The sequence below is a fragment of the Crinia signifera genome, chromosome 2, assembly GCF_055691185.1.
Source record: "Crinia signifera chromosome 2, ASM5569118v1, whole genome shotgun sequence".
Taxonomy (NCBI): Eukaryota; Metazoa; Chordata; class Amphibia; order Anura; family Myobatrachidae; genus Crinia; species Crinia signifera.
Window position 1 is genome coordinate 113,577,024 of NC_139218.1, and position 144,179 is coordinate 113,721,202.

The 144,179-nt window shown below is 45.6% G+C and overlaps 2 long non-coding RNA genes across 2 annotated transcripts; one reads left to right on the forward strand and one right to left on the reverse strand.

Moving 5' to 3' along the window:
• Positions 1-49,024: 49,024 nt before the first annotated feature.
• Positions 49,025-97,683, reverse strand: LOC146058820 (uncharacterized). The gene is made up of 5 exons (XR_014469974.1): positions 97,543-97,683; positions 95,555-95,719; positions 82,777-82,961; positions 52,953-53,043; positions 49,025-49,182 (listed from the first exon to the last, which is right to left on the reverse strand). It is a non-coding gene; the product is annotated as an uncharacterized LOC146058820 (long non-coding RNA).
• Positions 71,612-75,850, forward strand: LOC146059984 (uncharacterized). The gene is made up of 2 exons (XR_014470342.1): positions 71,612-73,286; positions 73,374-75,850. It is a non-coding gene; the product is annotated as an uncharacterized LOC146059984 (long non-coding RNA).
• Positions 97,684-144,179: the final 46,496 nt, after the last annotated feature.

Here is a 144,179-nt window from a genome sequence, read left to right on the forward strand (position 1 = left end):
CTTGTAATGTATGTCTGCAAACACAAAGTAATTGTAATGTATGTTATTGAACAGCTTCTTAGACTCTCAAGATGATGCCCAAATTGGTAATACTGGTGACAGCTGTGGCCCTTGTCTGCCTTGTACAACTTGGGAAAGCAGAAAAGTAAGTCATAAAATTACTGAACAGTTCTTATTTATTTATAAAAATGTAATTTATTTTCATTTAAGCTCAGATAATTTTGTTGACATCATGCTACTACTTCTTACACAACTATTGTATATTTAGTCATACACAGTACTAGCACTGAGTTGTCCTATTACTTTGACCATAAACAATTTGATTTGGTCCTGGACCACCAAACTGAGGCACCCCTGCAATAGCATTGCAGCACCCCAGGATGCCTAGGCACATAGTTTGAGATTCACTGCTGCAGGATTTATTTTTGTGGTAGATGAGGAGGGCATAGGACTGCCTTATATTACAGAAAAGCAAAAAAACCACAATGGTAAATAAAAAATTGTCCCCAACAGGAATAAATAGAAAACAATTTGCCCAATAGGAAAAAACACCATATAGGCCACTAACATGAATAAAAACACTTTTACCAGACAGAGAAAGCATAATATATATTACACCAGCTGCTGATATATGTGATATTCTACATATATTACACCAGTAAAGGTGCACATCAAATTACACTGTCGGGTAGCACATTATATTATATTGACCATGAACCTCTTCACATTACTTTAGTAGTAGTGCCATTTGCAATATAGCAGCAAAATATGCCCATTAATTTACAACAATCTACTTCCTAATTAAAAACAATAATAGAAGGTTACCAATCATGGTATTTCATATGCTGTAGGTTTGGATCACGTGACAACAACAGAGATAACAAACACCTTACAGTATATTGTATTGGTAGACATCCCAGTGAGTAATTCATTTGTACAGCTTCTGGGGTAATGTAGAAAAGCAAGCACAAAGAGAGAAGATTGTAAGATCTTCTCATGCTCATTCCAAGACAAATAGATACCAGGGCTTGGCAACTATATATATAAGGGGCACACTCCTCAGAAACTCTCCAACTTGTATTTGTAAGGAGAGTTTACCTGATGATATCCAACTGCTGTGTAGTGTGCAGAGATCAGAGGTCGACCCAACAGGAAATGTCTCATGTTCCAGGTGCACCAGTCCTGCCATGCTGGTAGTGGGGAATGCTTCTATGCTGGGATTTGGACTGGCTGGATGGCTGACAGACATCTAATGCAATGCAGGCTGTGGGACTCTGGTAGCGCATGGTGGGTCCACAAGACAACATGATATCACAAGACATATCTACAGCGCTTCTCTGGGGATGTTTTTTAGAGGCACAGTAATGGAGCTCAGTGCCAGTATATGTGTTATAGTAATATTAGTCTGAGCCACATTACTCAGCCTTTGTAAAACATTTATACAGCAGCCAGCCTCTGTGATGGATCATGGACAGAATATGAAGGTGCTATTTGGGGCCACCTGGGTCCTATGCAGGCACATTGTGGGAAATCCAGGCCTGTTCAGTGTCAGTCAATATGCAAGCTTCCATTAAAAACGTGGCTTTAATAGTATATTAGTATAGTATATTAGGAATTTAATGCTACTTGAAAATCATAATTACCACTCAGCCAATATCTTAGGTAACATTTTAAGTATGGATTGGAAAATATAATATGGGAGGGAGGCAGAGGGTGTCAGATAGACAAGGTCTTGGTTGACAGTCAATAGTTCCAAACCATATTGTTGACATATATACAGTATGTACATTAACCATACGGATCGTGGCTCCGACATGGCACAGGTGCGACACGTATGCTGAGATGCATGTGCACACCCAAGGCCTTTAACCTAACATTAGCTGCACTCTGCCATATCCTGACGTGCTGAGTCATGGCTGCAATTAGGCATACCAGATGGGTGAACATGGCCGCATCAGAGCCACAATGAGCATAGCTACATCTGTATATATGGATAAGGCCAAAAAGGCAACAATGCCGAATGGTAATGGTCAATACATGAAACATTTTACAGGATACTTTTATGATTTTTTTCAATGTTTTGCAATTTTCCACCTGTTCCACACGTGGACTATGATAAGTTACAGTAGCGAGTGCCAAGAGCAGCAATAATGACGTGAGGCAACTGAAGTAAATCATGATAGATGATGCTGTACACTAATTGGGGGAACATGCTCTCAGGCGCTGACATTTACATATGTCCACATGTTGCTTGTGTTGACTTTTTTTTCAGTGTCAATCATGTGCATGTCTATCTTTTCGTGTTGACATAGATATATGTTGACATAGATATTGTTGACCTAGACCTTGTCAACCTAATGAGCCACACCTGGGTGAAATGGGTCATAAATAAGTTGGAAAATAAATTACCATTAGATTCACAGAGGATGTAATGAGCTGCAATGGGTCTGATTGTGAGTTCTGAGTGAATAATGACAAATACTGTAGCTCATTTCTGTTGAGGATGGATATGACTGTGACTATGTACTGTAGTGCTGTGCTAGTAGGGTGGTTATTGTGGCTCACTGCTTATCATCAAATGTGTAACTTTAAAAGTCTAAGGGGGTTGTTCAGTGTCTGGTGATACAAGAGCCACTTCACTATAAAATAATTTCACTCTGAAATCACTAATCATGGATTACTATTTGATTTACTAATATTGCAGTTGCTGACATTACCATTTTTCTCTTTGGTGTAGGGAGGATGAAAGCAACCATGAGAATCAAGAAAGGGAGATACAGCAGGACCTCGCTGCCAATGGAGAAATGAGGGATGAGAGGGGATTAGCTGCTACCATTGCTAAACATGCTCTTACATTTGTTAAAGGCTTATTACCAGGTTAAATGAAATCGGCCACTTTTAATAATTATATACATACATTTCTATATGATTGTTCTGTAACATATTTGGAAATGTTTGGATTCTTATAATTTGATCTATAAAACATGAACATAACTAACACAGCATTGTGTGGTTTTAATTTGTTTGATGCATACATGCTGGTCATTAGGACCAAGGGAAGTCTGTCATCCAGTCTAGTGTACTGTCTTGTAGCATGTTATTTATTTAGTTTCTTATATAGTGCAGCAAATTATATTGCACTTTACAATAGGAAACAGAGATAAAACAACTTGGTAGTAATAAGCCGACATAGAGGTTGGAGGGCCCTGCTCACAAACTTACAATCTATAAGAATAATAGGCGGTCTACATAAGGATATAATTCCATAGCATGGCAGCTCCACCAGATTTCAAGACATTCCTGATGGGATTAGATATGAATGCTAATGGAGGTTATGTGGGGGTTTTGGAATAAGGGCATTCCAGAGGCTTGGTGCTGCCCAACAAATATCCTGCAATTATGAATGGGATCTAGTAATGAGTGTGGATGAGATCTGCAGATCTTGTGCAGAGCGGAGAGGTCTGGTGGGGATATATTTTGATATTGTTGTTAGGTTAATGGCCGTGAAGTGTTTTATAATGAATATGGTAAAATACAAGCAACCAATGGAGGGACTGACAGAGTGGATCAGCAGACATTGAACATCTAGATAAGATCAGCCACACAGCTGCATTTAAAATGCATATAGCGGTGAGAGTCTTTTCTTAGGAATACCGCTAATAAGGCTGTTGCATTATTCAATGCATGCATTGTGATTGTAGTTATCTGTAGATAATTTTTTCATACTTTCAGCATACCTCCAATATGACCCTCTCCAGGAGGGACAGACTGCCCTATTCCTGACTTCCCTTTAATATGTGATTACCATCACCCGTGTTCAACTACCTTTCATATCAATTAACCTGTTCAAAACAGGTGATGGCAATCAAAAATTAAGAGGAGTAGAGTAATCTGGAAGGAATAGAGTAATCTGTCACTCCTGGAGTGGGTCATGTCGGGAGGTATGCTATAAGAGACTTTGTGGAGGTGACATGGCAGGAGACTGATCCCACCTGCTTAGAGAGACACCAGTCATTACGTGCATCAAGCTGTTCACCATCCTGCACCGTTATCTACTGTAAAAGTAATATACTGTACACTCACTGTTTGGTGCTCTATATAGAACCATACAGGTGGGGCTGGCGCCAGCCCCGCCATTACGCCAGCCCTGCCAGGGGGGCGTGCCCGCACGAGATGCTCGCACGCCCCCTGGACAACGGAGCCGGTCTCCGGTCCACCCCGCTGTCACCGCCCGTCACCCTCGCCGCCCGAGCGCCCCCCTAATCCTGCCCGTCTCCCTGAAATGGAGACGGGCAGGGACACGCAGCGTCCCCGCCCTGAGACTGGGACACACGTGCGTCCCAGTTCAGTGAAGCCCCTGCCGCCAGCACTCGCCAGTGGGGAGGGTCTGGCGAGCCCCAGCCAAGGATGGCATGGGCTCCATCTGTACTTCTCTGAAGAACATAGCTGTACCTACTGTAATAAACCAACAGTACTGGTAAGTTATTTTAGGCTTTTCATAGATTCATTCATTTGCTGGTGTGTGCCTGTAAACTGTAAAACTGTGCCCGCAGCGTGGCGAGTGCAGCGAGCCCGCAAGCGGCTTAGATGCGCTCACCATGCTGTCTGGGTCCGGCGAGTCGGGATCTCGATATCGAGCTAATGACTGTCGGGATCCCGACTGTCGGACCCCTGTACCACACCCGATAGTGGTAATCATTTTTTTTCTTTTTAATTTGAGCCATTCATGATAAAGCCGGATTTGGTCAGGAGTCCCACTGGAGGTTTGCATATCCTCTTTGAATAGTACTCTGTCATAGTCAGTATCAGAATAACTAAACATCAAACCATGCGTGAGTTCAACACACGTTTGACAGGTAGTCGCTGTACTCTCAAACAGCGAGCTGCTTTCCATGGTGGCATGTGTCTGTGCACACTCATACTGCCTCTGAATAGCGAATAGCGATAGCTCACCAATATGTGACCAATGCTGACAAGTGCTGAAGTGCTGTGGTGAACCAGCAAGTGGTGTTCAGTGGTACAAGTGAGTCCCAGGTTCTCGAGACATACAGGTGATCAACTTTATGCACAACGGGTGCCCGACAGACAATGACCAGATTTGTCAGTGTCCAAATTTTGCAATCCTGAGGCAGCACTCCAAACAAAAGTGCAGGTAACTCCAACTAGGGAGATGAAATAGAACTCGTGCCCTCTATGCTGAACAGCCTTGCGGCATTCAGAAACATGGAATGTGGCAGTGTCGGTGGCACTCAAAATAAAAACTCAGCAGGCAGATGTACCCAACATTTCAAGGCCACAAGGCCCCTTCATCAAGGCGCTTGAAAACAACAAAAGTGAAAAACAATCTTACCTACTGTAAATACTCCTAGGTCCATTTGTGGAAACCGGCATCACGCAGGGAAGCACCTGCCACTCCAGGGGGTCAGCTCAAGGTGGGATGCATAGGGCCCACCCCCGGTGGTCTGGCTGTGCCTCCACTGGTCAGTTAGCTTCCATTCCGGCTCACTTGAAGTCTTGCCACCTTAAAAAAAACAAAATAACACATGAAAATCAACTACATATGTAACTGTCTCCGCTACCACACATCATTACTAGTGAAAAGTTAGCATTGTGGCTGGTATGATCTGAATCAATATACGTTTGCTGCTTCCTGATTGTGGACTCCATAACACAGCATTAAACTATAACATATTGCAACCCATTGGAAGGTTTAACCGCCACAGTTTTGGACATGTTACAGTAAGGTGAGCTACCCCGCATAACTTTTGTTTATACCATGACCATTTCCCAAAATCCTTTGTGGGTCATGCTCAAAACCCACACAGTTTTTCTCCATCTTTTTTGAACACACAATTATAGGTGAGCCATCACATATACCAGAGGATCCCAAATGCGGTCCTCAAGGCACCCCAACAGTCCAGGTTCTAGGTATATCCATGGCTCAGCACAGATGGTTAAACCAGACTGACTGAGTTACTAATTAAGTCACCTGTGGCCAAACATGGATATACTTAATACCTGGAATGTTGGGGTGCCTTGAGGACCGCGTTTGGAAACCTATGACATATAGAATTCTTGTCCATGGTGCAAAGTGTCATAATCACACCACTTGGACAGCACAGGTGATGCATGCAGGTGAGGCATACAGGTGATCAACTTTATGCACTCAAAATAAAAACTCAGCAGGCGGATGTACCCAACATTTCAAGGCCACAAGGCCCCTTCATCAAGGTGCTTGAAAACAACAAAAGTGAAAAACAATCTTACCTACTGTAAATACTCCTAGGTCCATTCGTGGAAACCCGCATCACGCAGGGAAGCACACACACGTGACATCATCACACCGCATCAGACGCAGGGAGGCACGGAGGGAGTCACATGATCTAAAACCCCAATCAGCGTTAGGTCATATTGCTATGACAACATGTATAAACAATTTGAAGAATAAGCAAATACAATGCTTAAATAAACTTATTCACCTGAGCTCATTAGAATACACATGTGCAGTCTATGCAACAGAAGGTCTGAGCAGTTATGGGGTGCTCCCACTCAGTGCCCACACCCATTCCATTCGTTCACCACAACATTCCCACCTTGTTCCATCATCCTTCTCACTCCATACATCCATCTCATTTAGTATACACATTAAGCTCCCTCAAACATCTTGGTTAATTGCTAAAATTATAATAGCACATCTATGGTCTATGCATCTAGACTTAGGGCCTTATTCTAGTTCACTCTTTCTGACAAAATCCCTCTTAGATGGACAAAATCATGTGCACTGCAGGGGGGCAGATATAAAATGTACAGAGAGAATTAGATTTGGGTGGGGTTTTACTTCAAAGTGAGATCTATATTGCAATGTAAAAATAAAGCAGCCAGTATTTTCCCTGCACAGAAACAAAATAACTCACTCAAATCTAATTCTCTCTGCACATTTTACATATGCCCCCCTGCAGTGCGCATGGTTTTGTCCATCTAAGAAGGATTTTGTCAGAAAGAGTGAACTAGAATAAGGCTCTTACTTCCACTATACAATTCCGTGCTGCTCTGTATTTCCCAAACCCTACTGCTGAGTTCTCCCATCTGTGCTAGCCTGTACTAATTTATCTGCACCATCTGTCTTTCCCCATCTGTGCCTTGCCTTGTCTGTACCACCGTTGCCAATTTCATCTGTGCTGCTCTGTCTCCCTCATCCACATGTGCTGCACTGTACAGCCAACCACACTGCTCTGTCTACCTCTAATCCATGACAATGTTTTTTTTTTCAACTGTACTGCTCTCCATCTGCGCTGCTCTACTGTCCTCATCCACATGGCACTGTCCGCCATTCCACACCGCTCTGTCTACCCACCATCTTTGCCACTGTCTTTTCCCATCTGTTACTCTCTTACCCCAATCTGTGGCACACTCTTTCCAAATCTGTTGCACTCTGTCTCCAACTGCATCACTCTGTCTTACCTCTTGCACCAATGGTTTCTACCCATCTTCACTGTTTTGTCCCCCCATCAGTGCTGCCTAGTCTTTCCCCTATCCACACATTTCTGTTCCCCATCCACACTTCTCTGTCCCATATCCCAATCAACACCACTCTTACCTCATCTGAGCAGCTGTTTTCTGCTAAGACCTTCAGTTGCATAGACTGCATTTTTGAATTAGCAGCTCCACCGTTGTGTGAATGACAGCAATCTCACTCTGTGAGAGTGCTGAATCTGCACTTACCCACAGGCTGTGATGGCATACCATATCTGCACTGCGCAAGGAAAACATCCATTAAGCGTCAGCCTTAATGATCGGAATTCCATCACTTTTTGGAGTTTGAGTTACAACAGGTTTCTGAAATGCCAAATCATGTGTAGGAAGCCTTAATGGGACATGTGAAAACATAAGGTTTTTTGTATATAGATTTTCATCGCTTTTTTTTAGGGGGTGGCATCATACATTATACCACACACCGTAATGCCCATTGCACATTTTAGAGAACTTCATAATAGCCATTACACATAAAGCCACACGCCATAATGCCCATTACACATCAGTCCACATGCCATAATGCATATTACATATTACCACATGCTGTAATGCCCATGGAGCTGCAACCGAGTGTCTCACTGGTGTAGCTGCCACTTGCCCCCCTGATGGAGCCGCCACAGGTACCCTGCTCCAGAGGGAAGGGGACCTGCGTTGGGTTCATCCAGCAGCGGCAGTTCGATCAGGGGACAAGCAGTGGCGGCTCCATCAGAGGGACCCGTAGTGGCTGCTCAAAAGGGGGACTGAGGACTGCTCCAAAGGGGGCCTTTGGACTGCATGCAATGGCTGGCAACTTGCAGTGACTCAAAAAAAAGGGTCTAAATGGTGCTATGGGGCTCCCAGAGGGCTGGATCCCATAGCAAGCGTACTCCTTGTACACACTGTGCGGACCTCTCCAGATGCCCTAAGCCTATTAAGATGCCCTAGTTCCTAGGCAGTTGCCCAATCTGCCAATGGGTTAAGGCTGGCTTTGCCAGCACAACACACTGTTAGTAGTCATAATTTATGACTCATATCTGTCTTGTCTGTCATGGGATAATTTCAGTCTGTGTTGGTAATCGACTCTTTGGTGGCCTCCAGTGATGAATCTGTGCCATTTCAGCCCAGTCCTCTGTAGATAATTTATGCACAAGTGTGATCTCGTTATCCTTGCTGGGCTGGAGGTCACAGGTGTGTTGATTATCTGAGGCCTTCATAAGGCATTCTGACCTATACAACCGTGCCAGTTATAGTTCCTAGTTCCCAGTTCAGTCTGAGTTGCTGTCCCTGTCTAGTCAGAGTTCTCAGTGTGTTCAGTCTGAGTTCTGCTTCAGTCTAGTCAGTTCTGTCTCAGCCCTGTCTGTATCCTGCTTTAGACCTGTCACAGTCCGCTGTACTCCAGCTAGCCCTGCTGCTGAGCATCCTGAGCCCCAAGCCTGAATTGTGCTACACTATCTGTGTTCTTGGTCACAGTCAGCGGTCCTGTCTGCCTGCGCCGCAGTTCCCTGAGATCTGTCTGCAGTATCACCATCTTACAGATAAGTCAGGGGCTTCCACTGCAGCTGCTTCTTTTATTATTTATTATATGGTACCATCTCTGCATTGTTGCAGCAGCTCACACTAAGGGGTCTGGTTTGCCTTCTAGGGGTCATTCCTTCCATGTGTAGGAGTCTGGATTTTTATTTTGTATATACCACTTTGGTGCATTGTTGCACACGCATTTGGATAGACTCTGGCGGTACCCCCTCCTTTGTGTCCCTTTAGTTAGCTTTTCTTCTTGCACTCTTCTCGCCTTGGCGGACACGTTGTCCCACATAAGACCAGGCGGCATCAAGGGTGGGGACGGCATAACCAGCTCCGTCGAACACGGCTGTTATTGGTGAATCCTATTACCGCACGTGTCCGTCAACCATGAGGAGACGCAATAGAGTTAGGGGTCAGGTTTGGCGGTATCCTCCAGAGTCCTTACATTATAACAGGCCAACAAAGTAGTTCTGGAGCTGAGTTCAGTACTCTCAGTCCAGTCCAGTTTTTTGTCTTTCCGTAGTTTGTCTTGCCATAGTTGTTTGGTTTGTGACCTTGCATGGCTCTCCCATGCAGGCCATACAAGAGTCATTAGCGGCTCTAAATTTGGCCTTCACTGCCTTTAAACCTGGGTGGTTGGAGGTTTTGCAGCAGTCCCTACTGCAGCTGCAAAAACTCCTAACCGAGATTTTCCTGATCCTCACAGGGGTCATTCAGCCCCTAATGAGATCCTGTCTAAAAAGTTTGTAGTCAGCGAGTTCTCAGACCCAGAGACCCAGGAAAAGCATAGAAGTGTTCTACAGCCGAAGCTTTCACTGGAGGAGGTTCAGCGGCGTAGAGACTTTGATCTATGCTTATACTGTGGAGATTCAGGCCACTATCTCCAGGCTTGTGATTTGCGCAAACCTGGTGGTGGCAGCAGGGTGTTTCCTCTGGCCAAGTCGAGTCAGGTAGTTAGATCTATGCCTATCTCCTCTATGGCAAAGGAATCTGCCGAATCATCCATTAAAAGCGCTCTGATTTATGATGGGGGTCCAAGTACTAAGAAGCCCCAATTTTGGTTCAGGAAGCAACAGAAGATGTACTCCTGAAATAATATCTTATCCTATAAAATCAGAGTTGCAAATCCCTAAGGGGAAATCCCAGGTGATAGGCTCAGGTGGGATGTCTAGTACTGTAGCATTGCCTCCGATGTTGAGGGTCCCGGAGTTGCCTCCGATGTCGAGGGTCCTGGTGTTGCGGGTCCCGGATTTGCCTCCGATGTTGAGGGTCCCAGGGTTGCCTCTGATGTTGAGGGTCCCGGGGTTGATTCCGATGTTGAGGGTCCCGGGGTTGCCTCCGATGTTGAGAGTTCCGGAGCTGCCTCCGATGTTGGGGGTTCCAGATTGGTACCCAATCTCCAAGCCCCCGTGGGCAACTCCATTGCCGGGGGCCCACTGGGCAACTCCATTGCCGGGGGCCCGCCGGGTGACTCCATTTCCGGGGGCCCGCTGGGTGAGTCTGATGCTGGGAGCCCGCAAGGTGACTCCATTGCTGGGGGCCCGCTGGGCGAGTCTGATCCTGGGGGCCCACCAAGGGAGCAAAGGGCCACAGCCCCAGGTGGGTGTCCAAAGGCCACAGCCTCAAATGGAGGCCCACAATCTCAATTGTTAGCCCCACCTGGGGCCCACAATCTCAGTTTTTAGCCCCAAGTGGGGGCCCACAGTCTCAGTTGTTAGCCCCAAGTGGGGGCCCACAGTATCAGTTGTTAGCCCCAAGTGGGGGCCAACAGTCTCAGTTGTTAGCCCCAAGTGGGGGCCCACAGTTTCAGTTGTTAGCCCCAAGTGGGGCCCACAGTCTCAGTTTCCAGCCCCAAGTGGGAGCCCACAGTCTCAGTCTCTAGTATCAAGTGTGGTCCCGAGGGCCACTACCTCTGCTGAGGCCCCGAGGGCCACTGCCTCTTCTGAGATCCCGAGGGCCACTGCCTCGGCTGAGGTCCCGAGGGCCACTGCCTCCGCCAGGGTCCCTAAAGTCACAGCCTCAAGTGCCATTTCCCCAGCTATGCAGTCCGGTCAGTTAGCTGATAATGAAGCCAACTTTGACTCTTTTGATGATGTCTACCAAAAGTAGTTTAAGGTATCTGCATAATATGCATATACAGGGAGAGCCCTGCAATTAGCGTACTCAGGAAGAGATCAGCAATTAGTCACGTGTGTCAAACCATGTGTGTCTAAAATAATTATGGTGAATACTACTGTATATCATTGGGTATGGGTTGAACCTTTACAAATATAATTATAATTATAGCCTAATTCAAACATACTGAAAAGTATTATCTATGGCAATTTTAGAATAGATACAATTAAAGAGTCAGAGCAGGCAAAATTCATATAGCCCTATTACATAAATCAGTATGGCCGTGGTGTCACGGGTGGAGGGCTGGGTTGGATCGTGTGGTGCTCAGGAATCACTTTAGGACCAGATGGAGTAGGGTTAAAGCGAGCTGGTTTTATTATAGATGGTTTCATAAATGAAAATAAATCACTTATTCAAATAACGGCTTTGACATAAGGAAAACAAAGAAAGTCCCAAATAACGTATTTAAGCAAAGTCTTTAGAAACAAATGGAAATAATGATAAAAGGCAATACAGCTTGCATAACTCACAAAGTGACCGGTGGGGCTGAGGGAGATCCAATATACGGGAAAGAGAGCTTTGATGATGGAATGGAGGGTTTATGGCAAAGACAGGTAATGATGGAAATGAATGACAGTCCAGGCAAGGTCACGGGAAAGAAATGGGTGATGATCCAGAAGGTACGGAAAAGACTGTAAATGGGTGATTTTCCAGGCTGCAGGATATCCCAGGAGGCAATGTCCCTTTGTGGGGTGCAGGCGGACTTCGGGGTACCGGCTGGAGCCCACGGGCAGGTAGCACTGGTATCACCGGCAAACAAGCAGAAGGGCACTAAAAGGTCAGGATTCCCAGAGTCAGTAGCAGAGCAGACTAAGGTGAAGGCTGCAGTGGACAGGAGTAGCCAGGAGTCTCCAACTGCACAAGGCTAGGAAACCTTTGCACTGACACCAGTTCACCAGGACAGATTCCTGAAATACATAGTGGGCGGCTGTCATTGGTTTAGACGGTGCAGGAAGGCAGGAAACCTGAACTTGCCGTCCAATCTGCATTTTGCCCACATCCAAGATGGCGGCGCCGGCCCCCCACGTCCGCCTCAGTCACAACTCTCTTGGGACCCAACACAGTGCCTCTTGGCCAGCCAGGACACAGCAGCACGCTCGCACCACAGACCCAGAACGGACAGGCAGCGGCGGGCACGGAGGGGTGAGTGCCGGACCCTCCATGCCTCACCATGGCCGTCCGTGACACGTGGTATAAAAGTATGATCAAAAACCGGCAGTTGGCCAAATTACATAAAACATTACTGCCATAGTACAAGCATATACTGAAAGAATATAGGCATATGATTATGACTGGAGTATTATGCAAGATCATTCATATATATACAGTATATATATTAGGGTGGAGTGAAAAAACTGAAATTGAGAAATAAAAAATCGGCTAGTGTGGGAAAGTTGTGACTTGACCTGAATAAGAAACGTGCAAAAGCTTTTTTGATCTCAGTCAACATCTTCTGTTCTGGCAAGAGGCCTGAAGTTTCACTTTTTTGGTGAAAATGACGAAAACTGTGAAGATGCTCCGATCTAGTTAAAATTATGTCATGATGTCAGAGTGGTTTATTAATATTCTTTAGCTTAGTAAAAGATAGTACGAGCTTGTCCTAGTGCAAAGTGACTGACTTTGGCGGGAGAAAAAATCCCTGATAAATTTTCATGGTTTCAATTGTGAATATGGTGTTTTCTCCGACACGTGTTTTTTTTTTTTTTGGGGGGGGGGGGGGGGGGGAATGCTCTGTAATTGATGTGATCAAGAAAAGAAACTTGGTGAAAAAAAAACAGGGTACAGTAAATCCCTTTTGTTTGCCTTTAATAGAATAGTGCACCTATGTGTCTTCTAATGTCCAACAAACTCTTTAGTGAATGCTCAAGTGGGTTCAGTAACAATGCATTACACTCTGTTCTTTAGGTGCAGGATTTAAAACACTTCTGTTTATTGTTTATTGTATTGTATTGTCAGTTTATGTGTTTGAAAAACAGTCTGAAAAACAGTGTGCATCCCCTATGCTGGGAACATGGAAGGGCTGCATTACGGCTAGAGATGTGCGGGCTCGGATTTCAGAGATCCGAGCCCCCACGGACGTCATCATTCCGAGCCCGATTCCGAGCAGCGCTCGGAGATTCCCGCCTGACTCGGTCCGTCCGCGTGATTAGAACGTCATCTCCCGGCGTCGGATTTCGCGAGGCTTTATAAGCAGCTGCCGCGCCCCGCCATCTTCACTCCAGTCAAGTAGTGGGTTGGGAGAGGGTGTGTTGGTGCTGCTGCTGGGGCTTAAACTTGAGCTTGAGCTTTTGCAATCGCTGGTGCTGTCTCTCAGTGCTGCTGTGTAGTAGTCTAACTGTGTACTTGTAGTACTACTGTCTCCTCTGTGCGGTCTACCTCTGGTGTGCTGTGCTGCCTGTAATTGATTATTTTATTTGCTGGGGCTGTCTCCCTCAGTGCTGCTGTGTACTCTGTTCTCAGCTTAGGACAACAGTCTAACTGTGTACTTGTAGTACTACTGTCTCCTCTGTGCGGTCTACCTCTGGTGAGCTGTGCTGTAATTAATTATTTTATTTGCTAAGGCTGTCTCCCTCAGTGCTGCTGTGTACTATACTATGTTCTCCTCTGCTTAGAAGAACAGTCTAACTGTGTACCTGCCTGTAGTACTACTGTCTCCTCTGTGCTGGGGCATACATCTGGTGCTGTGCTGTGCCATTATTATATATATAATTATTAATTATATTAAATATAAATATATATAGTCCACTGGTGCTGCACTGCTGCCTGCACTGAATCTGCCAGTCTGGCGGTCTGTGGTCTGGGGCTCACTGGCTATACTGCCGTATGTACCGTCTGGTCTGGGGCTCACTGGCTAATAAATAATTAAATACTGCCTGCCTAATAAATAATTAAATACTGCCGTATATCTCTACCTTTGTGGTCTGGGGCTCACTGGCTATACTGCCGTATGTACCGTCTGGTCTGGGGCTCACTGGCTAATAAATAATTAAATACTGCCTGCCTAATAAATAATTAAATACTGCCGTATATCTCTACCTTTGTGGTCTGGGGCTCACTGGCTATACTGCCGTATGTACCGTCTGGTCTGGGGCTCACTGGCTAATAAATAATTAAATACTGCCTGCCTAATAAATAATTAAATACTGCCGTATATCTCTACCTTTGTGGTCTGGGGCTCACTGGCTATACTGCCGTATGTACCGTCTGGTCTGGGGCTCACTGGCTAATAAATAATTAAATACTGCCGTATATCTCTACCTTTGTGGTCTGGGGCTCACTGGCTATACTGCCGTATGTACCGTCTGGTCTGGGGCTCACTGGCTAATAATTAAATACTGCCTGCCTAATAAATAATTAAATACTGCCGTATATCTCTACCTTTGTGGTCTGGGGCTCACTGGCTATACTGCCGTATGTACCGTCTGGTCTGGGGCTCACTGGCTAATAAATAATTAAATACTGCCGTACAGTATATCTCTACCTTTGTGGTCTGGGGCTCACTGGCTATACTGCCGTATGTACCGTCTGGTCTGGGGCTCACTGGCTAATAAATAATTAAATACTGCCTGCCTAATAAATAATTAAATACTGCAGTATATCTCTACCTTTGTGGTCTGGGGCTCACTGGCTATACTGCCGTATGTACCGTCTGGTCTGGGGCTCACTGGCTAATAAATAATTAAATACTGCCGTATATCTCTACCTTTGTGGTCTGGGGCTCACTGGCTATACTGCCGTATGTACCGTCTGGTCTGGGGCTCACTGGCTAATAAATAATTAAATACTGCCTGCCTAATAAATAATTAAATACTGCCGTATATCTCTACCTTTGTGGTCTGGGGCTCACTGGCTATACTGCCGTATGTACCGTCTGGTCTGGGGCTCACTGGCTAATAAATAATTAAATACTGCCGTATATCTCTACCTTTGTGGTCTGGGGCTCACTGGCTATACTGCCATATGTACCGTCTGGTCTGGGGCTCACTGGCTAATAAATAATTAAATACTGCCGTATATCTCTACCTTTGTGGTCTGGGGCTCACTGGCTATACTGCCGTATGTACCGTCTGGTCTGGGGCTCACTGGCTAATAATTAAATACTGCCTGCCTAATAAATAATTAAATACTGCCGTATATCTCTACCTTTGTGGTCTGGGGCTCACTGGCTATACTGCCGTATGTACCGTCTGGTCTGGGGCTCACTGGCTAATAAATAATTAAATACTGCCGTACAGTATATCTCTACCTTTGTGGTCTGGGGCTCACTGGCTATACTGCCGTATGTACCGTCTGGTCTGGGGCTCACTGGCTAATAAATAATTAAATACTGCCTGCCTAATAAATAATTAAATACTGCCGTATATCTCTACCTTTGTGGTCTGGGGCTCACTGGCTATACTGCCGTATGTACCGTCTGGTCTGGGGCTCACTGGCTAATAAATAATTAAATACTGCCGTATATCTCTACCTTTGTGGTCTGGGGCTCACTGGCTATACTGCCGTATGTACCGTCTGGTCTGGGGCTCACTGGCTAATAAATAATTAAATACTGCCTGCCTAATAAATAATTAAATACTGCCGTATATCTCTACCTTTGTGGTCTGGGGCTCACTGGCTATACTGCCGTATGTACCGTCTGGTCTGGGGCTCACTGGCTAATAAATAATTAAATACTGCCTGCCTAATAAATAATTAAATACTGCCGTATATCTCTACCTTTGTGGTCTGGGGCTCACTGGCTATACTGCCGTATGTACCGTCTGGTCTGGGGCTCACTGGCTAATAAATAATTAAATACTGCCGTACAGTATATCTCTACCTTTGTGGTCTGGGGCTCACTGGCTATACTGCCGTATGTACCGTCTGGTCTGGGGCTCACTGGCTAATAAATAATTAAATACTGCCTGCCTAATAAATAATTAAATACTGCCGTATATCTCTACCTTTGTGGTCTGGGGCTCACTGGCTATACTGCCGTATGTACCGTCTGGTCTGGGGCTCTCTGCCTAATACTGCCGTACCTGTCTGGTGTGTGGCTCACTGCCCAATACTGCCGTATCTACCCTCTGGTCAGGGGCTCACTGCCTAAATACTGCCGTATACCATTATCTACCTGTCTGGTCTGGGGCTCTCTGCCTAATACTGCCGTACCTGTCTGGTGTGTGGCTCACTGCCCAATACTGCCGTATCTACCCTCTGGTCAGGGGCTCACTGCCTAAATACTGCCGTATACCATTATCTACCTGTCTGGTCTGGGGCTCTCTGCCTAATACTGCAGTACCTGTCTGGTGTGTGGCTCACTGCCCAATACTGCCGTATCTACCCTCTGGTCTGGGGCTCACTGCCTAAATACTGCCGTATACCATTATCTACCTGTCTGGTCTGGGGCTCTCTGCCTAATACTGCCGTACCTGTCTGGTGTGTGGCTCACTGCCTAATACTGCTGTATCTGTATAACTGCCTGCTGGTGCATACTCACTGACATATATAATTGCACTCCAGTGGTTCTGTTCTGTGACATAACTCCACAATAATAATGGAGATCCAAAATATGGAGGTTAACAAACAAAGGAAAGATGAAGATGCACTTCCTCATAGTTCTGAAGCTGCTGCCACTAGTCATGACATAGACGATGAAATGCCAACAACGTCGTCTGCCACGGCCGATGCCCAGTGTGAAAAAGCAGAGGGCATGTACAATTGAAACCAAACTTCCGTAAAAGGAATAAAAATATTAAATGTAAATCGTTGGAAGAGAAACTTAAACTTGGCAATATGCCATTTACGACACGGAGTGGCAAGGAACGGCTAAGGCCATGGCCTAACTTCATGACTAGTGGTGCAGCTTCAGATGACGAGGAAAGTCCTCCTCCTCCGCTCTCCCCGCCCAATAGGAAATCAAAGAGAGTTAGGCTGACACCGACTCAAAAAAGTCTGAAAAAATTTCAGAAAAAAAAACAGAAAAAAATTCCGAAAATAAATCTGGAAAAAACTCATCCTTCTAAAGACATATCCCAAATCCCCACGGAGAGTTCGAGGGTGGCGGTGGTTGTGATGCCGGACCTTCCCATCACTGTACGTGAAGAGGTGGCTCCTTCCACCATTTGCAGTACGCCCTCCGCATATGCTGGAAGGATCACCCACAGTCTAGTTCCAGATTTTATCAGTGAAGGTGATGTTGTACACCAGGAGGAGGATATTGATGTAGCTGGCACTGAGGAGGAAGTTGTCGAGGAGGATGGAGACTTGGTTTGCTTAAATGACGCACCAGGGGGGAATGAGGCACCTTTGGGGGAAAAAGTTGTTGTCCATGGGATGAAAAAGTCCATCGTCATGCCTGGACAAAGGACCAATAAATCCACCTCTGCGGTCTGGAATTTTTTTTATCCGCATCCGGACAACAAAAGTATTGCCATTTGTAGCTTATGTAAAACTCCAATAAGCAGGGGTAAGGATCTTGCCCACCTAGGGACAACCTCCCTTCAACGTCACCTAAAGACGCGTCATGGTTCAGTGTTTAGTCCAGAAAGTGCGGCTAGCAGTCCAGCGACACCTAAATCACTTGGTCCTCCTTTTGGAGCCAAATGCCTGAAAAGCACACCACCATCTCCCTCCTCGACAAATTCCTCCTCGATCCGGATAGGGGGGAGTCCTGCAGTCCATCTCACCTGCATGAATGACTCCATAGATTCCTCCGGAGGATCCTGCAGCACTACGCCTACTACTACTGCCGCTGCTGCTGCTGCTCCTGGAAGTCAGTCATCATTTCAGAGGGGAAGTCAGTCATCATCCCAGAGGGGAAGTCGTAAGACCGCTACGTCTTTCACTAAGCAATTGACCGTCCAACAGTCATTTTCCATGAGGATGAAATACGACAGCAGTCATCCTATGGCAAAGCGGATAACTGCGGCCTTGACAGCTATGTTGGTGTTAGACGTGCGTCCGGTGTCCGCCATCAATGGAGTGGGATTTAAACGGTTGATGCAGGTATTGTGTCCCCGGTACCAAATCCCGTCTAGATTCCACTTCACTAGGCAGGCGATACCCGCGATGTACAGTGAGGTCAGAAAAAGTGTCCTCAGTGCCCTGAAAAATGCGGCTGTACCCACTGTACACTTAACTACAGACATGTGGACAAGTGGATCAGGTCAAACTAAGGACTATATGACTGTGACAGCCCACTGGGTAGATGCATCACCTTCCGCAGCAGCAGCAGCAGCAGCATCTCCTGCATGCCAGCTCCTTCTTAGGCAGGCTACGCTGTGTATCACCGGTTTCAAGAAGAGGCACAACGCCGACAACCTCTTAGAGAAACTGAGGGAAATCATCTCCCTGTGGCTTACCCCCCTTAGACTCTCCTGGGGATTTGTGGTGTCGGACAACGCCAGTAACATTGTGCGGGCATTAAACATGGGCAATTTCCAGCACGTGCCATGTTTTGCCCACACAATAAATTTGGTGGTGCAGCATTTCATAAAAAATGACAGGAGTGTGCAGGAGATGCTTGCGGTGGCACGCAAAATTTGCGGACACTTTCGGCATTCTGCCACAGCCTGCCGAAGGCTGGAGCGGGAGCAAAAACTCCGCAACCTGCCCTGCCATCAGCTGAAACAAGAGGTGGTGACGCGCTGGAACTCCACCCTCTATATGCTGCAGAGGATGGAGGAGCAGCAAAAGGCCATTCAAGCCTACACAGCCACCTACGACATAGGCAGAGGAGCGGGGCTGCACCTGACTCAAGCGCAGTGGAGGCTGATTTCCGTGTTGTGCAAGGTTCTCCAGCCGTTTGAAGTAGCCACACGTGAAGTCAGTTCCGACACTGCCTGCATTAGTCAGGTGATTCCCCTGATCAGGCTGTTACAAAAGCAGCTGGAGAAAGTGAGGGAGGAGCTAAAGCGGAGCGATTCCGCAAAGCATGTCGCTATTGTGGATAAAGCACCCCATACGCTTTGCCAGGATACGAGGGTGGTCAGTCTGTTAAAGTCAGAGGAATACATTTTGGCCACAGTGCTCGATCCTCGGTTTAAAGCGTATGTTGTGTCTCTGTTTCCGGCGGACACAAGTCTACAAAGGTGCAAAGACCTGCTGGTCAGGAGATTGTCATCTGACGGGGACCGTGACACGGCCCCAGCTCCTCCTTCATTTTCTCCCACACCTGTGCCTGTGAGGAAACAGCTGCGATTTCCCACACAACCCGCTGGCGGGGATGCAGGGCAGGCAGGAGGGAGTTTGGACATCTGGTCCGGACTCAAGGACCTGCCAACGATTGCTGACATGTCTACTGTCGGTGCATTGGATGCTGTCAACATTGAAAAAATGGTGGATGATTACTTTGGTGACAGCATCCAAGTAGACATGTCAGACAGTCCTTACCTGTACTGGCAGGAAAAAAAGGCAGTTTGGAAACCCCTGTACAAACTGGCTCTATTTTACCTGAGTTGTCCCCCCTCCAGTGTGTACTCCGAAAGAGTATTCAGTGCAGCGGGGAACCTGGTCAGTGAGCGGCGAAGGAGGTTGCTCCCGAAAAATGTTGAGAAAATGATGTTTATAAAAATGAATTATCACTTATTCAATGAAGAGCAGGAATTGCCTCCAGAGATTATAACTGGACCTGTGATTGTGGAGTCCAGCGGGGACGAATTGATAATCTCTGAGAATGAGGAAGTACACACTGAAGGGGGCGAGGAATCAGAGGAGGAGGAGGAGGAGGATGATGATGATGATGATGAGTGACGATGACATCTTGTTACTGTAGAGCCAGTTTATACAGGGAGATATTATGAATTGTTTTATTTTTTGTGGGGGCCCAAACAAACCAATCATTTCAGCCACAGTTTTGTAGGCCCTGTCGCTGAAATGTTTGGTTTGTTAAAGTGTGCATGTCCTATTTTCGCAACATAAGGGTGGGTGGGAGGGCCCAAGGACAATTCCATCTTGCATCACCATTCATTATTCCTACTGCTGAGAGTCATTCATATGTGGGACTTGTCTTTTCAATGCATACAACTGTTTGCATTCCACTTGATTGCTGCACCTTCATGGGTGAGAATGTGATCTCCCTGACCTGGGGGACTCAGGGCTGGGGCAGGAAGGCTCAATTACACTTCTTTTTTGGGGCGGCTAACCTTTTTTTACCTGTCTGGTCTGGTGCCCACTGCTGAGAGTCATTTTTAATGCACATCAGGGTCAGGATCAGGCACATCATAATTAATAATCAATCAATCATAATCAATCAATCATAATCAATCAATCTATCATAATCAATCAATCATAATCAGAATCAAGCCTGGGCGGCTGCAATTAAAGTTCTTTGTGGGCGGCTAAAGTTTTTTTTAGTTTTCCAGTTACTGCAGTTTTATACATAGCTTGGTTTTTGTAAGTTGAAGACTTGTCAGTGCAATTTTCTTTTACAATATCCTTTATCTTTGCATGGACTTTGTGTATTTGGTTAGCATTCTGAGGTGTACACTGTCTGCCTTCACATGATCAGTTTCTGAAGCGGCAAAAATCCTTTTGTTTTGAAGATAGTCACTTTCTTTGCCGTTAGTTGTACAGGCTGACCTACTAACAGACACAGTTGCTTCGGAACAAGTTGTTGGAAATTTTTTAGGAGATAAAGCTGTACAAACCTTCTGGCCCCCCTTTTCAATTTTTAATTGATTTGCAAACATTTTGTAGTATTTGTCATATGTGCATAGCCTTTTAGAGAGAACTGCTTTTTCCTCATCAGATAACCTTTGTAATGATTTGACCTTCGCATCTCTCTCCTTTTTATTTAATGACAAGAACGATGAATACTTCTTTAATTTCTTCATCAACTGTTCTTTATTCATGAAATGGTCCGATAAAGCCTTTCCTCAAAACTTAAGTAAAGTTATGTTTCCTTGATAATACTTTCACAGCTCACAAAATTCTCATCACTGGCTTCCTTTTCTTTGCCACTTGATACCTTGTCTTCACAATAAAGATTTATTTATTTTTGATGACCAGTTGGGTACAATTAGTTACACATCTTTTTGGGCGGCTAAACTTTTTTGGGGGAGGCTGCATTTAAACTTCTTTGGGGGCGGCTGCAATTAAACTTCTTTGGGGCACAGGGGCACAGGGGGTATCCTGTAGTGGGCTGCCACACATTTTTTTAAATATGGATCTTTCAGCACAGAGACAAACTGCACATCAGGGTCAGGATCAGCCAGGTTGTTAAACGGGGTTTCGACCACTGTTGGAGCAGTCCTCTTAAAGTAATCTTTTCACGAGCGTCCATCACTTTGATAGGCTTGTCTCCTGCCATGATCTGTTGCTTATTCGAATTCAGCATTTCACGGGCGTCCTGCACTTTACCCCTTATGCGGAAGCGAGCATCTTTGGCCACCAACTTTTCACGGGCATCTTTTATCCCTAGTTTTTGGCGTGCATCAGTCACACCAATTTTCTGACGAGCATAAAATGTTCTCTGAAAACTGGTGGCAAGTGGACGATTGTTCACAGATGGTTGGAGTCTGGATCTCACGTTTCCTATACCTCCCCTGTTACTGACCCTGCGGTACATCCCGGTGCCCACGGACATTCCCCGTTTCCTGATCAGTTCATCCAGCGACACGTCGGCCATATTCCTCCAACCACACAGCTGCTATATCTAATTTGATAAAAATAAAAATAATACTTGTGCTGTGTGGGACTGTAAAAAAGAATTCCATGCTGCTTGTGCACTGACGTCTGCCACTGAGTGCCACGGCCAAGCAGTACCTAATAAGAAAATTAATTATTATAAATTCTGCTGGTGCACAATACTAGTATTGCTGACGTATCTACCTGTCTTGTGCCTAGTACTACTGTCTTATCTACCTGTCTGGTGCCTAGTACTGCCATATCTACCGTCTGGTCTGGGGCTCACTGCCTAATACTGCCGTATCTACCTGTCTGATCTGGGGCTCACTGCCTAATACTGCTGTACCTGTCTGGTCATGGGCTCACTGCCTAATTTTTTTTGGAGCCTTGACACTTTTAGGGGTGCTGTACTAGCCGACACCTTTAGGTGGACTCTGGTCTGTCTTGTATCAAGCACAGTGGTCTCATGTGCATGAGATTGTTCTCTGTCCTCTTTTAAAATTGTGTCACCATCTTCATGGGTGAGAATGTGATCTCCCTGACTTGGGGGAGTCAGGGCTGGGGCAGGAAGGGTACAGGCTGAGTGGGGGTAGGGCACCCTTGTACTCTGCTGCTTTTGCCGGCTCCGGCCGGTAGCGTCTCCCTGGTGTCACGGCTGGCACTCTGCAGGGCCTCCCTCTTGCCTTCCTCATGATGCTGGCTGCTGGCTCTCTCTGTGTGCGCTGCTGTCCATCACCGCCGGGTCTCCTGCACAGAAAAGCTGCCCGGCTCTCTCCTCTCTAGCGTGTCTCACTTCTGCACGCTTCCAGGCTGCGCACTCTGCTGCTCTCCTCTCTGTGGATCTTTAGGGTGCCCAGCCTGTCTTCTCTCTCTAAGCACGTGTCATCCTCTCTCACGCTGCTGCAAACCCTCCTCCGGCACAGTTTCATTTCACCTCTGACCTCTCCTTTTGCGCTCCTGTGCCAGTGCCCCTGTAACGGTGTGGTGCAAAATAGTACCTGAATCTGGAGCTGATTACGGCGGCAGCTTCTGGATTCCTCACGGCTTCTTCCGGAGAACCTGTGGCAGGGAATGGCACAACCCAAGGAGAACCCACAAAAGACAAGGCTACTACGGCTAGCAGCAACAAATATTTATTTAAAGGAGGAAACGCTGCCCGGCTCTCTCCTCTCTAGCGGGTCTCACTTCTGCACGCTTCCAGGCTGCGCACTCTGCTGCTCTCCTCTCTGTGGATCTTTAGGGTGCCCAGCCTGTCTTCTCTCTCTAAGCACGTGTCATCCTCTCTCACGCTGCTGCAAACCCTCCTCCGGCACAGTTTCATTTCACCTCTGACCTCTCCTTTTGCGCTCCTGTGCCAGTGCCCCTGTAACGGTGTGGTGCAAAATAGTACCTGAATCTGGAGCTGATTACGGCGGCAGCTTCTGGATTCCTCACGGCTTCTTCCGGAGAACCTGTGGCAGGGAATGGCACAACCCAAGGAGAACCCACAAAAGACAAGGCTACTACGGCTAGCAGCAACAAATATTTATTTAAAGGAGGAAACGCTGCCCGGCTCTCTCCTCTCTAGCGGGTCTCACCTCTGCACGCTTCCAGGCTGCGCACTCTGCTGCTCTCCTCTCTGTGGATCTTTAGGGTGCCCAGCCTGTCTTCTCTCTCTAAGCACGTGTCATCCTCTCTCACGCTGCTGCAAACCCTCCTCCGGCACAGTTTCATTTCACCTCTGACCTCTCCTTTTGCGCTCCTGTGCCAGTGCCCCTGTAACGGTGTGGTGCAAAATAGTACCTGAATCTGGAGCAAATTACGGCGGCAGCTTCTGGATTCCTCACGGCTTCTTCCGGAGAACCTGTGGCAGGGAATGGCACAACCCAAGGAGAACCCACAAAAGACAAGGCTACTACGGCTAGCAGCAACAAATATTTATTTAAAGGAGGAAACGCTGCCCGGCTCTCTCCTCTCTAGCGGGTCTCACTTCTGCACGCTTCCAGGCTGCGCACTCTGCTGCTCTCCTCTCTGTGGATCTTTAGGGTGCCCAGCCTGTCTTCTCTCTCTAAGCACGTGTCATCCTCTCTCACGTTGCTGCAAACCCTCCTCCGGCACAGTTTCATTTCACCTCTGACCTCTCCTTTTGCGCTCCTGTGCCAGTGCCCCTGTAACAGTGTGGTGCAAAATAGTACCTGAATCTGGAGCTGATTACGGCGGCAGCTTCTGGATTCCTCACGGCTTCTTCCGGAGAACCTGTGGCAGGGAATGGCACAACCCAAGGAGAACCCACAAAAGACAAGGCTACTACGGCTAGCAGCAACAAATATTTATTTAAAGGAGATATGTAAATGGGTTGCTGCAATACACTCACGTACTTATGCAAAACAGTCACTTTATATCATTCAGTAATTAAAGCTATAACTAATCAATGACCAGATTAAAGAGAGAACGATTACGCAATAAATTACATCACAACAATAACAATATGACAGAATAATATTACGTCACAACATGTCCGCCAAGTGGCGCTATGCACCCTATATACACTGCGCGGTAGTCCCTGGTGCAAAACAACACAGTTCCTGAATTTGAATAACGGTCCCGCGAAGGAAATCCTCACAAGGTGATTAGGCCATAACTTAGTGTGCACACTACTTTTATGTATAACAAAAGTGATCAAAAATCCTCTCTAAGAGGGGCAGGCAGATTCCCATCCCTTAGGGCAATCTCCTGTATCAGAGGCAAACAGGCAGTCCTGTTAGTGGGGGTATCCAACACCCCAGTACCTGAACAATCAGCTGCAGTTGCCAGCTCCTGCTGGTCACGACTCCTGGCTGGCCACTGCCTGTCTTGGGTGCTGTGTGGTCCTCTGGGTGACTCCCAGATGGGCGGCAATGTCCCTCTCTGCCAAGTGTGGGTTTTGGCAGATCCCTCTGGACAGAGCCTCTTCCATGCTTACTGCCTTCATGACCCCTATTGGGTGCTACGTCTTCCTACGCATGCCCTATGGCATCACCACGGGCAGCGAAGTTTTCCAGCGCTGCATGGAGCAACAGTTCGCTGGCTCTCCCTTTGACATCATCGCTGTCTGCATCCTCCTTTTTTTTTTTTTTTTTTTTATAAACGTTTTTATTGATTTTCAGTTGAGTTTGTTATAACAATACATGCATTAGAATGAATGTACATAGTCAAGGAAATTGAATATGCATGAATTTACAGAGTTGTTACATTTGGTGAACAGTTAGGTTGTTACAAATAGTGAACAGTTAGGTTGTATCATTAGGAACTCTGCCCAAAGAAGGAAGTTGGTTTAGGTCTATGTTGTAAATCAAATTAAATATCTAAATTTTTCAATTTTTTTTTTTTTTTTTTCTTTTTCTTTTGGGATTTTGGTAATATGAGGTCTTTACCACTAAGCACGTAAGACCATTTATATGTATTAGGTTTATTTCTTGTGCAAAGTTCCCAATTACACTTGAATTTAGGTTTATGAGTAAAGGAAATTAGCTCCCCATTGTTCACATAATAGACAGAGACATGGAAACATGTAGGGAGGGGGGGGGGGGGGGGTGTCTACAAATTATAGAAAAAGAGACTTTTGTATAGTGAGTTACCACTCCTATCTACACATGTAATAGGTATACATATAATTTTAGCATTCATGAGTATCATCACAACAACAAAAGTGAGTATAACAATAGGCTAAGGATTTGGCCCAGGAAAGCAGCGACGAAAGTGTCCAGAGTTATTTTCATATCAGGAGGGCTAAATCATCTCAGGTATTCCCGGAGTTATTTCCCAGATCTTAGAATTTCTCTCAATCCTTTCCCTCTTTCGTCCAAAGGTGATGTCGGGTATCTATAAGTATCAGCTATGGGCTGGGGCAATATCAGTTCTGGCTCTCAGTTGGAGCTGATAAATAGGGACTGGCCCTTGTCCATAATGAAGTATCAAAATATTGTTGAATTGTATATCTCGAAGTGTCATCCAAAGAGTGTATAAAGTAGCTCCACTTCTTAAAGAATGGAATAGCTGAGACATTTTCACGAAGTAATAAAGATTTCAGATCGAAATATAGCAGTTGGAGAAGTCTCGACTTAAGATCTTGAATATTGGGTGCAGACTTTTTTACCCAGTGTCGTAGGATTCATTTTTTCCCCATTGTAAAAATGACAACCAGAAAAGGAATATGTTGCGTAAAAGAAGGGAAAGGGTTCAGATTTTGGAATTTGAAAAGCAGGTACACTTCAGGAGATATAGGGACAGAAATCTGGATTGTTTTTTCAATGTATTGAGCAATTTTATTCCAAAAACGGCGGATCTTTGAGCAGTCCCAAAAACAATGCATATATTTTGCGTTAGCCATAGCACATTTGTAGCATTGACCCAGATCATCCGAGACCATGTATTTCCTTTGGGCGGGAGAAATGTAAAACCTGAGCAGAAATTTTAAATGCGTTTCTTGTAAATATGCTGATTCAAGTATCTTGGAGTAATGACAATAGTTAGAAACAACACATTCTGAGTTATGCTGTATTTCAGGGATATCTACAGCCCATTTTGCAATTATGTTGGGTATATTAGAAGCAAAGGAGGGGGAAGCTTCTATCAATAAAGGATAGAGCATATTTATTCTAAATTGCCTCTCAGATCTATGGATAAGCAATTTAAGTATGGGGTGGGAAGCTGAGGTTAACCTTAAGGATGATTTAATAGAATAAGCATAGTGTCTGACTTGTAAGTATATATAGAAATGCGTGTGAGGCAGAGAATAAGTTTGAGAAAGGTCGCTAAAAGGGAGTATTTCGCCTCCCGGATCGAAGATTTTGGAGATCGTAGAAAGACCTTTTTGTTTCCAGAGCCTGAGAACACTGTTGCCCACCGAGGGAGGAAATTTAGGGTTACCCCATAAGGGTATATATGGGGAGAATCTAGAGTCACACCTCAGTGTCTTGTGTAGGCCCTTCCAATTCACAAAGGTGTCCCTGAACATAATATTTGTCTTGATTTCTTTTGGAATATCTATCAAATCCATATGGAGAAGCGCAGCTGGAGAATAGGGATATAAATTTGCACAGTCAAGAGGGAAGTCAGTGTAAACCGATCTTTCCAGCAACCAGTCACTCGCATATCTGAAGAATACTGCAGTAGTATAAGCCCTGAAATCAGGGATTTTCAATCCCCCACTCCGTCTCGGCAGCATCAGCTTGTTTAGGGCAATTCTAGATCTTCCTCCTCTCCACAGAAATTTAGATATATGTTTATTTATCTTTATTAGATCTGTATATTTCAGGGAAATAGGGAGAAGTTGGACATTGTAAAATAATTTAGGGAATATAATAGATTTCACTGCTGCCGTTCTGCCTAAGAGTGAAAGGGGGAGAGTATTCCAGGATGTCATGAGAGAGGTTATTTTAGTGATAGAGGGTGCGAAATTTGCTTTATATAAGTTTTCTGTTTTGTCAGTAATGATTATACCTAAGTACTTGATTTGTGATTTGGCTATTTTAAATTTATCAAATAGTGGGAAAGATTTTAGATCCGTAGTGTAATTACCTATCATTAACAGCTCAGATTTTTCAAAATTTACCTTATATCCTGAAATAAGCCCAAATTCGTGTATTAATTCAACTATAGTGGGAATAGAAGTCAGAGGGTTAGTAACATAGAGAATCATGTCATCTGCAAATAACGTGACTTTCATTTCGTAGTTTTGAATCTTTATTCCTTGGTAGCTTGTAGATTGTCTGAGCAGTAGGGCTAGTGGCTCAATGGCCATGGCGAAAAGGAGGGGGGAAAGTGGGCAGCCTTGTCTGGTTCCCTTATATAACTGGAAGCGTTCAGAAATTTGGCCATTGCTAATAATCTGAGATGTAGGGTTTGAGTATAGAAGTTGTATATATGATATGAATTCATTAGGAAAGCCAAAATGTTCCATTGTTTTATACAAATGTGTCCAGCTCACAAGGTCAAAAGCCTTCTCCGCGTCGATGGACATAATTATCCCCGGGGGGAGAAGGCCTGACTTGTTTTGGGTATGATGAATGGCAGTTATCATTTTTCTAATATTGATCACCGAATGTCTGCCTGCGATGAAGCCTGTCTGATCATGGTGTATGATCATAGGCATAAGAATTTTGAGTCTGTCAGTCAGGATCTTAGCCAAGATCTTATAGTCCGAGTTCAACAAAGAAATCGGCCTATAAGATCCTGGGACCGCTAGATCTCTACCCGGCTTCGGCAGTGTCTTAATATATGCTGAGTTGAAATGGTAAGGCAGGGTTTTGTTAGAGAGCATGTAGTTAAAGGCCCTGACCAAGGGAAGGACAACCTGGGGGAGCATTAGTTTGTAAAAGCTGCTGCCAAAGCCGTCCGGACCTGGAGCTTTGCCTTTCTTGAGAGATCTGATAACTCCTGTAACTTCCTCCTCTGTTATCGGTTGGATTAGAGCTGGGAGATGTTCATTTGGAATTTTTGGAAAGTTAATGTTTGATAATAATCGGGGTGTAGGGACTTCAGTATTACTTGGTGTGGAGATAGAGGAATATGGATTGGAGTATAGGTCTGAGTAGAAATCTTTCATTACTTGGGCGATATGTTTATTGGATGTTGTGAATGTGTTGTCTGGGAGTTTCAAGGGATGTACTGTAACATTGGATCTTGAACCATTTAACATATTTGTCAGGAGTTTACCGGTCTTGTTGCCGAAGCAATGATAACGGTAATTGATGTTATATAATTGTTTGTTACCTCTGTTGTGCAGGTATTCGTTGGAATGTGTTTGTGCTAGTACATATTTTTGTTTGTTTGTTGGAGAGGGGTCTTGTCTATATTGGGAGTATGATGTGGATAATGTTTGTTGTAGCAGGAGGAAAGTAGCAGAGTATTGTTTGTTGAGTTTGGCAACGTAGGAGAGGATGAATCCTCTTAATACAGCTTTTGCTGTCTGCCAAAACAGAGGAGGGTCTGTAATTGCGTGTGACTGGTTGCTGGCATTGAAATTATCCCATTCCTCTCTTAATTTATTTTTAAATTCTGTTGAAACTAATAGGTGGTTTGGGAATCTCCAGATGGATTTCTCGGTAGGCTCCTCATTTACAAGTAGTTTAAACCAAAGTAGAGAGTGGTCGGATATGAAAATTGGTTCCATTTCTGAGGCTGTGACTCTAGATAATAGTTTTTCTGAAATAAGCATGTAGTCGATACGCGAATACGTATGGTGAGCCGCAGATAGGCAAGAGTATTCCCTGGCAGTGGGATTCATTGTTCTCCAAATATCTGCCAATTGTAGGCTTGAAGCCACTTGCGTGACACCTAGAGCAGGGAGAGATGGGATTTTTTTTGTCTTTGAGGACTTATCTAAATAAGTATCGGAGACTAAATTAAAGTCGCCACAGAGTATCAAGTTAGTGTGCATGAGAGGGGTCAACTCGCCAAGAAGTTTGGTAAAAAATTGTTTTTTGTATATTGTTGGTGCATATATATTGCACAGGGTATATGGAGTAGAGTATATTGTTACCTGAGAGATTGTAAATCTTCCTTCAGGATCAGTTATATTTTTCACTAGTTCATGGGGAATGTTGCGTTTAATCAAAATAACAACACCTCTTGCTTTTGAGTTAAATGTGGCACTAGCTAGATGTTTCCATCCCAGCATTTGGAGTTTTTGTACTTCAGGATCTGTTAAATGTGATTCCTGAAGTAGTACTATATCTAGCTTCATTTTGTTGCAGTAAACTAAGATCTTTCTGCGTTTAGCTGGCGAGTTGATACCTCCCACGTTTATGGAGCCCACCTTCAACTCCGTCATGAATACATTTTAACTGAGTAAGGAGCACGGGGACACACTGCGCATAAGAACATTTGAATGAGACCCGGGGTAAGACACAAGAGGGGGGGGGGGAGACAGGACAACAATTGCTAATATTACTAAATATGATATCTATTGCTGTGTCCAGCACAGCAATAATAAGTGTTTCTAAAATCCAACACTTACGGTTTACAAATAAGAACAGTAATTCCATTAAATTTACCAGAAATGGCATCAACTTTCCGGAGCAAAACTCTCTCCGGCTCCACCTCATCTATGCACATACAGGATATGACTGAGCCTATACTAGAAGAAAGGGGGTATAGAGGAAGAAAAAGGGGTTGAGGGGTTGGGGGGGGGGGAGGGGTGGGTAGGGGGGGGGGAAGGGGGGGGGGAACATAAAGGGAGAGCAAAGGGAGAGGTAAGGTATATCCTCTCGACTGGAATGGAATTTTATAACTCTATGAACTAAATTTAAACACCGAATTGTGCAACTTTCGTATATCTAACAGACTAGCGTAATGGCAATAGATTTACTAGCTTAGCCAACATATTTCTTCTAACCGGTTAATATTCAACAGTCAAGGGCAGGGTGATTTCCTGGAGTGTGAAGGAAGGGGTGCGTCAGATATGTCATCCTCTTTGTGGAGTCGACTTTCTTTCAGAAATTCTGTGACATCAGCTGGGGTAGAAAAATCATGTTGTGAGTCTTTCAGGAAGATTCTGAGTTTGGCAGGATATATCAGCGCAAATCTCAGCTTTTCAGTGATCAGTTGGCTGCATATTGGCGAAAATACTTTTCTTGCCTTTGTGACTTCAGCAGAGAAATCTTGGAATAGTCTTAGTGAGTGGCTTTCCCACTTAATAATAGGTGTTTTCCTGGATGCTCTCCACAGGGTCATTTTATGAATGAAGCTTAGACATTTAAAAATGGTAACCCTAGGGCGGGTGTCATTTGGGCGTGGGGTTGCTCCTAAACGGTGGACGCGCTCTATCACCATTGTGGCGCATTCTTCACTTACGCCCAACAGTGAGGGTAAAGTTTGATTGACAAAGAGTTCTAGGGCCTGACCTTTAACAGCTTCAGGAAGCCCAACCAATCGTAAATTGTTTCTCCTCGATCTGTTTTCAATTTCTTCCAGCCTGTTAGTAATAGCGTAATTTTCCTTTTCAAGGCGTTTAATTTCTAATTGTGCGTTTGCCATGCTATGTGACAGTGAGCCAATGTTGTGTTCTGCGGTGTCTACCCTATGTGTCAGCTGCTGTAGCTGGGTAGTAATGTCACTCACCGCCTTTGCTAGGAGAGGGGCCATGGTGGAGGAGATGGCGTCGACCATGTCGTCATATGTCAGCGGAGCGGTCTGTGGCAGACGGGAGGTGTCGTCATCATCTCCTTGTATCTCAGAGGAGGATTTTTTGGAGGCTGGAAGCAGTGAGGTGGTATCGCCGTCCGGCGCCATGTCTGTTCCAGGCCCTCTCTTGAACTGGCGCCCGCTTTGTTGGTGAGAGCGCTGCGGCTGCGGGGCTGTCAGTTTTCTTTCCATCTTCCGTTCCAGGGGATCAAGGGAGGATAGCAAGGGGCTTGCTTAGTCGTCTGGAGGCGAAAACGCCGTGTAAAAAGGGTGAGGTATCGGTCTGCATCCTCCTTATCTGCACAGCCGGGTCCATTAGTTACTGCCACTGCTGCAACCAATGCTAGTGATGGTTACGCATGCCCTATGGCATCACCACGGGCAGCGAAGTTTTCCAGCGATGCATGGAGCAACAGTTCGCTGGCTCTCCCTTTGACATCATCGCTGTCAGCTTCCTCCTTATCTGCACAGCCGGGTCCGTTAGTTACTGCCACTGCTGCAACCAATGCTAGTGATGGTTTACATTACATTACATCTTCCATCTGCCACCTTAAAATTGATTAGCCCACTCCCCTACACCCATTAGGCAATGATTTAAGAGACGACTGGTAATAATAAATGAATAATAATCACAAAATTAAACAATCAGATTACATTATCACACAATCAAGCCAGATAGGGGTCTTCTTGGATGTTAAAGTGATCGAAACAGTTACACACTTGCAGACAAACTCTGTGCTGCACAAAATGCCCACCGCTCCTTGGCTGCACATGGTAAACAGTGCATGATCAAGCCAGATAGGTATCTTTTATGGGCCTATTTTTTTAAACTGCCATCATGTCTGCCGCTGCAGTGCCACTCTTACATGAGCCACGTGTTTGTGCCGCACACTTGTGTGGCTTAGCATAGTTATCCAGCTACCTCAGTGCAAACTTTGGCAATAAAAACAATATTGTGAGGTGTGAGGTGTTCAGAATACACTGGAAATGAGTGTAAATGAATGTTATTGAGGTCAATATAGTGTAGGAGCAAAAAAAAACACAAAACTCTGCAATTTTTGCTGTTTTTAGGCTTTTTTAACAAAAAAATCAGAACCCAAAACCCAAATAAATCCAAACACAAAACACTTAGGAGGTGTTTTGCCAAAACCCATTAGAACCCAAAACCTCAAGGTAATCAGAACCCAAAACCCAAAACCCGAAAAGTGGCCGGTGCACATCTCTAATTACGGCATATAGTTATGCCAAAGATAAGACAATATATTAACAGTTAAATAGATTGAATTGTATTATGATGTAATAAACAAATACATCTAATGTTTAGTGATATGTGAAATGATACATTAAACAGTTTACACTGTTACTTGTAATACTTATTGTAACAGTTACTGTTTTTCAATAACAGACTGCAACAGTTATTTCTTATTAGCAAGATCTGACAACCAGACACTCTTATTGATAAGACACAATGGGGCAGATGTATGAAAGATTGTTATGGGGGAGAAGGGGTATCAGCGCACAATATGTCCGTGTCGTCCTCCAGGTCCATGTCGGTGTCCGGGTCCGAAGAAATCCATGTTGGAGCTGTGGAAGGAAATCCTACTCACCTGGTCCTGTGCTGAAGATGTCTTGTCTTGGTCCGCCGTAATCCAGGTAATCTTCATGCTGTCGCCAGTCCCCGCACTGTCCGCATCGCACTGAGGAGAGATGCTGAGATGTTTCATACTCGGCGCCTCTCCTCAGCCAAGAAAGTCGGCTCCTGATTGGCCGCTAGGCTGCCAATAGAAATCATTCTGAGGAGAGGCTGTATATATGGCCATCTAATACGAATCACTACACCATCGGAGGGTTACAAAGCAGTCGTATCTGACTGCTTTGTACATTCCCCTCCGGAACACAACTTTGCATACGACTGAAACAGTCGTATGCAGTAGTAGGGCAAATACCAATACGAAAAACTGGGTTTTTCATATTGGTAAATGTCCCCCATAGTTGCATTATTCTATTAGAGGCAAACAAAAGGGAATTACCCTGTTTTTTTTTTCCACCAAGTTTCTTTTCTTGATCACATCAATTACAGAGCATCCACTCCCCCCCCCCCCCCAAAAAAAAAAAAACACATTCTGGAGAAAACACCATATTCACAATTGAAACCATGAAAATGGGTCATTTATTAGGAATCATATCATATTTTTTATAGTTATTAGCATTGTAATGCTCCTCCTCCTTCTCCTCCTCCTTACCTCACCTCCCTCTCCCGCTGCCGTTTTTGCACCAGGTCTAAAAAAAACATTGTGACAAACATTATCAGTGTTCTTTTAAACATTATACGATATATTTGTAGTCACCCTAGGAATTATACAATACACATTGGACACCAAGTATTATACGGTACACCTGGGCACTTGGAGTCACACCCGGTGTTATACGATAGACAAGTCATGAGCCCAGGTGTTATTCGGTACACATGGCAGGCCCACAGATGTTATACGTTAGACATGTCGGGATCCCAGGGGTTACACAGAACACATGTCATGACCCCAGGTGTTATACGGTACACATGGCGGTCCTACAGGTGTTATACGGTACACATGGCGGGACCCCAGGTGTTATATGGTAGACAGGGTGGGACCACAGGTGAACCCAGGAATTAATTAAAGGGTACACTTAATGTTACTGTACACTTGTAGTCACCACTTTATTACACTTTATTATGGTACTGTACTGTATCCTCAAATTACAGTATTTACAGCGCCTGATGGCCTATAGATTGTTAGCTTGCAAGCTGGGCCCTCCTACCTTTTTACTGTCTGTAAATACCCTGTTTGTTGTATCACTGTCTGCTTTTGTAAAGAGCAACGGAATATGCTGCGCTATATAAGAAACTGTTAATAAATAAATGAATAAATAAATAAATAAATGGCCTGAAGTCTGTCAGGATCTCTCCTGACAACGTCGCTCCAGTTCCTTTCCAGTGAGCGGACAGACTGGTCACGTTCAGTGTCCTGCCGAACTGCCCTTCTGGTCTTTCTCTAGGCATGCACCTTCTCCTTGCTGCTGGAGAGGGCAACATCTTGCCAGCGAATAAGTTGGCGTAGCTCCTGTGAGGAGTAAGGCCTATCTCTAGGGTGAGGCATGCTGCATCTCTAAACACAGTGCCAAAATGGCGGTACTGCCGTGCTACATGATATGCTATACATTACGCCGTGCGTCACATGACTTTCACCTTGCAAACAAGAGCTTTATTTAAAAGCGATTTAGTGCACTGAATTGCTTCGACATCTGCTGTAGAGCAGGTTTGGAAATACTGTAGCTGTTACTTTGTGTGTACAATCTTATTAGATGCAACTTATTAACATGTTTGCCCAGTTTTATCAAATATAACTTTCACAAATATTTCATTTCTGTGTATGTAGAGAGTCTTCCAATGGAAACTCAACCATAGGGGCATTCATGAAACATGAGTCACAATAGCGACTCAGACGCATGTGAAATATGAGTCGAAACAGCAGCATACATTCTCCCATTGTGGATTAGTGTTGAAGTTCTGTACTGTATTCAGCCGAACTCCCTCGGAGAGGATTAAAGACAAAGCAATGAAAGAGGCTGATTCAGTCGATCTGGCTGGGGGAAGAAGCTACTGTGGTTCCTGCGCATGGAAGCTACTGTGGTTTCTGCGTATGGAATCAGACAAAAAGTTTTTAGGGCAACAGCTTCCTTTATGTTTGACTACTGTAGTCAATTTTTTGACACTGTAATCAAATCCGGTTTTCCATTGTGCAGAGCGGCGCAGTTATCGAATAGCCTATGCCATTGGTGATGTGATTCAAAGGCAGCGTGATCCATCCAGTGCTGTTGGACAAACATGAGTTGTGGGAGCGTCTCAGACACTCCCATTGTGGATTAGTGTTCGGAGGTAATGTATTCAGCTCGTCAACCCCCGCCTGTCTTCCCCATCTTTGGAAGACTTTTCACTGATAATGCAATGCATGGGGCTCGGGATAGGAGCAACAGTAGTACAAACACCATGTGCATAATGCGTAATACAGTACTAAAGCACATGCTGTGGTTCCAGTGCAGGGAATCGCACAAAAAAGTTTTATGGAAACAGGTTTTTTATGTCTAGTTTTATTAAATATAACTTTCAAATATATTTTAATAAAATAAATGTTAAAAAAATGAACACTGTAATTTTACACGGGTTTCCAGTGTGCAGAGCGGCACAGTTATCCACTAGCCAACGCCACTTGGTGATGGGTAAAGTATGTAGATTGTTCCCATTCTGAGGCAGTAGTAGCGCAGTTGGAGTCACGGGAGTGTCTCAGATACTCCCAATGCAGAAACAGCAAAAAGCAATTTACAGCTATGCATGAAGCAATGTTATTGTCTGAAGAGGGAATTGTTCCATAGTCCATTGCAGTAGGGAATACTTTCTGTCTTGTGCAAGGTGCAGTGGCGTAAATTCGTCCAAGTTGCCAGGAGGCAAGATAAATATTGGTGCCCCCCCCCCCCCACACACACACACACTCACAACCTTATATAAATATATGTATGTGTGTGTGTGTGTGTGTGTGTGTATGTTATGGATATTATGTTTAAAATAGAGTATGATGTCTCTGGTCCTGGTCAGAGGGTGAGTGAACCAAGGAAGCTATGTCAATGGTTTTCAATAAACTTACTCAAACTTGCATTGAAGTAGAGGTGCCCCCTTGGGAGCAGGAGCCCAGCGGCAGATGACTCCATTGCCTCCCAGAGTTACGCCTCTGGCAAGGTACTCAAACCCTTCATAATACGGACCTGTGATGTAAGATCAGACACTGCTAGCTTGAATCAGATGATTTCCCTAAAAGGGCTTTTGAAAAACCAGCCTGAGAAAATAAAGGAGGAGATGAAATAAGTTGTTTCGCTAAGTGTGTTGGAAAAAAGGCAATTTGTTTTACACTGGCTTTGCATCAATTAAGCTTCCCGCCCTCCAGTATGTACTCAAAAAGAGTTTTTCATCACAAACTTATCAGTGATTGGTGTAGGAAGCTATTTTTCTTTACAATGTTTAAAAGATGATGTTCATCAAAATTTAATGGCGTTTCCATGATCTTTTCCAGTAATTATTCAAAATACAGAGACCTCTGTAATGGTGGATTCCAGCAAGGATGAATTGCTATTGAGTGAGGATGATATAAACATTGATAAGGGTAAGGATGGGGATAATAGTGATGATCACATCTTTTCACTGAAGGCCACTGATTTTTTATTTTTGTGGGTGCCCAAACAAAACATTCACTTCATCTGCAAATTTACAGTCCACTGAAATGCTAGGTCTGTAGCTACAAACCAAACACTTCAGTGTGGTTAAATCACATTACAGGTGCCTTAAGGTATTCGGCAAAGTATGTGTACGCCAGCATACGCAGGCATTATAGTAGTGGCGTAACTACTGTAAGGCAGCCCCAGCTGCCGCTTGGGGGAGCAAGCTTTACCATTATGTGTTTGATATCATCACATCACACACTGGGGAAACACGCTGGAGAGGAGCCCGGGGGGATGGGGGGCGCCACAAACTTTTTTGGCAGGGGGGAGCAAAATTTATAGTTACGCCACTGCATTATAGTTGCACCCACTGGCCATTATCAATAAAATGGCTGGCAGCTCAGTGCCCTGCATCACTGCCCTGATGGTTCTATTAGAAATCATTTTAAACAGTATTTTTTTTGAGTGTGTGATTTTTAGAGGCAGCATATATTACTACACTCAGTGGGGTTTATGTAATAAGATGGGTGCTATACTGAAGATGGGAGGTTGCTAATGGCAACCAATGAGAAACATCTAGAAGTGATAGATGGAAAGGTAAGAGAGTCTTATTGGTTGCTATGGACAGCATCCCATCTTCAATAGATCTCCCATCTTAGTAAATAAACCTCAGTGCATGTAGACATGTCCCTTTCAACCAAACCTAAACAAGTCATTTATAATTGTATTATCATTGTCACCTATTTCATTTTGTGGATATATTAATAAGATATTATATAAAATTGGCAGTTAATAAAGTAGATTTAAATATGTAAGTATATTGAAATTATGAGGTATTGCATGTTGTTTTTTAGAATAAACATTTTTAAATAACTTATTTGTCACAATTGTTGGGAATGATGTAAGTGTAGCTTTTATTGTTTGCAGAGTAAAGCTGTCCATACACTTATCTGATTTGGCTGCTTTTTAACCCATTCTGATGGATCAGACTGAGAAATCTGGTGAAAAGTGGCCAAAATGCAGGAGATTGGCATCTGATCCGATCCGAAGAGCGGTACTGGACCTGTTGCATATGCGACCTGTGAATTAAGGCCCCCATACACTGTGAGATTTATCTGCAATTGCATCTGATTTCCCTTGAACTTCCCCGGCAGCTTCATAGGAGGCTTCATACAATTTGACACTTGATCCAATTTGCACCCAATTTGCATCATATAAAACAGATGTGATATATCTGATGCAAATTTGGATGTGCCACTGAGACAATGCAGGCTGGCACCTAACACACTGGCTAAAGCATCCCTCGGACAATGCAGGCTGGCACCTAGCACTAGGGATGGCCATAGACCATCGATTATTTGAAATAATCGATGGTTTATGACCAATGTTGAATACTTTTGCGATCAATGTGGGAGAACCAGATGGTTTCCCTACATCGATGGCAAAGGAGAACCAATGTTTTCTGTTTTTTTCAAGGTGTCGGGACACAGTGCATAGCTCTGCCCCCGACACCTGGAAGTCCCACCCCCGAGTAATGATTGGCCCACGGGCCATTCAATCATATATATAATGGATGACCATCGATAGCTAAAACTATCTATGGTTATCCATCAAATAGTTTACTACTATCGATGGCTGGGTGCAGAATCACCATCCCTACCTAGCACACTGGGTACAGAGACAATGAGACAATGCAGGCTGGCACCTAGCACATTGGGTAGTACTTGGTGTGAGAACTGCCAGCCCAGCACTGCCCCAATGTGACACTGGTACAGAACAGTAAACTGGGGCAGTGTTGGTTCTGCCAGCTATCCCACTGGGTACAGCATCACTAGGACAAAGCAGGATGACACGCAGACAGGGTCACCTGAACAGTCCCTGCTGCCGTCTGTCAGGCATATAATATGGATCTCCCTGTGTAATTACAGCAGGGGAAAGGGGGGGGGGGGCTCTGCTGCCCACACCGAAGCTGGCCTCCTGCAGCAGGGGAGAGGGGGGATCCCATTCTGTCCACAACCATATTCTGCCTCCCTCCTACCTACTGGTATTCCTACCTCCCTCCTACCTACTGGTATTCCTCTGTCTCTGCCAGGCAGGGAGGATGGAGCTCAGGCTCCAGAGAAATATGAACTTGTGTGACTGTGTTGATGTGACACTGGCGCTGCAGCTGCTGTGGCTCCCGTTGCACCTGCCCCTTCCAGTGACGTATGTTTCTGCTGCTGCTATTGCGCCAGGGTTGGAGGAAAGTCGCACCGGAAGGAGGTACCAGGAGAGTTCTACACATTATATATCGGATCTGAAACATCGTGGGTGCTAAAAAGCACCCAAGGTGTGCCCATGATGGGTCAGTTTCCGATATATCTTCTGTTCAGCAGGTCCGACCCCCTGATCCGATCCGATGCACACAGGGCCACACATCAGATGGGATCAGATGTCAAACACATGCGTTTTTGGGCCGATTTCACCCGATTTATCTGCCCAAAGTGCCGAAATCGAGTGAAATCCCCTGAAAATTGCATAGTGTATGGGGGCCTTTACACAGCCTCCCGACAGCAGCGGATGTGATCGCATGCGATATATGTTATGCAAAAGGAAAGCATGCCAAATTTTTCATGAGATCCTGTCAATCAGGAAGCCAAGGGGGATTGGCAGGGACTTCTCCAGGGGAGAAGTGGCAGTAGCAAGGCTGTGACTAGAAATTGTGGGGTTTCAGATTGATCTCTAGTCCACCCCTCCCCTCACTTACCGCCTGGCCCCCCCAGTAACACATGATAAACTTAAAACAAAAAGTCAGTATCCCGACTGCCGGTGCTCCGACAGAGGGAAGAGTGCAAAGAGGCCCCTTGCAGGCTCACTGTGCTCACCACGCTGTGGGCCCAGTGGCTCGCTGCACTTGCCACAGGTTATATTCTCCCTCTATGGGGGTTGTGGACCCCCACAAGAGAGAATAGCCCCTGTGAGTCAGGATCCCCCCTGTCAGAGTACCGGCAGTCGGGACCCCGACATCGGAATACTGACTGTAGGGATATACACAAGGTAAACGGCGCTAATGGACCACACTAATTAGTATTCAAAAAAGTATAAATTTATTAAAAAATACAATGCAATAATCCTAATACAATTTAACAATGCCACCGGCATGAAGCCGCTGACCAGGAGAAGGCGGGGAAACGCGTCATCTAGCGTCACTGTTACTTCCGCAAACAAGCAAGACCACGTGAGCCGGGGAGATATTTGCCGGAGCTGAGAGTCCCAGAAAGGGGCTGCAATATCGGGAAGACCAGCAGCCGGGGACCCGCTCCAGGCCAGCAAACTCTCACCCAACAGTGGGCTAAAAACTGCTGCACCAGCTTGGAAGCCTAAGTATCACCATTATTTTTATTCAAATACGCTGCTTTGCTTGAAATGAATGAGCACTTGCAGTCTTTTACAAATATGGAGCATCTTTGAGGGCGGTTTATAACCAAAGCCTGATTGTGTGACTATAGGACAGAGATACTTCTATAGAAAGAAAGTAAATCGGGCGCAAATTGGTAATGGTCTCTTTAAGGCCACAGCTAAATATAATTAAGGCTGCTCCCATATGAAAACAAATTCAATAGGACAAAATAAATAGGGATATAGAGAGCGCACTGTGTTGATTTAACACTTTATTAAATATAAAAATAAATAATGATAAAAAGCAATTTAATAAGTACAAATTATATATACCATACACACAAAACACAATTAAAAACAATTAGACACTAAATTATCCAGCATTAGGTAATGGGATAACGATGTGATATTATAAAGTCCCATCCAAATAATAGCAGCTCTTGTAAATGTCTATATTAGACTCCAATGTCCAGACTTATTTAGATTCAAATAGCTTTTTAGATCAATGTATTCTATTATGAACGGATATAATTACCAGTCCCGCTGAGCCCTTACAAAATTTAGTTTTTTCACTCCCCTCACATATTAAAGACACCACTCAATTTTTGAAGTTACTCATGGAAGTAGAATGGCAACCAGATTATCTGCTGATGACCTGTGATGTGGAGTCACTATACTCCAACATCCCACATGACAAGGGGATCCTTGCAATAGAATATTATCTTGATAAAGAGGGAATCTTGAGTGATGTCAGGAAAAAGTTCATTTTACAATCTGTTCACTATATACTCACCCATAATTATTTCACATTCGATGGTGTTTTTTATTTACAGTCACTTGGTACTGCGATGGGCACCAGGTTCGCCCCGTGCTTCGCTAATTTATACATGGGCCAATTTGAAGATCAATACATATGGCAGAGCCAATATGGGGCGAACCTGGTGCGATATGGCAGATACATAGATGATTTATTTTTTATTTGGAAAGGGGACGTTTCACTGGCACTTGATTTTTTACACTCACTCAATTCAAACACTTTTGGTTTAAAATTCACTTTCACTTATGACAATAAACAGATAAATTTCTTGGATATAGCCATTTCCATCAAAAACAACTGTATTACAACTGCAACATATAGGAAGGAGGTGGACAATAGTAAATATCTTAATTACCAAAGCTGTCATTACAAACCGTGGGTCAATAATATCCCAAAAAATCAATTTTGTAGGATAAAAAGGAATTGTTCTGAAGATTATGTATATAGACAGCAGATGGAGGAAATGAGAGAGACTTTTTCTGATCAAGGATATCCAGATTGGTTATTAGATCAAGCCACTCTGGATCTCAGCCAATCAGCGTGCTGCCAGAGTTTTCACACTAGAAGCGCTTCCGCATAGCCCGGCGGATAGCGCTCGTGATTTTTAATTGACTGCAGGGACCCCCGCTGCCTCCGCCGCCAGATTTAAATAGACTGCGCCGACCGACAGGTACCCACCCCACACCTCACACACACCACCCATTCCCCCCCCCCGGCACCGGGGCGCCCCCAGCCCGACTCGCCTGGGGCGCTCCGGTGCCTTGCACCGGCCCTGGGCACACACCATCAGATGAATGACTCTATTAAAATCCTAAAAAACTTACCAGCTTTGTGGGTTTATTAAAGTTATAATAATAACAATAATAATTTATTGTCACTACAACATTAAAAAATGTTAAGTGAAATTCACAAGGAAGAAAAAAAGAGAAAGAAATACTCACAATTCATATACCACAATTCAAACACAAAATAACAGATGGGAAAAAACTGTTCCACAACCGACTAGTACGGCAACTCAAGCACCTGTAACGTTTCCCAGAGGGCAACAGGGAGAAAAGAGAATAGCAGTGATGACTAAGGTCTAAAATATTTTTTTTAGCCTTCGCCTTTCCCCTCCTCACAATGGATAGAGAAATGAGCTAGTAACTAACCAACTTGGGTTCAAGCCCCATGGAAACTGTCTCGGATTTTTTTGTTAACAATGTATGTTTTAATGTTAGAATAATTTGTGTTAATAACGCTTTAGTTTTTTTACATATGTTTTTATAAAATATATTTGGATATAATAATTATATATATGATGAATCTCATACAAGTATAGATAAATGACAAAGTATTATTATGCATGTAAAATGTCAATCTGCTAGGTATATACCTGAGCGATTAAGCACCTGGAGAACCACATGTGTGCAATTAGTCTGAACCAATGGAATAACTATGACAATTAAAAGCTGGGTTTAAAAAGGCATTCAGCACAAACTGAAATCATTCTTTGAAAAAGCCCTTTTGGAGGGCGAAACGCGTTAGCAGTTACCCCCCAGCGATTGGTGATATATTGCCCAGCAGCCTACAAACATCGGATGACTATTTCCAGAAATTATTTTTTGCAAAGTTGCTTGGTTTCCATCTTCTACGGCAGCACCATCTCGCCGTATAAAGCCGCAAGCTTTGGAGTCTAGCCGGAGAACGCCAGCAGGAGTACTAATCCAGCATGGGTGAGAGACGCGCTGTATTATCACTGACAGCGTGAGTGCGCAAAACATCAACCACACCCACCCGCCTAACATCACAGCTAACTCCGTACGGCGGGACACTCCGGACTCGCAAGGTGAAGGACTGTGTGGAGGTATAGGTGAGATATTTATCCAACAACGCACCACCCTCCATAGCATTTGCTCCTATATACAAACTGTCCTCCCGCGAGCTATACTTCATCTATACAGACTCCCAGCTGTGTAGTGCCGTGGCCAGGCAACACTGTGGGTTCAGCTCGGCTTACCCTTTCCTTACAAGGAACATTATCTTCTGGCAAATTTGCTATATATATCATCCACTACCCTGGAAATATATCCAAATTTGGGAGGCAAATAGAAAGCCTATTTATATAAAAAGTCTTGTCTATACAGAAATTTATTGTATAAAGTTATTATAATTTTATGTGTATATATATATATTTATATATATGCGCAAAATAATCATTTTGATTTTTTAGTACATTATTATGTCTTATTGTTTATAGGTGGCCGCCTATTACAATTTTCTATATTTGTCTAAATATATAATTAGCTTTGATATTATTTTGAGTTTCCATCCAGTTATTTGAGTCTGTGCATTCACTCATGGTGTGTATTCCTTTAAAATATTACAAATAAATAGCGCAGCAATTCCCACTTTGGTGGTTATATTTTGGTCTTTTTGTGTGAAGTCCGTTATCGGACCTAACACAAATTATATGCTCAGACACTTGAGCATATAGAATAGCTGCAGCTCAATATATTTATGCAAAATCTTGAATAGTAAAATTCTTGTATTATCAATATATCTTATAATATATTAGCGCCCAATTTGGTCACAAATTTTTAGTGACTAAGGGGGACATTTACCAAAATGGATTCGTAGAAAAAAGGTGTATTCGTAGGGAGAAATACACCTTTTTTTTACGAATTTGTATTTTCGGGATTTACAATCCCAAAAATACAACAATTCGTAGTCCTAAAGATGGAACATTCGTATTTGTATTTACAAATACGAATGTCTACACCATCGATAGGATACGACAGAAATCACCATTCAAAAGAATGGTGGTTTCTGATTTACTAAGCAGCCGTACTGATAATACGGCTGCTTAGTGGTGTAAAACACCCACGCAAATACGACAGGAAAATAGAACACCATTTTCCTGTTCTATTTGCGTTTTAGCCTGCACGGATCAGTCAGATCCGTGCAGGCTTCAGTGTAAAAAAATAGAAAAATTAAATAAAAAAATAAAAAAACGGCGTGGGGTCCCCCCCACAGCCGAAACCAGCACCAGGCTGACAGAGCCTGGAGCCGGTAATTAAAAATCAGGGAACCCGACAAATAGGGGTTCCCTGATTTTTAACAACCAGCCCCAGGCTCCTGCTCTGGGGCTGGTTCCCAAAATACGGGGGACAAAATGACTAGGGGTCCCCCGTATTTTAAGAACCAGCCCCAGGCAAAACCAGCCAGCAGGGTAATGCCACAGCCGGGGGGAGACTTTTTATGCAAGTCCCCCCGGCCAAAGCATTAACCCTACCGACCAGTCAGCCTGGCCAGGGGCCCTGGGGGAGTGGGGACCCCCCCAATAAAGGGGTCCCCCCCCTCCAGGACTTACCTGACCAGGCTGAAGCCTGGTGCTGTCCTCGATGCCCCTGGGCGGTGGGCATCGAGCTGATAGCGGTGTAAAAAATAGAACAAACGATTGTTTTTTACTGTGGCACTACAAGTGCCAGCAAGCCTCCCCAGCAAGCTGGGACTTGGAGAACCACAAGTCCCAGCCTGCTGGGCATTAAAGGGCCCGCTGGGTCTTGTAGTGCCACAGTAAAAAAAATAGTTAAATAAAACACACTGACACCCATTTTAAATAAAAGTTTAATACACACATTACACACATACTGATACTTACCTATCTTGATCCCGTTGGTAGGTCGCTGGCTCCGGTGTCGGCGGCTCCGTGTCGGCGGCTCCGGGGACGGCGGCTCCGGGGACGGCGTCCTGTCCGAGGATAATCCATGTTGGACCTGTGAAAGGAAATCCTACTCACCCAGGTCCTGCATGGATGGTCTTCTTTCTTCATCTGTCGACATCCAGGTCTTCTGACAGCTGCTGGCGACTTCCAGCAGCTGTCAGCATCTTCCGCAACGCTCCCCGGCTTTCAGAGCCGGAGAGAACCTTCCTCTTCGGTGTCTGGGCTCAGAATGAATTCTGGCCAATCAGGAGCCGCCTAGCCGCCTAGCGGCCAATCAGGAAAGACCTTTCCTGATTGGCCGCTAGGCGGCTAGGCGGCTCCTGATTGGCCAGAATTCATTCTGAGCCCAGACACCGAAGAGGAAGGTTCTCTCCGGCTCTGAAAGCCGGGGAGCGTCGCGGAAGATGCCGACAGCTGCTGGAAGTCGCCAGCAGCTGTCAGAAGACCTGGATGTCGACAGATGAAGAAAGAAGACCATCCATGCAGGACCTGGGTGAGTAGGATTTCCTTCCACAGGTCCAACATGGATTATCCTCGGACAGGACGCCGTCCCCGGAGCCGCCGACACGGAGCCGCCGACACGGAGCCGCCGACACCGGAGCCAGCGACCTACCAACGGGATCAAGATAGGTAAGTATCAGTATGTGTGTAATGTGTGTATTAAACTTTTATTTAAAATGGGTGTCAGTGTGTTTTATTTAACTATTTTTTTTACTGTGGCACTACAAGACCCAGCGCGCCCTTTAATGCCCAGCAGGCTGGGACTTGTGGTTCTCCAAGTCCCAGCTTGCTGGGGAGGCTTGCTGGCACTTGTAGTGCCACAGTAAAAAACAATCGTTTGTTCTATTTTTTACACCGCTATCAGCTCGATGCCCACCGCCCAGGGGCATCGAGGACAGCACCAGGCTTCAGCCTGGTCAGGTAAGTCCTGGAGGGGGGGACCCCTTTATTGGGGGGGGTCCCCACTCCCCCAGGGCCCCTGGCCAGGCTGACTGGTCGGTAGGGTTAATGCTTTGGCCGGGGGGACTTGCATAAAAAGTCTCCCCCCGGCTGTGGCATTACCCTGCTGGCTGGTTTTGCCTGGGGCTGGTTCTTAAAATACGGGGGACCCCTAGTCATTTTGTCCCCCGTATTTTGGGAACCAGCCCCAGAGCAGGAGCCTGGGGCTGGTTGTTAAAAATCAGGGAACCCCTATTTGTCGGGTTCCCTGATTTTTAATTACCGGCTCCAGGCTCTGTCAGCCTGGTGCTGGTTTCGGCTGTGGGGGGGACCCCACGCCGTTTTTTTTTGTTTTTTTTTTATTTATTTAATTTTTTTTTACACCTTGCAGCCTGCACGGATCTGACTGATCCGTGCAGACTGCCTACAAATAATTCGTATTAGCAGCCGTATATACGGCTGCTAATACGAATTCCTACGACATCGGAGGGTTACAAAGCAGTCGTATATGACTGCTTTGTAAATCCCCCTCCGGAACACGACTTTGCATACGACTGAAACAGTCGTATGCAGTCGTAGGGAAAATACTAATACGAAAAACTAGGTTTTTCATATTAGTAAATTTCCCCCTAAGTATCTGTTTGTTGTTTCAAAAAAATATCTGCCATCCTAGGCAGAGGTTGGCCAATTACTTTTTCTGCAGCCTTAACTGGCATATACCTTATGCAATGGCATAAGTCAACAGACTCTCGATTACACAGCAGTAAAAGTTCATAAGCATAGGCCTAGATAGGCAAGCTGCTGGTAATCTTCGCAGAAAGGGGTTGCTGAGCCTTTCCAACTGCCATAGCGGTATGTGTGGACCAGGACAGAGCTTCCGAGAACTTAATACCCAAAAATGTAGTATTAGTAGCTCTCTACACCTCTTCACCATTTAAAACCAGCGGATTGATAGTCGAACTTCTAGATCTTCTCAAATCAATAACCACCTTGTTAGTCTTTTTACCATTTAGGAGTAGGTTATTAACCTCACCCCATTTAATTAATTGCTGCACCTCCGACCTATAGCTATCAGCCTTTCCCCCACTGATCAAATCCACCACTGTAGTATTGTCAGCAAATTTGATAATGATGTTGGACTTTGAAAAACAATTTGAAGTGTACAAAGAGTACAAAAAAAGGACTCAGAACCCTCACACCCTTGAGGGACACCTACTGTATGTGTGGGACAAGTTCTGACGAGGAAGAATAACCCAACCTAACTGAGGTTATTATAGTAGGTACAGCTATGTTCACTGTGACGGACAGTGGTTCTTGTGGATCAAAGCTTTGAGAGAAGTATGGTTCTATATAGAGCACCAAACACTGAGTGTACACTATTGCTGCTTTCAGACCGCATCTCTGGCTTTGACCCTGTATTTGGAAACGTTTCCAAAAACGGGTCTGCCAGATAAAACCCCTTTCACACCGCAGCACTTAAACGGTATATTACCGTTTAAGTGCCGATTTTTTGACACTGGCAGACCCGTTTTTGGAAACTTTCCAAATACAGGGTCAAAGCCAGTGCAGCCTTCAGCCCTCCCCTCCGTGCAGCTCCCCCCTCCCCCCCCCTCGCGCGTGTCGACCGAGAGCGTGTCGACGCCCCCCGCGCATGTCGACGCCCCCGCACATGTTGACGCCCCCCGCGCGTGTCGACGCCCCCCCCCCCCCCCGCGTGTAGGCGCCCCCCCGTGTCGACTTACCCCGTGCCGGTACCTCCGTTGTGGATCCCGGCACTGCAGCTCAGTATGCTCGGAAAGCACTTATGAAAAAAGTGTCTTCCAGAAAATGGCTGCCCCATAGGAAAACCTGTTTAAAAAAACTGTCTTTCGTATGGGGGCAGCCATTTTCTGAAAGACACTTTTTTCATAAGTGCTTTCCGAGCATACTGAGCTGCAGTGCCGGGAACCACAACGGAGATACCGGCACGGGGTAAGTCGACACGGGGGGGGGGGGGGGCGCCGACACACGGGGGGGGCGCCGACATGCGCGCGGGGGGTGTCGACGCGCGCGCGCGGGGGGGGGCTCCAGTGCTGTGAATACTTAATGAGCGCTCATTAAGTATTCACTGTGCTGAATTTAGGACCCAGCTCATTGGCTGGGTCCTAAATACCGTTTCAGAACCGATTTTGAGCCTAAAATACCGGTTCTGAAACGGGTAGGACCCTGCATTTTAACCAGTTAGAAAAAACTTTTTTTCTAACCGGTTAAGTGGTCCTGCACCTTTCAGACCGCACACATTACCGTTTTAAAACGGTAAAAAAACGGCAATATACCGTTTTTAAAGTGCGGTCTGAAAGGGGCATCAGTTACTTGTACAGTAGGTAGTGGTGCAGGATGGTGAACAGCTTCATGCAGGTAATGGCTGGGGTCTCTCTAAGCAGGTGGGATCAGTCTCCTGCCACTACACCTCCATAAAGTCTCTTTAATCAAACCTCCCAACATGACCCATTCCAGGAGGGGCAGATTGCTCTATTCCTGGGCTTCCCTCTTAATTTTTGATTGCCATCACCTGTTTTGAACAGGTTAATTAATATGAAAGGTAGTTGAACACGAGTGATGGTAATCATAAGTTAAAGGGAAGTCAGGAATATAGCAATCTGTCCCTCCCGGAGAGGGTCATATTGGGAGGTATGCTGAAAGTATGAAAAAAGGATCTACAGATAACTACAATCACAATGCATACATTGAATAATGCAACAGCCTTATTAGCGGTATTCCTAAGAAAAGACTCTCACCACTATATCCATTTTAAATGCAGCTGTGTGGCTGATCTTATCTAGATGTTCAACATCTGCTGATCCACTCTGTCAGTCCCTCCATTGGTTGCTTGTATTTTACCATATTCATTATAAAACGCTTCCACTCACATTTAAGGCCATTAACCTAACTACAACATCTCTTTGCTTATATCAAAATATATCCCCACCAGACCTTTCCGCTCTGCACAAGATCTGCAGATGTCATCCACACTCATTACTAGATCCCATTCATAATTGCAGGATATTTGTTGGTAAGCACCAAGCCTATGGAATGAACATGCGGTGAGGTAAATGGCTCAAGAGTCCCTGGCAAGTACCAGAGCCAGATAGGCAAACATTGTATGAGCCATGGGGTACATACCAGCATTATACACATTTGCAGCAGTGTGTATTGCTGGAGATTCACTGAGTTTTGATAAGAGATGTGTAGAAAAGGTAGCTAGGTGAGGTACTGCCTCACCTGCCATAGGCTTTTTACTCCATCGTTTTGACTATAAAAATTATTCGAATAATAAAAATAAGAATTTTTTTATAAATTATTTGTATTTTTGTCCTACTTTATCAATTCAAAGCACCAGCATATGCGCTAGTATGACAGGAAAGGCTGTGCCTCACCTGCCTCACCCCGCCGCACGCCCGGCCCTTCCTCACAAATTAAGACTTACCTTTAACCTCCAAACTTTCAAGCGTTCTCTGTATAACTCACCTCATAAGGCAAGTCTATCATATTCCAAAACCCCCACATAACCTCCATTAGCATTCATATCTAATTCCATCAGGAATGTCTTGAAATCTGGTGGAGCTGCCATGCTATGGAATTATATCCTTATGTAGACCGCCTATTATTCTTATAGATTGTAAGTTTGTGAGCAGGGCCCTCCTACCTCTATGTCGGCTTATTACTACCAAGTTGTTTTATCTCTGTTTCCTATTGTAAAGTGCAATATAATTTGCTGCACTATATAAGAAACTAAATAAATAACATGCTAGAAGACAGTACACCAGACTGGATGACAGACTTCCCTTGGTCCTAATGACCAGCATGTATGCATCAAACAAATGAAAACCACACAATGCTGTGTTAGTTATGTTCATGTTTTATAGATCAAATTATCAGAATCAAAACATTTCCAAATTTGTTACAGAACAATCATATAGAAATGTATGTATATAATTATTAAAAATGGCCGATTTAACCTGGGAATACGTGCTTAGCCAAAGATATCACTTTTTTTAAGGCCTCAGCTATTCCTCTCTCATCCCTCATTTCTCCATTGGCAGCGAGGTCCTGCTGTATCTCTCTTTCTTGATTCTCATGGTTGCTTTCATCCTCCCTACACCAAAGAGAAAAATGGTAATGTCAGCAAATACAATAATAGTAAATCAAAAAGTAATCCATGATTAGTGATTTCAGAGAGAAATTATTTTATAGTGAAGTGGCTCTTGTATCACCAGACACTGAACAACCCCCTTAGACTTTTAAAGTTACACATTTGATGATAAGCAGTGAGCCACAATAACCACCCTACTAGCACAGCACTACAGTACATAGTCACAGTCATATCCATCCTCAACAGAAATGAGCTACAGTATTTGTCATTATTCACTCAGAACTCACAATTAGACCCATTGCAGCTCATTACATCCTCTGTGAATCTAATGGTAATTTATTTTCCAACTTATTTATTACCCATTTCACCCAGGTATGGCTCATTAGGTTGACAAGGTCTAGGTCAACAATATCTATGTCAACATATATCTGTCAACACAAAAAGATAGACATGCACATGATTGACACTGAAAAAAAAGTCAACACAAGCAACATGTGGACATATGTAAATGTCAACACCTGAGAGCACCCCAATTAGTGTACAGCATCATCTATCATGATTTACTTCAGTTGCCTCACGTCATTATTGCTGCTCTTGGCACTCGCTACCGTAACTTATCATAGTCCACGTGTGGAACAGGTGGAAAATTGCAAAACATTGAAAAAAAATCATAAAAGTATCCTGTAAAACGTTTCATGTGTTGACCATTACCATTCGGCATTGTTGCCTTTTTGGCCTTATCCATATATACAGATGTAGCTATGCTCATTGTGGCTCTGATGCGGCCATGTTCACCCATCTGGTATGCCTAATTGCAGCCATGACTCAGCACGTCAGGATATGGCAGAGTGCAGCTAATGTTAGGTTAAAGGCCTTGGGTGTGCACATGCATCTCAGCATACGTGTCGCACCTGTGCCATGTCGGAGCCACGATGCGTATGGTTAATGTACATACAGTATATATGTCAACAATATGGTTTGGAACTATTGACTGTCAACCAAGACCTTGTCTATCTGACACCCTCTGCCTCCCTCCCATATTATATTTTCCAATCCATACTTAAAATGTTACCTAAGATATTGGCTGAGTGGTAATTATGCATTTCTAGTAGCATTAAATTCCTAATATAGTATTAAAGCCACGTTTTTAATGGAAGCTTGCATATTGACTGACACTGAACAGGCCTGGATTTCCCACAATGTGCCTGCATAGGACCCAGGTGGTCCCAAATAGCACCTTCATATTCTGTCCATGATCCATCACAGAGGCTGGCTGCTATATAAATGTTTTACAAAGGCTGAGTAATGTGGATCAGACTAATATTACTATAACACATATACTGGCACTGAGCTCCATTACTGTGCCTCTAAAAAACATCCCCAGAGAAGCGCTGTAGATATGTCTTGTGATATCATGATGTCTTGTGGACCCACCATGCGCTACCAGAGTCCCACAGCCTGCATTGCATTAGATGTCTGGCAGCCATCCAGCCAGTCCAAATCCCAGCATAGAAGCAGTTTCCACTACCAGCATGGCAGGACTGGTTCACCTGGAACATGAGACATTTCCTGCTGGATCGGCCTCTGATCTCTGCACACTACACAGCAGTTGGATGTCATCAGGTAAACTCTCCTTACAAATACAAGTTGGAGAGTTTCCCTGGAGGTGTGTGCCCCTTATATATAGTTGCCAACCCATGGTCTCTATTTGTCTTAGAATGAGCATGAGAAGATCTTACAATCGGTACTTATGTACTATCTGGGAGCCCGATTTTTTGAATGTATGCCTTAACTTAAGGCATACAATCAACGCGATGCGACGCGATAATCGCATCGCATCGCATGCGACCAAATCGTGTGCGATGCGATGGACCCGATTTTTCCATAGGATTCAATGTTAAAATGGTCTGAGTCCATTTTAACATAGAATTCAATGGGAAAAAGGGGTCCTGTTCCTTGCCCCACTATCCAAGTGGGTATGGAGTTGGATATAAATCTGTGGCGAGCGTAGCGAGCCACCGAGCCAGAAGCGTGGCAAGCGTAGCGAGCCCCGCGAGGGGACATAGAATACTTTTTAAAAAATCTGTGTCCCCTTGCGGGGCTCGCACTGCTCGCCACGCTTCGGCTCGGTGGCTCGCTACGCTCGCCACAGGTTTATATCCAACTCCATGCCCACTTGGATAGTGGGGCAAGGAACAGGACCCCTTTTTCCCATTGAATTCTATGTTAAAATGGACTCAGACCATTTTAACATTGAATCCTATGGAAAAATCGGGTCCATCGTATCGCATCGCATCGCATCCGATTTGGTCGCATGCGATGCGATGCGATGTGCCCGATCCGACCCGATTTCTAAATCGGGCGCCCAGATACTACATAAGTACCTTACAATCTTCTCTTTGTGCTTGCTTTTTTACATTACCCCAGAAGCTGTGCAAATGAATTACTCACTGGGTTGTATACCAATACAATATACTGTAAGGCAGGCATGTCCAAACTGTGGCCCTCCAGCTGTTGTAAAACTACACATCCCAGCATGCCTTGCCATAGTTTTAGCATTCCCTAACAGCAAAACTGTAGCAAGGCATGATGGGACTTGTAGTTTCACAGCAGCTGGAGGGCCATAGTTTGGACATGCCTGCTGGAAGGTGTTTGTTATCTCTGTTGGTATCATGTGATCCAAACCTACAGCATATGAAATACCATGATTGGTAACCTTCTATAATTGTTTTTAATTCAGGGTTGCCATCCCTCCCGGAATGTCCGCGAGGGTCCCGGAAATTGGGTCCCCCTCCCGGCCCCCCGGAAAGGACGGCAACCCTCCCGCATTGTCCTACCTCTCCGGCGGAGAGGGGGTCCATGGGGGGTTCCGTGGGTCAAATGACGCGATCGCATCACTTAAACCCTGCTCCCCGCAGTGCAATGCATAAAATACCGGCATTGCACAACAGGGGGCGTGGCTAAAAGGACGTGATCGCTCTAGCCACGCCCCTAAACGGCTCATCACAACCGTGGCTCCGCCCTTTTCCCTCCCGGCTTTAGGCCCGCCTCCTGCCATACTGAGCTGGCTACTCTCTCCCAGAGAGAGCAGCCAGAAAGTCGGCAACTATGTTTTAATTAGGAAGTAGATTGTTGTAAATTAATGGGCATATTTTGCTGCTATATTGCAAATGGCACCACTACTGAAGTAATGTGAAGAGGTACATGGTCAATATAATATAATGTGCTACCCGACAGTGTAATGTGATGTGCACCTTTACTGGTGTAATATATGTAGAATATCACATATATCAGCAGCTGGTGTAATATATATTATGCTTTCTCTGTCTGGTAAAAGTGTTTTTATTCCTGTTAGTGGCCTATATGGTGTTTTTTCCTATTGGGCAAATTGTTTTCTATTTATTTCTGTTGGGGACAATTTTTTATTTACCATTGTGGTTTCTTTGCTTTTCTGTAATATAAGGCAGTCCTATGCACTCCTCATCTACCACAAAAATAAATCCTACAGCAGTGAATCTCAAACTATGTGCCTAGGCATCCTGGGGTGCTGCAATGCTATTGCAGGGGTGCCTCAGTTTGGTGGTCCAGGACCAAATCAAATTGTTTATGTTCAAAGTAATAGGAAAACTCAGTGCTAGTACTGTGTATGACTAAATATACAATAGTTGTGTAAGAAGTAGCAGCATGATGTCAACAAAATTATCTGAGCTTAAATGAAAATAAATGACATTTTTATAAATAAATAAGAACTGTTCAGTAATTTTATGACTTACTTTTCTGCTTTCCCAAGTTTTACAAGGCAGACAAGGGCCACAGCTGTCACCAGTATTACCAATTTGGGCATCATCTTGAGAGTCTAAGAAGCTGTTCAATAACATACATTACAATTACTTTGTGTTTGCAGACATACATTACAAGTTGTATCATCTTATACTTTAATGATATAATAGTTTGTGGACTTTGCAGTTTGATTTTAAAATGTAGAAAATCTGAAAAGAAGAAAAAACTTACATACGCTGGAGAAATGTAAGAAGCGATAATAAGGGAGAAGTGATAAAGTGCCTGTGAATTTATCACTGGCCAATCAGCTCCCAACTGTTAAGATACAGGCTGGGTTTGAAAAGTGGCAGTTAGCAACTGATTGGCCGGTGATAAAGCAACAGGTACTTTATCATTTCTCCCTTATCACTGGTTCATTGTGTGTAATGCAGTAAGCATTGTATTTTGCTTTTACTAACATTGTATGCATGAAGTAAATAACAAAATACTTTTATTAAGAGCTGTACTTTGTATTGATAGGATTTCTGGTATAAGATCTGGAGTCTTATTTGCAGATGAGTTGAGTGCCGCATGCCCTCAGCAGTGCTGCGAAGTATCAGGTATGTACAGTATCCCTAAGAGTTGTAGTGGGATAGAAGCCCATAGGTTTTCTAGAGAGTAACACCATACAGATGGAACCATGTTATTCAAGCAGCTAACAGTGTCATTCATCGCGCTATGGTGTGAATGAGGCGCGCATGTGTGTGAGATGCTAGCGCACCCATTTGTGGCAATGGACATGAGAACATGTGAGAAGCTTGCACGATCCTGTCCTGGTGAGAGGCACGCCTCGGTGCATCGGCTTAGCAAACAACTGTGGCTCCAACTGTTAGTTGCACAATTAATCCAATCCTTGGAATCTATCATATTCCAGTTCTTGGCCAAATCTCTGAAAACTGCACTTTTCAAAGGCTTGGAAACATATTTTATGAAATTTAAGAAGACTCTAGACCAGTGGAGGAAGTTCGTCCCAGCTGCCCGGAGGCAAGATGAATATTGGTGCCCCCCCCCCCCAAAAAAAATAAATATATTATTCAAAATATATATACAGGTAGTCTGTTATGAAATATATTTTATATACTGTATATACATATACATATATAAAAATACAACTTTGTAAATTTATAGGAATTATCATTCATGTGTTTCGTGTCGTATACAGCCAATCCTGTTCATATGGGGATCAGTAAATATTTTAGTTGTAAAAGAGAGCGCCACACAACTGGAAGAATTCTTCCAGTTGTATGGCGCTCTCTTTTACAACTACAGAGCTCTATATTTATATATGTACACTTGATTAAATTGCTCTGTAACCGTAAAATATTTACTAGATCTTTATAAAGCAATTTCCAGGATTGCATTTGGGAGCAGACCTATATTATATTATTTTATAGTGTAATTTACTTTTATTTTGTTGGAACAAAGTCTATACCTTTGCGCCTGATAGTTTTTGTTTCATATGGGGATCGACTGTATATAGGGTGAGGAATCAGTCCCAAGAAAAACTAAATGATAATGCCACTGTAAAAAGAAGGGCAACTAAATGTGGTGCAAGGTCTACACCACAAAACTTACCAGGAAAGATTAAAAGATCTTAACATCTATAGTTTGTAGCAGAGAAGGGAAAGTGGCACACAATAGAATATTTCAAATGTATATAGGATTTTAAAAAATATAGTTGGGAGACAAATGTTAAAACACAAGGACACATTGTAGAACTGTAAGGAGGGAGGTTCAAAGGAAACATTACTTTACAGAAAGGATAGTAGATAGCTGGAATAGATTCCCATCAGAGGTGCTAAGGCTAAGACAACAGCAATTTAAAGTTGCTTTAATACAAAGAATAGCCTCATAAAGGCCCTTATTCTGAATCGTGCGGTACGGCCCGCGTGCGGCCGTACCGCCGATGTTTTCAGTCTGCACATGCGCAGAGGTCAATCTGCGCATGTGCAGCCCAATTCGCCGCAGACGTAGTTCGTCCGCCGCAAAGGGGGCGTATAGGGGCGTGAGGGGCTTCATACCCTCATTTCCCTATGCATACGCCCCGCGTTTCATGGGCGTTCCCATGCAAACGCGGGGCGTATGCATGCTAATGAGGGTATGACGCCAGTGATGGGGGCGGGAAGCTGACGTCGCCGGATGTCAGCTCTCAGCCCCCATACAAGCTATCACACGGACGATTGTCCGTGTGGTCTCAGCTTGCGGGACCTGGTGGGGCGTGCGGCCCTGCCTTCGATGGTCGCCGACCATCGAATGCAGGGGGCAGCTCCCACCATGGTGGAGGCGTACGCCCCACCATTTTCTTGCGGATCGCCAGCCGTCCGTGTACGGACGGCCGTGGCGATCCGTATCGTGGGCGGGGATTGGTTTGTGCGGCCGGAGCACCGTGTGCGGCTCCGGCCGCACAGATCTGAATAAGGGCCAAAGAACTAAAGGGTTGATTTATTAAACTTGGTGAAGTGATAAACTGTCTGGTTTTTATCACCGGCCAATCAGCTCCTACCTGTGAAGTTCCAGGCTTGGTTTGAAAAATTACAAGTAGGAGCTGATTGGCCGGTGAGAAAAAACAGACAGTTTATCGCTTCACCAAGCTTAATAAATCTACCCCTCAGGGGCAGAATTATTAAGCTCGGTGAAGTGATAATGTGGCTGGTACTTTATCACCGGCCAATCAGCTCCTGACTATTAAGTTACAGGCTTGGTTTGAAAAATCACAGGTTGGAACTGATTGGCCGGTGATAAAAAAACAGACACTTTATCACTTCACAGAGCTTAATAAATCTGCCCCTCTGTTCTGTATCAAACAGTATTGAGGCTACCAAAAGATAAAAATGACTTCATGTGCCAAGTGGTTCTTTTCTCCTTACAATTTCTATGTTTCTATGACTACCCCCACTTGAAGTAACATTTGGTCCTTGGACCAGTCCTTTTCTCTCTCCATACATATGGTTTAGGTGAGCTAATGATCACAGTTGACTTCTAATGTCATCTGTATGCTGATATCATCTGGTAGCCGCGACCATGTTCCCGAAGCCCCGGCTACATTAGTAAAGACACTGACTTGATTATAAGCCAAGGGGGGCTTTTTCAACAAACAAAGCACTGAATACCTCAACTTATACTCCAGTATATATGGTACTTTGTTTTCTAAAGAGATCTATTGTTCATTAGTACTTTAAAGTCTGCATTATTGCTGCATTATAGAAACAGCTCTTCTTGAGACTGCTCAGTATTTTCCCCAGCCTTGGGGATCACTATGTTACCAAATTTTGCCAGTCACTGACTTTTTTATATTAATTTCACAAGGTAAGGTCTTAGCTTTACATTAGATTTTTTTTTTTGCTTCAATAAATAAATGAATATACTGTATACTGGAAAATAAAATACTCATAGAAGAATAAAGATTTTTCAGTATTTGAAAAACAAAGATCTGTAAGAATATGAGCCATACTCACTTGTCTTTGTTGAAGTTAGCACAATCTTATTTTTACCCCAGGAGTGACAAATATACAGAATGTCAGCTTTTTATATTGTTGAGCTGAGAGTTATTCAACCTTTGGCTATTTGAGATAAACATGGCGTACACATCACATGCTGCTGGTGTGACACCAACATTGTAATATAAGCTTGTGATTTAACAGTTACAGTGAGAACCTGAGCCCCATCCGGTTCTCACAGGATATTGTTGTGTACTCTATGTACAGATGGAGCCTTCCTCATCTTTGCAGTTTCTCCAACTAAATAGAGGTTTTGTCCCCCCAGAATTTGTGCACAGACAAGCGCGTTAAGGTGCGTTGAAGCATGATAATATACACAGCATGCAATTCACATCTTCACAACTGGGTGGCTAATGACACAGCATGCAATTCACATCTTCACAACTGGGTGGCTAATGATGCTGCACTAATACAGTACTGCAGAGTCAATAGTGGTGAATGGATCTACAGTACTGTACATTACAAGCTCTGACAAATGACCAGTGACAACTGTAATGTTACTGTATACTGTACACCCAGACAATGGTCAGATAGAGAGAGATAATAAAAAAAAAAAAAAAATCAATAAATTAAAATAATGTATAGAGGTGCAAACAAACATGTTAAAGCAATGGTTCTCGGACATTTGGTTTATATGTGCGTTCAGTCCCATAGCCAGTATAGCATAACCAAAACCATCAGACCTTCATTTACATACTGTTTTGTTAATTTATTGACTGTAAGCGGGCTTCCTTTTCTGTGAAAACAGCAGTTACCCAGGGGAGGGAGAAGGGGGAGAGAGGGTAACCAGTAAAGTTTAGAGCCACTATCAAAAATATTCTCTGTCAGCACCTAAAAGACACCAATAAATTAATAAATAAAAATAGTGCATACAAATGCAAACCAATGTGTTAAAGAAATGGTCAATTGACATTAGGTATATGTGAGTGTCCAAGTCCTGTAGCTAGTAATTTTAGTATCCATGTAGGGATGCCATCGACCATTGATGATTCAAAATCATCGATGGTTTATGCCCGATGTCAAATACTTTTGCCATCGATGGGGGAGAACCAGATGGTTTCCCTACATCGATGGCACAGCAAAACCAATGTTTTACCTTTTTTTTTTCAAAGTAGCGGGACACAGAGCATAGTTCCGCCCCCGACATCCAAGAAGCCACTCCCACATGTTTTGATTGGACCATTTATATATAAAACTATCAATGGTCACCCATTGTATAGTTTTACACTATCGATGGCCAGTTGCACTTTTGCCATCAATGGCAACTATTGATGGCAAAGGCACTGATGGCCATCCCTATATCCATGCAGCTTCTTGTTTATATAGATCCATAAAAGTCACCTCTGTGACTTGTGGGTACGACATGTTCTAAACTGATTAGGGTAAGGCCCTTGGGGTCACTGCCATGTATTTCAGTGAAATGTTTAGGGACACTATGGTTTGTGCATTTATTTAAAATATTTCTCCATGGAAACTAAAATTACAGTCGCTTGAACCCCAAGGCCTGAATGAAACAATTGACCTTGAGTTCATGTGAAGAATGTAGCGGTTTAAGTAATCTTTCAGCCAGTCTCCGATTGTCTTCATGAGCCTCTCTTTTCACTATATAACAGTATCAACTCCTTCCTTCCCCCTGGGAAATGTTGTATTGTCTGTGTGTTTTGTGTGTACATGCATGTACATGCCTTTGTGTGTGCATGTATGTAGACACCCATATATATATCCTGTGTAAATTCCATCAGTGATTTATCCCTCTGTCTACATGGATTCGGTCAGTGCGGGGGGCGTGCGTACTGTACGTTAGAGCAAAGTTTTCCAGCTGCAAATATAGGTAGCCTTGCAAGCATATCTGAATTACCCCCTAAATACTGTAGAAGCTTGAGGTACCTACCGAATGGTAGGTCCCAATCATGCTTTTCCTGAGACAATGCCCATTTTTATCATTTGTTTATGGTTCTATTTAAAGTGTTCCACCAGGCAATATCTCTGGGGATAGTAAGTAGACATAGAAATACGATTCACCCCTAACAAGCGAAAAAGATTCTTCATTAGTTTAGAGACATAAGTGGTACCCTGATGATCAGGACTTCTGTTTAGATTCCCAACTGGGTCTATAAGAATAGTAATTCTTTGGCAATACTACATGACTTCATATTACGTAGTGTAATGGCCTCTGGGTATCGGGTGGCATAGTCAACCACTACTAATATTTACTAATGCCCACAAGCAGATTTATCCACTGTACCTATCAAATTCATCAAGGGGAGCAAAGGGTTCCCATAATTCTGTCTGGTATTCTGTCTTTTGAAACTCTGGACATTCTTGACAATATTTCTTTAATGCCAGGCTAAAAGAACTTTAATTGTATACGATGAAGAGCTTTCTCCTCTCACAAATGAGCACCCCACAGATGAGTGTGAGCCACCCTCAATACCATCTGCTCATGTTTCCTGGGAACCAACAACTGTTCTACCCTTTTACCTTGCACATAAGCAATATGGTACAGTAAATAATTTTTCACAGCAAAATATGACACTTACAGTATACCCCTTTCACACCGCACTTGTTAAATGGTATATTGCCATTTTTTCCCCATTTCAAAACGTTTAAGGCTGCAGAGGGAAAGCGCCAGAGTTGCTTTACCGGTTAAAGATAACCGGTATTTCAAAACGTTTAAAAAGCAGAGTCCTACACGTTTCAGAGCCGTTTTTTATGCAGTGAGAATGGCTCTGAAACGGTATTTAGTAAAAACAACAGATTACAGACCTATTTACATCTACCACATTCTTTAAGGCATTTATTATATTACCATCCTCCTTTCCCACCCACATCCCTGTAAAGACATTGTTACCAACGTGAGAACAATGGGGGTTATTCTGGTTCACTCCTTCTGGCAAATTCCTTCTCAAATGGACAAAAAAATGTGCACTGCAGGTGGGATAGATGTTACTTTTGCAGAGAGAGTTAGATTTGGGTGGGGATTTACTTTAAATTGAGATCTATATTGCAGTGTAAAAATAAAGCAGTCAGTATTTACCCGGCACAGAAACAAAAGACCTCACTCAAATCTAATTCTCTCTGCACATTTGACATCTCCCCCCCTGCAGTGCACATGATTTTGTCCATTTAAGAAGGAATTTGCTAGAAGGAGTGAACCAGAAAATCCCCGTATATACCTCAGTCTCATTGTTCACCTGCTACTCACTGAGAAAGAAGGGTTTTCTAGTAACTGGATCTTAGTTCCTGGGGCCGTTTGTGCTCCCAAAATCAGCAGATAAGGAGTTCTGAAGGTTACAACTTTCAATGATTGTCACTGGTACACGCACTCATTGGGATACCACTATATCCCCATGTATGCATAGCATCTTTAAAGTGGGTAACACCTGATCAGAAGCAGGAGGAAACTGGCTAAGATGATGTTCAGTGCACTGCCAGAATCAACTAAGGCCCAAATCTCCTGGCCTTCAATTTGTGCCATCAGACACAACATGAGGCTTTCCGCTGGGGAAATGCTCTTAGCAGCCATGATGACCACCAGTGGAGTATCCTTCCCTGTGCTGCAACCCACTGGCTCATCCTGCTTTGGGTAGACTCTGTGCATATGGCTAGGCTCTCCACACTCAAAGCACACAACATAAGGGGGTTTATTCTAGTTCCTTCTTTCTGACAAAATCCTTCTTAGATGGACAAAACCATGTGCACTGCAGGGGGGCAGATGTAACATGTGCAGAGAGAATTAGATTTGGGTGAGTTATTTTGTTTCTGTGCAGGGAAAATACTGACTGCATGATTTTACACTTCAATATAGATCTCACTTTGAAGAAAAACCCCACCCAAATCTAATTCTCTCTGCACAAGTTACATCTGCCCCACCCGCAGTGCACATGGTTTTGTCCATCTAAGAAGGATTTTGTCAGAAAGAATGGACTAGAATAACCCCCAAGGTGATTTCTTAGATTTGACAATGGGGACCTAGGTTCTGAGCTTGGGTACTGGTGGCAACCCTTGTTTGGTACTGATCAGTGTCACAAGGGTCATGTACCTCTCAACTATTACCACCAACTCCTCAATGGTCTAAGCATCAGTGTGTAGGGTTCATTGCTGAACTGCCAAGTTTAACACACATATAGCATAAACTAGAGCAACCATTTCCCCCACCAGCCACCGGAGGATTTAGGGGTGGGGTGCCAATCCACCCCTGTCATTTTCTGCCTATTTTGTTTTCAAATAAAATTTTCTTTACTGCTTTGGATACTGTTACCTGGCACTAGCCAGTTGCATGGCAGCTGCTGCGGAACAATGCTGCGGAGCTTCGACTCCTTGAGCTGTGGTGCATCCTTAAGCTTCCTGCATCCTGTCTGTTCTGTTCCCATGAGTGAGTGTATGAGTGTATGAGCAGGTGGATAGTTTTGGCAGTGGTGTAGGAGATGAAACAGATGAGGTAGACTGAATGTATGAGTGAGTATAGTGTGGGCTGGTGGACAACATGGAGTGTTGGGAGAACAGACAGGAGGTTGGCTGTTCTGCTAAGAGGTATTAAATGTTTCTGGCTCCTATATATATACAACATGTGAAAGCTGTCTGCAGTCACTGCATGTTCTGCCAGGGATTATGTCTGTGTTGTGACCTATACTCTTGTGTTCTGTTTTGCCATATGCTCTGCGCCTCTTCTATGTTTAGGGGGTTTAGCTGCCAGGTATGATAATGCTGCACACTGTTCCTATGTTTTGCTATAACTTTATAGAAGCATCTCCTGTGTTTTTGATACACCAAATCACCATAGGGTTGAGTTTAAATTCAAGTGGGTTAAAGATCATTGGTCAAATCTAACCGTAACCACCCTTCCTCCCAGTGCCTAACCCTAACCCTGCCTTCTGGCAGCCTAACCATAACCACATATTTATTTTGGATATCCCAACTCACATCTTCTCCACAGCCCGCTCTCCTGGCAACAATGTTACCGCTAATCAAGGTTTTCCCCTCTTTTTTTCCTGGATTTGCCCCTGCCACCCACTGTGCAGAATTTTCATCCAGCTGCAACCAGGCCTTAGTCAGGCTACTTTGGCCAGTTGAACCCTAGGAGGCTCAGCTCGGTTCAGCCACCAATCATGGAACTCCTGGGCTTTACTGGTGCCTGTTATCCCAACCCTGCTGAGTATAGCCTTTTTCAACACATGGTAGTAGCTCGACTCAGCCACTGGCAAATCAACATACAGTACGCTCTCTGTGGCTCACCTGTGAGACGAGCTAATCTGTCTGCCAACTCCCACCCTGACCATTTTAAATGACCAGCAGTATGCTTAATCATGCGCAGAAATACCACAATATCATCAGTAGGTGTAAAGATGCCCATACATGCACCATTTGGATTTAAGGTTGCTATGCGATGCGATGCAATTTCATCCAATTTTGCCAGTGCAGGAATCCAAATTAATCATCTGTTTATTTTACCTTACTAAAGACTACTATTAAAGCTATTGATGGTATTTTGACAGATAAAAAAACTTATCTTGAAGGTTAAATTTGTGCAACAATAAAGTTTGTTTCATTCCAATAAAAAAAACTGCAGTTCATCATTTCATTATCCGAGTAACTCTGAAGTGATTTTGAACGCATATAACCCTATACAGTAATAGATTTATATCACTATCAAGTGAGAATATTGTATGCGCAAGGCATTGCTGTAGAGGAGATGGAGCAAGTGGCCAAAAGGTGGAAGAGGCGAGAACGCAGCTGCTGGTCGAAAGCCTGGCTGTTGAAGAGGCAATCCTTGTCTCACACCGCCCTACTCTCCGAGTTGTGGGAAAATAACCCTGAAGACTTCTATAATTATCTACGTATATATATGTACACTTTTAGGGAACTGTTGCTATTGGTGACGCCCCTATATAGAAGAAAGATACTAAAATGCAGAGATCCATCTCTGCGAATGAACGCCTTGTAGCAACTTTACGCTTCTTGGCCACAGGACGATCCTTTGAGGATCTTAAATTCTGTACCCTAATATCAGCTCAGGCTTTGGGGAGGAGTATCACAGAAACTTGTGATGCTATTTATCAAGTTTTAAAGAAAAAGCGTTTCAAGGTATGAATGTAGTTTTAGTTTGTTTCATTTTTTTTTAATAAAGGCCTTTTCGTTTAGTGGTTTCTAAACTGGGTGTCCATTGCTTCCTGTGGTGATGCTGGGCAATGATAGAGGTTCTGTGGTTTTTTATCCCTATTTTTCTCTCACTCAGTACTATCACAGTCATCCATCAGCAATGTCCCTGGCTAGCATCCCACTACTACTGCTGCATCCTGCCTTTGCATTCCGTTGAATTTAAATGTGCACAGATCCTTAACCCAGGGCCGGTGCAAGGCACCAGAGTGCCCCAGGTGGGGAGTGCGCCCTAGCGCTCACCTGCTCTATGCAGCGGCTCATCACACCCTCTGTGCACTGCTGCTATATGTAGCTGGCTCCATTGTAATCAGCAGGTTATGTGGAACAGCAGACGCACATATACACAGACAGGTGGAGACCGCTGCAGCTGCTGCTGTCGCCCCTCCCACCTCCTTACCAGGGAGTGAAGAACATGTTGAAGTGCCGTGAATGCTTGGGGAATTTTGCGTGGTTGCCGCGCTTGGGGGTATATAGTGCAGCTCCAATAGGTTTTGGAAGGAATAGTTTTTTTGAAGGAGCGCTAATAATATCAAAATAAATTGGAATGGAGATAAATTGAGATAGTGGCAATATGGATTTCTTAAAGTGAATTAAATTGAAATGGTACCTGTAGGGATTAAAAGGATTAGTAGTGAATGTTTACACCCTTTTTTGAAAAGGTTGGTATTATTATGGAGTGGTGATCGTTCCGGTGCGTCTGACCCTAGCTTACCCTACTTTCATTGGTGTTATCTTCTCTGGATGTTCCTGGGTTCCTTTGGGATGATGTTTGTTAGAGGGCTTCTAAGCGTAGAGACCGGCTGGACCACACTGGTGTGCGGCAGCCGCTATGCTGATGCTCCGTCTATCCCGATGGAACCGGAAGTGGCCGGAAGTTGTTAGACTCTCTCTGCGGACGTCTAACAACTTCCGGCCACTTCCGGTTCCATCGGGATAGACGGAGCATCAGCGTAGCGGCTGCCGCACACCAGTGTGGTCCAGCCGGTCTCTAAGCTTAGAAGCCCTCTAACAAACATCATCCCAAAGGAACCCAGGAACATCCAGAGAAGATAACACCAATGAAAGTAGGGTAAGCTAGGGTCAGACGCACCGGAACGATCACCACTCCATAATAATACCAACCTTTTCAAAAAAGGGTGTAAACATTCACTACTAATCCTTTTAATCCCTATAGGTACCATTTCAATTTAATTCACTTTAAGAAATCCATATTGCCACTATCTCAATTTATCTCCATTCCAGTTTATTTTGACATTATTAGCACTCCTTCAAAAAACCTATGCAGTGAATGCTTGACAGCGTGGGTGAACATCTCAGCATAGGTAGAGGTGCTAGCTGTGCGGAATGTCCTCCTCGCTCCCCGCTCCCCACATATGCCGAGTGTACCCAGAAAATGGTTGTTAGAGACATTATGGGCGGAAGAAGACGCAAGGAGCCTGGATGCCAGGCACAATTGCAATGTTAAATGCCGGTCACGTGATATGGGATACCGGTCACATGGTACAGGACGCCGACCACGTGATGCGGCACCCGATCACGTGAACAAGGACACTGACGTCCTCAGGTGAATACACCTGATTAAACAGGAAGCACCTAATATGCTAATGAGCACAGTGAGGTCCAGGATAGGAACAAAAATACATGTGACACACAAGCAGGTTTCTAATTGGCTAATGAACATAAATAAGTATGAGCCAGCTAGGACATTCAGATTGGCCTTGATAAAGATGTGTCAGACAGTGAAACGTTAGCATTGGCATGAAATCCAATTTGAAATGCTTGTTATCCTAAATGTATTGAATGTGATATAGACTGATATATCACTGCATTATAGATCCCTGCAGCATTAGGAGAAGTAACCCTGCTCTGAGGGAATATAAGAAGAGATAGTAAGGTGTGTGGAATTGATCACACCCTTAGAGAAAGACAGGATAAGATACATAAAATCCTGTTTGTAAATATATACGATATACCCTCCTAGATTAATATACAAAGTGCTATAGGGATATCCCCTCTGGTCATTGTATAAATAATCCCAATCATTACCACAAAAGCAGCCTCTCCTATTGTTACATATCGTGTCTTTAATCACTGATCTCCATGGAGGGGGCAGGGATTAAAGACACGAGTGTGTCATTTTAGCTCCGCCCCCTCCTCTGAGACCCGCAGACTGCAGCATTTAAATGCCGCGACCGGGGGGCTCAGTGGGGGATTTTCGGGAGACTCCCGGTAATTCCGGGAGGGTCGGCAACCCTGGTATATAACACATTCAACAAACCAGCAGATGATACTGAAGGAAGCTGCACAAAATATATGAGTGCAATTTACCTAACACACCAGTAGATGGCACCAGAGGTCTGCAGAATGAATGTTTTGGTGTATACTGATCAAACACAGGAATAATACGTGGGATTTTACAGCATATTCTATCTTTGTACTGTCAGATATATAATCAGACATACATTGTATCTGTGAGGAGATTATCCCATCAGATCATAATATCACTGGCTATAACCCAGCAAGCATTTTTTTCAGTTGGATTTTTGTGTAATTTTATCACACTAATTTCCTTTCTTTAGAGCACACTGAATGTATATGTGCATACCTCCCAACTGTCCCGATATTCGGGGACATTCCCGCGTCCTGCCCGGGGCCGCCATTGTCCCGCAGTGGGGGGGAACAATTGGGAGCCTCCCCAGCCTGCCAAGAATAGACGCTGTGCTCATGCGCACAGCGTCTATTCAGCGCTGACGAGCGGCGAAAACAGGGCGTGGCCGGAGGATGCGTCATCCGCGAGGCCAAGCCCCTTTTCTAGAGGCCGCGCCCCCTTTTCGGCAGCGCGCAAAAGTCCTGACCTCCCAACTACAGAAGTTGGGAGGTATGTATGTCTGTATATCTATGTTTTACCTCTATTTTTCACTGTAATTGTCATTCCCATATGACAAATATTGGGAATCTTAATGATGAAACGAATAAAAGCTATATTTTAGTACTTTTTTGAAAATCAATGCGTTCCCCACCAAACAGCCCTTCTCTCTTCGTCTCAGAATTTCCGAAATCTGTGATTTCACAAGATCAGATTTCCCGTATGCCTGACTGTGCCATTTTCCCCAACTCCCCCTGTGCAGCATCACCGCACCACTCTTACTCACGTAGTGAGAATATACAGACAGCTTTGTATGTTTTGTTTGTTTTCAATTTTTTATGATTCTTCTTTGCTTTCAGCAAGTGTTTTTTTTACATTTGTTATCATTCATTTACAATGCGTAGCAAACATTTCCACTGAGATTTGTTATTCTGTCCATTGCAGAGTAATAAACCAGATTTTCTTGTCTGAATTCACATACTGGGACATTACTTCCTTCTCTTACACACGTTGAGCGCACGCCTTGTACCCCCCCATCTCGTTATAGTATATACTGTGTGTATTTATACTATTTGTGTGGGGGATCTGTATCTGTATACTACATGTGTGTGTGTGTGTGCAAAGGGGGTCTGTGTATACGTATACTATTTGTGGGGGTCTATGTATGTATATACAGTACACGTGTGTGTGTGTGTGTGTGTGTGTGCATAGGGGGCTGTGTATATGTATATTATGTTCAGGGGCTCTGTATATGTATACTATGTGTGTGTATGTGTTGTCTGCGTGTATGTATACTATGTGTGTGCATGTGTTGGCTGTGTGTATGTATACTGTGTGTGTCGGCCGTGTGTATGTATACAGTGTGTCATGCTTGCCTACAGTCTCAATATGGATTGGAGGCTCATAAAAATTATTGTGTGTGGCATAACGTGTAATGGGCATTATGAAATGCGGTATACTATGTAATGGCTGTGTGACGTGTAATATGTATTACGGTGTCAATTTTTGGTCCGCCTTCAGCATGCACTGTCCCTATTTTAAGAAAATCTGGCAAGCCCTGGCATAATGTGGAATGGGCATTACAGTGTGTTGCATTATGTGTGATGGGCATTATGGTGTTTGGTATTATGTTGGGTGGCATTGTGTGGATTGGAAATTACTGTGTGTTGCATGTGTGATGGGCATTATTGTGCATGGCATTATGTCTAATGGGCATTACAGTGTGTGGCATTATGTGTAATACTAGGCGATGATGGACACGCCCAGTAGGCGGTGATGGACACGCCCCTCCAATGGTGCACCCTCTAAGAAAATGGGCTGTGCACGCTTATGATTCCAGGTGTGCCACCATGTATCATGTATAATTCCAGGGGTGATGCCATGTGTCATGCATAATTTCAGGGGTGCTGCCATTCGTCATGTATAATTCCAGGGGTGCCAACATTTGTCTAGTATAATTCCAGAGGTCCCGCCATGTGTCATGTATAATTCCAGGGGTGCTCCATGTGCATGTGTGCTGTATAAATTAAAGGGGTGCCACCATGTGTCATGTAAAATTCCAGAGGTGCCACCATGTGTCGTGTATAATTCCAGGGGTGCCCCATTTGTGCCAAATTTTTTTCCGGTACTTGTGTATTTGCAGGGCGCACACTAAGCTATTTACTTAGTGGGCTATTCAGCGTAGTGAAATCGCATCGCATGGCACGTTTTCGTGCCATGCGATGTGATGCGATCTCACTAGTTAATTTATTCACTGCACCCTGACTGCCGATCGCATCACATCAAATGTAAAATCGCATGCGCTCGCATGCGATTTTGCGTGCAATGCGATTTAGCACAACACCCCCAGTGTACATGTCTATGTAATGCAATGGGATTTAGCACACCCCCACTATCCACGTCACCCCGAAGCATGGCAAGCGCAGCGAGCCCCGCGAGGGGACGCGGAATGCATCCTCCCAACCTATTCATACCCCAACTATCCACTTCAGCGTGGAGTAGATTTTATAAGTGTGTCGAGCGCAGCGAGCCCCGTGAGGGGACACAAAATACATGTAAAGTAAACCGCATCCCCTCGCCAAGCTTCTGGCTCAGCACTTTATAAAGTCCACTCCGTGCCGACATGGATAGTGGGGGTATGAAAAGGTCAGGAGGACCCGTAATGCATCTGCTCACCACGCTTCGGGCTGACGTGGATAGTGGGGGTGTTTTAAGAACACATTCACACCTGCGATATCATACATCTGAGACAGTAATGACGACATGTGTTAACTGTTGTTTCAAATACGTTTTATTGAATTGGTCACAAAGTGTAAAAAAAAAAAAAAAAAGCACATGTCAAGGCGACAATTCTTTCCTTGTTTGATAAACTGCACCGCGCAGGGTGACCAAATTTTTCATTTTTCAATAATAACATATAACAACAAACAACAAACATTATGGAATACATTCAAGTAGTGGCTTTAAGCTGGGTACACATATGTACAATTTAATTTTTCTTGCGACCGTTCGATCGACCGAATACACGTTCGGCCGTCCGAAACATACGACCGATCTGCGCGTACACATATGTACAATTGTACTTGCGACGTCCGATGTACTCCCGTCCAAACAATCGCAAGAAAAAGATTGTACCACCGTACACACTCTCCCGTTCTGGCTATTCGCACGATAAAAATGTACACAACATTATCATAATGGGCTGGATTTAAAAGAGCATACCAAAACGAGGCGTGATCACGGAACAAAGAATCGTTCGTGTAGTACAGTGAATAGAGCCGTGACTATTCAGATCATTGCTAGCTGTACTGGATATACGTACGTTCGTTCGTCTATCGGTGCATTTGGGCCTTTTTAATCATGAGCTTGAGGAGAAGGAAGGCTCGTGCGTGCATTTTGGCTGCTATGGCCATTAGATTGCGGGCTATTAAAAAAAGAAAAAGGACCAAGAATCAGAGCTGCTGGACCAGAGACTGGCTTCTGAGGAGAGACACCTTCTCCCACATGCCATTGCTAAAGGAGATACGGGAGAACAATCCTGATGATTTCAGGAATTATCTCCGTATGGATGACGCTACCTTTATGGAGCTGCTGACACTGGTTACCCCTTTAATAGAGAGAGAGGACACCTATTTCAGGAGGCCCATTTCTGCAGAGCAGAGACTGGTGGCAACGCTGCGTTACCTGGCAACAGGCAGGACCCTTGCCGACCTGAGATTCACCACCGCAATCTCATCTCAAGCGCTGGGGTTGATAATACCAGACACCTGTGATGCCATCGTCCAAGTTCTTCAGGACAAATACATGAAGGTAAATATGGAAATTACATACATGTCCCCCATATGTATAGCTGTGCACATACCTGTACCCTACATGTATATCTTTACAATGCCTGTTGATTTAATCTTTTACACCAGTGGGTGGGGGGTCTTTTTGATAAGGCGGGTAATAGCTTTGAGGCTGCAATGGGGGAGGGCTGATGGGTCTAAAATCAACCAAACAGATTATTAATACGCATATACTTTTATATTGCAGTTTCCATCGACCAAGGAGGAGTGGCAAAATATTGCACGTGATTTCCGTGATCTATGGAATTTCCCTAATTGTGGTGGAGCTATCGATGGCAAACACGTCAGGATCATGCCCCCTGCAAAGAGTGGATCTTTTTATTATAATTATAAGGGGTTCTTCAGCATTGTTCTAATGGCCATCGCTAATGCCCGATACGAGTTTGTATTTGTGGACATTGGGAAAAATGGTAGAGTTTCAGATGGAGGAGCCCTGGAGAATACCTTTTTCCACGACCAACTGAAAAAAAATGAACTGAATCTGCCAGAGCGGACTGAAAATGAGCACGGTTTGAACTTTGTTTTTGTGGCGGATGAGGCCTTTGCATTGCACCCTAATGTCCTTAAACCCTACCCACAAAGGGCGCTGAACAGGGAACGACGCATTTTTAACTATCGCCTGTCACGTGCCAGGCGAGTGGTTGAAAATGCGTTTGGGATTCTGAGTAATAAATTCAGAATTTTTCACAGTCCCATCAATCTGCGCCTAGATAAGATTGACAAAGTGGTGCTGGCCTGTTGTGTGCTGCACAACTACCTGCGCAGAAAAGCGGTGCACACACAACAACTGGGGGCTACAGTGGATGAGAGCCAAGTTGTTGACGAGCCTATTGGTCTGACAGCTTTGGCAACTAATTTAAACACCAGAAATGCATCAACGCAAGCAAAGTTGTCAAGAGACGAGTACTTGAATTATTTCAATGGTGTTGGGGCTGTGGAGTGGCAGAATGACATGATTGCTTAAAAATGTACCTTTTTGTCATTGTAAATATATTGTTTTTTGGTGTGTAATAATCCATATTTTGCCAATAAAATTTGTATACTCACAGTTCCGCACAAGTTGTCCTCTGCGTCTTCTTGCAGCAAGGAGGGGGAGGTGGAGGCCGAATCACGGCAAGTGAGTGGTAGTACTCAGGTGCCAGGCATTCCTGGAGGGCACAATGCCACGGCACCTGGAGTGCAGACTGTACCCAGTACTGGTGTTTATGTACTAGCAAGTAGTTGCTCCACCACACCTATTTCTATGCCAATTTCTCCTGGTACTTTGTACGTATGTATATCTGTGCCCTATAGTCACCCTGCATGGTAAATGATATTTTCACACGGACACCAACTAGATTACAGAATTTTTTATTTTTATATAAATTATTAACTTATAAACTTATAAAAAATATAACATAAATAACAAGTAAATAAATAATAAAGAAATACTTAAACATAAAAATATTTAAAACAATAATGCACTTAAATAAACTATATAAAATATTTACATATGGTGGTAAACTTGTCCCACCCCATAATCCCCTGTATCCATCGGTGGTTGGGAGGGAGATGGACTTTCCAATAAACTCTGGAAGGGGCCACCAGGTGGACCTGGTGGGAGCGTATTAGCCAACGTTGCCGGTTGGTGCTGCCTTTGCCCAGTTGGTGGCTGTAAATGTTGATACTGCGGATATTGCACCGGGTGAAATACCGCTTGTTGGGGTATAGGAGCTGGGCTGATGGGTTGAAATTCAACCCTAGGCAGAGGGGTCTCATCGGTGAGACGTGTGTGCCGGGACAGAGTCCCCACACGGGCCCGGTACAGCGTCTCATAAAATATGCGCTCTACCTCCACCCTTGTAGCCGGGTCCAACTTTCGCAAATTGTCAGCTAATACACTCCCCACCCGGTCCGCATCATCCTCATCCATGGTCATCAATCTGTTGGCAGACTCCAGGATCTTGGTGGTTGCCACGTCCGCAGCATCTGGAGTCTGCCTCGGCCTTTTGCGCCCTCTTCTTGATGGCGCTTCTGCTGGAGGTTGAGCGCTTGTTTGCGGTTCAGCGCTGGTCGTGGCGGTTGGTGTGGGGGTGGAGCAGAGGGCCGGTGAAGGCAGCTGTGATGCCACCTCCAGCGATGCCGAAGATTCATCCTCGGCAAATAGCGATGGCTGTAACAAAACAAGATGACAATGATGTATCACTATCGATTTTTAAGACTTCCATATATTTTTATATCTACGCAGAAGAACGCAGCCCATACACCACCATGTTGCTGCCATGGATGAAAGTGAGCTAGTTGAAGAGGCGTTATGACTGGCATCTCTGGAAACTAATTATTTAGATACCAGACATACCAAATACTAATTTAAACACCAGAAATGCATCTATGCGTGCTAAATTAACAGGGATGAATACATGCAGTATTTTATTGGTGTTGGCGCTGTGGATTGGCAGAATGATATTATTCCGTTAATTTTAGACAACAAAAAATATTACAATAATCCGCGCCAGAAAGACTACAACAGTGTAGATACCAGGGATTACCAATGACAACCAAAAGTTCCAAATACAAAAAATGTGGTAAATGCACTTGCGATGTCTGAATATTGATCACTGTGTTCTCAGGCGGATAACAGTATACCTCCACCACTGAGAAGAACCAGAATTAGGGCCACAGAGAAGGTCAAATTGACGATGTATAACCAAAAGGGGGGGTATCGCCCCCTGCAACTGACCTCTCTGTTGTGCCCAACAGAGAGGTCAGTTGCAGGGGGCGATACCCCCCCTTTTCATTTTACATGTTCACAATTTTTATACTGTACTTGCTGTTATATTTATCTGGTTTAAAAAAAATTTTTTAAAATAAAATACGTCTACTTACTGTGCCGCAAATGGTGTCATCAGAAAGCTCTTGGTTGCACGCGGAGGTGGAGGGGGCAGGCTGGTTCCTTGTAGTGTTGCTGACCGAATCCCTGGGCAGCTCCTGGTCCACCGTGAAGGCCAGCAGGTCGTAGTACCACAGCCTGGGCACATAGACTTGGTCTGCCCCTGCCCCAGACCGCTTTGAGGACTCCACCTTATTTAGTTCCTTTTTAAATACGGTCCTCATATTAGCGATCCGAGTCCGGACCCACTCTACATTTGCTGTGGGGTAGTAGGTCTGGCTCACCCTCACCAGCTCCTCCAGAGCAGATAGCCTCTTCTGCCGATTCGAATGGTCTTTGGATTTGGTATTCCAGAGACAATTCTGATCCCTGTAGGCCTCAATGAAGTCCTTCATAAATTCGACATTTTTTTCTGCCATGGTTGAATTTCTGTTCCAAAAAATAAAATAAAAAGGCATATTATTACACCATAAACCATTTAATGTACAGGTGTTCAGTCTGTGGGACACTAGATATACTGTAGCTATAGTACAGGAGTTGAAACTCTGTGGGACATAGGATACACGGTCACTACAAGCCCCAGCATACCCATGGCCCACAGATTGAAGTCCCTGTCATAGAAAACTACACATTTTGTGTTAATACTCACCGAAATAATTGTCGATACAGTCCGGAAAATTCGCTGCGCTGCTCCGATCAATCCAACAGCAACGACGGAATATTCTTTCGTGCTGAACGTGGCTTGAAACACAGTGATTGGATGAGCACACGAATCTCCGCCCCACGCACGTGCTTCGCGTCACACAGACACGGGACATCGAGGAGCCATGTCGGAGGGTCTGGCGCCACCGCATATGGGGGAGGCCAGTACAGAACCTACAGAACCTTTGTTTTCCAATTCTGCACTGATAACAACAGATAAAGAAATCGCTGACAACAAGGAGAAAAAAGTGACGCGCGCATCCGCCATGTCATCTGCAGAGGTGGAACTGATGGTCAAAATGCTGGATAGAAGGGACTACGATTGTTCGAGAAAAACATACCCCAAGACAAATTATAGAAAAGAAATTATTATGCAGCGTGTATGCAAGGAGATAAAGGAGAAGTTTGGGAAAAGAAGGTCCAAATACCAGCTCCAAAAACGGTGGTCGGACCTGAAGCACAAGGAGCAGGCCAAGCTCAAGAAAATTCGTGGAATTATTAAAAGAAGTGAGTCCAATGCCCTAGGTAGCTTTATTAATATACTGTCATGATCCATTACATTTTGTGTGTTTTGCTGACATGTTGCTTGTTTTTACTCAGAGGAAATCCATCCCAGGAGAAGACATGAGGAAGGCAGAGACAGGGCCTCCAACCTAAAAATAAAGAAGGAGAGTACAACAGGTAAGGTTTTGTACCAGCACACCAACAGAACACATGTTTTATACACACAACAAGGGGTAGTAATATGTCACTTTACCTTGTCACTATAGATGATATCCAGGCTGCGCAGCCGATGGAAGGGACCGCAGAGGGCCACCAAGTGATTGCGATCACCAGCAGTGTAGATGGTGAGTGTATACTGCAAATCATCTTTATGGGATAGTGACGTATCATTTGTGGAAAGGTAAACCTTTCTTTATCTGTACTTATTATAGATATCATCGAGATTTCAGATGTCAGTGCAGAGGGGGAGAAGAACACACCATCACCTGACACGTCCAGCGACGAAAGCACAATGCAAGAAAACATGACACAAGTCCATAAATGTCTACAAGAACTTAGCGGGAAAGTCCATACCGTAGCCCAAAAAATTTCAAAAATCCAAAAAGGCGTAGCAGTAGTACACTCTTTATACGAAAAAATTTATAACGGTTTGCATTGTAAAGTCAAAAAATAGTTTGTGTACTTTATTTAACTTTTTTTCTCCTTCTTGTTTATTTGGAGGCCAGAAGCATGGTGCATGTCGTGGCAAGCAGTCTCACGGCAGCAACGCATCCCATGTGAGCAGGCCGGGATGTTCCCATGTGATGCGTTGCTGCCGTGGGACCGCTTTCCACTACATACACCACCATGTTCAAATGTGTTTTTATGTTTTTTGGATGGGTGGGCTTTCCTGCTAAACCTTCACACGTGGCACTTATGTCATGGCAAGCAGTCCCACGGCAGCAACGCATCACATGTGAGCAGGCCGGGATGTTCCCATGTGATGCGTTGCTGCCGTGGGACCGCTTTCCACTACATACACCACCATGTTCAAATGTGTTTTTATGTTTTTTGGGTGGGTGGGCGTTCCTGCTACACCTTAACGCAAGCACCTGTATAGAGAAAATATGTCCATTTGTACATTTAGATTTTGGCAGGTACCACAGCTGATATACTGCATGTTTTTTGGATGGGTGGGCTTTCCTGCTAAACCTTCACACGTGGCACTTATGTCATGGCAAGCAGTCCCACGGCAGCAACGCATCACATGTGAGCAGGCCGGGATGTTCCCATGTGATGCGTTGCTGCCGTGGGACCGCTTTCCACTACATACACCACCATGTTCAAATGTGTTTTTATGTTTTTTGGGTGGGTGGGCGTTCCTGCTACACCTTAACGCAAGCACCTGTATAGAGAAAATATGTCCATTTGTACATTTAGATTTTGGCAGGTACCACAGCTGATATACTGCATGTTTTTTGGATGGGTGGGCTTTCCTGCTAAACCTTCACACGTGGCACTTATGTCATGGCAAGCAGTCCCACGGCAGCAACGCATCACATGTGAGCAGGCCGGGATGTTCCCATGTGATGCGTTGCTGCCGTGGGACCGCTTTCCACTACATACACCACCATGTTCAAATGTGTTTTTATGTTTTTTGGGTGGGTGGGCGTTCCTGCTACACCTTAACGCAAGCACCTGTATAGAGAAAATATGTCCATTTGTACATTTAGATTTTGGCAGGTACCACAGCTGATATACTGCATGTTTTTTGGATGGGTGGGCTTTCCTGCTAAACCTTCACACGTGGCACTTATGTCATGGCAAGCAGTCCCACGGCAGCAACGCATCACATGTGAGCAGGCCGGGATGTTCCCATGTGATGCGTTGCTGCCGTGGGACCGCTTTCCACTACATACACCACCATGTTCAAATGTGTTTTTATGTTTTTTGGGTGGGTGGGCGTTCCTGCTACACCTTAACGCAAGCACCTGTATAGAGAAAATATGTCCATTTGTACATTTAGATTTTGGCAGGTACCACAGCTGATATACTGCATGTTTTTTGGATGGGTGGGCTTTCCTGCTAAACCTTCACACGTGGCACTTATGTCATGGCAAGCAGTCCCACGGCAGCAACGCATCACATGTGAGCAGGCCGGGATGTTCCCATGTGATGCGTTGCTGCCGTGGGACCGCTTTCCACTACATACACCACCATGTTCAAATGTGTTTTTATGTTTTTTGGGTGGGTGGGCGTTCCTGCTACACCTTAACGCAAGCACCTGTATAGAGAAAATATGTCCATTTGTACATTTAGATTTTGGCAGGTACCACAGCTGATATACTGCATGTTTTTTGGATGGGTGGGCTTTCCTGCTAAACCTTCACACGTGGCACTTATGTCATGGCAAGCAGTCCCACGGCAGCAACGCATCACATGTGAGCAGGCCGGGATGTTCCCATGTGATGCGTTGCTGCCGTGGGACCGCTTTCCACTACATACACCACCATGTTCAAATGTGTTTTTATGTTTTTTGGGTGGGTGGGCGTTCCTGCTACACCTTAACGCAAGCACCTGTATAGAGAAAATATGTCCATTTGTACATTTAGATTTTGGCAGGTACCACAGCTGATATACTGCATGTTTTTTGGATGGGTGGGCTTTCCTGCTAAACCTTCACACGTGGCACTTATGTCATGGCAAGCAGTCCCACGGCAGCAACGCATCACATGTGAGCAGGCCGGGATGTTCCCATGTGATGCGTTGCTGCCGTGGGACCGCTTTCCACTACATACACCACCATGTTCAAATGTGTTTTTATGTTTTTTGGGTGGGTGGGCGTTCCTGCTACACCTTAATGCAAGCACCTGTATGTGATATACTCTGTTCAGGTCCGACCACCCAAATAAACAAAGTGTTCACAGTATTTTTTGTCAGTATTTCTTAATAAATGTTAAGTGTTTATGCAGAACAATGAACATCACATATCTATCTATCTATCTATCTATCTATCTATCTATCTATCTATCTATCTATCTATCTTCTATAACTATATCTGTCAGGAATGCACACACAACGATTATTTATTTCAAAAGGAATGCACACACAACGAATATTCTTTAACAGCATGGCGCGGAAAGTACGGGGGAGAAGACTTCCTGTTGTTTACATGCTGCGCTGATGGAGGGATGACGCAGCTAGTCAACACCCACATGGGCGTGCTGCTTTTGGGAGGAATGATCGCAGGAACGGGCTGCATATCGATCGAACGTGCGTACACATGTCACTTTTCTTTCGATATGGAGCCGTCCTGTCGGAAGAATATTAAGCAGCAAAGAACCTGCGACCGACCGACCGTGGACGGCCAAGAGCGTTTTTGGCCGTTTATCGATCGCAACGAAGGGATCGGGACAGCGTACACATATATACAATCGAACGGCCGTTCGTCCGCAGATCGGAAGAACGGCCCGACGATTGTACATATGTGTACCCAGCTTTACTTTAGTCATTGCAGGTTTTACTTTGTTACCGACCTGTTATAAGCTATGAGTATATATCCTTTTAATATTGAGGCATAGAGATCACCTCTGTGACTTTCACCACTTTATCAACATTCTAAAAACAAATAGAAGTCAAACTAGACCAGACAAGACAAGGGGAAGGTAAGGGGAGGGAAGGGTATTGAGATAACTACTATATATCCGATTCCGAATAAAGATCCAATAATGGTTTTACACACTACCAGTGGGTCCAGTGTTCCGTTTACAGGTTTACAGTCTAGTGACTTCTTAAAGATTCCTATGTAGTTCCCAATTGCCGTACCAAGTACCATGACGTGTTTTCATAAAGGCTCAGGATTTGGGTTTGGGTGGTGCTGGGCAAGGTTTCAATATAGGGACCCCATTTTCTATAGAATCTTGTTACTCCCGATTCCACGTCGGGTACCGTGTCCTGTCTCTCCATATATAAGGTGTTCATTATGGCGGTTTTTGTTTCCAAGATAGTGGGGGCCGATTTTTTAATCCAATACTTCATAATCAGTCTCTTCGCTATGCCCAATATCGATGTAACCACCAGGAGCAGGGTCTTTTTCTTGCCTTCCCAGTCCCAGTCTCCCATTAACAGTAGCAAACACACAGTAGGGTTTTTTGCCACCTTTAGGTGGAAGGTGTTATTTATAAATGCAATAAGCCTATTCCAGTATGTGGCTATCCTGCCGCACTGCCAAAGATTGTGAAAGAAGGTGGCTCGCCTCTGTCCACATTTAACGCATGTGTCAAGTTCTCCAGTGATCATATGGGCCCTTTGTACCAGGGCCACATATGCTCTATGTATTACCTTCCAATGTACCTCCTGGAGGGACGCTGAATGGAGGTATTTCATGGTCTGTTGGCAGTGCTTCAGGACCACCGAGTACTCCGGGATCAATGGTGTCTCGGATTTCCAGGCTGATAGTGTTCTATTCCATTTATTTTCCCCAGCCGTAACTTCTGCCTCCATATAGTAGTACTTCAATCTATATACCCCCGTGTGAGCCAATGTCATATTGGTATTGATCGAGTCAGTTTCCGCTCCCTCCGGGCCAGCCGGGGGCAGGGACTGAATCATATGCCTAATTTGTAGGAACATATAAAAGTGACTGTTCGGTAATTTGTATATTTCTCTCAGATCTGCGAAAGATCGGAGATGGCCTCCCGGATCATACACATCCCTGATTGCCGCCAGACCAGCTTTCTTCCAGACCAAGAATTGGGGGTTATCCAGTCCCGGAGTGAACTGGGGATTACCCCAGAACGTAATGAAGCGGGAGACCTGGGGGGGATCTTCGCAATGTTTTATCTGTGTATATCCAGGCCTTATATGTATCTTTAAATAAAATGTTATAAAGTATATCCTGCCTGATCATTCCCTTCGGGGTTTGTAAGAGGGCCGCTGGTGAGTATGGGGCGAATAGTGCTTCCTCAACTGCACGGTTTGTAAATATGGAGTGCCGCCAGAACCAATCCGATATATAGCGAAAGCTGACTGCCCTGCTAAATGTTGAGGGGTCAGGGATGTTGAGTCCTCCCTCAGACCTGGGAAGTTGCAGTTTTGCGTATGCTATTTTCGGTTTCTTGCCAGCCCATAAGAATTTAGAGAAAATAGTATTGACAATGGAGAAATCACGTCTGGAGAGGGACATTGGTATCATTTGCAGTAGGTATGCTAACTTAGGGAACGCAATGCTTTTTATAACCGCTGCCCGCCCCATCGTGGAGAGGGGGAGAGTAGTCCATCTGTGAAGGAGGGCAGAGATTTCTGCTATTACGGGGCGAAAATTGGCCGAATAGATCTCTGATATAGAAGGGGGCACCCGGATGCCCAGATACTTCATTGTGTGCCTCACTATAGAGAACTGGGATAATGGGGAGCCTAAAATGGATGAGTCGTTTGGGCCTGTGAGAATCATCAATTCAGACTTGGTGTAATTGACTTTGAAGCCTGAGAAAGAGCCAAATTGTTCTATCAGGGACGTTATCTCCGGGATAGCTATGTTTGGGTTTGATGCGAAGATCAGCATGTCGTCGGCGAAGAGGGCCAATTTGGCCTCTTCCCCTCCAACCCTTATTCCAGTGGATGTGGTGGATGTTCTCAGGGCTATGGCCAGGGGCTCTAAGGCTAGTGCGAAAAGTAATGGGGACAGTGGGCATCCTTGTCTGGTGCCCCTTTGTGTATAGAATGGTTGGGAGAGAAACCCATTGTTAAGTATCTGGGTGGCCGGGTTAGTATATAAAATTTTAAGAAGGGCAATAAATTGAGGGGGAGCTCCAAATCTGTGGAGCGACTCAAACACATGGTCCCATGTGATTAAGTCGAAGGCTTTCTCCGCATCCAGGGAGAGGACAACATTCTGCTCCCCGGATGGGTGAACCCTAAGCCATTCCATCACAGCCAACAGTTTCCGGATATTTACCACGGACTGGCGGCCCCAAATGAACCCAGACTGATCTGGGTGGACTAGGTGGGGGAGTATTAGCTTGAGCCTGTCAGATAAAATCTTTGTGAATAATTTGTAGTCTGTATTTAATAATGATATGGGGCGATAAGAGCTAGGATCCTCTACATTTCTGCCGGGTTTAGGTAAAATTCGTATAACCGCTGAATTGAAATATGCAGGGAGAGCCCCTCCAGACATGATTGCATTAAACATCGCCGCCAAGGGGGGGCCCAATTTAGGGGACAATATTTTAAAATATTCGTTGGCAAATCCATCCGGGCCCGGGGATTTCCCTGTTTTAAGCCCAGTGATCGTGGACTGGATTTCCTCAGGTGTTATCGGGGAGATCAAGGATTCTTTTTGTGTGTCTGTGAGGCCAGGTATTGAAAGGTTGGCCCAAAACTCCTCTTTGGCCTTCTCATCTATCAAGGGGGCAGAATAGAGGGAGGAATAAAAGTCAAAAAACACCTTTGCTATATCGGCGTTTGATTTTTTTAGGGTACCATTCTGGTCCCTTATGGACCTCACTATTGTGGGAGGGCGTCTACCTGCCAGCAAGTGTGATAATAGTCTCCCTGCCTTATTTCCGAATCGATGGAATTTGCTGTTTTTATGAAAACTGAATTTCTTCTCTATACCTGTGAGGATGTTATCAAATGTTGTTTTGTCCCTATAGTAACAGGATTTGTTGAGCCCTGATTTGTTGTTTTTAAAATTGGTAAAAGATTGGGTCAGTTTTGCCTGTGCCTCTAAGTAATTTTTATCTAAATCTTTGTCTCTTTTCTTGCAGTAAGATATTATGTTCCCTCTCAGTACGGCCTTAGAAGTTAGCCAGAACAGCAAAGGGTCTGTTGTTTCTAATTCTGCATGGTTGTGCTTGAAGTCCATCCGTGCCGCTTCTAGCATAGATCTGAATTGAATGGAGTTTGCCAGGTATGCCGGAAAGCGCCATTGGCGAATCGGTCCTTTATCAACCTGGGCGGCAAATTGTACCCAGCACAAGGCATGGTCAGAAAGACTAATTGTTTCTATTTTTGCATCCGCCACTCTGGGGAACAGATGGCAGGGGATCAAAATATAGTCGATTCTGGAGAGGGTACCGTGCGCGGCAGACAGGCACGTATAGTCTCTCTCTACAGGGTAACATGACCTCCAGGCGTCTACTAATTGGAATCGGTCACAGAGGGACCCTATGGTTTCGTCGGGATGACGGTTACTTCTAGGTGTAGGTGTGTTTCTGTCTAATATGTGTGATGCTACTACATTGAAGTCTCCCCCCAGTATCAACGCTTGGGTCTGTACTTAATCAAGCTTGGCAACCAGGGACGCATAAAACTCCTTGGGATTAGTATTGGGGGCATATACATTGCACAGAATATACGGGACATCATGTATAATCACATTTACTATCACATATCTGCCCTCCTCGTCAACCTCAGTTGACACAATTTTGTAATCGATAGCGTTCCTGATAAGGATCACCACACCTCTCGATTTAGAATTAAATGATGCTGACGCCATTACCGTCCATCGTAGAATATTTAGCTTTAGCACCTCACGAGGAATAAGGTGGGTCTCCTGGAGGAAGGCTATGTCCAGTGACATTTTGTTAAGGTATGTTAAGACCTTCCTGCGTTTACAGGTGTATTAAATCCACCCACATTCAGTGTGCCTAGCTTAAGCATTGCCATTACGGAATCTTACACATGTATCCTAAATGATTTCTCATACCCTGGACGGGCAGGGGGAAAACACACAAGAGAAAACTGGACAAACTTAGGGAAGACAAAAGACAAACATAGAACATAAATCTTGACTCGCCTCTGCTGGTCAGAAGCCAACATGGAAGTCAATAATACTCTAATCAGAACTTCCATACACAACATCCTCTGCCTAACGATCCCCCTAGCAATCCCCCCCAATTACCCCAAACCGTCCCATAAGGCCCCCTCATAATAATTATAACATATTGGCTTTAAGCCTTACTTTAAGCTCTATTCAAAGAAATATTAGACCTATAAATAGTGAACCTTGTATCGATGCATAACATTGCATAACATTGGGCTAATCATTGTGGAGATTCACCCCTTCCGCCATGTTTGGCCTATGTGGCAGACAGCCCAAAAAAATAAAAAATAAAAAAGGGGAAAAAACGGGAAAAATAATGAAAGAAAAAGTCCAGCTAGTGTCTCATTTAAACTAGTGGGTGACAATAAGACATTATTATTGTGTGTTCTCGTGCCTTGAAAGAGAGAAAGACATGAAGAAAAAATCATTTCCCAAAAAAGAAATTCAAACCCATAGCTGTCTCCTCTTGTAGCGGCGTCATCTCTGGTATGCAGCCGTCACCCTCTCACATCAACGCTTAGAATCACCCTCCCTTGTTATTCGACCGTTTCTGGTGCTTTCTGATGCTCCGAGCCAGTGTCCCCTTCTCCTGCTTGTACGGCTAGGTAGCTGTCGGCATGTGCAGCAGTTGTGAAATCTTTGGCCGTATCTCCTTCGAATACTCTCAGTCGGGCTGGGTAGAGCAATGCAAATTTTCTTTTGGAGTTAAACAGCTTTGTACATATCGGGGCAAACTCTTTACGAGCTCTGGTGACTTCAACTAAGTAGTCTTGAAAAATGAATATTTTGGCGTCATTCCATGTCAAGTCCCAGGGTCTCCTAGAAGCTGACCAAATAGCGTCTTTATGCAAATAGTTCAGGCATTTGAATATCACGACCCTCGGTCTGCTACCACGTGTAGTACGGGCTGGGCCAAAGCGTTGTGCACTCTCGACCACCATATCTTTGCATTGGGCCGAGATCTGAAGCATGTCGGGCAGGGATATTTGTAGGAACTTATACAGGTCAGGGCCCCTTACAGATTCATCCAGACCCACAATCCTTAAATTATTCCTTCTCGATCGGTTTTCAAGATCGTCGATCTTATTCTGCAGCTCATAGCAGGTTTGCTGGAGGCTGGAGGAAGAGCCTTTAAGTGTGGCCACATCATGAAAGAGCTCCCCCACCCTGCATTCGGTGGTATGCTGCATGTGGGCTACCTGTTTCAGCTGTGCTGTGACATCTTTTATAGCAGTATTAAACTTAGCTGCCTGTGCCTCCATCAGGGGACCCATTGTCTCTTGAATTGCCTTGACTACTTCAGAGTGGCCCTTCGAATGTGTCAGAGGGTTGTGAAAACAGAACCTGGGATACTGTGTCCCTCTGCCTGTCGGATGCGGCGGCCATCTTGGAGCGTGTCTGTGACTGGGACCTGGTGCCAGACTGTGTCTTCTGATCCTGTGTTTTATGTGACCCCCTCGGCATCTGTGGAGAGAGGAATCTCTCCATCCACTGCCGGCGCTGTAGATAGGGGTTATTGGTGGTGTGCCCTGCTCTGTTTTTTCCCACTAATGGATGCTGTGGCTGGTCACTGGGGCTGGGGTGAGTTGCGGGATGGCTCGCTCACCGTTTTCAGCGGGGTTTTACTGCCGGGTAGCCGGGGGAGCCAGACGCTGTATGCGGCTCCGGGGCTTCTGCTCTGGGACTCAGAGGGGCTGTCGGTACCTGTGTTGATGGTGCTGCGCCCGCCGGATGAGATGCTCAGCGTCTGGCGTCTGGTACCGCGCGCGTGCTGGCTGGTGCACGGACGCCGCGATCGCGTGGCGCCGTTGTCAGCGGGGCTGCTGCTGGGTTTCCGTGGGGCTGGTTACGGGGCTCCTGGGCTGCCCGGGGGCATGGGGGGCGGCTGGTCCCGGGGATGCAGCGGAGGGGACGCTAGGCGGCCAATAGAAATCATCCTGAGGAGAGGCGCAGAGTATGAAACATCTCAGCATCTCTCCTCAGTGCGATGCGGACAGTGCGGGGACCGGCGACAGCATGAAGATTACCTGGATTACGGCGGACCAAGACAAGACATCTTCAGCACAGGACCAGGTGAGTAGGATTTCCTTCCACAGCTCCAACATGGATTTCTTCGGACCCAGACACCGACATGGACCTGGAGGACGACACGGACCGCCGACATGGACCTGGAGGATGACACAGGACACCGGACACCAGGACAAAGGGCTACCTATGGGATCAAGAAAGGTAAGTATCAGTATGTGTGTAATGTATGTATTAAACTTTTATTTTCATAGTGTCAGTGTGTGTTTATTGTACTATTTTTTTAACTGTGGAACTACAAGACCCAGCGGGCCCTTTAATGCCCCGCAGGCTGGGACTTGTAGTTCTCCAAGTCCTAGCTTGCGGGGGAGGCTTGCTGGGACTCATAGTTCCACAGTTTTAAACAATAGTTTTTTTCATCTATTTTTTTTACACCACTATCAACCCGGTGACCACCGCCCAGGGTCACCGGGGACATCACCAGGCTTCAGCCTGGTCAGGTAAGTCCTGGAGGGGGGGACCCCTTTATTGGGTGTCCCCACTCCCCCAGGGCCCCTGGCCAGGCTCACTGGTCGGTAGGGTTAATGTTTTGGCCGCGGGACCTTTTATAATAAGTGTCCCCCGGCTGTGACATTACCCTGCTGGCTGGTTGTGCCTGGGGCTGGTTCTTAAAATACGGGGGACCCCTACTCATTTTGTCCCCTGTATTTTGGGAACCAGCCCCGGACCTGGAGCCTGGGGCTGGTTTTTAAAAATCGGGGAACCCCTATTTGTCGGGTTCCCTGATTTTTAATTACCGGCCCTGGCTCTTTCAGCCTGTTGCTGGTTACAGCTGTGGGGGGGACCCCACGCTGTTTTTTTTTTAAATTTATTTATTTTTTTCTATTTTTTTTACACTGAAGCCTGCACGGATCTGACTGATCAGTGCAGGCTAAAGGCAAATACGACAGGGAAAGCAAGGTGTATTTTCCTGTCGTATTTGCATGCCTGTTTCACTCCAATTAGCAGCCGTATTATCAGTACGGCTGCTTAGTAAATCAGGAACCACCATTATTTTGAATGGTGATTTCTGTCCTATTCTATCGATGGTGTAGACATTCGTATTTGTGAATACAAATACGAATGTCCCATCATTAGGAATACGAATTGTTGTATTTTCGGGATTGTAAATCCAAAAAATACAAATGTGTAAAAAATAGGTGTATTTCTGCCTACGAATACACCTATTTTTTACGAATCCATTTTGGTAAATTTCCCCCTATGTGTCTTCTAATGCCCAACAAACATGTGCAGAGTGAGTTAGATTTGGGTGAGTTATTTTGTTTCTGTGCTGGGTAAATTCTGGCTGCTTTATTTTTACACTGCAATTTAGATTTCAGTTTCAACACACCCCACCCATATCTAACTCACTCTGCACATGTTACATCTGCCCCCCTGCAGTGCAGCATTTTTTTGCCCATTTTGAGAACAAATTTTTACTGCGATCAGGTTTGAATAAGGGCCAAAAGGCAGTGATACAACAGTTCATAGAAAAGCCTCATTATCTTTTCACTAGTAATGATGCTGACCGTTCATACATTTAGCCTGCTATCATTTAGATAGCAGCACCGATATGGACAGGGGCACATAGCGCCCCTGTCCTTTACCGCACGCTGGCTCCATCATACATGGGGGAAAAGCGACATCAGTGCACATAACGTGCGCTGATACCCCTTCTCCCCCATAACAATCTTTCATACATCTGCCCCGTTGTGTCTTATCAATAAGAGTGTCTGGTTGTCAGATCTTGCTAATAAGAAATAACTGTTGCAGTCTGTTATTGAAAAACAGTAACTGTTACAATAAGTATTACAAGTTACAGTGTAAACAAATAAACTGACAATACAATACAATACAATAAACAATAAACAGAAGTGTTTTAAATCCTGCACCTAAAGAGCAGAGTGTAATGCATTGTTACTGAACCTACTTGAGCATTCACTAAAGAGTTTGTTGGACATTAGAAGACACATAGGTGCACTATTCTATTAAAGGCAAACAAAAGGGATTTACTGTACCCTGTTTTTTTTTTTTCACCAAGTTTCTTTTCTTGATCACATCAATAACAGAGCATTCCCCCCCCCCCCCCCCCCAGAAAAAAAAAAAAAACCACGTTCCGGAGTAAACACCATCGTCACAATTGAAACCATGAAAATTTATCAGGGATTTTTTCTCCCGCCAAAGTCAGTCACTTTGCACTAGGACAAGCTCGTACTATCTTTTACTAAGCTAAAGTATATTAATAAACCACTCTGACATCATGACATAATTTTAACTAGATCGGAGCATCTTCACAGTTTTCGTCATTTTCACCAAAAAAGTGAAACTTCAGGCCTCTTGCCAGAACAGAAGATGTTGACTCAGATCAAAAAGATTTTGCACGTTTCTTATTCAGGTCAAGTCACAACTTTCCCACACTAGCCGATTTTTAATTTCTCAATTTCAGTTTTTTCACTCCGCCCTAATTTCTATATATATATATATATATATATATATATATATATATATATATATATATATATATATATATATATATATATATATATATATATATATAACAAGAAAAAAGAGTGCACTCACCAGACTTTCCAATCCTTTAAAACAAGTCCTTTAATTAATCATATTAAAAGGGGTATGGTCGACGTTTCGGGTCACTGGGGACCCTTTGTCAAGACAGCAGTCAAAAGCAGCTCCATACAGCATAAAATCAGAAACTCAAATGACCGGTTTAAGTACCATTCACCCGCTGCGGAGCTCCGCCCACCACCAATTAGTTTATTACAACAATCATATAATATTAATCACAGTCTGGAGAGAGACACCGCTCTCTTATTACTTATTACAGATTCTCTGATATATTTTTAAGATGAGGATTAGTCACATACCTATTGAGATGTGCCGCTCGTGGCTTACCCCGGCGTGCGTTCCATCTGTCACTACTTCCGCAACCATCTGCGGTTCAACTACCGGAAGTTCCGGATATCTCGTGCAGCTAACTAAGCTGTCCGGCGAGATCTCTTGATGTGTGTGCTGATCTGAGCACACCAATGTAAATCGCATAAATTATTAACATTAACGCCGTAGCCAACGGTGACTCAAAACCTCATTGAATATAGGTGCAGCGGAACCTATCCCACAGCGTGTTCTAGCACTCACGGTCATTCTAAGCTTTCACAAAAAAAATTGACATACATTTAAAATTACATATATTGGCACAGATAAACCCAATTCGCGCAGCCAAACTAAAGAAGTTTGATTGCATCCAAGGGGCTGCTCTGTGTCAACTTATCCTACATGTGCATATAGAAATTGTCTGGCGAGACAGTACAGAGAAAAAAATTTTTTATATTAGAAAATTTTTTTTTTATATTAGAAAAAAATCCCTTTACTACAAAAGATACTCCATGAAGCAAAAAGATGTGAAAAAATCTTTGTGAAAAAGAATTTTATATGAAAAAAATTTTTTTTATGAAACCCTCCGACAGATTTTTTGGTAGAAATGTTGAGATTGGTATTGGAACAGAATCACTTTATGTACCAAGGCGGGTTCTATACCCAACAAACCGGCACCGCTATGGGCTCAAATGTAGCGCCAACCTATGCGAATTTATATATGGACCACTATGAGCGCCAACACATTACTATGACCTATGCTGAGAATTTGCTATATTTCAAAAGATACATCGATGATGTTTTTATTGTCTGGCGAGGAGGGACAGATAGTTTTTTCGCAATGGTGGAGCATCTAAATAAATTACAAAGTCCAGTTAGGTTTACAGCAGCAGCTGATAAGGACTCAATGAACTTTCTGGATGTCACAGTATTTAGATCAGGACAAAGTATTGCGTATACGATGTACAGGAAAGAAACTGACAGGAATACCCTGTTATGGGCAACCAGCCATCACCCAAATGCCCTGAAATGGAACCTTCCTGTCTCACAACTCCTAAGGGTCCTTCGAAATAACTCCGACGATCAATTGGCTGAGGAGCAAATCAAGGAATGTTGTGAACGCTTTGTTAACAGAGGCTACAAAAGATCAACAGTAGCGAATTGTTTGGGCAAAGCTAGAGAAAAATTCCTAAAAGGCCAAGAGAGCACCACCAGCACCAATCCTAACAGGATGATTCTTAATGTACATTGTGACACGAATCTGAACAAAGTCCAGAGAAGCATCAGAAAGAACTGGCCATTGGTCGCTACAGACCCTGCTTTTAAGAAGCTTGATAAGAAAACGCCACTCCTCAGTATCTCCAGAGGTCTAAATTTAAAAGATCATCTATACCGTACCAACCAGATACATGGAGTACAGACCAGAAATCTGGGATCCACGAGAAAAGGATGCTTCAAGTGCACGGGATGCCTAACCTGTCGATCAATGATCTGTGGTCCATCATTTTGCCACCCACATAATGGAAAGAAGATCTTCCTAAAGCACAGATTACATTGCCAACTAGACCATGTGGTCTATTTCTTGAAATGCCCATGTGGCCACATGTACGTGGGAAAGACCATACGCACAATGCGTGAACGGATGAACCAGCACCGCTCCTCTATCCGACTGGCAATCGAAACTGGAGTGACGGACAAACCCGTGGCTGCGCATTTCTTGCGTGAAGGACACCAAGTCACCAATTTAAGACATATGGTCATAGACTGGATTGCACCACCTCTGAGAGGAGGGGATAGAGGACTGGAGCTTCTTAAGAAGGAAGCATATTGGATTCATTTCCTTGATACGGTTGCCCCGAAAGGCCTCAACGAGAAAAATTCCCTAAGTATCTTCCTTTAGATGGAGGTCCACGCACAATTAGATGGACACTCTCGACAAGAGGACTCCCCCTCTTTTCAGGGGTTGAGTGGAGTGGAATCAGATATTCGATTACTCAAGATAACTCAAGTTTTCTTTTTCATAAAAAAATTTTCATAAAAAATTTTTTTTTCATATAAAATTCTTTTTCACAAAGATTTTTTCACATCTTTTTGCTTCATGGAGTATCTTTTGTAGTAAAGGGATTTTTTTCTAATATAAAAAAAAATTTTTCTAATATAAAAATTTTTTTTTCTCTGTACTGTCTCGCCAGACAATTTCTATATGCACATGTAGGATAAGTTGACACAGAGCAGCCCCTTGGATGCAATCAAACTTCTTTAGTTTGGCTGCGCGAATTGGGTTTATCTGTGCCAATATATGTAATTTTAAATGTATGTCAATTTTTTTTGTGAAAGCTTAGAATGACCGTGAGTGCTAGAACACGCTGTGGGATAGGTTCCGCTGCACCTATATTCAATGAGGTTTTGAGTCACCGTTGGCTACGGCGTTAATGTTAATAATTTATGCGATTTACATTGGTGTGCTCAGATCAGCACACACATCAAGAGATCTCGCCGGACAGCTTAGTTAGCTGCACGAGATATCCGGAACTTCCGTTAGTTGAACCGCAGATGGTTGCGGAAGTAGTGACAGATGGAACGCACGCCGGGGTAAGCCACGAGCGGCACATCTCAATAGGTATGTGACTAATCCTCATCTTAAAAATATATCAGAGAATCTGTAATAAGTAATAAGAGAGCGGTGTCTCTCTCCAGACTGTGATTAATATTATATGATCTCCTATATATTTGGCTACATCTGTCACTCAAAGTGGGTGTCTGTGTCTATAACGCTCTGTTCCTGGACTTTCCTCTTAATGTGTGATTGCCTTCATCTGTGCTGAACACCTTTCTGAGAAATTAACCTGTTTAAAACAGGTGATGGCAATCATACATTAAGGGGAAGTCTAGAAACAGAGCATTGTGTCCCTCCTGGAGAGGGTCATGTTGGGAGGTATGTGACAAAGAACCAGCCCAGTGAGCCCACAGACAGTGCCAGACACCCACTGCCTTCCCATGTTGCCCAGCACTGCTACTCCACAGCCACCAGGTAAGCGCCCCCCCTCCCGCGATTTGCGGCAAAACCTCACCCCCCCGCGCCCCCCCCCCCCCTCCCGCAATTCGCAGCAGCCCCAGGATTAAATGGCACATGCAAAACACTGACATGGCTATGGTCGACAATGAAAAAGGTTGACATGAGTTTTTGAAGATTTATTTTTAATTTTTTTAATTTTTTCATATTCATTGTCATGTGTCGACATGGACACCAAAGAAGTGCCACACTTATGTCAACATTTACATGTGTTGACCTTTCTGTGTTGATTTTTTTCTTGTGGCGATTCGCGTCACACCCCCCGCAACCCCCCCTCCGGCGATTCGCGGCACCCCGGCACCCCCCTGTGAACCCCGCCCTCCCGCGATTCGCGGCACCCACCCCCGCGACCCCCCATCCGGCAATTCGCGGCACCCCCCCGTGATTCGCGGCAGCTCCAGAATTAAATTGCACATGGAAAACACTGACATGGCTATGGTCGACAATGAAAAAGGTTGACATGAGTTTTTGAAGTTTTTTTGTCATTTTTTGAATATTTTCATATTCATTCTCATGTGTCGACATGGACACCAAAGAAGTGCCACACTTATGTCAACATTTACATGTGTTGACCTTTCTGTGTTGATTTTTTTCTTGTGGCGATTCGCGTCACACCCCCCGCAACCCCCCCTCCGGCGATTCGCGGCACCCCGGCACCCCCCCGCGACCCCCCCCTCCCGCAATTCGCGGCAACCCCCCACCGGAACCCCCATGAACCCCGCTCTCCCGCGATTCGCGGCACCCACCCCCCGCAACCCCCCCCCCTCCCGCAAATCGCGGCACCCCCCGCGATTCGCGGCAGCCCCAGGATTAAATGGCACATGCAAAACACTGGCACGGCTATGGTCGACAATGAAAAAGGTTGACATGAGTTTTTGAAGATTTATTTCATTTTTTGAATGTTTTCATATTCATTGTCATGTGTCAACATGGACACCAATGAAGTGGCACACTTATGTCAACATTTACATGTGTTGACCTTTCTGTGTTGATTTTTTCTTGTGGCGATTCGCGTCACACCCCCCCCCCGCAACCCCCCCTCCCGCGATTCGCGGCACCCCCCGTGACCCCCCACCTCCCGCAATTCGCGGCAACCCCCCACCGGAACCCCTGTGAACCCCGCCCTCCCGCGATTCGCGGCACTCAACCCTGCGACCCCCCCCCTCCCGCAATTCGCGGCACCCCCCGTGATTCGCGGCAGCTCCAGAATTAAATTGCACATGGAAAACACTGACATGGCTATGGTCGACAATGAAAAAGGTTGACATGAGTTTTTGAAGGTTTTTTTTTTTCATTTTTTAAATATTTTCATATTCATTCTCATGTGTCGACATGGACACCAATAAAGTGCCACACTTATGTCAACATTTACATGTGTTGACCTTTCTGTGTTGATTTTTTCTTGTGGCGATTCGCGTCACACCCCCCCCACCCCCCCCCCACAACCCCCACTCCCGCGATTCACGGCACACACACCCCCCCCCCCGCGATTCTCGGCACCCCACCCCGTGACCCCACCTCCCGTGATTCACGGCACACCCCCCGCGACCCCCTCTACCATGATTCGCCGCAACCCCCGCCCCCGTAACCCCCCTCCCGCGATTTGCGGCAACCCACCCCGCGACCCCCCTCCCGCGATTCTCTGCAATCCCTCCCCTCCCGCGATTCGCAGCATCCACCCCCCCACAACCCCCTCTCCTGCAATTCGCGGCACCCCACGCGACCCCCCCTCCTGCAATTCGCGGCACCCTCCGCGACCCCCCCTCCCGCGATTCGCATACACCTAAGTTGCAATACAGGGCATCTTTCATACAATTCTAACCATATTTCTCATATACAAACGTTCACAAATTAAGGGGGCGCAGCCCCTTACGACGGTGTGAAGAGCGCCCGTAGGGCGCGATGAATCACCTAGTTGTTGTAATAAACTAATTGGTGGTGGGCGGAGCTCCGCAGCGGGTGAATGGTACTTAAACCGGTCATTTGAGTTTCTGATTTTATGCTGTATGGAGCTGCTTTTGACTGCTGTCTTGACAAAGGGTCCCCAGTGACCCGAAACGTCGACCATACCCCTTTTAATATGATTAATTAAAGGACTTGTTTTAAAGGATTGGAAAGTCTGGTGAGTGCACTCTTTTTTCTTGTTATATCTATGGGCTTCACTTGCAAACCTGTGATGCTTTGAGGAGACTACCCCAGCTGGAGTAAAATGAGACCACAGCGAGTGCTACCTACCTTGGGACATTATATATATATATATATATATATATATATATATATATATATATATATATATATAGTGGGGGTGAATCGGCGGCACTCGCACAAATAAATCAGACCACACCAAGTGGATAACCAAGTGGGTTATCCACTTGGTGTGGTCTGATTTATTTGTGCGAGTGCCGCCGATTCACCCCCACTGCGTATTGACAGCCTAGTGCTGCCGTTGGAAGGGCACCGCTTTCTTTACCTATTGTTGGACATCTACATTGGTGCTTGGAGTGCCGCCCCCCCCAGAACTATATATATATATATATATATATATATATATATATATATATATATTCCATTGACAAAAAACCTTACGGTTTCACATGTCCCATTAAGGCTTCTTACACAGGATCTCGCATTTCTGAAACCTGTTGTAACTCTTCCACTCAAACGCCAAAAAGCAATGAAATTCCGATCATTAAGGCTGACGCCTTAATAGACGTGTTCCTTGCGCAATACAGATATGGTACGCCATCACAGCCTGTGGGTAAGTGCAGATTCAGCACTCTCACAGAGTGAGATTGCTGTCACTCACACAATGGTGGAGCTGCTAATTCACAGATTTGTGTGCTCATTGGAATACACACATGCAGTCTATGCAACTGAAGGTCTGAGCAGTAAACAGAGCCGAGAGGATGGGGTAAAAGTGGTGTTGATTGGGGTAGGAGGCAGTGTGGTGCAGATGGGGAGGAATACAAATGTGTAGATGGTAGGAAGGCTAAGCAGCACTGATGGGGGACTAATGAAGCAGATGGGTGGAAAACAGTGGCACAGATTGGGGAAGGTAAGACAGAGTGATGCGATTGGGTGGGAAACAGAGGAGCAGTTGGAGGAAAGAGCACTAATGAGGGAAAGGGAGTTTGGAGCAAAGGGGATAAAAGGAAAACAGAGCAGTACAGATGGAGAAGGGAGATAGCAGTACAGATGGAAGGACACTGTCATGGATGAGGCAGGCAGAGCAGCCTGGATGGAGGGGGAGACAGAATATCACTAATAGAGGTGAAGCCAGTGGCACAGATAGAAGGAAACAGTCGCATCTGTGTGGAAAGACAGGGCAGGGCAGATGGGAAAAGACACATTGGTGCAGATGAGGGAATACACACAGCAGTAGGTATCGGGGAAGACAGAGCAGCCTGAAGGCGTATAGGAGAAGAAAGTGTAGATGCATAGTAGTTGGGAGTATTCTAGTTTTTGCAATTATGAAAGATGTTTCTGGTAACTGTATGTGAATACTAAATGAAATGGATATATGTAGTGAGTGTGAAAGATGTTGGCCTCTCAGTGGGATAGTTCTAGTAATAGTGTTTATTCTAGAACTCGTCATCTTTGAAAGCCCATACAGTTCCTCTACCCTGTCTGGGGTGTTGCTGTCTGCTGTAGTGTTTCTAGCACAGGTCTGGTTTGCAGTGCTGATATACACATTACACTGTGCTAGAAGCACTACAGCAGACAGCTACACCCCAGGCAGGGAAGAGGAAATGCATGGGTTTTCAAAGATGGCGGGTGCTAGAATGAACACTATAGTAACTCAGTGGTATAGACAGTGTTAGATGATTGGGGGTACCTATTAGGATGAGTGCGCCACATAACTGCTCAGACCTTCAGTTGCATAGACTGCATGTGTGTATTCCAATGAGCACACAAATCTGTGAATTAGCAGCTCCACCATTGTGTGAGTGACAGCAATCTCACTCTGTGAGAGTGCTGAATCTGCACTTACCCACAGGCTGTGATGGCGTACCATATCTGTATTGCGCAAGGAACACGTCTATTAAGGCGTCAGCCTTAATGATCGGAATTTCATTGCTTTTTGGCGTTTGAGTGGAAGAGTTACAACAGGTTTCAGAAATGCGAGATCCTGTGTAAGAAGCCTTAATGGGACATGTGAAACCGTAAGGTTTTTTGTCAATGGAATTTCAGAAATCTAAAATTTCACTGTAAGAATAAACATTGGATGTATTTAAATGTTTAATGATAACACACACCTGGCAATGAACATTACCCCTGGCCACAAGAATTACAAACCCCTGGCATTGAGTATGACACCTGTGAAACCCCTGTCAACAGGCAAGACATCCATCCCATGAAACCCCTGGCAATAAGCAGGACACCCAGAGTGTAGAAGCTTTACTATAGGGCATTGAAGGAGGACAATGTACACATGAGGTACACATAAGGGGGCACAGCTTACGCATGAGGGGCACATCGTACACACGGGGGGCACTGGGGGTCAGCGTACACACGGGGGTCAGCGTACACACAGGGGGCACTGCGTACACATTGGGGCACTGGGGGAGGGACAGCATATACACAAGGGGGCACTGGGGGAGGGACAGCGTATACACACACACGGGGGCACTGGGGGGACAGCATACACACACAGGGGCAACAGCATACACACAGGGGGCACGGGGGTAGTGTACACATGGGGGGACTGGGGGGGGCAGCGTACACACGGGGGCACTGGGGGGCAGCATACACATGGGGGGCACTGGGGGGACAGCGTACACACGGGGGGCACTGGGGGGACAGCGTACACACGGGGGGCACTGGGGGGACAGCGTACACACGGGCGGGCACTGGGGGGACAGCGTACACACAGGCGGGCACTGGGGGGACAGCGTATACATGGGTGGGCACTGGGGGGACAGCGTACACACGGGGGGGCACTGGAGGGGACAGCGTACACACGGGATGGCACTGGGGGGACAGCGTACACACGGGATGGCACTGGGGGGACAGCATACACACGGGGGCACAGCGTACACACAGGGGCGGGGGCAGCGTACACAAATGGGGGTGCACAGTGTACACATGGGGGCACTGTGGGGGACGACAGCGTACACATGGGGGCACTGGAGGGGGACAGCGTACACACGGGGAGCACTGGGAGGACTCCATACACACGGGGGGCACTGGGGGAGGGACAGCGTATACACATGGGGGCACTGAGGGAGGGACAGCGTACACACACATGGGGGCACTGGGGGGGGCAGCATACACACACAGGGGCAACAGCATACACACATACAGGGGGCATTGGGGGGCAGTGTACACATGGGGGGCACTGGGGGGGCAGCATACACACGGGGGGGCACTGGGGGGACAGCGTACACACGAGCGGGCACTGGGGGGGGACAGCGTACACACGGGCGGGCACTGGGGGGACAGCGTACACACGGGCGGGCACTGGGGGGACAGCATACACACGGGCGGGCACAGCGTACACAAATGGGGGGGCACAGTGTACACACGGGGGCACTGTGGGGGATGACAGCGTACACATGGGGGCAGGACCACATTGTACACACGGGGGGCACTGGAAGGGGGACAGCGTACTCACGGGGGGCACTGGGATGGGGACAGCGTACACACGGGGGGCACTGGGTGGGCAGCGTACACACTGGGGTACTGCGTACACATGGGGGGCAATGGGGGACTGCGTACTCACAGGGGGCACTGGGGGAAGGACTGCGTACATATGGGGGCACCGGGGTAGGGACAGTGGATACACACGGGGGCACTGGGGGGGACAGCATACACACACAGGGGCAACAGCATACACACAGGGGGCACGGGGGGCAGTGTACACACGGGGGGCACTGGGGGGACAGCGTACACACGGGGGCACTGGGGAGGGGACAGCGTACACGCGCGGGACACTGGACACGCGGGGGACACTGGGGAGGGGACAGCGTACACGCGGGGGACACTGGGGAGGGGACAGCGTACACGCGGGGGACACTGGGGAGGGGACAGCGTACACGCGGGGGACACTGGGGAGGGGACAGCGTACACGCGGGGGACACTGGGGAGGGGACAGCGTACACGCGGGGGACACTGGGGAGGGGACAGCGTACACGCGGGGGACACTGGGGAGGGGACAGCGTACACGCGGGGGACACTGGGGAGGGACAGCGTACACGCGGGGGACACTGGGGAGGGGACAGCGTACACGCGGGGGACACTGGGGAGGGGACAGCGTACACGCGGGGGACACTGGGGAGGGGACAGGGTACACGCGGGGGACACTGGGAAGGGGACAGCGTACACGCGGGGGACACTGGGGAGGGGACAGCGTACACGCGGGGGACACTGGGGAGGGGGACAGCGTACACGCGGGGGACAGCGTACACGCGGGGGACAGCGTACACATGGGCACTGGGGGGGACAGGGCACACACAGGGATAGTGAGGTGGGGGACAGGGTACATACAGGGATAGTGGGCTGGCGGACAGGGTACACACAGGGACAGTGGGGGAACGGATTTACCTGGGTGCAGCTGCAGTACAGGGGGGACAGTACACACGGGGGGCAGTATACAACCGGCGGGCACTGGGGGGGACAGCGTACACACGGCGGGCACTGGGGGGACAGGGTACATACAGGGACAGTGATGGGGGAAAAGATATGCACAGGGATAGTGGTGTGGGGGACATGGTGCACGCAGGGATAGTGGGGATAGGGGACAGGGTACATACAGGGACAGTGGGGGATGGATTTACCTGGGTGCAGCTGCTCCTCTGATGGCCCATGTGGCTGCTTTCTGTCTTCCGGGTGGCGGAGGCAACTCAACGTCGGGGCTTCACCAGACTGTTAGGGCTGCAGGCTGTGGAAGCGGCTGAACCTGGTCCAGACAAGTCCCGGCGGCAGCATGGGGAGGACAGAGTCTGGGTGTAGGAAATATAATAATAATAATTATTACAATATCAATAATAATAATAATAATGCGTACACACGGGGGGGCACAGCGTACACACGGGGGGGGCACAGCGTACACACGGGGGAAGCACAGTGTACACACGGGGGGGGGCACAGCGTACACACGGGGGGGCACAGCGTACACACGGGGGGGCACAGCGTACACACGGGGGGGGGCACAGCGTACACACGGGGGGGGGGGGCACAGCGTACACACGGGGGGCACAGCGTACACACGGGGGGGGGCACAGCGTACACACGGGGGGCACAGCGTACACACGGGGGGGCACAGCGTACACACGGGGGGGGGCACAGCGTACACACGAGGGGGGCACAGCGTACACACGAGAGGGGCACAGCGTACACACGAGGGGGGCACAGCGTACACACGAGGGGGGCACAGCGTACACACGGGGGGGCACAGCGTACACACGGGGGGCACAGCGTACACACGGGGGGGCACAGCGTACACACGGGGGGGGCACAGCGTACACACGAGGGGGGCACAGCGTACACACGAGAGGGGCACAGCGTACACACGAGGGGGGCACAGCGTACACACGAGGGGGGCACAGCGTACACACGGGGGGGCACAGCGTACACACGGGGGGGGCACAGCGTACACACGGGGGACACAGCATATACACGGGGGGAGCCCACAGCGTACACACGGGGGGGACACAGCGTACACACAGAGGGGGGACACAGCGTACACACAGAGGGGGGACACAGCGTACACACAGAGGAGGGACACAGCGTACACACAGAGGGGGGACACAGCGTACACACAGAGGGGGGACACAGCGTATACACGGGGGGGCACAGCGTACACACGGGGGGCACAGCGTACACACGGGGGCACAGCGTACACACGGGGGGGGGGAGCCCACAGCGTACACACAGAGGGGGGACACAGCGTACACACAGAGGGGGGACACAGCGTACACACGGGGGGCACAGCGTACACACGGGGGGGCACAGCGTACACACGGGGGACACAGCGTACACACGGGGGGCACAGCGTACACACGGGGGGGGAGCCCACAGCGTACACACGGGGGAAGCCCACAGCGTACACACGGGGGGAGCCCACAGCGTACACACGGGGGGAGCCCACAGCGTACACAGGGGGGGTGGGCACGGCGTACACAGGGGGGGTGGGCACAGCGTACACAGGGGGGGTGGGCACAGCGTACACAGGGGGGTGGGCACAGCGTACACACGGGGGGTGGGCACAGCGTACACACGGGGGGTGGGCACAGCATACACACGGGAGGGTGGGCACAGCATACACACGGGGGTGGGCACAGCATACACACAGGGGGTGGGCACAGCATACACACAGGGGGTGGGCACAGCATACACACAGGGGGTGGGCACAGCATACACACGGGGGTGGGCACAGCGTACTCACGGGAGGTGGGCACAGCATACACATGGGGAGGATGCACTAAGGGGGCACAGCGTACACATGGGGGGCACTGAGGGTGGACAGAGTACACACGGTGGGCACTGGGGGGGACGACAGCGTACACACTGGGGCACTGGGGGGACGACAGCGTACACACGGGGGCACTGGGGGGGACAGCGTACACACAGGGGCACTGGGGGGACAGCGTACACACAGGGGCACGGGGGGGGGGACAGCGTACACACGGGGGCACTGGGGGGGACAGCGTACACACGGGGCACTGGGGGGGGGACAGCGTACACACGGGGGCGCTGGGTACATACAGGGACAGTGGGGTGGGGGACAGGGTACACACAGGGACAGTGGGGGGGACGGATTTACCTTGGTGCAGCTGCTCCTCTGATGACCAGGGTGGCTTCTTTCTGCCTTCCCGGTGGCGGAGGCAACTCACGGAAGCGCCTGAATCTGGTCCGCAGGCTATGGAAGCGCCTCAGTCCCGGCAGTACCATGGGATGGTCAGCGTCTGGGCAGGAAACATAATAATAATATTGAAGGGCACAGCGTTCACACGGAGGGGGGCATGGCCTACACACGGAGGGGGGCACAGCCTACACACGGAGGGGGGCACGGCCTACACACGGAGGGCACTGGGAGGGGAACAGCGCACACACGGTGGGCACTGGGAAGGGGACAGTGCACACACGGGGGGCACAGCGTACACACAGGGGGACAATGTACATATGGGGGGCACTGGGGGGGGCAGCGTACACACGGGGGCACTGGGGGGACAGCGTACATACGGGGTGCACTGGGGGGGTACAGCGTACACACGGGGTTCACAGGGGGAGACAGCGTACACACGTGGGGGCAGTGGGGGGCAGCGTACACATTGGGGTCACTGGTGGGGACAGAGTACACACAGGGGGCACAGCATACACACGGGGGGCACTGGGGGGGGCAGCGTACACACGGGGGTACTGGGGGGGCAGGATACATATGGGGGTAGTGGGGGGGGCAGTATACACAAGGGGGCACCGGGGGGGGGGGGCAGCGTACACACGGCGGGCACTGGGGGGGACAGTGTACACACAGCGGGTGGTGTGGGGGCAGGGTATATACAGCATATATAACGGGACACCCACTATATACAATAAAATGACAAGGGATAAGACCTGCGAGGATGCACTGCAGCAGAACCCTATCTGCACGGCGTGAAAGAGGTCCTTCAGCCGTGCAGCCGTGGAGCGCCATGCTGCGGATGGGCAGCCCCCTGGGAGCCGCTGCCTGTCACCACACATGGAGCGATGTAGGGGCATTTTTTAGGCGATCTAGTGATAGCACTTAGAAAATGCCCCTAAATTAATACGTGTGTAGGCCCCATTAGTGTCTTGATGTCTACAACAATGTTACAGTATAGCGGCTGCAGCTTTTTCCCGAACCATGTTCCGTTGTGCTCTATATGCACTCAGTCACCCACACAATATACAAGTGTCTCATTTACAATAAATCAGCAAAGTCTTCTGGTGCATAATAGTTGCATCACCAGGGCTGCCATCATGTATGGGTAGGATGTATATACTGTATGGGGAGGGGGTGTGTATATGTATGGGAAGGGGACATGTGTAGGAGGTGTCGAACATGGCAGCATGGACGGTGTAATGGTTATAGCATTACTGTCTCACAGCGCTGAGGTCATGGGTTTGATTCCCACCATGTGCAGAGTTTGTATATTCTCCCGGTACTTGCGTGGGTTTCCTCCGGGTACTCTGGTTTCCTCCCACAATCCAAAAATATACTGGTAGGCTAATTGGCTTCCAACAAAATTTAACCCTAGAATGTCTGTGTGCGTGTACATGTGGTAGGGAATACAGATTGTAAGCTCCACTGGGGCAAGGACTAATGTGAATTTTAAAATATTCTCTGTAAAGTGCTGCGGAATATGTGTGCGCTATATAAGAAACTGTTAATAAATAAATAAAAAAACATCGGACATATGTAGGAGGGGGGGGAGGGACATGCATGTGGTTGTGGTGTATATGTAAATCGGACATATGTAGGAGGGGTAAAACGGGTATATGGGGAGGGGCTGTATATATATGTATGTGAAGTAGAACATGTATATATATATATATATATATGTATGAGTATGTGTATGTGAAGGAGACATATGTAGGAGGGGTAGGACGTGTATATGGCGAGGCGGTGTATATATGTATGGGAAGGGGACATATGTAGGAGGAGTAGAATGTGTATATGGGGAATAGTTTAGACTTGAGAGGTAAAGCTGGGTACACATGGAATGATTTCAGAACGATTTGAAGCCCAATATGGGCGTTCCCGATCGATTGGAATGACCAATTGTTCAACTCGTTCTGTGCATCGTTAACGATGCGTGTACCCACGAATAGTTATCGATGCAGGAGATCATAGACAAATATTTTGTTGTGTATCAATTTGTTCCATTTGTACGCACAATGAACAATTCAATACACTTGTGAACAATGTCGGAATGTTATGGACATCGTTCCGTGTGTACGGACTTTTAGACAGGGCAGAGGAGGGGTGGGGACTGAGGGTGAGGGGGCAGGTCATTATGAGTGACAATATTATGGTCACACAGTGTTGAGGAGGGGGCGGGTACTCAGGGTGAGGTCATGATGAGTGACAGTAGAATGGTTAGACAGAGTAGAGGAGGGGCGGAGATTTAGTGTTAGGGGCAGGGTAATGGTGAGTGACAGGAGGGGACGATTCAGCAAAAGTAGTGTCAGGAAAGAGCTGATTTGGGCAGAGAGTGACTGAGAGTTGTCAGGCAGGGGCAGAAGGGAGGGATTACATGTTTGGCATACAATTCTGCTACTGCACCTGCAGCAAATTCAGAAGCAGTATACATCAGAGTTTGCCGGACGTGCGACAATGCACCCCACCCCCTGTGCAATCACTGTCCACTAATCTCTGCCCTTCACCTGTAAGCAGTGCTCCTGCAGAAGATATCGAAGTCCTCTGCCTGACGGAATAATGGAGTAGTTGTCTCTCCCTGTCCCTCATCCAGGGAGGCTGCGACACAGTCCACCCTCACTCATTATGCTCGGACTCGGAGCTATTGATGAGATAGTACAACAAAGCAGAGGGCTGGGACGGAGCTAATGCATGCAGGCAGGAGAAGCTGCTCTGCAGAATCTGTCATGACGATAAGGAAGCACACACAGTACAGACAAGTTTGTGTGGGGAGGCAGCAGCAGCAGCAGCAGCAGAAGGCAGTAGTATGCACATACATGTGTGACCCTGCCATTTGCCTGTAAGGAGCAAAGCAACTCTTCCTGGCTGGTATAATGTGTGCCTTCTGTAACATGTCAGTGGATTGCCCTGTTATACGGTAGCTGTGTGAACGCTCCATACCTGTTCTGGAAACAAGGGAGCTCCCAGATATTCAGTATCTGCAGTTCTGCTGATAGGCAACAAGGAAGGCTCCATTCTGTCCCACTGCTAGAACTAAACCACTGTCCGCTCATCTCTGCCCCTTCACCTGTAAGCAGTGGTCCTACTGATGAGTCCCCTGCCTGACAAACACCAGAGTTGTTGTGTGGGAGCTGTGCGCTGCCGCTGGTGCCTGCCGGGGATATGCTGCTTGTATCCTGACCGACCTAACGAGACCCCTAGTGTGCGGCAGGTCAGGCTGCCGTGTCGCAGCCTCCCTGGATGAGGGACAGGGAGGCTGCGACACGGCAGCCGGACCTGCCGCACACTAGGGGTCTCGTCAGGATACAAGCAGCATATCCCCGGCAGGCACCAGCGGCAGCGCACAGTTCCCTCTTCCATGCTGAGGCGATCCGCAATTAACTCACCAGCGGGCAGCGCCAGGATCGATCCACCCACCGGGATGCCGCAAACCAAGGGGGGCTGCTGGGGTGTGTATGGACGGCACCCCAGCCCCGCTGCTTGTGTGGTCTGAGTGTGGACATGGTGCTATACTGCCGCCACATCCTCCCATTCATTCGTGCTGCTGCCTCAGAGCCTATTATAGACCACACTCAGACCGCACAAGCAGCGGTGCCAGGGTGCCATCCATACACAGTCCCAGGGTCAGGAGGACACACGGTGCAGGGGTGGAGAGCGCATGGTTCTTCTGGCCGCAGCAGCGCATAGTGCTAGAAAGTCGGCCATCTTGGTACACCCAACTGAAGCCACTCTGTGTACTCCCCCAGCTGATTGCTTGTGCGGCTGCGCAACAAGTTGAAACCTCCTATCTCTATAATGGGGGACGTTTCACTAAATTAAAAAAAAACTGTACCTATCTGAAAATCCTCAACCCCAAAAGGCACTCCACTGGGACAATATCAACCTAATAAAACAAACCCCAAGTCTCAATTGTTCCTGTACCCTGAGTTATGCCTTCCCAAAAAAACCCTCATAGACTAACATGGGTGACAAGTTGTCATTTCTGGAGTGTCAGAAAAAAACTGACAGTTGGAAGTTTAGATCGCTCCCAATAGGTCATTTTTTTATATTTCGCCCTGAAATTTGGCACGCAGCACCGGTTGACAATTCTATGCGTAAGTGCCAAATTTCAGCTCAGTACGTCCAGTCACTTTTGAGGTGCAGTCCCTCAAACACCATGCCCCCATCCGAAAAGTTCCCTATGGGAAAAATCCGTTCGTTGGATTCAGCCTTAATATACCGTGCCCTTATAATATATGAATGATCTTGCATAATACTCCAGTCATAATCATATGCCTATATTCTTTCAGTATATGCTTGTACTATGGCAGTAATGTTTTATGTAATTTGGCCAACTGCCGGTTTTTGATCATACTATTATACCACGTGTCACGGACGGCCATGGTGAGGCATGGCGGGTCCGGTACTCACCCCTCCATGCCCGCCGCTGCCTGTCCGTTCTGGGTCTGTGGTGCGGGCGTGCTGCTGTGTCCTGGCCGGCCAAGAGGCACTGTGTGTTGGGGGCGGGTCCCTGTGAGTCCCAAGGGAGTTGTGACTGAGGCGGAGCTGGGAGGCCGGCGCCGCCATCTTGGATGTGGGCAAAATGCAGATTGGATGCCAGGTTCAGGTTTCCTGCCTTCCTGCCTCGTCTAAACCAATGACAACCACCCACTATGTATTTAGTGGATCTGTCCTGGTGAACTGGTGTCAGTGCAAAGGTTTCCTAGCCTTGTGCAGTTGGAGACTCCTGGCTACTCCTGTCCACTGCAGCCTTCACTTTAGTCCGCTCTGCTACTGACTCTGGGAATCCTGACCTTTCAGTGCCTTTCTGCTTGTTTGCCGGTGATACCAGTGCTACCTGCCCGTGGGCTCCAGCCGGTACCCCGAAGTCCGCCTGCACCCCACAAAGGGACATCGCCTCCTGGGATATCCTGCAGCCTGGAAAATCACCCATTTACAGTCTTCTCCATACCTTCTGGATCATCACCCATTTCTTTCCCGTGACCTTGCCTGGACTGTCATTCATTTCCATCATTACCTGTCTTTGCCATAAACCCTCCATTCCATCATCAAAGCTCTCTTTCCCGTATATTGGATCTCCCTCAGCCTCACCGGTCACTTTGTGAGTTATGCAAGCTGTATTGCCTTTTATTATTATTTCCATTTGTTTCTAAAGACTTTGCTCAAAGACGTTATTTGGGACTTTCTTTGTTTTCCTTATGTCAAAGCCGTTATTTGAATAAGTGATTTATTTTCATTTATGAAACCATCTATAATAAAACCAGCTCACTTTAACCCTACTCCATCTGGTCCTAAAGTGATTCCTGAGCACCACACGATCCAACCCAGCCCTCCACCCGTGACAGTTTGCACTGACCCAATGGAGTCGAGTGGCAATCAGGGATTATCCGCGGACCTCCTGCAGGGAATCATGGGTCGACTGGAACAACTGGAGGCGTCGCAAAGACAGGTCGCTCAAGTCCAGCCAACACTCTCACCTCCTCAGCCAGCAGCACCTGCTTCTCCAGCAGCCCCTACCAAAGGATCCTCGACAGCTTCTTTAGCCGGGGCCCCAATCCCAGTCACTGCGGGGCATCTCCACTTATCTACGCCTAATAAATTTGACGGGTCACCAAAGGCCTGCAGAGGATTCCTTAATCAGTGTGATGTCCACTTCATACTCCAGCCCTCCAATTTCCCCACACCCAAAACACAAGTTGCCTACATAGTCTCGCTCCTGACAGGCCCAGCTTTGGATTGGGTATCGCCCCTATGGGAGAGATCGGATCCTTTGTTGTTCAATTATCCGGAATTCATCTCCACCTTTCGTCGGATCTTTGACGAGCCAGGAAGGGTGTCCTCAGCAGCTTCTGAAATCCTGAGAATCCGACAGGGGAGCCAATACGTAATACGGGGCTTGAGCCAATACGTAATACAATTTCAGACTCTGGCCTCTGAATTGAGCTGGAATGAGGAGGCACTCCTGTCGGCTTTCTGGAACGGTCTCTCGGGTCGGCTAAAGGATGAGCTCACCACACGGGATACTCCTACCACCTTGGATGACCTGATATCCCTCTGCAACAAGGTGGATCTCCGTCTTTAAGAACGACAAATGGAGAGAAGCCGGTCAGACCGGTACCGGCCTCGCCCTCCTCCCAGTTCATCTGCACCAAAACCCAGTTTTTCTCTGAGTCTACCTCCTGAGGAACCCATGCAGGTCAACCTGTTCCGTTTATCTCCTGAGGAAAGATCCCGTCGACGAAAATAATATTTGTGCATGTACTGTGGGTCTCCTGCTCATTTAGTCGGGAAACGACCTGTCCTAATCGGCAAAGAAGAGGCCAGGTTGGGAGTATTGGGTACCTCTCCTACTGTATCCGAATCCACTTTCCTCGTCCAGCTCACCGTTCCACAAGGTCCAATACCAGTAAAATCGTTGCTGGACTAGGGGGCAGCTGGCAACTTTCTCTCGGCAAACGTCATTGCTCAATTTCCCCTTCCAGTGTTTCCTCTGGAACAACCACTATATTGAACCGCAGTTGATGGCAGCCGGATACCCAAGGGATAGATTACCCACCGGACACTGTCATTGCTTCTTCAAATTTGACTTCTACATCAAGAATCAGCCGAATTCCTTGTCATTCCAAAGTCCTCCCATGACCTGGTATTAGGAATGCCGTGGCTAACCAAGCACAACCCCCATCTGGACTGGAGCACCATGGAGATTAAAGCCTGGGGTACCAATTGCTTCTCAGCCTGTCTTCCTCGAGTGCTTCCGCTACAACAGACTCGCTCAGATGACTCCATTGCTTTGCTACCCCCACAATACCTTTCTTTCAAAGATGTCTTCAGTAAGGGGGGGTGCAGACTCTCTTCCTCCTCATCGTAGTTGGGACTGTCCCATCGAGCTAATTCCCGGGAAAACTCCTCCTAGGGTTCGCACATACCCTCTGTCCGTTCCTGAAATGTCTACATATATCCGAGAAAATCTACAGAAAGGCTTCATTCGCCCTTCTACTACGCCAGCCGGTGCTGGCTTCTTCTTCGTAAAAAAAAAAGATGGATCACTTCGACCCTGCATTGATTACCGCGGGCTAAATGACATAACAGTTAAAAATCGTTACCCACTCCCCCTTATCACTGAGCTGTTTGATAAAGTCAAAGGGGCAGTGGTATTCACCAAATTAGACTTACTGTAAGAGGTGCATACAATTTAATCCGGATACGCTCTAGGGATGAATGGAAGACGGCATTCAACACCCGCGATGGGCATTACGAATACTTGGTAATGCCATTTGGACTATGCAATGCGCCCACCGTTTTCCAGCAGTTTGTTAACGACATCTTCCGGGACATGTTGTATCACACCCTTGTTGTATATCTCGATGACATCCTCATTTTTTCTCCTAGTCTTTCTGCTCATCGTCAAACCGTGAAGAAGGTACTGTCCCATCTCCGCAAAAATCATCTCTTCTGTAAACTAGAAAAATGTGTATTTGAAGTACCTACCATTCCTTTTCTAGGCCATATTCTTTCGAAGTACCAGGAAACGAGATGGATCCTGTCAAGGTCAAAGCAATCCAAGATTGAACCGCACCTACTTCATTGAAAGGTATCCAGCGATTCCTGGGGTTCTCCAATTATTACCGGTGTTTCATTCGGGACTTCTCTTCCATCACCGCCCCTCTCACCGCTCTCACGCAAAAGGGAGCAGACCCATCTCATTGGCCTCCAGAGGCGGTACGGGCCTTCCAGTTGCTAAGACATGCATTTACCACCGCTCCCATACTCCTTCAACCGGACACTGCCAAACCCTTCTTCCTAGAAGAAGACGCTTCTGCAGATGGTGTCGGAGCTATCCTTTCCCAGAGAGGGGAGAACCAGGAACTTCAACCCTGTGCGTACTTCTCTAAAAAATTCCTCCCAGCAGAGAGAAACTACCCCATCGGAGAACAAGAACTTTTAGCTATTAAATTAGCCTTAGAAGAATGGCGCTATCTTCTTGAGGGGGCGCAGCATCGAGTCACAGTGTACTCCGACCATAAAAATCTTTTGATTCTACGCAATGTGCAGTGCGTCACGTCCCGACAAGCCCGCTGGGCTATGTTTTTTGAGCGCTTTAATTTCCAGATCATATATCGTCCCGGTTCTCAAAACCGCAAGGCGGATGCACTATCTCAGTCATTTGACTCTGTAACTGAAGATTCTCCTCGACCTCAGGCCATCCTGAATCCGACAGTCTTTGCTCAAACCACTGTTCACCCAATGCCACCTTCTGGGAAAACATTCGTACCTCCTAAACTACGAGGGAAGATCTTGACCTGGGCTCATTCTTCACGTCTCCGTGGCCATCCAGGAATCCAAAAGACTCTTTCCTTCAGTGATCCTACTGGTGGCCCTCCATGCGAACAGACATTTGCAGTTTTATTTCATCCTGTCCTCAATGTGCACAGCTTAAGATGTCCAGAACAGCTCCAGCTGGAACCCTGCGACCACTACCCATTCCAAAACGTCCTTGGACCCACTTGTCCATGGATTTTATCTCAGAACTGCCACCCTCCAAAGGTCACACGGTGATCTGGGTAGTGGTCGACCGCTTTTCAAAAATGGCCCATTTTATTCCCTTAAAATTCCTTCCATCAGCTCCAGTACTGGCTCAACTCTTCATCCTCCACATCTTTAAATTACATGGTCTTCCTGAAGAGATAGTGTCGGATCGAGGGGTACAATTTGTCGCCAAGTTTTGGAGATCCCTGTGTTCATCATTACAAATCAAATTAAAGTTTTCTTCCGCCTACCACCCACAAACCAATGGACAGACGGAACGAGTCAACCAAGACTTAGAGGCTTTTCTCCCTTTGTATATCTCTTCTGCACAAGATGACTGGGTAGAATTGCTCCCGTGGGCAGAATTTGCCCATAATAACTCATATCATTCGTCTTCCAAAACCACCCCATTCTTTACCGTCTTTGGCCAGCATCCTCGTTCTCCTGAGTTCACAAGTCTGCCAGTAGTGGAGGTCCCAGCAGTTAACTCCTCACTACAACAATTCTCAAAGACTTGGTCAGAGGTTCATCAATCTCTTCGCAAGGCCTCAACCCGCTATAAGAGATTCACAGACAAGAAAAGGAAAGACATCGCTCGATTGAAGGTTGGAGACCTAGTTTGGTTATCCACACGTAACCTACGTCTTCGTTTACCCTCCATGAGGCTGGCTCCCCGCTTTATCGGTCCTTTCCCAATCATCCGAGTCATCAATCCAGTGGCGTACAAGCTAAAACTGCCAACCTCGATGAAGATTTCCAACTCTTTTCATGTCTCCCTTTTAAGGCCATTACGATTGAACCCATACCATCCTAAACCTCCCAAAACACCTCCAATTTCCACTGAAAAGGATGTTGATTTCGAAGTGAAAAGAGTCCTCGACTGTCGTCGTCATCATACTCATCTTCAGTTCTTAGTGGAGTGGTCCGGATATGGCCCAAAGGAGAATTCCTGGGTAGACTCCTCAGATCTACATGCTCCAAGCCTGGTCAAGCAATTCTTCCGGAAGAATCCACTCAAGGCTCGAAGGTACCTTTTCAGCACCCAAAAAAGGGGGGGTACTGTCACAGACGGCCGTGGTGAGGCACGGCGGGTCCGGTACTCACCCCTCCGTGCCCGTCGCTGCCTGTCCATTCTGGGTCTCTGGTGCGGGCGTGCTGCTGTGTCCTGGCCGGCCAAGAGGCACTGTGTGTTGGGGGCGGGTCCCTGTGAGTCCCAAGGGAGTTGTGACTGAGGCGGATGTGGGGGGCCGGCGCCGCCATCTTGGATGTGGGCAAAATGCAGATTGGATGGCAAGTTCAGGTTTCCTGCCTTCCTGCCAGAGGCAGAACTCTGGGAGACAATGGAGTCATCTGCCGCCGGGCTCCTGCTCTCAAGGGGGCACCTCTCCATCACTGCCAGTTTAAATCCACTAATTGAAACCCATCAAAATCACTTCTGTGGCTAAGTTCTGAAATATATATGCGTTCTCCCTCTCTTTCTGTATATACATACAGTATATAATATATATTTCATAACAGACTATATATATTTTGAATAACGTGTGTGTGTGGAAGGGGGGGCACCAATATTCATCTTGCCTCCGGGCAACTGGGACAAACTTACGCCACTGCTTCCTGCACCGTCTAAACCAATGACAGCCACCCACTATGTATTTCGGGGATCTGTCCTGGTGAACTGGTGTCAGTGCAAAGGTTTCCTAGCCTTGTGCAGTTGGAGACTCCTGGCTACTCCTGTCCACTGCAGCCTTCACCTTAGTCCGCTCTGCTACTGACTCTGGGAATCCTGACCTTTCAGTGCCCTTCTGCTTGTTTGCCGGTGATACCAGTGCTACCTGCCCGTGGGCTCCAGCCGGTACCCCGAAGTCCGCCTGCACCCCACAAAGGAACATCGCCTCCTGGGATATCCTGCAGCTTGGAAAATCACCCATTTACAGTCTTCTCCGTACCTTCTGGATCATCACCCATTTATTTCCCGTGACCTTGCCTGGACTGTCATTCATTTCCATCATTACCTGTCTTTGCCATAAACCCTCCATTCCTTTATCAAAGATCTCTTTCCCGTATATTGGATCTCCCTCAGCCTCACCGGTCACTTTGTGAGTTATGCAAGCTGTATTGCCTTTTATCATTATTTCCATTTGTTTCTAAAGACTTTGCTCAAAGACGTTATTTGGGACTTTCTTTGTTTTCCTTATGTCAAAGCCGTTATTTGAATAAGTGATTTATTTTCATTTATGAAACCATCTATAATAAAACCAGCTCGCTTTAACCCTACTCCATCTGGTCCTAAAGTGATTCCTGAGCACCACACGATCCAACCCAGCCCTCCACCCGTGACACCACGGCCATACTGATTTATGTAATAGGGCTATATGAATTTTGCCTGCTCTGACTCTTTAATTGTATCTATTCTAAAATTGCCATAGATAATACTTTTCAGTAAGTTTGAAAGGCTATAATTATAATTATATTTGTAAAGGTTCAACCCATACCCAATGATATACAGTAGTATTCACCATAATTATTTTAGACACACATGGTTTGACACACGTGACTAATTGCTGATCTCTTCCTGAGTATGCTAATTGCAGGGCTCTCCCTGTATATGCATATTATGCAAAAACCTTAAACTACTTTTGGTAGACATCATCAAAAGAGTCAAAATTGGCTTCATTATCAGCTAACTGACCGGACCGCATAGCTGGGGTAATGGCACTTGAGGCTGTGACTTTAGGGACCCTGGCGGAGGCAGTGGCCCTCGGGACCTCAGCCGAGGCAGTGGCCCTCGGGATCTCAGCAGATGCAGTGGTCCTCGGGGCCTCAGCAGAGGTAGTGGCCCTCGGGACCCCACTTGATACTAGAGACTGAGACTGTGGGCTCCCACTTGGCGCTGGAAACTGAGACTGTGGGCCCCACTTGGGGCTAACAACTGAAACTGTGGGCCCCCACTTGAGGCTAACAACTGAGACTGTGGGCCCCCACTTGGGGCTAACAACTGAGACTGTGGGCCCCCACTTGGGGCTAACAACTGAGACTGTGGGCCCCCACTTGGGGCTAAAAACTGAGATTGTGGGCCCCACTTGGGGCTAACAACTGAGATTGTGGGCCTCCATTTGAGGCTGTGGCCTTTGGACCCCCACCTGGGGCTGTGGCCCTTTGCTCCCTTGGTGGGCCCCCAGGATCCGACTCGCCCAGCGGGACCCCGGCAATGGAGTCACCTTGCGGGCTCCCAGCATCAGACTCGCCCAGCGGGCCCCCGGCAATGGAGTCGCCCGGCGGGCCTCCGGCAATGGAGTTGCCCAGCGGGCCCCCAGCAATGGAGTTGCCCACGGGGGCTTGGAGATTGGGTACCAATCTGGAACCCCCAACATCGGAGGCAGCTCCGGAACTCTCAACATCGGAGGCAACCCCGGGACCCTCAACATCGGAGGCAACCCCGGGACCCTCAACATCAGAGGCAACCCCGGGACCCTCAACATCGGAGGCAACCCCGGGACCCGCAACACCAGGACCCTCAACATCGGAGGCAACTCCGGGACCCTCAACATCGGAGGCAATGCTACAGTACTAGACATCCCACCTGAGCCTATCACCTGGGATTTCCCCTTAGGGATTTGCAACTCTGATTTTACAGGATAAGATATTATTTCAGGAGTACATCTTCTGTTGCTTCCTAAACCAAAATTGGGGCTTCTTAGTACTTGGACCCCCATCATAAATCAGAGCACTTTTAATGGATGATTCGGCAGTACGTTCCTTTGCCATAGAGGAGATAGGCATATATCTAACTACCTGACTCGACTTGGCCAGAGGAAACACCCTGCCGCCACCACCAGGTTTGCGCAAATCACAAGCCTGGAGATAGTGGCCTGAATCTCCACAGTATAAGCATAGATCAAAGTCTCTACGCCGCTGACGCTCCTCCAGTAAAGGTTCGGCCGTAGAGCACTTCTATGCTTTTCCTGGGTCTCTGGGTCTGAGAACTCGCTGACTACAAACTTTTTAGACAGGATCTCATTAGGGGCTGAATGACCCCTGTGAGGATCAGGAAAATCTTGGTTAGGAGTTTTTGCAGCTGCAGTAGGGACTGCTGCAAAACCTCCAACCACCCAGGTTTAAAGGCAGTGAAGGCCAAATTTAGAGCCGCTAATGACTCTTGTATGGCCTGCATGGGAGAGCCGTGCAAGGTCACAAACCAAACAACTATGGCAAGACAAACTACGGAAAGACAAAAAACTGGACTGGACTGAGAGTACTGAACTCAGCTCCAGAACTACTTTGTTGGCCTGTTATAATGTAAGGACTCTGGAGGATACCGCCAAACCTGACCCCTAACTCTATTGCGTCTCCTCATGGTTGACGGACACGTGCGGTGATAGGATTCACCAATAACAGCCGTGTTCGACGGAGCTGGTTATGCCGTCCCCACCCTTGATGCCGCCTGGTCTTATGTGGGACAACGTGTCCGCCAAGGCGAGAAGAGTGCAAGAAGAAAAGCTAACTAAAGGGACACAAAGGAGGGGGTACCCCCAGAGTCTATCCAAATGCGTGTGCAACAATGCACCAAAGTGGTATATACAAAATAAAAATCCAGACTCCTGCACATGGAAGGATTGACCCCTAGAAGGCAAACCAGACCCCTTAGTGTGAGCTGCTGCAACAATGCAGAGATAGTACCATATAATAAATAATAAAAGAAGCAGCTGCAGTGGAAGCCCCTGACTTATCTGTAAGATGGTGATACTGCAGACAGATCTCAGGGAACTGCGGCGCAGGCAGACAGGACCGCTGACTGTGACCAAGAACACAGATAGTGTAGCACAATTCAGGCTTGGGGCTCAGGATGCTCAGCAGCAGGGCTAGCTGGAGTACAGCGGACTGTGACAGGTCTAAAGCAGGATACAGACAGGGCTGAGACAGAACTGACTAGACTGAAGCAGAACTCAGACTGAACACACTGAGAACTCTGACTAGACAGGGACAGCAACTCAGACTGAACTGGGAACTAGGAAATATAACTGGCACGGTTGTATAGGTCAGAATGCCTTATGAAGGCCTCAGATAATCAACACACCTGTGACCTCCAGCCCAGCAAGGATAACGAGATCACACTTGTGCATAAATTATCTACAGAGGACTGGGCTGAAATGGCACAGATTCATCACTGGAGGCCACCAAAGAGTCGATTACCAACACAGACTGAAATTATCCCATGACAGACAAGACAGATATGAGTCATAAATTATGACTACTAACAGTGTGTTGTGCTGGCAAAGCCAGCCTTAACCCATTGGCAGATTGGGCAACTGCCTAGGAACTAGGGCATCTTAATAGGCTTAGGGCATCTGGAGAGGTCCGCACAGTGTGTACAAGGAGTACGCTTGCTATGGGATCCAGCCCTCTGGGAGCCCCATAGCACCATTTAGACCCTTTTTTTTGAGTCACTGCAAGTTGCCAGCCATTGCATGCAGTCCAAAGGCCCCCTTTGGAGCAGTCCTCAGTCCTCCTTTTGAGCAGCCACTACGGGTCCCTCTGATGGAGCCGCCGCTGCTTGTTCTCTGATCGAACTGCCGCTGCTGGAACCCTGATGAACCCACCGCAGGTCCCCTTCCCTCTGGAGCAGGGTACCTGTGGCGGCTCCATCAGGGGGGCAAGTGGCAGCTACACCAGTGAGACCCTCGGTTGCAGCTCCATGGGCATTACAGCATGTGGTAATATGTAATATGCATTATGGCATGTGGACTAATGTGTAATGGGCATTATGGCGTGTGGCTTTATGTGTAATGGCTATTATGAAGTTCTTTAAAATGTGCAATGGGCATTACAGTGTGTGGTATAATGTATGATGCCACCCCTAAAAAAAAGCGATGAAAATCTATATACAAAAAACCTTATGTTTTCACATGTCCCATTAAGGCTTCCTACACATGATTTGGCATTTCAGAAACCTGTTGTAACTCAAACTCCAAAAAGTGATGGAATTCCGATCATTAAGGCTGACGCTTAATGGATGTTTTCCTTGCGCAGTGCAGATATGGTATGCCATCACAGCCTGTGGGTAAGTGCAGATTCAGCACTTTTACAGAGTGAGATTGCTGTCATTCACACAACGGTGGAGCTGCTAATTCAAAAATGCAGTCTATGCAACTGAAGGTCTTAGCAGAAAACAGCTGCTCAGATGAGGTAAGAGTGGTGTTGATTGGGATATGGGACAGAGAAATGTGGATTGGGGAACAGAAATGTGTGGATAGGGGAAAGACTAGGCAGCACTGATGGAGGAACAAAACAGTGAAGATGGGTAGAAACCATTGGTGCAAGAGGTAAGACAGAGTGATGCAGTTGGAGACAGAGTGCAACAGATATGGAAAGAGTGTGCCACAGATTGGGGTAAGAGAGTAACAGATGGGAAAAGACAGTGGCAAAGATGGTGGGTAGACAGAGCGGTGTGGAATGGCGGACAGTGCCATGTGGATGAGGACAGCAGAGCAGCGCAGATGGAGAGCAGTACAGTTGAAAAAAAAAACCATTGTCATGGATTAGAGGTAGACAGAGCAGTGTGGTTGGGTGTACTGTGCAGCACATGTGGATGAGGGAGACAGAGCAGCACAGATGAAATTGGCAACAGTGGTACAGACAAGGCAAGGCACAGATGGGGAAAGACAGATGGTGCAGATAAATTAGTACAGGCTAGCACAGATGGGAGAACTCAGCAGTAGGGTTTGGGAAATACAGAGCAGCACGGAATTGTATAGTGGAAGTAAGGGCCTTATTCTAGTTCACTCTTTCTGACAAAATCCTTCTTAGATGGACAAAACCATGCGCACTGCAGGGGGGCATATGTAAAATGTGCAGAGAGAATTAGATTTGGGTGAGTTATTTTGTTTCTGTGCAGGGAAAATACTGGCTGCTTTATTTTTACATTGCAATATAGATCTCACTTTGAAGTAAAACCCCACCCAAATCTAATTCTCTCTGCACATTTTATATCTGCCCCCCTGCAGTGCACATGATTTTGTCCATCTAAGAGGGATTTTGTCAGAAAGATTGAACTAGAATAAGGCCCTAAGTCTAGATGCATAGACGATAGATGTGCTATTATAATTTTAGCAATTAACCAAGATGTTTGAGGGAGCTTAATGTGTATACTAAATGAGATGGATGTATGGAGTGAGAAGGATGATGGAACAAGGTGGGAATGTTGTGGTGAACGAATGGAATGGGTGTGGGCACTGAGTGGGAGCACCACATAACTGCTCAGACCTTCTGTTGCATAGACTACACATGTGTATTCTAATGAGCTCAGGTGATTTAAGTTTATTTAAGCATTGTATTTGCTTATTCTTCAAATTGTTTATACATGTTGTCATAGCAATATGACCTAACACTGATTGGGGTTTTAGATCATGTGACTCCCTCCATGCCTCCCTGCGTCTGATGCGGTGTGATGATGTCACGTGTGTGTGCTTCCCTGCGTGATGCCGGTTTCCACGAATGGACCTAGGAGTATTTACAGTAGGTAAGATTGTTTTTCACTTTTGTTGTTTTCAAGCACCTTGATGAAGGGGCCTTGTGGCCTTGAAATGTTGGGTACATCCGCCTGCTGAGTTTTTATTTTGAGTGCATAAAGTTGATCACCTGTATGCCTCACCTGTATGCATCACCTGTGCTGTCCAAGTGGTGTGATTATGACACTTTGCGCCATGGACAAGAATTCTATATGTCATAGGTTTCCAAACGCGGTCCTCAAGGCACCCCAACATTCCAGGTATTAGGTATATCCATGTTTGGCCACAGGTGACTTAATTAGTAACTCAGTCAGTCTGGTTTAACCATTTGTGCTGAGCTATGGATATACCTAGTACCTGGACTGTTGGGGTGCCTTGAGGACCGCATTTGGGATCCTCTGGTATATGTGATGGCTCACCTATAATTGTGTGTTCAAAAAAGATGGAGAAAAACTGTGTGGGTTTTGAGCATGACCCACAAAAGATTTTGGGAAATGGTCATGGTATAAAAAAAGGTTATGCGGGGTAGCTCACCTTACTGTAACATGTCCAAAACTGTGGCGGTTAAACCTGTGGATGACGTTTCCCTTCCAATGGGTTGCAATATGTTATAGTTTAATGCTGTGTTATGGAGTCAACAATCAGGAAGCAGCAAACTTATATTGATTCAGACCATACCAGCCACAATGTTAACTTTTCACTAGTAATGATGTGTGGTAGCTGAGACAGTTACATATGTAGTTGATTTTCATGTGTTATTTTGTTTTTTTAAGGTGGCAAGACTTCAAGTGAGCCGGAATGGAAGCTAACTGACCAGTGGAGGCACAGCCAGACCACCGGGGGTGGGCCCTATGCATCCCACCTTGAGCTGACCCCCTGGAGTGGCAGGTGCTTCCCTGCGTGATGCCGGTTTCCACAAATGGACCTAGGAGTATTTACAGTAGGTAAGATTGTTTTTCACTTTTGTTGTTTTCAAGCACCTTGATGAAGGGGCCTTGTGGCCTTGAAATGTTGGGTACATCTGCCTGCTGAGTTTTTATTTTGAGTGCCACCGACACTGCCACATTCCATGTTTCTGAATGCCGCAAGGCTGTTCAGCATAGAGGGCACAAGTTCTATTTCATCTCCCTAGTTGGAGTTACCTGCACTTTTGTTTGGAGGGCTGCCTCAGGATTGCAATATTTGGACACTGACAAATCTGGTCATTGTCTGTCGGGCACCCGTTGTGCATAAAGTTGATCACCTGTATGCCTCGAGAACCTGGGACTCACTTGTACCACTGAACACCACTTGCTGGTTCACCACAGCACTTCAGCACTTGTCAGCATTGGTCACATATTGGTGAGCTATCGCTATTCGCTATTCAGAGGCAGTATGAGTGTGCACAGACACATGCCACCATGGAAAGCAGCTCGCTGTTTGAGAGTACAGCGACTACCTCTCAAACGTGTGTTGAACTCACGCATGATGTTTAGTTATTCTGATACTGACTATGACAGAGTACTATTCAAAGAGGATATGCAAACCTCCAGTGGGACTCCTGACCATATCCAGCTTTATCATGAATGGCTCAAATTAAAAAGAAAAAAAAAATGATTACCACTATCGGGTGTGGTACAGGGGTCCGACAGTCGGGATCCCGACAGTCATTAGCTCGATATCGAGATCCCGACTGGCCAGACCCAGACAGCATGGTGAGCGCAACTAAGCCCCTTGCGGGCTCGCTGCACTCGCCACGCTGCGGGCACAGTTTTACAGTTTACAGGCACACACCAGCAAATGAATAAATCTATGAAAAGCCTAAAATACCTTACCAGTACTGTTGGTTTATTACAGTAGGTACAGCTATGTTCTCTGTGATGGACAAAGGTTCTTGTGGATCAATCTTCAGAGAAGTACAGATGGAGCCCCTGCCATCCTTGGCTGGGGCTCGCCAGACCCTCCCCGCTGGCGAGTGCCGGCGGCAGGGGCTTCACTGAACTGGGAGGCACGTGCGTCCCAGTCTCAGGGCGGGGACCCTGCGTGTCCCTGCCCGTCTCCATTTCAGGGAGACGGGCAGGGTTAGGGGGGCGCTCGGGCGGCGAGGGTGACGGGCGGTGACGGCGGGGTGGACCGGAGACAGGCTCCGTTGTCCAGGGGGCGTGCAAGCATCTCGTACGGGCACGCCCCCTGGCGGGGCTGGCGCGATGGCGGGGCTGGCGCCAGTCCCATCTGTATGGTTCTATATAGAGCACCAAACAGTGAGTGTACAGTATATTACTTTTACAGTAGATAACGGTGCAGGATGGTGAACAGCTTAATGCAGGTAATGACTGGTGTCTCTCTAAGCAGGAGGAATCTTTCTCCTGCCATGTCACCTCCACAAAGTCTCTTATAGCATACCTCCCGACATGACCCACTCCAGGAGTGACAGATTACTCTATTCCTTCCAGATTACTCTACTCCTCTTAATTTTTGTTTGCCATCACCTGTTTTGAACAGGTTAATTTATATGAAAGGTAGTTGAACACGGGTGATGGTAATCACATATTAAAGGGAAGTCAGGAATAGGGCAGTCTGTCCCTCCTGGAGAGGGTCATATTGGAGGTATGCTGAAAGTATGAAAAAATTATCTACAGATAACTACAATCACAATGCATGCATTGAATAATGCAACAGCCTTATTAGCGGTATTCCTAAGAAAAGACTCTCACCGCTATATCCATTTTAAATGCAGCTGTGTGGCTGATCTTATCTAGATGTTCAACATCTGCTGATCCACTCTGTCAGTCCCTCCATTGGTTGCTTGTATTTTACCATATTCATTATAAAACACTTCTACTCACATTTAAGGCCATTAACCTAACTACAACATCTCTTTGCTTATATCAAAATATATCCCCACCAGACCTCTTCGCTCTGCACAAGATCTGCAGATCTCATCCACACTCATTACTAGATCCCATTCATAATTGCAGGATATTTGTTGGCAAGCACCAAGCCTATGGAATGCCCTTCCGTGCGGTGAGGTAAATGGCTCAAGAGTCTTTGGCAAGTACCAGAGCCAGATAGGCAAACATTGTATGAGCCATGGGGTACATACCAGCATTATACACATTTGCAGCAGTGTGTATTGCTGGAGATTCACTGAGTTTTGATAAGAGATGTGTAGAAAAGGTAGCCAGGTGAGGCACTGCCTCACCTGCCATAGGCTTTTTACTCCATCGTTTTGACTATAAAAATTATTTAAATAATAAAAATAAGAATTTTTTTATTAATTATTTGTATTTTTGTCCTACTTTATCAATTCAAAGCACCAGCATATGCGCTAGTATGACAGGAAAGGCTGTGTCTCACCTGCCTCACCCCACCGCAAGCCCGGCCCTTCCTCACAAATTAAGACTTACCTTTAACCTCCAAACTTTCAAGCGTTCTCTGTATAACTCACCTCTTAAGGCAAGTCTATCATATTTCAAAACCCCCACATAACCTCCATTAGCATTCATATCTAATCCCATCAGGAATGTTTTGAAATCTGGTGGAGCTGCCATGCTATGGAATTATATCCTTATGTAGACCTCCTATTATTCTTATAGATTGTAAGTTTGTGAGCAGGGCCCTCCTACCTCTATGTCGGCTTATTACTACCAAGTTGTTTTATCTCTGTTTCCTATTGTAAAGTGCAATATAATTTGCTGCACTATATAAGAAACTAAATAAATAACATGATACCAGACAGTACACCAGACTGGATGACAGACTTCCCTTGGTCCTAATGACCAGCATGTATGCATCAAACAAATGAAAACCACGCAATGCTGTGTTAGTTATGTTCATGTTTTATAGATCAAATTATCAGAATCAAAACATTTCCAAATATGTTACAGAACAATCATATAGAAATGTATGTATATCATTATTAAAAATGGCTGATTTAACCTGGGAACATGTGCTGAGCGAAAGCCACAGCTTTATTAATGGCGTCAGCTATTCCTCTCTCATCCCTCATTTCTCCATTGGCAGCGAGGTCCTGCTGTATCTCTCTTTCTTGATTCTCATGGTTGCTTTCATCCTCCCTACACCAAAGAGAAAAATGGTAATGTCAGCAAATACAATATTAGTAAATCAAATAGTAATCCATGATTAGTGATTTCAGAGAGAAATTATTTTATAGTGAAGTGGCTCTTGTATCACCAGACACTGAACAACCCCCTTAGACTTTTAAAGTTACACATTTGATGATAAGCAGTGAGCCACAATAACCACCCTACTAGCACAGCACTACAGTACATAGACACAGTCATATCCATCCTCAACAGAAATGAGCTACAGTATTTGTCATTATTCACTCAGAACTCACAATTAGACCCATTGCAGCTCATTACATCCTCTGTGAATCTAACGGTAATTTATTTTCCAACTTATTTATTACCCATTTCACCCAGGTGTGGCTCATTAGGTTGACAAGGTCTAGGTCAACAATATCTATGTCAACATATATCTGTCAACACAAAAAGATAGACATGCACATGATTGACACTGAAAAAAAAGTCAAAAAGCAACATGTGGACATATGTAAATGTCAACACCTGAGAGCATGTTCCCCCAATTAGTGTACAGCATCATCTATCATGATTTACTTCAGTTGCCTCACGTCATTATTGCTGCTCTTGGCACTCGCTACCGTAACTTATCATAGTCCACGTGTGGAAAGTGTGGAAAGTGTGGAAAATTGCAAAACATTAAAAAAAATCATAAAAGTATCCTGTAAAACGTTTCATGTGTTGACCATTACCATTCGGCATTGTTGCCTTTTTGGCCTTATCCATATATACAGATGTAGCTATGCTCATCGTGGCTCTGATGCGGCCATGTTCACCCATCTGGTATGCCTAATTGCAGCCATGACTCAGCACGTCAGGATATGGCAGAGTGCAGCTAATGTTAGGTTAAAGGCCTTGGGTGTGCACATGCATCTCAGCATACGTGTCGCACCTGTGCCATGTCGGAGCCACGATGCGTATGGTTAATGTACATACTGTATATATGTCAACAATATGGTTTGGAACTATTGACTGTCAACCAAGACCTTGTCTATCTGACACCCTCTGCCTCCCTCCCATATTATATTTTCCAATCCATACTTAAAATGTTACCTAAGATATTGGCTGAGTGGTAATTATGCTTTTCAAGTAGCATTAAATTCCTAATATACTATACTAATATACTATTAAAGCCACATTTTTAATGGAAGCTTGCATATTGACTGACACTTAACAGGCCTGGATTTCCCACAATGTGCCTGCATAGGAACCAGGTGGTCCCAAATAGCACCTTCATATTCTGTCCATGATCCATCACAGAGGCTGGCTGCTATATAAATGTTTTACAAAGGCTGAGTAATGTGGCTCAGACTAATATTACTATAACACATATACTGGCACTGAGCTCCATTACTGTGCCTCTAAAAAACATCCCCAGAGAAGCGCTGTAGATATGTCTTGTGATATCATGATGTCTTGTGGACCCACCATGCGCTACCAGAGTCCCACAGCCTGCATTGCATTAGATGTCTGGCAGCCATCCAGCCAGTCCAAATCCCAGCATAGAAGCAGTTTCCACTACCAGCATGGCAGGACTGGTTCACCTGGAACCAGGGCCGGCGCTACCCGCTCAGCAAAACCTGCAAAGCAGGTAGGCGCCGGACCTGAGAGGCGCTCCCTACTCCCCGCCGGGTGAGAGCTGTTGGGGGCACCTGTTTCATTAATTGTCTCTCCTCCACAAGCAGTGACAGCGACACTGCGTCAACCTCCTGCACAGTGCACCCTTGCTGCCCGCACACTCACTGTTTCTCCTCAGTCACTCGGCCTCGGCGGCTCCTCACCTCAGTCAGGCACACTGCACAGCCTCTTTCACATGACAGCGGCACAGGCACCTTCCCTTGCTGCCCGGACACTCACTTTTTCTCCTCACCCCGCGGCTCCTCACTCAGGCATGCAGCACAGTGCAGCCTGCAGAGCGCCGAACCTAGGACACATCGGGGGAGCGCCAATCAGCATCAGTGTGGAGCTCCCCCTCTGTGTCCTAGGCTTGGCGCTCTGCAGGCTGCCACTGCACTGTGCTGCATGCCTGAGTGAGTGTTGCTGTCACTGCTTGTGGAGGAGGGAGAGCAGCTTTGGACTCTACTATTAAAGCCGGGCGAGCAAGAAGGGTGGAGATCTGCGGCAAGGCAACACTGCTGGACACCTGGTAGGTCTCTGTCCCTGTGTGCCCCTGGTTCCTGTGTCCCCCTAGTCTTTGTTCCTGTGCCCCCCATTTGTTCCTGCAGCCCCCCCCCCCCCCCCTTCGCCCCCCCCAGTCCTTCAACTTCCCCCGGTCACTGTCCCTGCATCATCCCCCGGTTCCTATCCCTGCATCATTCAGCGGTCCCCCCCCCCCGGGTCCCTGTGTCCCCTCAGGTCCCAGTCCCTGTGTCCCCCCGGTCCCTGCATCCCCCAATCCCCGGTCCCTTCATCCCCCCTGTCCCTGCATCCCCCCTGCTTTGATCCCTGCCTCCCCACGGTCCCTGTGTCCCCAAATTATATGTAAAGTTTGGCTCAATCCATTCAATTTTTTTTTTTTTTAGATCCATGTAGCATAACATAACATAAATTTTATCTCAATCTGAATGGCATGATGTGAATTTTGGATCAATCTGGGTGGCATAACGTGAATTTCGGCTCTGTCCAGGTGGCATGATGTGAATTATGGCTCAATCTGTGTGGCATTATGTGAATTTTGGCTAAATCCAGGTGGCATGATGTGAATTTTGGCTCAATCTGGGTGGCATGATGTGAATTTTGGCTCAATCCGGGTGGCATGGCGTGAATTTTGGCTTAATCCGGGTGGCATAAAGTGAATTTCGGCTCAGTCGTGGCATGATGTGAATTTTGGCTCAATCTGGGTGACATGATGTGAATTTTGGATCAATCTGGGTGGCATGACGTGAATTTTGGCTCAATCTGGGTGGCATGACGTAAATTTTGGCACTTTATTTTGGCATAAAGGTGCCCATACACAGAGCGATCCTGTTTTGTGAGGCGATAAGCGACCCCCACATCGCAAAGATCCATGTAGCATAACATAAATTTTATCTCAATCTGGATGGCATGATGTGAATTTTGGCTAAATCCAGGTGGCATGATGTGAATTTTGGCTCAATCTGGGTGGCATGATGTGAATTTTGGCTCAATCCGGGTGGCATGGCGTGAATTTTGGCTTAATCCGGGTGGCATAAAGTGAATTTCGGCTCAGTCGTGGCATGATGTGAATTTTGGCTCAATCTGGGTGGCATGATGTGAATTTTGGATCAATCTGGGTGGCATGACGTGAATTTTGGCTCAATCTGGGTGGCATGACGTAAATTTTGGCACTTTATTTTGGCATAAAGGTGCCCATACACAGAGCGATCCTGTTTTGCGAGGTGATAAGCGGCCCCCCACATCGCAAAGCACAAAAAGTATGCTGCATGTACTTTTTTAACTAGATCGCACCCCATCGCATCTATTTCAAAACAACGCTGCTTTAGCACATCGCATATGTTTTTAACTAGATGCAACACACTCTAGTTCAACGGAGCACATCGGTCCATGTACGGGCACCTTAACATGAATTTTTGCTCCATCTGGGTGGTATAATGTGATTTTTGGCTAAATCCTTTAGAATTTTGGGTCATTGTGTATCGCATAATGTTTAAGGGGCAAGTATTATGCGGTCTACTATTGTGTTGCATAAGGTGTATAAGAGGTATATGGTGTGGCACACTTCACTCAAGAACATGCCCCTTTAAATGGTGCATACCTCAAGCATGTCTCTATTATAAGATATGGGAGGGCGCAAATTTATAGTTTGCAGGAGGGCGCCCAACACCCTAGCACCGGCCCTGCCTGGAACATGAGACATTTCCTGCTGGATCGGCCTCTGATCTCTGCACACTACACAGCAGTTGGATGTCATCAGGTAAACTCTCCTTACAAATACAAGTTGGAGAGTTTCTGAGGTGTTTGCCCCTTATATATAGTTGCCAACCCATGGTCTCTATTTGTCTTAGAATGAGCATGAGAAGATCTTACAATCAGTACTTATGTACTATCTGGGCGCCCGATTTTTTGATTGTATGCATTAACTTAAGGCATACAATCAACGCGATGCGACGCGATAATCGCATCGCATCGCATGCGACCAAATCGTGTGCGATGCGATGGACCCGATTTTTCCATAGGATTCAATGTTAAAATGGTCTGAGTCCATTTTAACATAGAATTCAATGGGAAAAAGGGGTCCTGTTCCTTGCCCCACTATCCAAGTGGGCATGGAGTTGGATATAAACCTGTGGCGAGCGTAGCGAGCCACCGAGCCCGAAGCGTGGCGAGCGTAGCGAGCCCCATGAGGGGACACAGAATACTTTTTAAAAAATCTGTGTCCCCTTGCGGGGCTCGCTACGCTCGCCACGCTTCGGGCTCGGTGGCTCGCTACGCTCGCCACAGGTTTATATCCATGCGATGCGATGTGCCCGATCCGACCCGATTTCTGAATCGGGCACCCAGATACTACATAAGTATCTTACAATCTTCTCTTTGTGCTTGCTTTTTTACATTACCCCAGAAGCTGTGCAAATGAATTACTCACTGGGTTGTATACCAATACAATATACTGTAAGGCAGGCATGTCCAAACTGTGGCCCTCCAGCTGTTGTAAAACTACACATCCCAGCATGCCTTGCCATAGTTTTAGCATTCCCTAACATCAAAACTGTAGCAAGGCATGATGGGACTTGTAGTTTCACAGCAGCTGGAGGGCCATAGTTTGGACATGCCTGCTGTAAGGTGTTTGTTATCTCTGTTGGTATCATGTGATCCAAACCTACAGCATATGAAATACCATGATTGGTAACCTTCTATAATTGTTTTTAATTCAGGGTTGCCATCCCTCCCGGAATGTCCGCGAGGGTCCCGGAAATTGGGTCCCCCTCCCGGCCCCCCGGAAAGGACGGCAACCCTCCCGCATTGTCCTACCTCTCCGGCGGAGAGGGGGTCCATGGGGGTTCCGTGGGTCAAATGACGCGATCGCGTCACTTAAACCCCGCTCCCCGCAGTGCAATGCATAAAATACCGGCATTGCACGACAGGGGGCGTGGCTAAAAGGACGTGATCGCTCTAGCCACGCCCCTAAACGGCTCATCACAACCGTGGCTCCGCCCTTTTCCCTCCCGGCTTTGGGCCCGCCCCCTGCCATACTGAGCTGGCTACTCTCTCCCAGAGAGAGCAGCCAGAAAGTCGGCAACTATGTTTTAATTAGGAAGTAGATTGTTGTAAATTATTGGGCATATTTTGCTGCTTTATTGCAAATGGCACCACTACTGAAGTAATGTGAAGAGGTACATGGTCAATATAATATAATGTGCTACCCGACAGTGTAATTTGATGTGCACCTTTACTGGTGTAATATATGTAGAATATCACATATATCAGCAGCTGGTGTAATATATATTATGCTTTCTCTGTCTGGTAAAAGTGTTTTTATTCCTGTTAGTGGCCTATATGGTGTTTTTTCCTATTGGGCAAATTGTTTTCTATTTATTCCTGTTGGGGACAATTTTTTATTTACCATTGTGGTTTTTTTGCATTTCTGTAATATAAGGCAGTCCTATGCACTCCTCATCTACCACAAAAATAAATCCTACAGCAGTGAATCTCAAACTATGTGCCTAGGCATCCTGGGGTGCTGCAATGCTATTGCAGGGGTGCCTCAGTTTGGTGGTCCAGGACCAAATCAAATTGTTTATGTTCAAAGTAATAGGAAAACTCAGTGCTAGTACTGTGTATGACTAAATATACAATAGTTGTGTAAGAAGTAGTAGCATGATGTCAACAAAATTATCTGAGCTTAAATGAAAATAAATTACATTTTTATAAATAAATAAGAACTGTTCAGTAATTGTATGACTTACTTTTCTGCTTTCCCAAGTTGTACAAGGCAGACAAGGGCCACAGCTGTCACCAGTATTACCAATTTGGGCATCATCTTGAGAGTCTAAGAAGCTGTTCAATAACATACATTACAATTACTTTGTGTTTGCAGACATACATTACAAGTTATTTCATCACATACTTTAACCCCTTCCCGACATTTGACGTACATTTACGTCATGGCCGGGAGGTACTTCCCGACACATGGCATAAATGTACGTCATGAGTTTAAACTGTCACTGCGTCTCGAGACGCAGTGACAGAGGGACGATGTCTGCTGTCCCTGACAGCAGACATGTCCCTGCATGCCCAGGGGGGGCTGCGATGTCGCCCCCCCGTCGGCGATCGCTGTGATTGGCTGTTCAGTGTGAACAGCCATTCACAGCGTTTTCCTGTGTTACCAGCGAATCGGACGCTCGGCAACACAGGTGTCAATCACCGCCGGGCGTCAGGGGGCATGAGGGGGTCATCGGTGACGATGACACCTCACCCCACCCTCACCCCACCTGCCCCCAAGGCTGTGATTGGTCCGTGGGACCCACGGACCAATCACAGCCAAGGCGCGACATTTAAACTGACGGTGACTGCGCTGCAGACGCCATTCCGGTCTGGAATAGCGTGCAGAACGGTCACCGTGCCTGCCTGCCGTGAATACCGACCTGATCCTTGCTAATACTTACCTGATCCTTGCAAATACCTTACCTGATCACCTTATCACTGCTTGTAGCGTGCTGGACGCTTCCTGGATCTGACTTCCTGAGACTTCCTGCTGCTGCTGCAGTGTGATAGAGAGATAGAGAGATAGAGAGAGAGATAGAGAGAGATAGAGAGAGATAGAGAGATAGTGACAGAGAGAGCTATATTTTGTGTCTGCTACCCCCCCTTTTTGGGGGTGCAGGGGTTTTCTATATATATATAACTGTCAGTGCTGCTGCTGCAGTGTCATACAGTGATAGATAGTGATAGATAGTGATAGATAGTGAGAGGTAGAGAGATAGAGAGATTTGTGTCTGCTACCCCCCCTTTTTGGGGGTGCAGGGGTTTTATTTTATATATATAACTGTCAGTGCTGCTGCTGCAGTGTCATAGAGTGATAGATAGTGATAGATAGTGAGAGATAGAGAGATAGAGAGAGATAGTGACAGAGAGTGATAGAGAGTGTATATTTTGTGTCTGCTACCCCCCCTTTTTGGGGGTGCAGTTTTTTTTTATACATATAACTGTCAGTGCTGCTGCTGCAGTGTCCTAGAGTGATAGATAGTGAGAGATATTGAGAGATAGAGAGATAGAGAGAGATAGTGACAGAGAGTGATAGAGAGTGTATATTTTGTGTCTGCTACCCCCCCTTTTGTGCTGATCAGTATATCTGTGCTGATCAGCAACTTTTTGGGGGCGCAGAGGTTTTTTTTTTTATATATATACCTGTCAGTTGCTGCCAGTTGCACTGTCAGTTGCACCAAAGGTTGTGCACCTGCTGTCCCTCACTGGTAATCAGTGTCGCATCACTGATCACCTTTTTTTTTTTTTGTGAGTGCTGTGGGGTCTTTTTTTTATTTTTTTTTTACACACACTGATTTTGTGGGTGTCCTGTGGCCACTGTGCGCCGATCAGTGACGTACATCACTGATCAGCTTTTTCGGCACAGGGTTGATCAATTTTTTTTTTTTTTTTTGATCAGATTCCTGTTGCCTTTGAGCGCTGTTCAGTGACAGACGTTACTGACCAACATCTGTGCTCAATTTTTGGCGCAGGACCTTTTTTTTTTTTTTTTAACCCCTTCAATTTTTTATTTTTAACCCCTTCATTTTTTTTTTTTTTATTGGTATAAAGTATTTTTTTTTTTCTGCACCACATACACACTACATACCCCCCGGATTGAAATAAAGTTTGTACCCCCCCCTACACTATACACGTGTTGAAACATTTCACTACCAGTAACACAAAAATAAAAATGGCATCCCAAATGTCCTCCCAAATGTCCTCCCAAATGTCCTCCCAAATGTCCTCCCAGTCATCCAGGAGAATGTATTCAGTGGAGGAGGCATATGCCATGCTTGCCTCTGACTCTGACACAGGCAGTGATGCAAGCGGGGAATTTGAAGGATTCGTCTTAAGCTCCTCTTCCTCCTCTGGTGATGAGGGACCCCCTCAAAGACGCCCCCGTAGATCAGCTGAGATTCCCCCCCCAATAATTGATCTAGTATGGACCCCACCACCAGACAATTTTGAGCCCCAGGTTCCTGAGTTTTTGGCCATGCCAGGAATCCAATTTGATTCCACAGGTCTCAGAGAAATTGACTTTTTCAAATTATTTTTCTCTGATGATTTTATAAATTTAATGGTGGACCAAACTAATTTATATGCCCAGCAGTTTATTGCTCAAAACCCCACGTCATCATTTGCTAGGTGGACCCCTGTAGATGCAGTAGAGATGATGACGTTTTGGGGTCTGGTGTTTCATATGGGCATAGTAAAAAAGCCAGAAATTAGGCAATATTGGAGTACAGATGTTCTGTACAGTACTCCATTTTACCGTATGGCCATGCCCCGGACTCGATTTGAGACAATTCTTAAATTTATACATTACACCGATAATGCACAGTGCCCACCCAGAGATGATCCCACCTTTGACCGGCTATTCAAAGTCAGGCCGGTCATTGATCATTTCAGTGCCAAATTTGAAGAGGTGTACATCCCTGAAAAATTTATTTGTATCGACGAGTCCCTTATACATTTTAAAGGAAGGGTTAAATTCCGCCAGTACCTTCCCAGTAAGAGGGCAAGGTATGGCATAAAAATGTATAAACTGTGTGAAAGCACCTCAGGGTACACCCACAGGTTTAGGGTTTATGAAGGGAAGGATTCAAGAATTCAACCGCCAGAATGCCCCCCCTCCCTCGTAGGTGTTAGTGGGAAAATTGTCTGGGATTTAGTGCACCCCTTCCTGGATAAAGGTTATCACCTCTATGTGGATAACTTTTACACTAGCATCCCCCTGTTTAAGGCCCTTGGTTCAAGAGGTACAGCAGCTTGCGGTACTGTGCGCAAGAACCAAAGAGGCCTCCCAAAAACGCACATTGCCCAAGTAATGAGAAGGGGTAAAAGCAGGGGAATATGCAACGAAAATATGTTGTTGGTCAAATATAAGGACAAGAGGGATGTCCTTATACTGACAACAATTCACGGAGACAGTACCACCTCCGTCCCTGTACGAGGTACCAGTACCCACACCTCCAAACCTAATTGTATCCTGGATTACAATAGGTACATGGGCGGAGTGGATCTTTCAGATCAGGTACTGAAGCCGTACAGTGCCCTGCGGAAAACAAAAATCTGGTACAAGAAGGTGGCCGTGTATATCATCCAGATGGCACTGTATAACGCTTACGTGCTATTCCGTTCTACCGGCCAGAGGGGGACATTTATGCACTTTCAAGAGGAAGTCATAAAGGGCCTAATATTTGGGAACCAGCAGGCAGAGGGCCCCAGTACTTCTAGTACTGGCCCCCGTATTGTACCAGGGCAGCATTTTCCTGATGAAATCCCCTCCACTGGAAAAAAGGGCAGGACACAAAAAAGGTGCAAAGTTTGCTATAAAAAGGGAATAAGAAAGCAAACTATTTTCCAGTGTGACACTTGCCCCGACAAACCCGGCCTATGTATAAAGGAGTGTTTTAAAATATACCACACATCTATGGAATATTAGGTTCATAATTTCACCGTGCTTCGGGGGTCTTGCTAATGCCACATAGCACCCACCATTCATTCCACCAGAATCTGAGCCGCAAAATCCAAAAATCACTCCTTCCCTTCTGAGTCCTGCCATGCACCCAACTGGTATTTTTTGGTCACATGTGAGGCATTGCCGTACTCGAGAGAAATTGGGGCACAGATTTTGGGGTGCTTTGTCTCCTTCATTCCTTGTGAAAATGAAAAATTTTGAGCCAGAACTGCATTTTTGTGTAAAAAAATGTAATTTTTCATGTTCACTGCCCAGTTTTATCAAAATTGGTGAAACCCCTGGGGGTTTGAAATGTACACTATACCCCTAGATGAATTCCCTGAGGGGTGTAGTTTGCAAAATGGGGTCACTTGTGGGGGGGTTCCACTGTATTGGTGCTTTGGGGGTCTTGCTAATGCGACATAGCACCCACCATCATTCCACCAGAATTTGTGCTGCAAAATCCAAATATCACTCCTTCCCTTCTGAGTCCTGCCACTTTTTGGTCACACATGAGGCATTGCCGTACTCGGGAGAAATTGGGGCACAGATTTTGGGGTGCTTTGTCTCCTTCATTCCTTCTGAAAATGAAAAATTTTGAGCCAGAACTGCATTTTTGTGTAAAAAAATGTAATTTTTCATTTTCACTGCCCACTTGTATCAAAATTGGTGAAACCCCTGGGGGTTTGAAATGTACACTATACCCCTAGATGAATTCCCTGAGGGGTGTAGTTTGCAAAATGGGGTGACTTGTGGGGGGGTTCCACTGTATTGGTGCAACATAGCACCCACCATTCATTCCACCAGAATCTGTGCTGCAAAATCCAAAAATCACTCCTTCCCTTCTGAGTCCTGCCATGCACCCAACTGGTATTTTTTGGTCACATGTGAGGCATTGCCGTACTCGGGAGAAATTGGGGCACAGATTTTGGGGTGCTTTTTCTCCTTCATACCTTCTGAAAATGAAAAATTTTGAGCCAGAACTGCATTTTTGTGTAAAAAATGTAATTTTTCATGTTCACTGCCCACTTGTATCAAAATTGGTGAAACCCCTGGGGGTTTGGAATGTACACTATACCCCTAGATGAATTCCCTGAGGGGTGTAGTTTGCAAAATGGGGTCACTTGTGGGGGGGTTCCACTGTATTGGTGCTTGGGGGGTCTTGCTAATGCGACATAGCACCCACCAAAATTCCACCAGAATCTGAGCTGCAAAATCCAAAAATCACTCCTTCCCTTTTGAGTCCTGCCATGCACCCAACTGGTATTTTTTGGTCACATGTGAGGCATTGCCGTACTCGGGAGAAATTGGGGCACAGATTTTGGGGTGCTTTTTCTCCTTCATACCTTCTGAAAATGAAAAATTTTGAGCCAGAACTGCATTTTTGTGTAAAAAATGTAATTTTTCATGTTCACTGCCCACTTGTATCAAAATTGGTGAAACCCCTGGGGGTTTGAAATGTACACTATACCCCTAGATGAATTCCCTGAGGGGTGTAGTTTGCAAAATGGGGTGACTTGTGGGGGGGTTCCACTGTATTGGTGCTTGGGGGGTCTTGCTAATGCCACATAGCACCCACCAACATTCCACCAGAATCTGAGCTGCAAAATCCAAAAATCACTCCTTCCCTTCTGAGTCCTGCCATGCACCCAAATGGTATTTTTTGGTCACATGTGAGGCATTGCCGTACTCGGGAGAAATTGGGGCACAGATTTTGGGGTGCTTTGTCTCCTTCATACCTTCTGAAAATGAAAAATTTTGAGCCAGAACTGCATTTTTGTGTAAAAAAATGTAATTTTTCATTTTCACTGCCCACTTGTATCAAAATTGGTGAAACCCCTGGGGGTTTGAAATGTACACTATACCCCTAGATGAATTCCCTGAGGGGTGTACTTTGCAAAATGGGGTGACTTGTGGGGGGGTTCCACTGTATTGGTGCAACATAGCACCCACCATTCATTCCACCAAAATCTGTGCTGCAAAATCCAAAAATCACTCCTTCCGTTCTGAGTCCTGCCATGCACCCAACTGGTATTTTTTGGTCACATGTGAGGCATTTCCGTACTCGGGAGAAATTGGGGCACAGATTTTGGGGTGCTTTTTCTCCTTCATACCTTCTGAAAATGAAAAATTTTGAGCCAGAACTGCATTTTTGTGTAAAAAAATGTAATTTTTCATTTTCACTGCCCACTTGTATCAAAATTGGTGAAACCCCTGGGGGTTTGAAATGTACACTATACCCCTAGATGAATTCCCTGAGGGGTGTAGTTTTCAAAATGGGGTGACTTGTGGGGGGGTTCCACTGTATTGGTGCTTGGGGGGTCTTGCTAATGCGACATAGCACCCACCAAAATTCCACCAGAATCTGAGCTGCAAAATCCAAAAATCACTCCTTCCGTTCTGAGTCCTGCCATGCACCCAACTGGTATTTTTTGGTCACATGTGAGGCATTGCCGTACTCGGGAGAAATTGGGGCACAGATTTTGGGGTACTTTTTCTCCTTCATACCTTCTGAAAATGAAAAATTTCGAGCCAGAACTGCATTTTTGTGTAAAAAATGTAATTTTTCATTTTCACTGCCCACTTGTATCAAAATTGGTGAAACCCCTGGGGGTTTGAAATGTACACTATACCCCTAGATGAATTCCCTGAGGGGTGTAGTTTTCAAAATGGGGTGACTTGTGGGGGGGTTCCACTGTATTGGTGCTTGGGGGGTCTTGCTAATGCGACATAGCACCCACCAAAATTCCACCAGAATCTGAGCCGCAAAATCCAAAAATCACTCCTTCCGTTCTGAGTCCTGCCATGCACCCAACTGGTATTTTTTGGTCACATGTGAGGCATTTCCGTACTCGGGAGAAATTGAGGCACATATTTTGGGGTGCTTTTTCTCCTTCATACCTTCTGAAAATGAAAAATTTTGAGCCAGAACTGCATTTTTGTGTAAAAAAATGTAATTTTTCATTTTCACTGCCCACTTGTATCAAAATTGGTGAAACCCCTGGGGGTTTGAAATGTACACTATACCCCTAGATGAATTCCCTGAGGGGTGTACTTTGCAAAATGGGGTGACTTGTGGGGGGGTTCCACTGTATTGGTGCAACATAGCACCCACCATTCATTCCACCAGAATCTGTGCTGCAAAATCCAAAAATCACTCCTTCCCTTCTGAGTCCTGCCATGCACCCAACTGGTATTTTTTGGTCACATGTGAGGCATTGCCGTACTCGGGAGAAATTGGGGCACAGATTTTGGGGTGCTTTTTCTCCTTCATACCTTCTGAAAATGAAAAATTTTGAGCCAGAACTGCATTTTTGTGTAAAAAAATGTAATTTTTCATTTTCACTGCCCACTTGTATCAAAATTGGTGAAACCCCTGGGGGTTTGAAATGTACACTATACCCCTAGATGAATTCCCTGAGGGGTGTAGTTTTCAAAATGGGGTGACTTGTGGGGGGGTTCCACTGTATTGGTGCTTTGGGGGTCTTGCTAATGCGACATAGCACCCACCAAAATTCCACCAGAATCTGAGCTGCAAAATCCAAAAATCACTCCTTCCCTTCTGAGTCCTGCCATGCACCCAACTGGTATTTTTTGGTCACATGTGAGGCATTGCCGTACTCGGGAGAAATTGGGGCACATATTTTGGGGTGCTTTGTCTCCTTCATACCTTCTGAAAATGACAAATTTGGAGCCAGAACTGTATTTTTGTGTAAAAAAAATAATTTTTCATTTTCACTGCCCAGTTGTACCACAATTGGTGAAACCCCTGGGGGTTTGAAATGTACACTATACCCCTAGATGAATTCCCTGAGGGGTGTAGATTGCAAAATGGGGTGACTTGTGGGGGAGGTTCCTAACTTTTAGCACTTATGGTGCCTAGAAACCTACATGGTGCCTAAAAAAAAATCTCATAAAAAGGAGGCTCCAAAATCAAGTAGGTGCTCCTTCTATTATGAAGCCTGTGGTTTGGTCAACGTGCACACTAGGGCCACATATAGGATATTTTTGAAAACAAAAGAATTGGGGGAATCAATTTTTAGTCACATTTCTCTAGTAAAATCTACTGTATTCGTTAGAAAAATGTATTAAAATTGAAACTCTGCAAAAAAAAAGAAATTTTGAAATTTCACCTACACTTTGTTTTAATTCCTGTGAAACACCTAAAGGGTTAACAAACTTCCAAAATGCTGTTTTGAATACTGTGAGGGGTGCAGTTTTTGAAATGGCATCATTTATGGGGGTGTCTCACATACAAGTCCCTCAAAGTCACATCAGAACTGAACTGGTCCCTAAAAAAATCAGTGTTTGAAATTTTCTTGAAAATTTGAGAATTTGCTATTCATATTTGAAGCCTCCTAGTGTCCCAAAAAATTAAAAGGAAGTTGAAATAATGATGTCAACATAAAGTAGACATATGGTCTATGTTAGTTATTCACTATTTTGAGTGGTAAGATTATTTGTCTCACAAGCAGAAAATTTAACATTTTGCAAATCGCTAAATTTTCCATTTTTTCACGATATTTTGGTATTTTTCACAAAAAAACACAGACTGTATCGATCCAAATTTACCACTAATTTGAAGTACAATGTGTCACGAAAAAACAATCTCAAAATCACTGGGATAAGTAAAAGCAAAAAAAAGTTATCCCCACTTAAGTGAGACATGTCAGATTTGAAAAAAAGGGCTCTGTCAGGAACGCAAAAACTGGCTCTGTCAGGAAGGGGTTAATGATAGAATACTTTGTGGACTTTGCAGTTTGTTTTTAAAATGTAGAAAATCTGAAAAGAAGAAAAAACTTACATACGCTGGAGAGATGTATGAAGCAAAAATAAGGGAGAAGTGATAAAGTGCCTGTGAATTTATCACTGGCCAATCAGCTACCAACTGTTAAGATACAGGCTGGGTTTGAAAAGTGGCAGTTAGCAACTGATTGGCCGGTGATAAAGCAACAGGTACTTTATCATTTCTCCCTTATCACTGGTTCATTGTGTGTAATGCAGTAAGCATTGTATTTTGCTTTTACTAACATTGTATGCATGAAGTAAATAACAAAATACTTTTATTAAGAGCTGTACTTTGTATTGATAGGATTTCTGGTATAAGATCTGGAGTCTTATTTGCAGATGAGTTGAGTGCCGCATGCCCTCAGCAGTGCTGGGAAGTATCAGGTATGTACAGTATCCCTAAGAGTTGTAGTGGGATAGAAGCCCATAGGTTTTCTAGAGAGTAGCACCATACAGATGGAACCATGTTATTCAAGCAGCTAACAGTGTCATTCATCGCGCTATGGTGTGAATGAGGCGCGCATGTGTGTGAGATGCTAGCGCACCCATTTGTGGCAATGGACATGAGAACATGTGAGAAGCTCGCACGATCCTGTCCTGGTGAGAGGCACACCTCGGTGCACCGGCTCAGCAAACAACTGTGGCTCCAACTGTTAGTTGCACAATTAATCCAATCCTTGGAATCTATCATATTCCAGTTCTTGGAGCATACACGGTAAGTGGCCAAATCTCTGAAAACTGCACTTTTCAAAGGCTTGGAAACATATTTTATGAAATTTAAGAAGACTCTAGACCAGTGGAGGAAGTTCGTCCCAGCTGCCCGGAGGCAAGATGAATATTGGTGCCCCCCCCCCAAAAAAAAATATATTATTCAAAATATATATACAGGTAGTCTGTTATGAAATATATTTTATATATTGTATATATAGATATATATATATATATATATATATATATATATATTAGCAGGGGTGATCCGGCACTCCAATATGCTATCAAGTAGATGCCCTGGTGCCTCCTCCAAGAGGCCTTGCAGCCACAATATACCTGATACTCAGACAGGCGCGGGGGGGGGGGGGGGGGAGCGGCACACAGCAGTCTTCAGCGACAGTAATTTAGAGCAAGATGCAAGTAGTCACGATCAACGTTTCGGTTTATTTAACCTTTGTCAAGATCACATATATGTACAGAGATATTTGAGAACTCAGCCACAGAAGTGTATTTGATGGCTTTCAATTAATGGATTTCAACTGGCTGTGGTTGAGAGGTGCCCCCTTGAGAGCAGTAGCCCGGCGGCAGATGACTCCATTGCCTCCCAGAGTTCTGCCTCTGCTCTAGACAATACTGACAATCAGTATATTGTCAGGTGGATAGAAGCGAAAAAAAAGGTAATTAGACATGCAAAAGCACAAGGGGCCTTATTTTGGTTCAATCTTTCTGACAAAATCCTTCTTAGATGGACAAAACCATGTGCACTGCAGGTGGGGCAGATGTAACTTGTGCAGAGGGAATTAGATTTTAGTGGGGTTTTACTTCAAAGTGAGATCTATTTTGCATTGTAAAAATAAAGCAGCCAGTATTTACCTTGCACAGAAACACAATAACTCACCCAAATCTAATTCTCTCTGCACATTTTACATCTGCCCCCCTGCAGTGCACATGGTTTTGTCAATCTAAGAAGGATTTTGTCAGAAATAGTGAACCAAAATAAGGCCCAAGGTGAGGTGAGTTAAAGAGGGTCCAAAAAATGTCAGTTCTATGAGTGAAAAGAGAAAAAGAGATGTTTTTTTTATTAGGAATTAAAATAGAGAATGAGATTCTTGTCAAATGAGACAAGGCAATTGGAGATCATGTAAAAAATAAGTTCTGCTCAACTGACACACTCCAGCCACATGATGTCTAGCATTGTCTTGCATTAGGAGGAACCCAGGGCCAACCGCACCAGCATATGGTCTCACAAGGGGTCTGAGGATCTCATCTCGGTACCTAATAGCACTCAGGCTACCTCTGGCGAGCACATGGAGGGCTGTGCAGGCTCCCAAAGAAATGCCACCCCACACCATTACTGACCCACTGCCAAACCGGTCATGCTGGAGGATGTTGCCGGCAGCAGAACGTTCTCCTTGGCGTCTTCAGACTCTGTCACATCTGTCATGTGCTCAGTGTGAACCTGCTTTCATCTGTGAAGAGCACAGGGCGCCAGTGGCAAATTTGCCAATCTTGGTGTTTTCTGGCAAATGCCAATCATCCTGCACGGTGTTGGGCTGTAAGCACAACCCCCACCTGTGGACTTTGGGCCCTCATACCACCCTCATGGAGTCAGTTTCTGCACACAGTTTGACACATGCACATTTGTGGCCTGCTAGAGGTCATTTTGCAGGGCTCTGGCAATGCTCCTCGTGTTCCTCCTTGCACAAAGGTGGAGGTAGCGGTCCTATTGTTGTCCTCCTATGGCCTCCTCCATGTCTCCTGATGTACTGGCCTGTCTCCTGGTAGCACCTCCATGCTCTGGACACTATGCTGACAGACACAGCAAACCTTCTTGTCACAGATCGCATTGATGTGCCATCCTGGATGAACTGCACTACCTGAGCCACTTGTGACCAAAACATCAGCCAGAAAGCATAGGAGCTGAGAAGTGGTCTGTGGTCACCACCTGCAGAACAACTCCTTTATTGAGGGTGTCTTGCTAATTGCCTATAATTTCCACTTGTTGTCTATTCCATTTGCACAACAGCATGTGAAATTGATTGTCAATCAGTGTTGCTTTGATTTCACAGAAGTGTGATTGACTTGGAGTTACAATGTGTTGTTTAAGTGTTCCCTTTATTTTTTTGAGCAGTGTATAAGGCCATCAAATACATACATGACCGGTTACAAATATGGACGGGTATGACATCAGAAAACACGAATAATATAAATACAACTTTGTAAATGTATAGGAATTATCATTCCTATATTTCGTGTCGTATACAGCCAATCCTGTTCATATGGGGATCAGTAAATATTTTACGGTTACAGAGTAATTTAATCAAGTGTACATATATAAATATAGAGCTCTGTAGTTGTAAAAGAGAGCGCCACACAACTGAAAGAATTCTTCCAGTTGTATGGCGCTCTCTTTTACAACTACAGAGCTCTATATTTATATATGTAGACTTGATTAAATTGCTCTCTAACCGTAACATATTTACTAGTTCGTTATAAAGCAATTTCCAGGATTGCATTTGGGAGCAGCCCTATATTATATTATTTTATAGTGTAATTTACTTTTATTTTGTTGGAACAAAGTCTATACCTTTGCGCCTGATAGTTTTTGTTTCATATGGGGATCGACTGTATATGGCCAATATTAGTAAATTCCCCCTTGCTACCATAGGGTGAGGAATCAGTCCCAAGAAAAACTAAATGATAATGCCACTGTAAAAAGAAGGGCAACTAAATGTGGTGCAAGGTCTACACCACAAAACTTACCAGGAAAGATTAAAAGATCTTAACATCTATAGTTTGTAGCAGAGAAGGGAAAGTGGCACACAATAGAATATTTCAAATGTATAAAGGATTTTAAAAAATATAGTTGGGAGACAAATGTTAAAACACAAGGACACATTGTAGAACTGTAAGGAGGGAGGTTCAAAGGAAACATTACTTTACAGAAAGGATAGTAGATAGCTGGAATAGATTCCCATCAGAGGTGCTAAGGCTAAGACAACAGCAATTTAAAGTTGCTTTAATACAAAGAATAGCCTCATAAAGAACTAAAGGGTAGATTTATTAAACTTGGTGAAGTGATAAACTGTCTGGTTTTTATCACCGGCCAATCAGCTCCTACCTGTGAAGTTCCAGGCTTGGTTTGAAAAATTACAAGTAGGAGCTGATTGGCCGGTGATAAAAAACAGACAGTTTATCGCTTCACCAAGCTTAATAAATCTACCCCTCAGGGACAGAATTATTAAGCTCGGTGAAGTGATAATGTGGCTGGTACTTTATCACCGGCCAATCAGCTCCTGACTATTAAGTTACAGGCTTGGTTTGAAAAATCACAGGTTGGAACTGATTGGCCGGTGATAAAAAAACAGACACTTTATCACTTCACAGAGCTTAATAAATCTGCCCCTCTGTTCTGTATCAAACAGTATTGAGGCTACCAAAAGATAAAAATGACTTCATGTGCCAAGTGGTTCTTTTCTCCTTACAATTTCTATGTTTCTATGACTACCCCCACTTGAAGTAACATTTGGTCCTTGGACCAGTCCTTTTCTCTCTCCATACATACTGTTTAGGTGAGCTAATGATCACAGTTGACTTCTAATGTCATCTGTATGCTGATATCATCTGGTAGCCGCGACCATGTTCCCGAAACCGCGGCTACATTAGTAAAGACACTGACTTGATTATAAGCCAAGGGGGGCTTTTTCAGCAAACAAAGCAATGAAAACCTCAACTTATACTCCAGTATATATGGTACTTTGTTTAATAAAGAGATCTATTGTTCATTAGTACTTTAAAGTCTGCATTATTGCTGCATTATAGAAACAACTCTTCTTGAGACTGCTCAGTATTTTCCCCAGCCTTGGGGATCACTATGTTACCAAACTTTGCCAGTCACTGACTTTTTTATATTAATTTCACAAGGTAAGGTCTTAGCTTTACATTAGATTTTTTTTTTTGCTTCAATAAATAAATTAATATACTGTATACTGGAAAATAAAATACTCATAGAAGAATAAAGATTTTTCAGTATTTGAAAAACAAAGATCTGTAAGAATATGAGCCATACTCACTTGTCTTTGTTGAAGTTAGCACAATCTTATTTTTACCCCAAGAGTGACAAATATACAGAATGTCAGCTTTTTATATTGTTGAGCTGAGAGTTATTCAACCTTTGGCTATTTGAGATAAACATGGCGTACACATCACATGCTGCTGGTGTGACACCAACATTGTAATATAAGCTTGTGATTTAACAGTTACAGTGAGAACCTGAGCCACATCCGGTTCTCACAGGATATTGTTGTGTACTCTATGTACAGATGGAGCCTTCCTCATCTTTGCAGTTTCTCCACCTAAATATAAGTTTTGTCCCCCCAGAATTTGTGCACAGACAAGCGCGTTAAGGTGCATTGAAGCATGATAATATACACAGCATGCAATTCACATCTTCACAACTGGGTGGCTAATGATGCTGCACTAATACAGTACTGCAGAGTCAATAGTGGTGAATGGATCTACAGTACTGTACATTACAAGCTCTGACAAATGACCAGTGACAACTGTAATGTTACTGTATACTGTACACCCAGACAATGGTCAGATAGAGAGAGATAATAAAAAAAAAAAAAATCAATAAATTAAAATAATGTATAGAGGTGCAAACAAACATGTTAAAGCAATGGTTCTCGGACATTTGGTTTATATGTGCGTTCAGTCCCATAGCCAGTATAGCATAACCAAAACCATCAGACCTTCATTTACATACTGTTTTGTTAATTTATTGACTGTAAGCGGGCTTCCTTTTCTGTGAAAACAGCAGTTACCCAGAGGAGGGAGAAGGGGGAGAGAGGGTAACCAGTAAAGTTTAGAGCCACTATCAAAAATATTCTCTGTCAGCACCTAAAAGACACCAATAAATTAATAAATAAAAATAGTGTACACAAATGCAAACCAATGTGTTAAAGAAATGGTCAAAGTAGCGGGACACAGAGCATAGTTCCGCCCCCGACATCCAAGAAGCCACTCCCACATGTTTTGATTGGACCATTGATATATAAAACTATCAATGGTCACCCATTGTATAGTTTTACACTATCGATGGCCAGTTGCACTTTTGCCATCAATGGCAACTATTGATGGCAAAGGCACTGATGGCCATCCCTATATCCATGCAGCTTCTTGTTTATATAGATCCATAAAAGTCACCTCTGTGACTTGTGGGTACGACATGTTCTAAACTGATTAGGGTAAGGCCCTTGGGGTCACTGCCATGTATTTCAGTGAAATGTTTAGGGACACTATGGTTTGTGCATTTATTTAAAATATTTCTCCATGGAAACTAAAATTACAGTCGCTTGAACCCCAAGGCCTGAATAAAACAATTGACCTTGAGTTCATGTGAAGAATGTAGCGGTTTAAGTAATCTTTCAGCCAGTCTCCGATTGTCTTCATGAGCCTCTCTTTTCACTATATAACAGTATCAACTCCTTCCTTCCCCCTGGGAAATGTTGTATTGTCTGTGTGTTTTGTGTGTACATGCATGTACATGCCTTTTTGTGTGCATGTATGTAGACACCCATATATATATCCTGTGTAAATTCCATCAGTGATTTATCCCTCTGTCTACATGGATTCGGTCAGTGCGGGGGGCGTGCGTACTGTACGTTAGAGCAAAGTTTTCCAGCTGCAAATATAGGTAGCCTTGCAAGCATATCTGAATTACCCCCTAAATACTGTAGAAGCTTGAGGTACCTACCGAATGGTAGGTCCCAATCATGCTTTTCCTGAGACAATGCCCATTTTTATCATTTGTTTATGGTTCTATTTAAAGTGTTCCACCAGGCAATATCTCTGGGGATAGTAAGTAGACATAGAAATACGATTCACCCCTAACAAGCGAAAAAGATTCTTCATTAGTTTAGAGACATAAGTGGTACCCTGATGATCAGGACTTCTGTTTAGATTCCCAACTGGGTCTATAAGAATAGTAATTCTTTGGCAATACTACATGACTTCATATTACGTAGTGTAATGGCCTCTGGATATCGGGTGGCATAGTCAACCACTACTAATATTTACTAATGCCCACAAGCAGATTTATCCACTGTACCTATCAAATTCATCAAGGGGAGCAAAGGGTTCCCATAATTCTGTCTGGTATTCTGTCTTTTGAAACTCTGGACATTCTTGACAATATTTCTTTAATGCCAGGCTAAAAGAACTTTAATTGTATACGATGAAGAGCTTTCTCCTCTCACAAATGAGCACCCCACAGATGAGTGTGAGCCACCCTCAATACCATCTGCTCATGTTTCCTGGGAACCAACAACTGTTCTACCCTTTTACCTTGCACATAAGCAATATGGTACAGTAAATAATTTTTCACAGCAAAATATGACACTTACAGTATACCCCTTTCACACCGCACTTGTTAAATGGTATATTGCCATTTTTTTCCCCATTTCAAAACGTTTAAGGCTGCAAAGGGAAAGCGCCAGAGTTGCTTTACCGGTTAAAGATAACCGGTATTTCAAAACGTTTAAAAAGCAGAGTCCTACACGTTTCAGAGCCGTTTTTTATGCAGTGAGAATGGCTCTGAAACGGTATTTAGTAAAAACAACAGATTACAGACCTATTTACATCTACCACATTCTTTAAGGCATTTATTATATTACCATCCTCCTTTCCCACCCACATCCCTGTAAAGACATTGTTACCAACGTGAGAACAATGGGGGTTATTCTGGTTCACTCCTTCTGGCAAATTCCTTCTCAAATGGACAAAAAAATGTGCACTGCAGGTGGGGTAGATGTTACTTTTGCAGAGAGAGTTAGATTTGGGTGGGGATTTACTTTAAATTGAGATCTATATTGCAGTGTAAAAATAAAGCAGTCAGTATTTACCCGGCACAGAAACAAAAGACCTCACTCAAATCTAATTCTCTCTGCACATTTGACATCTGCCCCCCTGCAGTGCACATGATTTTGTCCATTTAAGAAGGAATTTGCTAGAAGGAGTGAACCAGAAAATCCCCGTATATGCCTCAGTCTCATTGTTCACCTGCTACCCACTGAGAAAGAAGGGTTTTCTAGTAACTGGAGCTTAGTTCCTGGGGCCGTTTGTGCTCCCAAAATCAGCAGATAAGGAGTTCTGAAGGTTACAACTTTCAATGATTGTCACTGGTACACGCACTCATTGGGATACCACTATATCCCCATGTATGCATAGCATCTTTAAAGTGGGTAACACCTGATCAGAAGCAGGAGGAAACTGGCTGAGATGATGTTTAGTGCACTGCCAGAATCAACTAAGGCCCAAACCTCATGGCCTTCAATTTGTGCCATCAGACAGAACATGAGGCTTTCCGCTGGGGAAATGCTCTCAGCAGCCATGATGACCACCAGTGGAGTATCCTTCCCTGTGCTGCAACCCACTGGCTCATCCTGCTTTGGGTAGACTCTGTGCATATGGCTAGGCTCTCCACACTCAAAGCACACAACATAAGGTGATTTCTTAGATTTGACAATGGGGACCTAGGTTCTGAGCTTGGGTACTAGTGGCAACCCTTGTTTGGTACTGATCAGTGTCACAAGGGTCATGTACCTCTCAACTATTACCACCAACTCCTCAAAGGTCTAAGCATCAGTGTGTAAGGTTCATTGCTGAACTGCCAAGTTTAACACACATATAGCATAAACTAGAGCAACCATTTCCCCCACCAGCCACCGGATTTAGGGGTGGGGTGCCAATCCACCCCTGTCATTTTCTGCCTATTTTGTTTTCAATTAAAATTTTCTTTACTGCTTTGGATACTGTTAACTGGCACTAGCCAGTTGCATGGCAGCTGTTGCGGAACAATGCTGCGGAGCTTCGACTCCTTGAGCTGTGGTGCATCCTTAAGCTTCCTGCATCCTGTCTGTTCTGTTCCCATGAGTGAGTGTATGAGTGTATGAGTGTATGAGCAGGTGGATAGTTTTGGCAGTGGTGTAGGAGATGAAACAGATGAGGTAGACTGAATGTATGAGTGAGTATGGTGTGGGCTGGTGGACAACATGGAGTGTCGGGAGAACAGACAGGAGGTTGGCTGTTCTGCTAAGAGGTATTAAATGTGTCTGGCTCCTATATATATACAACATGTGAAAGCTGTCTGCAGTCACTGCATGTTCTGCCAGGGATTATGTCTGTGTTGTGACCTATACTCTTGTGTTCTGTTTTGCCATATGCTCTGCGCCTCTTCTATGTTTAGGGGGTTTAGCTGCCAGGTATGATAATGCTGCACACTGTTCCTATGTTTTGCTATAACTTTATAGAAGCATCTCCTGTGTTTTTGATACACCAAATCACCATAGGGTTGAGTTTAAATTCAAGTGGGTTAAAGAACATTGGTCAAATCTAACCGTAACCACCCTTCCTCCCAGTGCCTAACCCTAACCCTGCCTTCTGGCAGCCTAACCATAACCACATATTTATTTTGGATATCCCAACTCACATCTTCTCCACAGCCCGCTCTCCTGGCAACAATGTTACCGCTAATCAAGGTGCCCCCCTCTTTTTTTCCTGGATTTGCCCCTGCCACCCACTGTGCAGAATTTTCATCCAGCTGCAACCAGGCCTTAGTCAGGCTACTTTGGCCAGTTGAACCCTAGGAGGCTCAGCTCGGTTCAGCCACCAATCATGGAACTCCTGGGCTTTACTGGTGCCTGTTATCCCAACCCTGCTGAGTATAGCCTTTTTTAACACATGGTAGTAGCTCGACTCAGCCACTGGCAAATCAACATACAGTACGCTCTCTGTGGCTCACCTGTGAGACGAGCTAATCTGTCTGCCAACTCCCACCCTGACCATTTTAAATGACCAGCAGTATGCTTAATCATGCGCAGAAATACCACAATATCATCAGTAGGTGTAAAGGTGCCCATACATGCACCATTTGGATTTAAGGTTGCTATGCGATGCGATGCAATTTCATCCAATTTTGCCAGTGCAGGAATCCAAATTAATCATCTGTTTATTTTACCTTAATAAAGACTACTATTAAAGTTATTGATGGTATTTTGACAGATAAAAAAACTTATCTTGAAGGTTAAATTTGTGCAACAATAAAGTTTGTTTCATTCCAATAAAAAAACTGCAGTTCATCATTTCATTATCCGAGTAACTCTGAGGTGATTTTGAACGCATATAACCCTATACAGTAATGGATTTATATCACTATCAAGTGAGAATATTGTATGCGCAAGGCATTGATGTAGAGGAGATGGAGCAAGTGGCCAAAAGGTGGAAGAGGCGAGAACGCAGCTGCTGGTCGAAAGCCTGGCTGTTGAAGAGGAAATCCTTGTCTCACACCGCCCTACTCTCCAAGTCGTGGGAAAATAACCCTGAAGACTTCTATAATTATCTACGTATATATATGTACACTTTTAGGGAACTGTTGCTATTGGTGACGCCCCTAATACAGAAGAAAGATACTAAAATGCAGAGATCCATCACTGCGAATGAACGCCTTGTAGCAACTTTACGCTTCTTGGCCACAGAACGATCCTTTGAGGATCTTAAATTCTGTACCCTAATATCAGCTCAGGCTTTGGGGAGGATTATCCCAGAAACTTGTGATGCTATTTATCAAGTTTTAAAGAAAAAGCGTTTCAAGGTATGAATGTAGTTTTAGTTTGTTTCATTTTTTTTTAATAAAGGCCTTTTCGTTTAGTGGTTTCTAAACTGGGTGTCCATTGCTTCCTGTGGTGATGCTGGGCAATGATAGAGGTTCTGTGGCTTTCTTATCCCTATTTTTCTCTCACTCAGTACTATCACAGTCATCCATCAGCAATGTCCCTGGCTAGCATCCCACTACTACTGCTGCATCCTGCCTTTGCATTCCGTTGAATTTAAATGTGCACAGATCCTTAACCCAGGGCCGGTGCAAGGCACCAGAGTGCCCCAGGTGGGGAGTGCGCCCTAGCTCTCACCTGCTCTATGCAGCGGCTCATCACACCCTCTGTGCACTGCTGCTATATGTAGCTGGCTCCAGTGTAATCAGCAGGTTATGTGGAACAGCAGACGCACATATACACAGACAGGTGGAGACCGCTGCAGCTGCTGCTGTCGCCCCTCCCACCTCCTTACCAGGGAGTGAAGAACATGTTGAAGTGCAGTGAATGCTTGACAGCGTGGGTGAACATCTCAGCATAGGTAGAGGTGCTAGCTGTGCGGAATGTCCTCCTCGCTCCCCGCTCCCCACATATGCCGAGTGTACCCAGAAAATGGTTGTTAGAGAGATTATGGGCGGAAGAAGACGCAAGGAGCCTGGATGCCAGGCACAATTGCAATGTTAAATGCCGGTCACGTGATATGGGATACCGGTCACATGGTACGGGACGCCGACCACGTGATGCGGCACCCGATCACGTGAACAAGGACACTGACGTCCTCAGGTGAATACACCTGATTAAACAGGAAGCACCTAATATGCTAATGAGCACAGTGAGGTCCAGGATAGGACCAAAAATACATGTGACACACAAGCAGGTTTCTAATTGGCTAATGAACATAAAAAAGTATGAGCCAGCTAGGACATTCAGATTGGCCTTGATAAAGCTGTGTCAGACAGTGAAACGTTAGCGTTGGCATGAAATCCAATTTGAAATGCTTGTTAGCCTAAATGTATTGAATGTGATATAGACTGATATATCACTGCATTATAGATCCCTGCAGCATTAGGAGAAGTAACCCTGCTCTGAGGGAATATAAGAAGAGGTAGTAAGGTGTGTGGAATTGATCACACCCTTAGAGAAAGACAGGATAAGATACATAAAATCCTGTTTGTAAATATATACGATATACCCTCCTAGATTAATATACAAAGTGCTATAGGGATATCCCCTCTGGTCATTGTATAAATAATCCCAATCATTACCACAAAAGCAGCCTCTCCTATTGTTACATATCGTGTCTTTAATCACTGATCTCCATGGAGGGGGCAGGGATTAAAGACACGAGTGTGTCATTTTAGCTCCGCCCCCTCCTCTGAGACCCGCGGACTGCGGCATTTAAATGCCGCGACCGGGGGGCTCAGTGGGGGATTTTCGGGAGACTCCCGGTAATTCCGGGAGGGTCGGCAACCCTGGTATATAACACATTCAACAAACCAGCAGATGATACTGAAGGAAGCTGCACAAAATATATGAGTGCAATTTACCTAACACACCAGTAGATGGCACCAGAGGTCTGCAGAATGAATGTTTTGGTGTATACTGATGAAACACAGGAATAATACGTGGGATTTTACAGCATATTCTATCTTTGTACTGTCAGATATATAATCAG